General features: G+C 38.9%; 1 protein-coding gene, 1 long non-coding RNA gene, 1 other non-coding gene and 3 pseudogenes across 4 annotated transcripts; 2 read left to right on the top strand and 4 right to left on the bottom strand.

Annotated features, from left to right (window-relative positions):
* Positions 1 to 21,075: 21,075 nt before the first annotated feature.
* Positions 21,076 to 24,518, bottom strand: LOC125345844. The gene is made up of 3 exons (XR_007209803.1): positions 24,368 to 24,518; positions 23,328 to 23,400; positions 21,076 to 21,216 (listed from the first exon to the last, which is right to left on the bottom strand). It is a non-coding gene; the product is annotated as an uncharacterized LOC125345844 (long non-coding RNA).
* Positions 24,519 to 76,841: 52,323 nt separating this feature from the next.
* LOC125345430 lies at positions 76,842 to 81,958 on the top strand (annotated as a pseudogene).
* A 2,634-nt stretch (positions 81,959 to 84,592) lies between these two features.
* LOC125347504 lies at positions 84,593 to 84,699 on the bottom strand. The gene has a single exon (XR_007210255.1). It is a non-coding gene; the product is annotated as a U6 spliceosomal RNA (small nuclear RNA).
* Positions 84,700 to 99,137: 14,438 nt separating this feature from the next.
* Asns (asparagine synthetase (glutamine-hydrolyzing)) lies at positions 99,138 to 114,588 on the top strand. 2 transcript variants are annotated; one of them, XM_048340066.1, is made up of 12 exons: positions 99,138 to 99,216; positions 102,039 to 102,310; positions 104,712 to 104,949; positions 106,852 to 107,037; positions 107,180 to 107,281; positions 108,119 to 108,246; positions 109,338 to 109,464; positions 111,185 to 111,291; positions 111,687 to 111,787; positions 113,398 to 113,479; positions 113,567 to 113,722; positions 114,208 to 114,588. In XM_048340066.1, exons 2-12 carry the CDS (start codon positions 102,062 to 102,064, stop codon positions 114,415 to 114,417), a joined length of 1,686 nt encoding a protein of 561 aa, XP_048196023.1. In that variant the 5' UTR covers positions 99,138 to 99,216; positions 102,039 to 102,061; the 3' UTR covers positions 114,418 to 114,588. The 2 variants fall into 2 exon arrangements, with proteins under 2 accessions (XP_048196023.1, XP_048196024.1); XM_048340067.1 differs by lacking the exon at positions 99,138 to 99,216 and adding an exon at positions 101,595 to 101,794.
* Positions 114,589 to 139,032: 24,444 nt separating this feature from the next.
* On the bottom strand, positions 139,033 to 140,308 carry LOC125345418 (annotated as a pseudogene).
* LOC125347030 lies at positions 139,980 to 140,962 on the bottom strand (annotated as a pseudogene).
* Between the last annotated feature and the right edge of the window lie 3,217 nt (positions 140,963 to 144,179).

Genomic DNA, 144,179 nt, shown 5'->3' with positions numbered 1-144,179 from the left:
CCTAAAACCTAGAGGCTATATCCTCAGATAATTTTTTCCCTTCAACAGTGAAAGAAGGAGAGAAAATGAGAGCAGAAGAGAGTTGCTGTGTGCTGAAAAGACAGTTTCTGTGAGCAAAAAAGAAACTAGAAGTAAATATGTTTGTGTACATATTGAATGCTTGCAGTCAGACTTCTATGGCAGTGTCCCATGTGACATGGCTTTAGAGAAGAAAGGTCTCCTGTGTGTGGCCGGGTCTGGAGAAGACTGGGAAGCCCTAGGAACCAGCCAGCCCTGTATCCTGTAGCTAGGCTAGGAGAGCATCATTTAATCCTTGGTACATTGATAGGTCCCCCCTGAATCATAGTGAACATATATAAGGCAAACATTTGAAGGCTTACCTGTAAATGATTACTTCACTTAAATCAATATTCTTGTGAAGGTATAGTACTGATGCTGATGTTATTTGATACATGTATTGTTGTTGTTACTTGATCTGTAGCCCAAAGTTTAGTCCTATTCCATCCCACATTCCAGCCCCACAGAACCATTGCAAGCAAAGCTTGCTTAAATTTTGATTAAAAAAAAGAGACTGGATTATTAAGTGGAACAAATATGGTTTTAGCTTTAAGGCAGAGCTGAGTTCAAATCTCAATACCAGTGCTTGCTAATTTGTGGTTTGGATCTAAGACCTCTCTGTGAGGAAATATTATTAGTAGTAAAATGGGCAGGACAATGCCAATCTCAGCAGGAACATGAAATGGGATAATTGGTATGCTTGGCCTAAAATAATGTTCTCCAATTGTTAGTTTTTAACCTATATTTTGTTCATTTACTTGTTTACTTATTTATGATACTGGAATTTGAAGTGAGAGTCTCATGTCCACTTAACACATACTTTCAACCATTATTTGCTTTTGTGTGTGTGTAATGTCTTATGTTTTTCTTCAGGGACAGTATTAAACTATGATCCTTCTCCTTATGCTTTCCACATAGCTGGAGTTACAGGCATGAACCATCATGCTCAATTTATTTGTTGAGATGTTGTAATTTCCTCCAGGCTGATCTAAAACTATAATACTCCTTGCCTTCTAAGTGGATTACACATGTGTGTCACTATAGCCAGTCTGTATTTTGTATATTTAAATTTGAACATGTCTGATCAAGAAGCATTACATATATCAATGGATTTGTTAAAATGCAACCTCGTTGTACAACTAATTGATTTCAATACAAAGGGGAAAAATGATTATGTGTAGACCTACACCTTTTGTTCTTTCTCTTTATGTTTCAGCTTAAAATTTACAATAATCATATGCATAGTAATGATTCCAAATTTATTGAATAGCACAGATAATTCTCTAGCTAATAATTTATGACTATTGTGGAAGTAAGACATGATTATCTCTCTGTTTTTCTTTTTCTTTTTTTACTGCCCTTTAGGAATTGCTTTCCTTGTAATCATTTATTTCTATGTGCTTCACCTTGACTTACTTTCTGATTTTATTACTTAACATATCCATTAGCTTTGTTGATTTCCTTTAATTAAGTTGCATTGGAACCTGAACATGGAGATGCCCCTTTTCCTTGGTAGGCCAAGTTTCTCTTTGGCTGATTGTGACAATTCAAGTCAATTCATTTAAATTTCTGTAATAAATGTAGTACTCCCATCTCCATCTTTTTTTTTTTTTTTTTTTTTTTTTTTTTTTTTTTTTTTTTTTTTGGCCAGTCCTGGGGCTTGGACTCAGGGCCTGAGCACTGTCCCTGGCTTCTTTTTGCTCAAGGCTAACACTCTGCCACTTGAGCCACAGCGCCACTTCTGGCCATTTTCTGTATATGTGGTGCTGGGGAATTGAACCCAGGGCCTCATGAATACGAGGCAAGCACTCTAGCCACTAGGCCATATCCCCAGCCCTCCCATCTCCATCTTAATCTTAGAAGAAATGTCAATCAAAATATATTTTAGTGAAATGAATATTTTAATAACAGTATCTATTTTAAATGGAAATTATTGATTTTTTCTGTTGGTAAGGAGCTTATTTATCTTGTAGCATCCAACTAACTTTCATATTGAAGAAGGTAACATGCTGGCTTGTCACTAAAAGCCTCTTTCTAGGTGTATACACTCCTATAACAGGCCTGGATAATTTATAATTGACTAAACATGGTCTTCCTGATCATTTCATAGGTTTTGGGTTAAAAGGTAAATCTCTCATAGTTTATATGAAAAAGCCATGCACAATGACATCACAGTCTTCTAGCACTATTTCAATCCCCCCCACACCCCAGTGTTTAAACAATAGGATTCACAAGGTGGTGGCCTACTGGTGGAACAGTGACTCTAGGAAAGAAATGGTAGTTGTGTGTACAAAAACACACATATAGATATATACAGATTCAGTATTAAAAGAGATAATACAATTCTATTTTCCGAGAAATGGGAACTTTTATGCTCTAGGGCCTAAGAAAATGAGAATAAGATCCAGGGACTTAGTGTGAGATGTACTGGTGTCAGAAGCATTGCAAAATTAGAACATGAGTGTTGCCACAAACTAGATTGGGAGGCCTAGCCAGCCTTGCATTCTTGGGGCACTGATGGGAGTAATGATGTTTTTACTAGACAGGCTCCCAATACACATGAGGAAAGCCTTGAGAAGTTCTAAGTTCCCTTATAGGTTTTTCTTTGATTCCTCTGGTATCTAGTATCTGTTGCAACCTAGCATACTCGCTGGAGTCTCATGCTTAGCAGAGGCCACTGATTGTATTCATGTAACCTAGACCTATGGTATATTTACTGTATGACATGCTCTGGGTCTGAGCTATTAGTTACTTTTGCATAGATGTGACCAAAATACCAGAAAGAACAACTTAAGGGAAAAGGAATTATTTTGGCTCACAGGGTTCTGTCTTTGGCTCCTTGATCCCATGTGCCTGAGCAGGGCACCATGGTATTGGGAACTAGCTGAGGAGAAGACTACCGCTGGTGGGACAGGAAGCAGAGAGATCAGAGCTCTAGAAACTAGGTGTAAGCTTCAAATGCACATCACAGGATCTACTTACTCCAGGAAGATCCCACCTTCCAAGGTCTACCTCACTTCTGAATAGCACCATAAACTAGGAACCAAATATTCAACACATGAGACATGGGGTCTTTTCATATGCAAATCATAATATCAAGAGTTAGACTTTTGAAAGCCTTTATAAGACTTAAATTTTAGTGGTTGGGGAGAATAATACTATAAAGAAGCAAAATATTGTAAACAAACAAACAGCATGTTTAGGATATCTGATAGTGCAGTGGAGTGAAGAAAGCAGAGAAGGCTGATCTATGCAAGAAGTGAAAGAATGTTGAATAGGGCAATAACTGAGAAGTAAGCATTTGAGGAAACACCCAAAGGAATTTACAGGAAAAAAATTATCTTAGGGAAGAGTACTCATGGAACAAGTACAAAGGATCTGAGACATGTGAATAATTTATATTTTGTGGGACACCAAGATAAGTAAAACTGAATCTGAATGAGGGGAAAAAGGGACTGGAGTAGATCTGATACCTGTGAAGCATATAGGTCATTGTGGACCTGTGTAAAGGTTTTAGCTTTGCTCTGAGTGAAATGAGATGAAGTTACCTAACTGTGATTGTAGAGGGGTGAGAACAGCAGTGGCAATATTATCTCTTGGGCTATTACAAAGGTAAGATAACTCCACAGGAAGTGCTGAAGAGTCATGAGGTTCTGCTTACAATTGAAAGTCTGAGCAAGAAACACCAAAGATGATCTCATGGCTTTAAACCTAGACAACTGAAAGAGTGTGATTTTACTTATTTCCAGGATAGGGAACTAAAGAAATAATACACTTGAGAGAAATCACATTAATTTTGGGGTATGTTTAGTTGAGGTGCTTGAGTAGCTATGCAATTGAAAATGTCCTATAAGTAGTTGAATTTGTAAGTTAGGAGTTCAATGGAGAAGCAAGTGCTACAAAAATAAGTCAGGGTACCATTAGGAGGGACAGTATTTAAAGTCACATAAATAGACAAAGTTTTTGCTCTTATGTTTCTGGCATTCACATGGGACTTTGAGGCAGAATGGTATATGTTGCCACACAACAGACTGGTAAGGGGGCCAGTCTGACATCAATACTACTTTAGTCAAAATACTTCAGGGAAATTAAAATATTCCCCTTAAGAATTTATCAATTATGCAATTCATGGAAATGTCAATGTTTACCAGATCCAATTAGCCCAGAAGCTATACAAACATATTGATGAGTATGAATAGAGGAAGGGAACACTACAATGACAGATTAGCAGGTTGTGTACAATCTATAAGCAGATTGAGGGGAAGTGGGCTGACCCAGAGTCTTCCCACTCCAAAAATCCAGAATGACCTACATCAACAAACTCTTTCCAGCTGGAGCTTTCTTAAGCCAAGAAGATGATTAATTTTGAAATTAGACAGTAAGATTAAGGCTTATGCTTAGAATTGGATAGTAGCATGGACTCAAATATATAATTAGCTTTTAGTTGGTCTTAGAAGAGCATTTGTAAACTTGCAAACTTCTATACAGCAAAGGAAACAATTATCAGAGAGAAGAGACTGCCTAAAGAATAGAAGAAAATCTTTGCCAGCTATTCATTTGACAGCAATTAATATCCAGAATATCTAAAGAACTAAAAAAAATCCTACCAAAAATTCAGTCAATAAATGTGAAAATGAACAGTATTCTCAAAAGAATAAATGCAATGGCTACTAGTACATGAAAAATGTTCAACAGTTTTAGCTATCAATAAAATGCAAATCACAATGACAAATGACATTGAAATTCTATCTCATCCCACAAAAAAAGCCAATAAATAGAAAATGCTGCCAAATAAGGGTTGAGCCTTGTACACTGTGGGTAGGAATGTGAATTAGTGCCACACTTTGGAAATCAGTATGGAAGTTTGTCAAAAAACTGAAAATAGAACTACCGTATAATCTTATAATGCCACTCTTTGGTATATACCTAAAGGAATTAAAGTCAGCATGACATAGATACACCTGTAAATTTATATTTATTGCAGCATCATTCACAATGACCGAAGAGTGAAATCAGCCTGAGTGTCCATCAATTGAATGAATGAGGAAAATGCAGTATATATACATCCATGATGGAGTTTTGTTCATCCATAAAGAGGAACTAGAAATCAAGGTGTTAAGTGAAATAAACCAGATTCAGTAAGATAGACACCACATTTTCTCGCATATGTGGAATCTAAATTAAAATTTAAAAAGATATAAATGTGAAAAGGGGAATCATTTGGGAAGAGGAAAGGAAACATCAGGAGAGGAGATATAGAGGGCAATAGGGTAGGTGTATATGTGAATATAACCAAAATACATTGCATATATGCATGGAAATATATAATAAAACTCATTGTTTTGTGCAATTAAATATGAATAAAATGTGAACAAAAATTTTTTTAAAAGATAAGATAAAGTGAAAGTAAAAACATAAGATTTCTCTGAGGGGGTCATTTATGACTGCACAGTTATTAAACTTTGCCTTATGGTTTTTATATTTGGCATGTTCTGCATGCAGAAAGCTCTTGACTAGACTCTCTTGGTTTACTCAGCTCTGAGTTCTGCAAGCTCTTGACTAGACTCTCTTGGTTTACTCAGCTCTGAGTTCTGCATTCCCAGAACATCTTACTCAAAGAGATTAAAAATCTCTCTCTCTTTTCTTTACTCTCCAATTACCTTTCTTCCTAAGGCCCAATCATGTTTAGTGTCTTTTGTTTATTGTCTGTTCTCTTTCACTGGAATTCATACTAGCAGGAATTTTGTTTTCTTTATTCTCTTTAGAAGCTAGAATAGTGACTGGCCTATGTTATGCATTTCACAAATAGTTATGAATGGATTATTAAATGAATCCATTGTTAAGTTAGTTAAAATCAACTTGTTTTTTTTTGTGGGTTTTTTTTTTTTTTTTTTTTTTTTTTTTGGCCAGTCCTGGGGCCTGGACTCAGGGCCTGAGCACTGTCCCTGGCTTCTTTTTGCTCAAGGCTAGCACTCTGCCACTTGAGCCACAGTGCCATTTCTGGCCATTTTCTGTATATGTGGTGCTGAGGAATCGAACCCAGGGCCTCATGTATACGAGGCAAGCACTCTTGCCACTAGGCCATATCCCCAGCCCAGTTAAAATCAACTTGTAAATTACTTTATCTTCCCATTTCAAATGTTCTTATGCTTAAAATAAATATTGTCTTTTCTGCTTTTTTCCAAAAGTGCTTATGGTGTTACATTATTTATAGTCTGTAGAGCTGCATAATGGATAGAGAGAAGTAAAAAGAAACTCCAGAAACCCTTGTTAGCATGTCCAGTCTTACAGAGTCTTGTATAGCCAATTATTTTAAAAGGTTCACTTTCAAAGATATGTGTAGTTTTATGATTTTCAATTCCAATTTACGTCTATAATTTGAGCACAAAAAGTATCCTATTCGTGGAAGACATTTTTTGTTATTATTTTGTCTTGGTTGGTGGGAAGCAGTGACCTGGAATGCTTAACCCATTTCCTCCCTGGCATTGCTGCTCCCACTTAAATTCTCCTCCCTACTTTCTACCATCACCTGAAGAAAGGAAGGACAAGAGAGAAGGGGAAGCCCTAAAAGACTGGGGAAAGATTAAAGAAATCAAATTAAAGTTGAATCATCTTCTCCTTCTATAGAGGCTATTTGTCTGGGGCTTTTCTTTCATCAGATATCAGCCACAGCCTCATTCAACCTTTCTGCCTTGATCTCCATTTAATAAAGCCCATGTCAATAGGCTTGAACCTTTTCATCACTTGGTGTTTACATATTGATTTCTTTCAAGTGTTATCAACCTATAATTTTAAACTAGCACTAATTTTTTAGCAGCTTCATAGCATGCTGGAATGTTCTTTCTTACCTCCTCCAGGAGTTTGATCTTTTTCTGTTTTGCCTGTTGGATAGCTCTCTTCACTCTTAAATTTTATACTTCAGTATTTTTAAATTAATTTATTTATTGTCAAAGTGGTGTGCAGAGGAGTTATAATTTCATACATAAGGCAGTGAGTACATTTCTTATCAAACTTGTTATCTCCTTCCTCATCCCCCCTGCCTCCTCCCTTCCTCATCCCTCCCCCCATGAATTGTACAGTTGGATTACAGCATATAGTTTTGTAAGTACTGCTGTTGCATTGGTTCACCTTTTACCCTTTGTCTCTCCATATTGATGTTCTCCTTCCCTTCCCGAGTTCCAATAAATGTGTACACAATAATACCCATGGTACCAAAATCAGTAACAGTGACATCAGGGGTAAAACCCTGGGGGAGAAAAACAAAAGAAAATAGCATAATTTCACATGGTACATTGCAAATAACAAAAACAATGGTAAGCCACTTGTTTCCATAACTTGGAGTTCATTTTATTTAGCATCATCTTATGTATTCATATGTACATAGCTATTGAGCTACTGTGATCTTCTGCTAGGACTATCCAAGACATGTATTAATTATTACCAATGAGGGAAACCTTAGAGCCTATGTTTCTTTGGGTCTGGTTTACTTCACTGAGTATAATTTTTTCCAAGTCCTTCCATTTACACTTCAGTATTTTATCTAGCTTTTTTCCTTCTTGTTAGAGCAATTTTAAAACTTCTTTAAAAAATATAAGCTTCTCTTTTCAAAAGGGTTAACAGCATTCTTGATAGAAGAGAAAGTTGTTCAAGTGATTTTTTTTGTTTTTTTTTTTTTGGCCAGTCCTGGGCCTTGGACTCAGGGCCTGAGCACTGTCCCTGGCTTCTTCCCGCTCAAGGCTAGCACTCCGCCACTTGAGCCACAGCGCCGCTTCTGGCCGTTTTCTGTATATGTGGTGCTGGGGAATCGAACCTAGGGCCTCGTGTATCCGAGGCAGGCACTCTTGCCACTAGGCTATATCCCCAGCCCCTCAAGTGATATTTTTAATGCGTAAAGTTCTCTTGATTCTCTAACAAAGCATTTTTTATTGTTTACCTCTTCCAAAATTAGCTTCCTTTGCATTTACAAATAGTAAAAAATGTATCATACACAGTGCCCCATTCTAAGGTCTTCTTTTTTAAAATTTAATTTTACTGTCAAGGTTATATACAGAGAGGTTACAGTTACATATGTAAGGTAGTGAGTACCTTTCTTGTCAAACTTGTTACCCCTCCCTCATTCTTTTTTTTTTTTTTTTTTTGGCCAGTCCTGGGCCTTGGACTCAGGGCCTGAGCACTGTCCCTGGCTTCTTCCCGCTCAAGGCTAGCACTCTGCCACTTGAGCCACAGCGCCGCTTCTGGCCGTTTTCTGTATATGTGGTGCTGGGGAATCGAACCTAGGGCCTCGTGTATCCGAGGCAGGCACTCTTGCCACTAGGCTATATCCCCAGCCCGCCCCTCTCCCTCATTCTTAAGCATTGCTTTGCCATTCCATTTCTGTACTCTTGTACTCTTATCTATGTGATTAATAGTAAATATTCACCAGGCATTCATAAATATGTGCTTACCCTGAAATAAATATGTGCTTACCCTGCTTTATTTAAGCCTCACTACAGTCCTACAAGGTTGGCACTATTCTTAAACTTATTTTTCAGATTCTAAAACAGGCCTGCAGACCTTTCCCCTTAAGATAACGGAGTAGTATTTGGAAGAGCTGAATTTTGAAGCATTATTTGTCTCAAGGGCCTATACTCTAAACTGGTATTTGACAATGCATCTATAGGATTGATACTGTGGGCAGTTTTCTCTTTCCACGTCCATTATTTCTTAAGTTTTCAGTTCTGTCTTCACTACAGCTGTTTACACTCTTGTTAAGGAAGTATAGCTTGGAAGTTCATGGCACAGGTTCTTAGACAGATAAAAGTAGGCCGATACAAGCACATACAAGCACATACAAGCAATAATCTTGAGTAAATGCTTTTAGCCGTTTGTGCCTCAGATTCCAAAACTGAAATGGGGAATAATAATGCTTCCCTCATGGAGTTGTAGTACTTAAATAAATCAACACAAACAAAATAGAAGTATGTCTGGTATAAGGGAAGTGTTTAATAAATAGCTAATAATGAATGTATTGGTTCAACATACACAATTATTGAATGTTTTAGTCTATACTAAATGCTAGATATCATGAGACATGATGGTGAAAGTCTTTAATGAATACTTAAACAAGAATCTATAGCCAATTTTGTGCATCTCTCCAATTAGTGCTTTCTCACCTAAGTAGTTCAGGTTTGCAGTGTGATTTTTCTAATGTAATATTACTTTAATATTATAATCCTATCAAGAGGTGGTGTTAACTTCTTGCTCCTTGAATTTGGAATGTCTCCATGACTTGTTTTAATTAAAATAATATGGTGAAAATGATGTGGGATGACTTTTGGGTTTAGATCTTATGAGGCATCACAGATTATACTTTAATTGGTGAGACCTAGTCTTCCTGTATGAAAGTGGCTTCATTATTGAAAGCTGAGACATGTAGTAGAGAAATCGAAACTCTGAGCATTCCTAGCCATTTCAGTTACCTTATCTAGGGTTCCAAGCACATAGATGCAATCTGGCATGCTGGATTCTGTAGTTTGTGTCAAGTTGCCCCAGTCAGTACCAAATAAAACACAGGCTGATTGCCAGTTCTGCTCAAACTGAAAATTTTGAGCAAATGAATAAAATGTAGTCATTCGTTTTGTTACAAATTTTGGGAACACACAGGGTAAGATGGTCCCAGAAAGTTATAATGGAGCTGAAAGACTCCAGTGGCCTCTAGTGGCATTGTAACCTTCACAATGTTTCTATGTGCTTTATTACTCACACGTTTGTGGTGATGCTGGTGTAAACAGATCTACTGGGCTTCCAGTCTTCTAAAAGTACAGCACATAAAATTATGTACATACATTGTTTAATAATGATAATAAAATATTGTATTACTGGTTCATATATTTACTGTACTATACTTACCATTGTTTCAAGGTGTATTCCTTATGCTTACAAACAGTTTGTTATAAAATAGTATGCTCTGCTACCCTGTCAGTAACCTCGTAAACCTCTCATTTATCTACTTTATTACCTCCCTATCCCCATGGTTAGTTTTTTGATATCTTTCTAGGTTTAGTTATATGCATATACAATGAAAATGGAGAAACATGCCTTTCTATTGTTCAGTATTAGGGAAGCTATGAAAATATGCTGCCTGGATCCACTTTCAAATCTGTCTTCTGCTCACTTCAGGGTTTTCCCTGCTACACAGAAAATTGTTGTTTCATTTACCATGGAGATGATTTCCATGGTAACAATAAAAGAATGAGACACAAGTCTTGAAAAGTAAACTTTTATAAAATATGGGGCATAATAGTGGGCTTGCCCTGAAAAATGTGGAACTAAATGTGGGTCTATTATTCCTTCTCTGACCCTAAAGACCAGTTCTTTTCTCTGGGATAGCAGAATTTTTAACATTCTTTAGGTTCTCTGATAGGACTAAAGCTAAGAAAAGAAGTAGGGATCAACCATTTAGAGATTACTGTCTTGAAACAAGAGATGTGACCTTGGCCACACTTCTCAAGACTCCTGCCTATTGCCATCAGACTGGGTTTCTCTTGTAACCCTCCTTTCCATTAAAAAAAATGTCCTGGGTGACACTGTCCAAAAAGAAATGCATTTTATTTTCTTTTTGCCATTCCTGGGACTTGAACTCAGGGCCTGGGCACTGTCCCTGAGCTTCTTTTGCTCAAGGCTAGCACTGTACCACTTGAGCCACAGTGCCACTTCCCACCTTTTCTGTTTATGTGATATTGAGGAATTAAACCCAGGGCTTCATGCATGCTAGGCAAGCCTTCTACCATTAAGCCACATTCTCAGCCCAGAAATGTACTCTTTAGCTGATTTAGGTAACTGTTATCCCTCTATTCATCACCTTTATTATAACACTGTTTTATTTCTGCATCTGCTCTTGAAAGCTTCCCTCAAAACTTCTTTTCTTCTAGACGTGGAATACATTAGCTTGGAGGGGGTGACATGTAGAGTGCTCTTCTGGGAATTCTCAGAAGAAATGAGAGTGCAATCTTGAGTAGTATTCAATTTAAGCCATCCAGATATGCTATTATAATTTGCATGTAGATAGGAAAACATCAAAGCATCTCTCTCCTTACCAATGATAACACCACTCTTGGGACTTACCATGTATAACAGATGTCTCATCTTTTGAGCTTAATGTATTTTATACTTTTATCTCTATACTGGTTTCATTACAAACATAAATATTTGGAGTATTTGCCTACATTTTCAGCCTCACATTTTGCTTGGAGATGGAGACCATGAGCTTATTCTGGCCAATGAACTATTAGTAGAAAGGACCTTGTATCTCTTCTGGACTGAAGCAATTAGACATTACTGTATCTTCTTTTGTCCCTTTCTTCTCCTGCAGTAGAAACCAAGTTCCATGAGTGACAGTCCCAAGAAGACATAACTCACATTGAACTATGATGTGAGCAACACCAATTTCTATTAACTCTTTTAGATACTTAGTTTAGCATTTAGTAAGATATCTGTGCTATTTGTGCCAGTAATTTTTGGAAGCATAATAAAGGATATCTTGCTTAGGATGGGTAAATGTGCCTCCATAGCCTGCATGAATTACATTTCAAAAATCTAGGTAATTTCTTATACATTGGGAGGTCTAATGGGTTTATAAGCATGAGCCATTAAGTTATAATATTTTAATTATATTTTATAATTATAATATCACAATTTTTCTTGAAGCTAGAAATAACATTACATTATAGACAAACACTTTTATTGTCCTTTATTCCTACTTCTGTAACTTGAGATACAGGGACAATGTCTGTATGCTTCCTTTCTGAATTTTTTTTGACCTTCCTAGAAACAATGATGCAGAATTCTGGTTTGAGATTTGTTTTCTTAGTTTTTCAAAAACCTTAGAAATCCATCATAATTGTAAAATTATACTTGTGAAATTATACTTAGAACCTTCCCATTTAACCTGTTCAAAGTCTTAATGACTAACTCAATTTTCTGTCAACCAACATGGATACCTATCAGGCCCCACTTTAGCTGTTCCTAGGCCTTTTTTTTTTTCTCTTAGCAGTTGGAGTGATCTCCCATTGTGATACAGTTCCATGGCTGTCACATAGTAGTTTTGCTGGATTTCTGAGATTTTAATAATGGAATACCAAGTGAGAGCATATTGTCTTACAGCAATCTGTAAGGTCAAAATTCTGGATAAATTCTCCTTCAGAAGGTAGGGCTCGTAGTCTCTTTTCCAGCTGTGAGAGTTCCTTGTCTTGTGGAGGTGTAGCTCCATATTTCATATGGCATCTCCTTTGTATGGATATCTGTGTCCAGTCCCCCTATCCCCATTTTGTTTTTGCTGGTCCTGAGGCTTGAACTCTGGGCCTAGGCATTGTCCCTGAACCTCTTTGTGCTCAAGGCTAGTGCCCTACCACTTGAGCCACAGCACCACTTTCAGATTTTTCTGGTGAACTTATTGGTGTTAGGAGTCTCGTGGACTTTCCTTTCCTGCTTGGGCTAGCTTCAAACAGTGATCCTACAATCTCTGCCTCCAGACTAGCCACCAGTGCCCTAGCTGTTTTCCCCTTTTATAAAGATACCAACCTATGATTGAAGCATCTTTGTACACTGCTTCATCATGTTTCTTTTCACATGAAATTGTAGTTTCAAGTATGAAATAATAAGAAACATAAGTTCATCAGATTGTTTATAAAATTATGTCTCCACGGAACCATGGAAAAAAATAAGGATACCAATCAAATTATATTCAGAGCTCATTCTACTCCAATAAGATTCTATGATAAATTACTATATCTGTGAAAATCCTATTTCCAAGAAAGACCACAGTTTTAGCTACTAGGACTTTACCATATGAAGTTAGGGGATAAAATTCAACCTAAGTAGATGACAACCTTTCAATTGTTTCTGTAATCATATACCTAAAATGGTTAGCAACAGAGGTCATAGAGTCTTTGAGTTGGAATCCCATTTGCAGCCACTGGATTCTAATTTTCTTTGTTTCTAAGATGAGGCCCTATAACATCAGTTTTCTGGGAGAATTGTTGTGATACCTGCATAACATATTTATAATATGATACTAGAGTAGGGCTTATTGCATCTCAATTTTAGTCACAGTTTGAAAGAACAAACTAATTAATTACAAAGTACTTCCACATTCTAGCGTGCTAGAATAGCCATGTCAAAACAAGTTTATGGAGTAAAAGCTATTTTTGGCTAGAATATGCAATCACCTCTCTTCTGATTAAAAAAAAAATCAAAGCTGATGAGGTAAAATAATTTATTTTATTATCTTCAAGCAGTTGTACAAGGCATTTAAATTTAATATGTCCATGTATATGTATGATGAATCTTTTTTCTATTTATATAATTTTGATCATCTTTAAGTAGTTGTACAAAAGAATTTCAGTTCAACATGTCAATTTATGATTATAATGCATCATGATTAATGTCAGTCCTTCATTGTTCTTCCCTTAGCTCTCAAGTCCACATCCTCAAGTTACTTGGTTCCATTTTCATGTATTGAAGTAGGGATGCTGAATCTAACCAGTGCCATCTTGGCCACGTGGTGTATGACAGGGTATTGGTTTTGACTGACACCATCTTGTCTTCATGGTGGAGGCAGAGAAGTCCCACCTCCCATGTGATGGCATGTCTGAATTCTTAGAGGCAGGGGTGTTGACTTGGACAATAGATTACTGGATTTCCTAATCTTGGGTCATAAACTCTCAAGCTCCCTGTGACCTGTCTCCTGCCTGACCTGACTTGATTTAGGCCCAGACCAGCTCAGGCACCATGATGCCATGCCTCATGTCCTGTGTCCTGTGTCCTGTGTCCTGTCTCTTGGCTCTTCTTTGATCATCATGGCATCCCACTTCAGCTCTCCCTTAAAGCTGATATGGTTTGTTGGTATTGTTTTTCTGTTTTTCTTTCCTCTCTGGCTCTCATGGCTCGTTTTCTGACAGTGTTAACTGTACTTGTGGGGCTACAGACAGGAGTCCATCTGCGGACTGCCAGTACTCTAATAAAGACTCCAGATTCAATCTCTCAAAATGTGGCTTCTCTGTTTTCTTGCTGTACAACAATATACATTGAACATTATGGCAGTATTCAGCCACCCTTACTGTTTCCATTCATCTGTCCTTTTCTCTTGATTTTTCCACCTGCTCCTGACATGTTTCAGCTTCCTGGTATTCATTTTTGGTTAATTATAAGTTAGTTATCACAATCCTTCCCTGCATATACCCATCTTATAGTAAACATGCTTGTATGTATATGCATTTGACTGTATATTTTCTTATATGAATAAAATTATAATAAACATGGGTATGCATAGATCTATCATGCATTTACACTTTTCCAGCTATATGCCTAATGATGAGTGGTATCAGGGGAGTTTTTTTTTTTAAGGACCATACATATTGATTTTCATTGCAGTTGCACTAGTTTATGTTCTAACAGTATATGAGCATTACTTTTTCCAGCATTTCTTGTTTGGTTTCTTATTGATTGAATTCTGATTGAGGTGAGATGGAATTTTAGTATAGTTTGGATTTCCATTTCCTTTGTGGATAAGAATGTTGACCATATCTTCATATATTTACTCGCCATCTGTATATTCTGATTATTTGTTCTTTATTTATTGACTAACTAGTGAAGAGTTTCTCTCAATCTGTGGATAGTCTCTTGATTCTGATAATTATTTCTTTTGATGTATAGAAACATTTAAATATGATGCAATCTCATTTGTAAATTCTTTTAAAATTATCTTTAAGTGATTGTACAGACCAGATGCCATTCAGCAAAGCAATTTATGAATAAATTGTCTTGATCAATGTTACTACTTTCAACATTCTTGTCCATTGCTGCCACCTTACTCCTTCCCTCATTTTTCTTTTTTTCCCAATTTTTAAAATTTTTATTGTCAAAGTGATGTACAGATGGGTTACAGTTACATATGTAAGGCAGTGAGTACATTTCTTGTCAAACTTGTTATCTCCTCCCTCGTTTTCTCCCACCTTCCCTCTTGCCCAGTTCCCTCCCCCTGAATTGTACACTTGGTTTACAGCATATTATCTTGTAAGTGTTGCTGTTGCATTGGTTCGTCTCTCCATTTTGAAGTTCCCTTTCCCTTCCCTAATTCCTTTTTTCTCCCTTCTCTCCCTTTCCCTCTCTCCCCATGAGTTGTTCAGTTGGTTTGCACCAAATGGTTTTGCAAGTATTGCTTTTAGAGTCGTTTGTCTGTTTATCCTTTGTCCCTGTATTTTGATATTCCCTTTCACTTCCCTGGTTCAATACCAGTATATACAATATATACTCAGATGAGATACAGTGATAGTGAAGGTATGACCACAGGAAGAGGATGCAAGAGGATTATCAAGAAAAGAAGCCACGGTTTCACATGGCATGTTGAAAGTAATTACAACAGTGATATAACAGTCGCTTCCATAACATGGAGTTCATTTCACTTAGCATCATCTGATGCATTCATAAGGGCATAGCTATTGGGCTCTTGTGATCCTCTGCTATGACTAACCTAAACCTGTGCTAATTATTCCCTATGAGGGAAACCATAGAGTTCATGCTTCTTTGGATCTGTCTCACTTCACTTAGTATAATTTTTCCCAAGTCCTTCCACTTCCTCACAAATGGGGCAATGTCATTCTTTCTAATAGAGGCATAAAATTCCACTGTGTATATGTACCACATTTTCCTGATCCATTCATCTACTGAGGGGCATCTGGGTTGGTTCCATATTTTAGCTATGACAAATTGTGCTGCGATGAACATTAGTGTGCTGGTGGCTTTAGTGTGTTCTTGTTTGTAGTCTTTTGGGTAGATGCCCAAAAATGGGGCTGCTGGGTCATAGGGGAGCTTTATGTTTGGCCTTCTGAGGAATCTCCATACTGCTTTCTAGAGTGGCTGAACCAGTTTACATTCTCACCAACAATGAAGTAGGGTTCCCTTTTGGCCACATCCCCTCCAACATTTGTTATAGTTAGTTTTTTTGATAATGGACATTCTTAGTGGAGTGATGTCTTCCCTCATTTTTCTTAATTTTGTAGGCTATACATTGAATTCTTGACTGCATTCTCCTTTTTCTCTACATTTATCTACATTTCTCTCTTTGATTCCACCCACTCCCCTTTTAAATACCCATTTCCTGGTGTTTATTTGTTGAACCTTGCCTTTGCCTTTCTAAAGAATTTCACTATTTGAGTTATCCCTTAAATATATTGTGTTAAAATACAATTTTTACCCAGTTGGGTAACATAGGGAGATTCTATCAGGGAAAAAAGCTGATATATAAAAGTGTATACATTGGGACTGGGAATATGGCCTGAGTTCTTGCCTCCAACACATGAAACTCTCGGTTCGATTCCCCAGCACCACATATATGGAAAACGGCCAGAAGGGGCACTGTGGCTCAGGTGGCAGAGTGCTATCCTTGAGCGGGAAGAAGCCAGGGACAGTGCTCAGGCCCTGAGTCCAAGGCCCAGCACTGGCCAAAAAAAAAAAGTGTATTCATTTGTATACACTTGCATACTACCCAATATATTTACTTAATTGTCTTTAAACTAATTCCAGCTTCCACATATGAGAGAAAACATGCACTCTTTGTCTCTGGACCTGACTTACTTCACTTAACATAATATTTTTAGGTCCTTCCACTTCTTTGTGAATGATACAATATCGTTCCTTTTCATGGATGAGTAAAATTTCATGTGCATATATACCATATTTTCTTGATCTGTTTTGCATTGAGGTGCACCTGGACTGATTACAAACCAGGACACAGTAAATTCACCAGCACAACCATGTTCATAGCAGTACCATTCATCATTTGTAATTTCTTCCTCTAATTTTCTCCACAATTGGAGTTCTAGTCAGAAAATTATTAACTTTGCCTTTATCTTTCACAGTTTTTCTATAGTAGTTCCAAATTTTTGGTGTTACATTTAGATCTTTATTCCATATGGAGTTGAATTTTTGTACAGAGTGACAGATAGTATGGTTCCAGTTTTGGAACCACTTTTTCTTGAGGACGTTGTCTTCTCCAGTGTGTTTTTAGCTCCTTTGGGCAAAGTTCAAATGGCTGTAGTTGTGGTTTTATTTCTGGGTCTTCTATTCTATTCCATTGGTCTTTGTGTCTATTTTGACTGCAAAAAGAATTTATACCATTTTTTATGATTATGTCAATGAATAGTTCTGGCAAAATGCAAGTCATTTCTCCACTTATATGTAGGAAATATAAAAGTAATTAGGTTCTTATAAAATTTAGAAGCATAAGCTTTAAGCAACCAGAAATAAATCCTAGGAGAGAGTCATCAAACTGATTGCCATGGGTACCATAATCCCAGCTATAGTCATAAATATGTGAAACTTCCTTGGAAATTTGTGAATTTTGGAAAATGTTGACAGAATTGCAGACTTGAAATGGTAAAGTCACTGTCATCATTGCATCCACTCACCACAGCACTTGTGAACCTGGACAGGGATGACGGAAATAGAGTATGCCTGCATTGTTCTACCTGCCATTAACAACAAACATCCCAGCAGACAGATCTGGTCTCACTCCTGCCTGTCAGGTCTGTATAGCTCACAATGGGAATACTCGCTATCACAGAGTCAGATAAATCTCTTTTTGAGCTTTTTGGATTCTGGGCTGCTGTAAGATACCAAAGAAGGTGGTTGGAATTCTTCCTAAAAGCCAGTGTTTCATATCTTCACTGCTGATTCCATATATATGAAAGAGCATCTTATGCCTTTAACTAAAGATCAATTCCTGGTTTCAATTTAGCTTTTCAAAAAGTCAGCTTTATTGAGGCACGACTTGGGTACTACATGATGTGCCTATTTGAATGAGTTTTGACAGATAATGTAAATGTAAAACCATTTTGCGGTCAGTGGCTCATATTTGTAGTCTTAACTCCTCGGGAGACTGAGAACTGAGGATCAGTTCAAGAATAGTCTTGGAGCCTATAGCTCCAATTAACTAGCAAAATGCTGAAGTGGAGGAGTGGCTGACATGGTGACAGAAAGTCAAATGGAAATGTGGGGCCCTGAGCTCAAGCCCTGGTAGCAGAGTGCATACACACACACACACACACACACACACAAAACAAAAGAGCAAGAGAGCAAGAGAGCCAGAGATGGGCAGGAGGATGGCTTAAACCCACAAGTTCAAAATCAATTGTGTAACATAGGTAGATCCTATCTGGGAAAAATAATATAAAATCTTTCCATTATTCCAAAAGTTCCTTTGTGTCTTTTTGGAGAAAATCTTCCCACTTCCTTCATCTCAAACAACCACTCATCTGTTTTCTGTCACTATAGATTAGTTTTCATGTTCTAGAATTTCATATAAATAAAACCATACAGTAAGATACAGCTGTTTTTAATATCTGAAAACAGGTTTGTTTTTTTCTTGCCAAGATTGGCATAGCAAAGTGGAATACATGGGGTCTTTGAGGTCAGACAAGCTCAGAACTGAATTCATGCTTTGCTACCCACCAATTTCCACTCAGTGCAAGGTGGATGTGCTGAGTTTACATTTCTTATTAGTAAAATGTTATTTAAAAATAAGCCAAACTCAATAAAAAATGGCACTAATGTATGAAAGCATGAAGCTAGGTCTCCATGAATGGTGCATGATCATTATTTCTCTTAATGATGGACTATCATTTTACATTTATGCTACTTTTCCAGTCAAATTCCTCAAACTATAGTGTTTCTGTGAAGAACTGTAATGCTGGCTTGCCCATGTTACTGCCATACAATGACAACAGCTAATTCTGGAGGATCAGATTGCTTAGGTTCAGTTCTCCGTCTGTCACCTGCTATGTGACCTTATATGAATTTTCGGTATTTCCATGACTTTATTTTATTTTATTTTATTTTATTTTTTTGCCAGTCCTGTGCCTTGGACTCAGGGCCTGAGCACTGTCCCTGGCTTCTGTTTTGCTCAAGGCTAGCACTCTGCCACTTGAGCCACAGCGCCACTTCTGGCCGTTTTCTGTATATGTGGTGCTGGGGAATTGAACCAAGGGCCTCATGTATACGAGGCAAGCACTCTTGCCACTAGGCCATATCTCCAGCCCCTTATTTTTTTTTAAGTAAGGAAGGAATAATGATACCAGGATTTCATGTGGTAATTAGACAAGATGGCCTTAATTAATGCTCAATAAAGTTTAGCTATTACTAATATTGTTATTTTGTATTGATATTTCCATATAACCTATTAGCATAAATTCTCTCTACACCTCATCCAAGCTCCTTCCCCAAGAGGAGTGCCTTTTGTTTTTATGGCCAGCTTCATTTTCCAATTTAGCTTATAAGAACTTCTCCAAGAAGTGTAATTATATTCCTGCAGAATATATTTGTGCTCTCTTATGGCACTTAGCCTGCACTTTATGTTACCCTTGAGCCACAGAAGATGTGAGACAGAAAAATGGTTCACTCAAAATTTTCATCTTATAGCAAGTATTACAGACATGGAGTAAGAATAAATTACTTTCCTAAGACCACATCTTTAGAAGATAGACTGGGATAGAGCTTGGTCTCCTAACTCTCAGGCCTGCATCCACACATGATTTAAAGTGTGTAGTGAAGTCCTTGTACATCATACTGGATAGTTTACTAGATGATTATGTGAATTCATAATCTAGGCTCTTTGCTTGTCATTGTGAGTAAGATCTTCCCATCCCCTAAGGTAAAAAAACAAAAAAAAAAAAACAAAAAAAAAGGATACTAGAACCTATCAAATTATAATCTCAAAACTTATCAGATAACCATTTGGAAACAAGTCATGTATATTGCAGTGTGAGGATACACTGTACAGCAGGATATCCTGCACAGATTTTATGTGGCAGATATATATTGCTGCTGATGTGGCATCAGTTCTTTTAGTGGCTAGCCATAAATGGTGAAAAAAAAAAAAAGTCCTGTTAGTAATTGCAAAGTAAATACTTTTCATCATCAACTCAGTCTTTGGGTAAATACCTTATGATGAAATTTCAGTGATATCTTTCATTCAATAAGATAAAGTTTATACTACACCCAAGCAAGGCAAACACAACTAGGTAAAAAAAAGAAATTGCAGATAGCAGTATTTTATTTGCTTGTAGGAAAGAAGTTTTATGGCTTCTCTAGGGCTGAGGAACTAAAAGCATAACTAAAAGACAGATGTTTATGTCTGTATGTCATTTTAGATTTGGTTAAGGAATAAATAAAGAAAGTCAGTGAAAATATTCTGGGAAGGGCAAAGAAAACATGAGAAGCATGAGAAAGTTACGGAGACATTCTCTATAAAAGTAGAAGCGCCCCCTCTCCTTTCCTCCCCTCCTCTCTCCTCTTCTTGACCCACCCCCTTTTCCCCTTCCAGCCTTTCTCCCACTCTCTCATGAGTCCTGGAACTAAATGAAGGTGAACTACCACTTGAACCACTCACAACTTTTTGTTTGTTTGTTATGTTTTAGTTGTTTTTCTGATATGGTGTAATGTTTCTGCTTGGGGTTGATTTCAGAGTGTGAACTTTTCTATGCTTACTGTACATCTGAGATTACAGCTCTATACTGCCACATTGGCTTATTTGTTGAGATAGAGTCTTGCTTACTTTTTGCCTGGGGTAGTTTCGAACCCCAGTCCTTCCAATCTCTGCTTTCCAAGTGGTTGAGATCGTAAGTTTGTGCCATTAAACCTCTCTCACAAGTTTTAGCGTGATGTGGATCAGGAGTTCCTAAAACTACCCCTTCCTGCCTCAGGTCTGGTCATTTGATAGAAGGATTCAAAACACTGAAGTTAACACATACTTGAATTCATGGCTAATATTTGTTACCTTGAAAACAGAAAGCCAATGAGAAAGGGAAATGGTTGGCCTGTCACACTGAAATAGCTCCATTTCTAACAATGAGCGAACACATGCCACATGCCACTAGGCTAGCTCATTAGAAGCTCGTGCCCAAGGGTTCTAGTCAAGGATTAATCTAATTGAAACCCTCTGCCTACACATACCAAATTTTCAGATTCCCAGAAGGAAAGCAGGTGTTCAGCATAAGCCAAATTGTTTGCATAGTCTATCCACAGTGAGCCACATGTGTGATTAAGGCAAAGTTCCCTATTTGTAAAGGGAACTCCTTATCATTCAAACTCCTATATGCCAGGTTGAAGCTGAACTTGCCAGCCGGCCTGAAAGTACAACAGTTGCAGGCCTGCTTTGTTAACTCTTTCCTACATGCACTTTTCTTCATTCTGCATGTATAAAGACACAGAATGACAACTGTCATAATCTTTTTGGAGATAACTAATGATTAGGTTGTCATCCTGAGTTCAAATGGGACTTAATGTGGAGACATGTTTCTGGCGAATATATATTTGGGGTGTGTGCAAATCCTTTCTTCTTCTCCATTGGCTGCCATGATCTTGTGATACTTCTATTTATGTATTTAGTACCTGGGCTCATTTCTAGTGCTGTATCTGATATACCTGGTGGTTGTCTTAGGTTCCTTACAGCATGATGGTCTCAGAGCTCGGCTACATGATGGCTGACTTTCCCCAGAGAGAACATTCTAAGAGGCCCAGAAGAAGTTCTAGAATATCACTTCTATCACATCCTGTAGTCAAAAGCATATCACAAAGACCAACCCAGATTCAAAACAAGAGGACTTAGACTAATAAGGAGAAAAGTAATTATATTTAATGATTTAATTAATTAATCTGAGTTATATTAATTTCTATTATGATTATCTGCTCTACATGTTTTATCTCTGTTACTAACTGCAAGTTGCTTAAGAGAGAAATTCACTCAAACTCTTTACAGTATTTAACAATACTATGCTTATAATACACATTGTTATAACATATACTGAGAAATTATTTACTGAAGAATTGAATGCTATCAATTGTTTATTTCATGCCAAACACTATACCAAGCTCTCTAAAATATACTATCTTATTCAATCTTTCCAACAACCTGTGAGGTAGGTGTTTTTACTTTTACTTGAGGAAAATGAAGGCATGAAATCCTAGTGCTAGGATCTGAAGTCAGATTTATCCTTATGCATATACGAAGTCATCACAGTATAGATTTCATCAAAGACTTGGATGAAAATACTCCCATTGTAAGGATATCAGGTTTCCAGAAACACTGGGTACTAGCCCCTGATTGTCAACTTTCAGTTGAATTTCTACGTACTGTGGTTTTAACTTGACCTCATTAGAACAAATAGAATTATTTAATTGGCACTTTAAAAAAAACATGGCTTGTATGGATATTTCTGCTTTAGTTGCCTTGGCTTCCAGTGAAACTGGGAAATACAACCATTAATCTAGGAAGCCCTGTGCCCCGAGGTGAAGGTATCACTACCAAGGAAAAATTGATGCAAAGATAACTTTGTGGTCTCTGGAAGGCTTCCTGTGCAGAGAAGGAACTCACCCTAGTTGCTCAACAGTTTCATTTCCACTGCAATAAGTAAGTCCTACTCCACCCTTAGGCTGGGAAACTTTCCCGGTATGAGAAATAGCCTCATGTCTTTGCAGAAATGGGCCAGGATTAAGCCAATGGCTCAATAGATTTGTGGAAGGTAGCTGCATAAAGGCAAAAATGTTTTCCATCATTTCATCTATGGTTCCATGTTATATCAAGATCTTGTTACTAAATGTATGTCCATGTACTAGCAAGTTCAGTAAAAAGTCCAGAAGCTTGCTAAAATGCCGGTTTAAAAAACTTGCGAGATGAGTCCCATGTGTAGAAAAGTTGGAAAGCATTGGTTTGGGATGCTTTTCCATCTTTCCTCCCAACCCCCCCAAACATATGTACCCAAATATTCTGTGCCTGGGGCCAAATTGTTTTCCCTAGCATAGAAACTTTCACCTAAAGAACACAAATTTATAAGAGTTCATGAGCAAAGGGTAGAGTTTAGACATAAGTGACTCAGTATTTCATGTAGATTAACTTGTTATCCTGTGCCAAAGGTAATTAAAGTATCTGATGGGTCTATAATAAGAAAATAACCAAAATTATATCAAAGATGGATCTAGAGGAAAGATTGATCCGTGATTACTTTAGTTAGGAGAAGCATGAAGAACTTGGATGCATTGTACAGTAGGGACTGCAGATAGAAAGCAGGTACTGTACAATCCAAAAAGTTAGAATAAAGAATATAAAACTTCTAGCCACAAAGAAGCAATAAGTGATTAAGCAGGTGAATATGTTTAACATGATGTAAATATTACGTGATATATACATCTATCAAACATGATTTTTCTATATAAGTTAAAAATAAAATAAACATATACACCCAAACGTGGTTCTAGTTGGAGGTTGGAACTTTGAATAATTTTATTTTCCAATTTTTCTTTTATGAACATAAACTATTTTAAAGTAATAAAAAGGAGGGGATGAGGGTATAAAAATTGGTTAAATAGAGCTAAGTGCCAGTGGCTCCTGTCTATAACTCCAGCGCTTAAGGAGGATAAGATTTGGAGGATTAAAGTTTGAGACTAGTCTAAGAAGAAAAGTTCATTATATTCTGTTTCCAAAATAATCGGAAAAATAAGCCAGGCCAGGCCAGAAGTATGGCTCATATGGTAGAATACCAGCCAACTAAGCAAGCTGAGTGAGCTGGAGGCCCCTGAGTTCAAGCATTCAAGTTCTGGTACCAACTTAAAATATATATGTTTCAGCTAGATAGCTGAGTATAAAAACAAACCTGACTGGCCTGAGAGAAAATAGCGATGACACAAAATCATTATAAATCTACCCAAGACATACTTGCTGTTGCCAAAATAAACTGCTTATTCATAGGAGATGGGTTGTACTTGTTTGGGAGTACTATTCTTAATTGCTTACTTTTGCAACTCAGAGAATTTAATGCCATTTCTAAAAGTCTCTTTACAAAGTGTTTTCATATTGAAACTTGGCACAAAAGTTTAATAAAATTTTCTTCTGGTAGTTGAAATGATTCAGTTCAACTCCATTTATTGGCTAGTTGAAGGCTCAGTAGGCTTGAATCTATTTTTCTCACTTTGGAGGTACATACAAGTGAATCAAAAGTCAGAGCCTGCATTTGGGAAATCTATTTGGAGAACTACCATAAGATTATTCAAATTAAGGTTTCTTAAGGCACATCTAAATAATTTATTACAATTTTACATATTCTTTCCAAAACCCACATTATCTGTTCCATTTGGTATAGAACCAAGAAGGAATCATCCCTTCAAAGGTCAAGATGGGTGATGGAGGTATTGTTCAGGTGGTAGAGTGTCTACCTAGCATAGGTGGAACCAAGTTCAATCCATAAGAATGCCCAATAAACAAAAATCATGATTCACACCGTACCTTGTTTCAAAATAGCAAATACAGAAGCACACTGAAGACATTGGGCCTTTCTTCTTTGCTTCTGGAAAAATATGAAGGACAAATGAAAAGAGCAGAGGGAGCATTAGTTCCCTAATCAGTTGTTGGCAAGAACTCTTGCAAGAGAGCTGGCAAGGGAAAGCTCATGCCTGATGCCTGATTCATGAAACAAATTTCTGTGGAAGAAAGTTCAACTTTAGTAGCAGGAATTGCTTAAACTTACTAAAAGCAAACATTAGTGAGCAATACTCCTCATTCCAGCAGAGGATCTGTACAAAATAACTTTCAATTCTTGGATTCTTTTAATTGGTGTATTAATTGCCATGTTAAGTTTTGTATAGTTTTGTTAAATGGTTTTTAAAAATGGAAGAAATTACAATACTGTAGTTAATATTTATTTTTTTCTTGACTACAAGGAGTAGAAACTTACCTACTCAAACTAGTAGTTAGTTAGAAATATTTAGTTTGTCATTACAGCAGAATCACAGGATTCTATGAAACTGCATCTTAGACTAGAAAGCTGTTCCTAACCAAGACAAATCATTCATTTCTCACTTAATCTCAGCTTCTTTGCACACATGTCTGCCAGATGCATCTCTGAAGATCAGTCTCATTTGCTTACTCATCATCTTGCAAATAGCTTCCTCATCCAGTAAGTTGACATGCCTTTCCATTCTAGTTCCTGCCCTAGACTAGCAATAATCTTTATATTTTATAGTTTGAATTGTGAGAGGGATCTGGCATGGGTAATCTGTGCTGGTTAAGTCACACTAATCAAAGGCCTCTGATCAATTAATAGATTTGTTACCATCTGCCATTGCTGAAAGAGGTTGAAGTGGCAGGAGATATATCAGAATACCTTTCCTGGGCATAGCCTTCACTAGGTAAAGTAACAATAATTAGATATAATAATAATATATTTGCAATTACAATTTATATTATAATTACAAAGAAGAAAGGTTTGTTTGGGGTCATGACATTAGAAGATACAGTCCATGCCCGCTTGGCTCTGTTGCTCAGGGATTGTTGCAACAGAGTATGTGATGATAGAGGGCATGGTAGAGAAGGCCAGATCAGGAAGCCAGGAAATAAAGAGGGTGGGGTCATAATCTTATTAAGTCCTTCAAGGGCACACCTGGGATAACTGGGTTTCCTTCTACCAAGCCCTGCCTCTCAATGATTCTACCACTTGCCCATAGATCCACACCACTAGGACCAAACCTTCAATACATGGGTCTTTGGGAACCTAACGTGTCCAAGCCCCAAGTTGGAATATCCTATGGGAAAAAATAGAGCATATGAACAAGGGACTTGCATATAACTTCCAAAGTAAATACCACTTACTTCTGGCATTTAAGGGTTTGTAGAGTTAGTACTGGGCTGTACCTGTGAACATTCTTTTGAACCCCATCAGCAACCAGCTAATGCAGTTTCTAGCATCTTTGTCTAGGTGTATCTCTTTAAAACTATTTTTAACTTGTCAGAATTTTAGGTATATGAAAAAGGAGGAGGAAAGCACAAGGAATTTCCATGCATAGTATTTTAACATATGCATAACATAAGCATATGCATTATTCTCTCTCTACATAGATTCACAGATAGATAAGGACATATGGATAGAGAGGTAGGGAGATGGAAAATATCATATAACTTTATTTTTCTGAACCATTTGAGAGTCAAAAATGACCAAATCTTTATACTTAATCAAGGGTTCACTATTTTCTAAACTTTCTCTTACAAAGCTACATCGAAAATATCAAAATCAAGAAACTAAGCAAAATGAACTCCAAGAGATGGAAACAGGAGGATTTTATTGTTGTCATTATGTTTAATGTACTAGGTGAATTTCCTTTGACGTACCCCCTGTGGTCACTGTATATGATTCTGGTACACTGGATATTTTATATATGCTTATCTGAACTGGGGAAGGGAAAGAAAAATGAAGGAGGGTGTAACAAATATGACAAGAAATGTACTCACTGCCTTATTATATAACTATACCCTCTCTGTACATCACCTTATCAATAAAATTTAATTTAAAAAAAAGAAACTAACAGTGGTATAATATCATCATCTCATTATAGACAATTCAAATTTCAATTATTGAAAAAAAAATTCCCAGAGCTGTGGCTGGGACTCAGTAATAGAACCTTTGCCTAGGAAAATATACCAGACCCTATTGTTTGATTCCTACCACCATGAAAAACATTAAAAAAAATAAATACACACACACACACACACACACACACACACACACACACACGCGCGCGCGCGAAAAGGAGAAAAGATTTCACATTATGTTGCATTTTGTTCTTATCTCTCTCTCTCTCTCATTTGAGGCCTGGCTTGCTTGCTTTTCTGGTAGTCTACTACTTGAGCCACACCTCTAATCTGGCACTTTGCTGGTTAACTGGGGCTGGAATTCATCTGACTTTTCTGCCTGAGGTGGTTTCAAACTACAGTCACCTGGATCTCAGCCTGCTGAGCAGCTAGGATTACAGGGGTAAGCCACTATTGCCTGGCACTATCTTTGCACTTCGTAGTATTTATGTTTGAATACTAGTAATTTTGAGGGGTTTGGGTTTGTCTAATGCTTTCTCATGATTAAATTTAAGCTAGCCACTTTTGGAAGAAAAATCAGTGCTGTTGGTGTTTTTGTCACTACATATCTCATCAAAAGTTACATGATATAAATTTGTTCTATTGCCATCTCATTCTTAAAGTGAACAATAACAAAGGATCGCTAAATTTCAGATGCAAGTCTTCACATGGAAAGGAAAAACCGAGATAACCTACAAACAATGACATCAAAGGAAAGAAATAATTTATGGAACAGAGTTATATTATTTCTAATTGGTAACTTGAGATTTGAAAAGCTATTGCACACATAAAGCAGGAGAAATTCTGTGAAAAGAAACACTCTTACAAAACAAAATTGTAATTGAAAAAATAAACAGGATAATATTTTAGAGATGAAAATTAAGAAATTTATCTAGAAAATATGACAGAAAGAAGAAAAATGAGGAGGGAGAGGAAGGAGGAGGAGGAAGAGAAAAAGGATGAAGAAGAGGAGGAGAAAGAAGATGGAGGCAAGAATAGGATAGTAGTTAGGAGGGGAGGGGTAGATAAGAGACTGGGTGTGTACAGGAGGAAATATAAGGCTGCATTTCAATTGGATTGACTACATACTATAGAAAATCACCAAATGACCTAAAACTGATAAGGCAGAAATTTCTCACATAAACTACAAAGGAAGTTCCAAGGTAGTCTGGTGTCTTCAGTTGAGTAAGCAGGGAACCCATGCTCTCCTTTTCTATCCATTCTACTCTGGTTTTTCGTTGCACAACAATCTCATGGTTCAAAACAACTGTTAGAACTGGGACCATTATATCTAAATCGAGTCTAGGAAAGGTCAAGTCAGAAAGGGAAATTCTTGAAATCCATGACAGCTGATTTTAAGCAGTTTTTCAATAACTTTGCTTATATCTCACTGGCCATCCTAGTTGCAAGGAAAACTAGGCAACAACATTTTATTCTAGGCAGGAAAGAGACCAGACTTAAGAAATAAAAATAAAAAGGTAAGATTTCACTTGCTAGGGAGGACATTATTGTTATTTAGTTAGATGACTTGCAAATTCTGCCAAATGGTTTAATATGCAATGACATATCCAGAGATACAAATCATTAAATGACACACATAGTCATAACAGTTTGAAAATTTAGCAATCTAGATATAAAAACACAATGTAATTACAGATAAAATAAAACATGTTTAGCGAATATGTAAAAAATGCTCAAACATGTTAAAAATTAGAGGATTGCCAATGCATATGAAAATGAATTTTTTTTGGAGGGGGGTGATGAGAAGGTTTTAAGAAAGAGTTTCCTCATTGACTGTTGATGTAAGTATAAATAAACTCAGCTTTTTGGATGGAATTTTGGCAGCATTTATCAAAATATATGTGTGTCTGTTGTGGCTGTAACAAATGATCATAAACAGTAGCTTAAGATATGAATTTAGATCACATACAACATGCCAACCTAATTGCTACAGGTAAGAAGTTTGGTACTAGTTTCCCTATATTAAAATCAGAATGCTACCAGGTCTGTTTTCCTTTCTGGATGTGCTATGTGCCTTTGTAGAATATAGGGTTTTAGGCTCTGGAATCTGCTTCTAGCTTATTCTGTTTGTTAGCTGAATTTAGTTCCTCACAGATAGAGGTCCAATTGTTTCACTGGAGTGATGGCTTCTATCTAAGTGTGGGACCAGCTTCTACAATCCAGCCTAAAGCCACCATTGCATTCTGTGCCTCACAGTCCATTCTCGATTCTCCTCCAATTTCCTATTTCATTCTGTTTCATGACCCACTTGGGACAGTCCTTCTCTTTCAAGGACTCAGGTGGTCATATTGAGTGAGTGCACCGAGATGATCTAAGATAATCTCCCCATCTGGAGGTCAGAACCTAGTCTCTGTCATCTCCCTTTTGTTATGTGAAATAAACTCACCAGTTCCTACCAGTTCCAGGCCACAAACATCCTTGAGGCACTGGAGAGCATTATTCTGCCTAGCAGTAAAATATACCTAATGACACCACACATAAATTCCTAAAGCCCAAAGGAATGAGGGAGTGGAGAGACTGGATGGAAGGAGAGGAGAGGACTTAATGATTAGCCTCAAGTTTCTTAGCATCAAGAGCTGCTAAGAAAAATATGATAGCTTTCCATTTTCTGGGGAAAATAATTTAGAATCCAGATTTCTCTACTTAGCCAAACTATTGCAAAAGGGAAAGGATGTTCTGGATACCTAAAGTTTCGCAATTTTATGCTAACATGTCCTTTCTTTTATTTAATTCTGATTTTTTTTTTTTTTTTTTTTTTGGCCAGTCCTGGGCCTTGGACTCAGGGCCTGAGCACTGTCCCTGGCTTCTTCCCGCTCAAGGCTAGCACTCTGCCACTTGAGCCACAGCGCCACTTCTGGCCGTTTTCTGTATATGTGGTGCTGGGGAATCGAACCTAGGGCCTCGTGTATCTGAGGCAGGCACTCTTGCCACTAGGCTATATCCCCAGCCCTTAATTCTGATTTTTTAAAGAAACAATATTTTTATTGTTATTGATGCATAGAGGGTTTACAGTTACATAAGTCAGGTAATGAGTACATTTCTTTTGGGACAATGTCACCCCTTCACATGTCCTTTCAGGAGTATGGGGAGTGAAACACAAAAGAGGAAGGTGGGGGTGGCAGTGGAGGATGCAAGAAGCATGGTGGAATCAAGACAGAGAGGAAGAGGGAGCAGCAGCCCTCAATTTCAAGAGTCAGCCCCACATCAACCTGAAAGCAGCTGCACTGCAGCCCAGGAAACAGCACCTCCAGACCAGGAATATGGAGAAGACTGGCATGGGTTAGACTAGGTTTTCATTGGGAGCTTAAAGCCTGAGAAATGATAAAGGTACAAATTATACAGACAGGAAAGTTGTTTTAAGCTAATGGTGATGGACAAAACACATTCCAGAGTTCTTGAACTTATGCAAGGAATTGTCTCTGTTTTGCAAAGTCACAGCATTGTCACTCTGAGGACCAAAGCCTTCCCGCACACCAGGTCAAATAAACCTCCACGTGTTTCTATGTAATGACTTTATGTGGGAAAAGGTTTTGTAGGATTTCAGAAAAAAATTCAGTAAGATACTTTGAATGATTTTTTTCATGTTGTTTTAAAGCTCTATTTCCCAAGTGGTGTGTCATGATCATACACTCATTTTTGTTAGATAGTTTCATTGACCTTTCTCTTCCTCCCTCCCTCCCTCCTCCCTCCCTCCTCCTCCCTCCCTCCACCCTCCCTCCCTCCCTGCACCCTCCTTCCCTCCCTCCCTCCTCCTTCCCTCTTCCATCCCTCCTCCTTCCCTCTTCCATCCCTCCTCCCTTCCTCCTTTCCTTCCTTCCTTCCTTCCTTCCTTCCTTCCTTCCTTCCTTCCTTCCTTCCTTCCTTCCTTCCTTCCTTCCTTCCTTCCTTCCTTCCTTCCTTCCTTCCTTCCTTCCTTCCTTCCTTCCTTCTCTCTTTTGTTTCTAAACAGGTTCTCAGCAGATAGTCCAGGCTGACCTTACCCAACCCTCCTGCCTCCACCCCCTTTCTAAACAGGTTCTCAGCAGATAGTCCAGGCTGACCTTATCCAACCCTCCTGCCTCCACCCCACAAGTGTTGATCTTACAGGCTATGCTACCACACCCAGTTTGTGCCACTGGCTTTTAATGTAATGAATTGAGAATTGTGGTGTTACTGTGACAGATAAAGGGCTTTGGAGATAGAAAGTGGCTTCACATCCTGAGGGCATGGGAGACTCAGAGATGAATTGGATGTCTTAAAGACAAAGCAGGGAGCAGATCAGGAGAACCTTAGTCACTGTGTACCAAGGGGTAAAAAGAAACAGGAATTAGCCAAATAAGAACCCTGTGCAAAGGCAAGGCAGGTCAGGCAGATGAGGATGGCAGGTGTTTAGAGACCTACCATCTCAGTGGACTGCAGTTAGAATACCAAGGTAATAGGAATGATGAGTTGCATTGTGAAGAAGCTTGGGTGCCATACTAAGAAGCCTGAGATTTTTTTTTTTTTGTCAGTCCTGGGGCTTGGACTCAGGGCCTGAGCATTGTCTCTGGCTTCTTTTTGCTCAAAGCTAGCACTCTACCACTTGAGCCACAGCAATACTTCTGGCTTTTTCTGTTTATGTGGTGCTGAGGAGTCGAACCCAGGGCTTTGTGCATGCTAGGCAAACACTCTACTGCTAAACCACATTCCCGGCCCAGAAGCCTGAGATTTTATAAAATCATTCTTGGGGTGACATAGGGGATGGATTGATGTTATTAATAGCACTTATGTGCACTTATGTGAATATGCAGAAGGCTCTTCTTCCTGCACTAATCAGTTTCCTCTACCTCCCTTTAGAGTCCTTCATTGTACCTTGCTATTTTCTTGAGCATACATCGATAATAAAAGCAGTACTTGTTCACAGTCTTCCCCCCAAAACCCCCTTTAGACTGTCAGCCTCAAGGAGCAGAGGCTCACAAACACAGCGTGTATCCTGTACTTGCAGAGTAGCATCACTCAGGAATATTTACCCCATCCACATAGGTCAAGAATAAGGCACTGGCTATGAGAGAGAAAGGAGGGTAGATTTGAGTGTGATTACAATGTAGAATACTCAGAAATTGATGGTGGGTTGCGAAAGTCTTTCTGAGCTGAGAGCTGAGTGTTAGGGAGTAGAAAGATAGTCTTCCAGAACCTGAATTGGAAGACATCAAACCTCAGCTAGAGGCTCGAGGGAGAGTGTAGGTGGAGTGAGATGGGGTGGGCTTGGGTAACAGAAAGAGGGTAAGTTCTATCACAGAGCATCCCAACTTCAACTCACCCCACAATTCTAGCTCCTCTGTTTTCTTGTTCTGACAGGGAGGCTTAAACTTTGCTACATTATCATCTGGAAAGATTGGGGAAATCACCACTGCCTGGTTTCCTCACTAGACTGATTAAATCTGGGGATAGAGGCAGAGCAGTAGTGTTTAACTTTTTTTTTTTAAATTTTTATTGTTATTGTAAAAGTACCAATTATCCCACAGTCTCCCAGTGCCTGCTCTTGGAGAAGCTGGCCCCTGGCCCAGCTTGCTCCCCCAGGTGTTGATTTCCATTGATTTCCATTCCTTTCTTCCTCTTCATCAGAGCTGGTTCTGGGGCTAACCCATACAGCAAATATTTGTTCTTTTCATTGAACACGGCCTTGTCTGTGCGTCACCTTGACCAATATTTGCATTTATAGAAGAAGGCACTTAACATAAGCTTAATGATATGCGTTGTTTTGAAGTTGTAAGGATTGTAGAGTACCAATGTTTTTCTGTTACCCTTTGAGCTTTGGAAAACATTCAGATAATTCTTTGTCCATGTACACTTTTTCATGAATAGAATGACTGAGTCTACAAAAATAACTCAGGTCATGCAATACTCAGTTTCTAATTTACTGATAGGAAGTTGGGAACATTTTTCTGGATGGTAGTGTTGGCTTTTTGTTTTTTTTCAACGATATCCAGCTGAGTGGCTAGGCTGACTTTGTAATGTGGTTTCAAGAAATCCATGTTGTGGGCTGGGAAGTCATTCTCAGGGAAGGAGATGGCTTCTGTGTTGGTGGACCCTCCCAAATGAAATGAGAAAACTAGAGAAACAAATTACTACTTTATTATAATCCTCCTTATGACCCTTCTACCTCATGTTTTACAGTTTTTGTTTTCAATAAGCTGTGTAAGAAATATATACTCTTCTCGTTTAAAAAATGAAAAAACATGAAGAAACTTCTGAGGAAATGTTCTAAATCATTTTTTCTCTTTTGCAGTGCAGGGGATTAAACACAGGGCACATGCTAGCAAGCACTGTATTGTTAGCTATGTCCCCACTCTATATCTTAGTTGATGAGTGATATTTATGTGTCTATATGTGTGCATCAACTTAAAAATAAATTAAGAGAGTATTCATAAATTGAGATCCCTGCCTGTAGTCCTAGCATTACAGTGTAAAAAAATGAACTCTTGACAGCTTTTTATCTGCAATTCTTGGCAAACTGGGGAGTAGATGAGTAAACTGAACATAACCCAACCTGATGTCCTTGGAGAAAAAAGAATTCCCACTTGCAGCTCAGGACCTGTTCTGCTCTCTTACTCTGCATTCTATGTTTACTTTGTAGGGAAAATGACTTCCGGAGGAAGGGGAGGAGAGTGAGGAATCAGTGCAAATTTCTGGCAAAAAGAACACTAGTGAAGGATGATACTGATCAGCCCTTATTAATTTTCTTCAGGGATCGTTTTGTACCTCGGTCATTCCACTAGCATGTGTAGTTAGGCACTTTGAAACCTAGAGTTTAGCAATACAAAGGAGAAAAAGCAGAGATCTATAAGTATTGAATGTGACATTGTAGATTTAAAAAAAATATATAATTGTTAGTTTGACCCAAAGCAAACCTGCCACCTATTGTTAGAAAAGAGAACTTTATCTCAGTTGTTTTCATTTTTACCATTTTTGTTGTTACTGTTGTTTTGTTTTCTTTTGAGATGGGCCTCACTAGGTTGCCCAGGTTGACCTTAAACTCCAGCATTATCTTTCATCAGCTGAAATGACAGCCGTATACTGCACAATCAGCTTTTTCCCCCTTCTGAAACAAAGCCTTGTTATATTCCCCAAGCTAGATTCAAACTTCTGGGCCCAGATGATTCTTTCACAGCAGTCTCCTGAGTAGCCAGCAATATAGGCATGCCAAACCAATTTCTTATCTCAAAATTTTATCTGAAAGTCCTAACGATGGAGCAAAGTTCACTCACACAACACTGGTCAAAAATTAAAAAAAATAACTTGAGAGTTAATTCAACATTCAAGTCCTGCATGTCACCCACAAGCTTCCCTTAAAGATGTAGCATATAGGGTTCTTAGAAGTATGCCATAAAATCTAATAGATGACAGAACATGTTAGGTCCTGATAGAATCTCTGCTTTACATTTACTTGAGAGAAACCACAAATGATTATGTAAGTCACTTTATGCCATTGAATTAGTACAGCAGTAACACCAAAGTTTGGAATTAGAGAAGGAAAATTGCAACACTGATCATGAATTTTAATTTTTCTGGTAAGATAGTCACTTAAAAGAAAGGGAGCGGGGCTACATAATGGGAGATGAGAGACTAAGAGGGGCTGACTAGGCCTACTGAAAGAGCAAATGAAGGAATGAAGGATCTTCATAAGCAGATATAGGGAATAGGAAAGTACAGAAATCCAAAAGGATAAGGAGTGATCTGATATAAAACAACTGGCTTTTTTTAGTTTGGTCATTTTTATAGTAGGATATGCTCCTTGGATTGAAGGCTGAAAATGGAGTAAAAAAAATGCAGAAATTGTGGGGTCAAATTTCTCCCTGGTTATCTACATAGAGGTAAAACTGTCAGAATTTAGAATGGAGAGGGTTTTTCTCATTGATAAGAGTGACTGTACAGTTGGTTTATACCATATAGTTTTGTAAGTATTGCTGTTGCATTTGTTTGTCTTTTTATCCTTTGTCTCTCAATTTTAGTATTTCCTTTCTCTTTCCTAATTCCAATACACATATATACAATATTCAGGGTATTAAAATCGGCTACAGTGCTATCAGGGGTAAAACCATGGGAAGGGGATATGGGAAAAAAAAGAGAGAAAAGAAGGGCATGGTTTCACATGGCATGTTAAAAATAATTTCATGACTTGAAGTTCATTTCAGTTAGGATCATCTTATGTGTTCACATGGGCATAGCTCATGAGCAATTGTGATCTTCTTCTATGACTAGCCTAAACATGTACTAATTATTCCCTATGAGGGAAACCATAGAGTCCATGTTTCTTTAGGTCTGGATCACTTCCCTTAGTATAATTTTTCTCCAAGTCCTTCCATTTCCTTATGAATGGGGCAATGCCATTCTTTCTGATAGAGGTATAGAATTCCATTGTGTACATGTACCACATTTTCCTGATCCACTTGTCTACTGAGGGGCATCTGGGTTGGTTCAATATTTTAGCAGTGACAAATTGTGCTGTGATGAACATTGTTGTGCTGGTGGCTTTAGTGTGGTCTGCTTATAATCTTTTGGGTAGATGCCCAAAAGTGAGGCAGCTGGGTCATAGGGAAGCTCTAGTTTAGCCTTCTGAGGAGCCTCCATACTGCTTTCCAGAGCTGTTGAACAAATTTACATTCTCACCAACAATGTAGTAGTGTTCCCTTTTGGCCACATCCTCTCCAGCATTTGTTGTTGTTAGTTTTCCTGATAATGGACATTCTTACTGGGGTGAGGTAGAATCTCAGTGTTGTTTTGTTTTGCATTTCTTTTATGGCCAGTGATGTACAGCACTTTTTCATGTGTCTCTTAGCCATTCTCATTTCCTCTTCAGAGAAGTCTCTTTTTAGGTCTTTAGCCCATTTGTTGAGGGAGCCATTGGTTCTTTGAGGACTTGTTTTGGAGGAATTTAATTTTTTGTGCTCTACTTATATTTTAGATATGAGGCCTTTGTCTGTTGTATGGATGGTAAAGATCTTTTCCCAGTCTATGGGCTTTCTATTAATCTTGCAAGCTACATCCTTTGCTGTGCAGAAGCTGTATTTTGATGCAATCCCATTTGTCCAACATTTCTTTGATTTGTTGCATTTCTGGGCCAAGGAGCCCAAGAATTTCTCTTCTTCCTTCTTGAGCGGAATGGGGAGGGGTGAGGGGGGAAATGAGGGAGGAGGTACCAAGTTGGATAAGAAATGTACTCACTGTCTTACATTTGAAACTGTAATCCCTCTATACTTTACTTTGACAATAAAAAATGGAGAGACAAAGGGTAAAAGATCGACCAATGCAACAGCAATACTTATAAGACAAAATACTATGACCCAACAAGTACAACTCATGGGGAGAAAAGGGAGGGAAATGGGAAGGGGAGGAAGGAGGGAGAAAAATGAGGGAGGAGGTAACAAGTTGGATAAGAAATATATTTACTGCTGTATATATGAAACTGTAACCCCCCTGTATATCACTTTGACAATAAAAAAAAAAAAGAATGAGTGCAATGAAGAACAGAGAAAGGAAGTATAGCAGAACTTGTAAGCATAATCAAGCAAGGGCAGGAGCAATAGCCCTCATTCCAAGCTTTCAGATGCCTGCCTAGTAACCTTGCTGAGAGCCCAGTGTGCATGTGTATGTTACCAAGGAGACCCATTCATTCCTATCTCTGTGCCTATTAACAGGCTAGAGTCTGTTGTTCAAGATATGGAAGAGTCTGGCATATATCTCTAACTCTCCTCCTTAATCCACTCAAGCCTTGCTACGTACTTCCTTTGGGCGTATTTTTCTCAATAGAAAATATTCATTTTTCTCTGTCTGCTCATTGGCTATTATTATTATTAGCATATCTTGAACTCTGTTGAAATTGTTGCTCTTGCCAATAATGCATTATTCTCCCCCTTTCTCTTTCACCACAAGGTCCCAATGCCTGTCCCAATGTTTCTACAGACAGAAACAAAGAGTCCTCTTAAAATGTCACACCCCAAAGGCTCTGTAATGGTGAAGTCCACTTACAATCCCACAACAGGTTTAGTGTGAGTCATGAACAGTTGAAGACCACTATTCTTTCTGTCCTCATACAGGCCTGGGACCAGTACTCTGCAAATGTAGGATTCAATTGTGTCTAAAAATAATCACATTAACTAGCTTAATATTAAGTATCCTATTCTGTATGTTGCTTCTTTAAACTACATATAGTAAAACTTTAAAAGTATTCGTTAACATGTTTTTCACTATAATAAGCCTTTCCTTCCTAGCAGAAACTGAAGCTCTGCATTAGGCACCAAATATGAGCTGACACTTATGGTTAGAGAGACAAAGAGCATACAGGAGTTAAACATGAAGATATAGGCATCAAGGGCTGTGCTATGCTTTTATTTCTGGGGCTTTAGAAACAGAAAAGTGTACCAGCATTATTTCTTAGTGGTTGAATGAGGAGAGGAAGCCCCCACCCACTGTTTAAAGTACAACAGTCAAGGAAGGAAAGGGGTACTTCCTAGATCCCCTTTGGCTGTCATAGGCATGAATTAGACCCCCTAGGCTGGCATTTGTTTTCTTCACTTGAAGCCAATGCCTGAGTAAGTGGCCCTCACGCTTGAAGGGCCAGCCAGAGAATGGCAATGTATACTACAGGGGACAAACAACTGCTAGCTTTCAGTTAAGACAAAGTGAGGAAGAACATGTGCCCTGGTTTACACCCAGAGAGAAGGACCCATCTTTATACCATTAACACTTTGAATATTTTTTGTGTTAACAAGCCTCAATCTATCCATCCTACATAACATATTAATTCAAGGATCTTATTTTGTTGAACAAGGTAGAGAAACAATCTGTCTTCCTAAGTTGCATGCCCATTAATTTCCTAGAATTCTATCTAAAAATGTGATTGTTTTCTCTTTACTAAGTCATAAATCTAGTCTATTAGTCCAATAGTTTATATACAAGAGAAAGACTTAAAGCACATTTAATTCACCATTGATCATCCTTAATAAATTTATCACTTTGTGGGAAAGTTTGTATAGAGTGGATTATGTCTTGTTTTGATAGTTTTTTACTTTGTGACTCAGTGGTTGGGAATCAGCTATAGGCTGATCTGTAGAAATCAATATAGGTATCTACTGTCCTTGTCAAGCTGGTAGAATTGTTCTCTTTACATTATATATGTATATAGATATAAATAATGTATAACATATGTGTAATTTATATTATATTATATATATTGATATGTATATGCTAATTTGGGGTATGCAAATAAAATTTGTCTTTTGATCCCTTAAGAATTTGATCTATGTCTACACTATTGTGGTCGGAAAGTAGTGAATACATGAGCATGATGGTCCCACAGAGTTGAATATAAAGAGCCATTATTTGCCATAGGTCTTGAATGTGTAGGAGAACTTATTTTCTGAATGAAGGTGAAGGGAAAAGCTGGTGACAAGGTGATCTGAGGAGAGGCAATGTGATGACAGAGAAGGAAAAAGAGAAATTCCTAGTACTTCAGCTCTCATGAGGCCAAGTTGTAGGCTTTTGATTCTGTGATGTTTCTTTGTGTTTTTTGGATAAATCCCTGTATTCACGTTTACTCAAATGGAGTTCTATTTCATTAGCTGAAACAAATCTAACCATATCTGTTGTTTTATTGCACCTGCTTTCATTCAGGTATCATATACTTTGAAGACTTCTCAGACGTAATTTTCCTAGGGCTTTTTCCTGTTGTCACACTCCTCTTACCTTGAACAAAGGAGTTCCTGTTCCATCATTAGCATGATAGAAGGGAAGAGGACATTCTGTTCTACTCTGAAGGCAACTGGCACTGTTAGGTCATTTTTATATTATTCAAGGCTGCTTCTAACTCATAAAGCACATTTGTGGCTATTTTATTTTTAATTTATTTTTATTGTTATTGTAAATGTGGTGTACAGAGGGGTTATAGTTATACAAATTAGATAAAGAGTACATTTCTTTTTGATCAATGTCACCTCTTCCCTCACTCTGAGTTTTTGCCTCTCATTCTCAACTAATTTGTATAGTGCATTTTCAACATAGTGTTTAGTGAGTACCACTGCTGCATTTTTTCACCCTTTGTCTCTCCATTTCTGTGTTCCCCCCTTACCCTCTGAAAGAGAGGTCAATGAACAAACAAAACAAAAGGAAAATAAAATAAAAACAGTAACAAAAAAACCTCTTCCATTTCCTGGAGTTCATTTAGATAAACATTATCTTATATGATCAGATGCACAGAGGTATTGAAAGACTAGGGCGACTCCATCTTGAAACTGCAACCATCTTGTTGTTTGTGTTAAGAATAAACCAACCGACCATAAAAACCCATTTCCCGAAACCAACTTAAAAACCCATTTCCTGGATAGCCCAACTGGCTCGGGAACGTTCCAGTTATGTTGACCATCCTGGAATGTAGTCAGACCAATTTTAGAGAACCCCTAGCCCCAAGCCAATCAGATTTGTCCTTGTACCCCAAACCTGCTTGCACCTGGTTTATGTAACTTTGTGTTTTTTTCCTTTAAATACCCATGTTTTTACATGCTCGTGGCCTTCCTCCTAACCTCCACTGCGTTGGAGTGTAGGACGAGGTCCGGGCTGCAGCTCACCTGAATAAAGCCTTGCTTTTACATTTCGGAACGTCTGGGTCTTGGTGGTCTCCTCGCGACATGGGCATAACATTTGGGGGTTCGTCCGGGATAGCCCCAGAGATTCCCCCCCCCCCCCGAGACCCCAGACTCCGAAGGTGAGAAACAGCGCTGTTAATTTGTCTTGTCCTGTCCTTTGTCTATGTGTGTGTTTTTTACCTTCATTTTCTCTTGAAGACGGCCGTTCTAGCTTGTTCTTTTTTTTTTTTAGGGATTGTCAGAGCAGACTTGCTCATAAGACAACCCTGGAGGAATTGGGAGACGTCTCAGACCCTCCACCCTTGAAAGGGGACCCCCGGAACCCCGCCTTGATACTTGTAGGGCGCAAATCAGTCCAGTTTCTAGCTGGCACTTACTGGGAGAGTCTCCTCACCGAGGCTCAACCCGCCCACCTTGAACTTGGGTCCACTCCTTTTGCACCCTTGCAGGAGGTTGGGGGCCGACTTGAACTTGTGTCCACTCCTTCTGCACCCTCGCAGGAGGTTGGGGGCTGACTTGGGAGATCTCCAACTTGTACCGGTAACTTGTTTTTTTCCTCAGGCCTGTGTGTTTGGTACCTTTTCTGTTGTAGTTGTTGTGTTTTTTGTAGCTGTCTGGATTGAACAACTGACCAGAGCCATGGGTAATGTACCATCTAGCCCCCTAGACTTGACCCTAGCCCACTGGAAGGCCCCCCTCCCCAGTCCTAAACAGTCAGTCCAAGCCACCTGCAGGTGGCGGAGAGTGACCCCACCATGCAGCGCTGCCTCTGTTGTGGTCTGACAGTATCTTTTGTGTCAAACCTGCATAGCCTGTTTTGTTACCTTATCCTGTGTTTGTTGGCGCGGTCAGTTTATAAATTAGTAGATTGTTTATGGCATATTTAGTTCCTGTATGTATTGTCTTTTCTGTTTTATTGGAATTGTTTTACCTCTTGTTATTTTATGGACTAGTCTGAATGATGTGGTTAATTGGACTTTGATGAAAAAGAGAAAGTGAAATTGAAAACAGAAGGGCCTAGGACGAGATTGAGTACTGAGGAGACTAGGTCTGGTGGTGAATTAGGAAAGAAAGTAATAGTAAATCCAATCAGATACTAGAAAAGATTGTGTTGCAGAAAAAGGAAAAACAAATTGCTTGTATTATTATAGGACTGGTCTGGACTGTTCTTCTTTGTTTTGTGTATCTCCTGACTGTGACAGACGAAATGGGAAGACTCCCTCTACCCCCTTGGATTTATGTTTAGCTCATTGGAAAGATGTACAGGCGACAGCTCACAATCAGAGTGTGAGTGTCCACAAAAAGAACTCTGGGTGACCCCCACCCAGCCTTCTTCAGCAGAAAATTATTTGGTGTGCTAAAATGTTTTGGTAAAACTATCAAGCCCTGGAAAATGAGGCTGGAGAATGCTAACAATCATTTGTTAAAAGTTTTGTCTTGGGCTGGGGATATGGCCTAGTGGCAAGAGTGCGTGCCTCGGATACACGAGGCCCTAGGTTCGATTCCCCAGCACCACATATACAGAAAACGGCCAGAAGCGGCGCTGTGGCTCAAGTGGCAGAGTGCTAGCCTTGAGCGGGAAGAAGCCAGGGACAGTGCTCAGGCCCTGAGTCCAAGGCCCAGGACTGGCAAAAAAAAAAAAGAAAAAAAAAAGTTTTGTCTTAAAATTTGGGTGTTGCAGGAGTAAGATTGGCAAAAATATCTCTTGCCACTGGAAAATGTACGGCCGATGTTTATTTTGCGCGCTTTAAGATCTTTTGAATGTGTGTGTGTGTGTGTGTGTGCATGTGTGAGTGTGAACATGTACAAGACTTAGCATGATGTAAAATTGAGTGAGTTTAAGTTTAAATTAAAATGGTCATTAAGTTTGGGCATTACCAAATGCTTTAAAGGATTATTGCATTGTTTTAAAGAGGAACTATAGTTAAAGAAAATGTTTCATTAATTAAAAAAAGAAAAAAGGCTCTTTTAAAACGGGCAGCCCCAAGGCAAAGGGCGGTACCTGTAAGAGTGCCCCGTAAGCTTCAGAGTTTTTCCAATGCAGATAAGAGCTAATTATCTCTGTAATCTTATCTGAGTATATTGGAAATCGTGTATACTGGTATTGGATGCAGAAAATTGAAAGGGAATACCAAATTTGAGAGACACAGGGTAAAAAAAGACAAACAACTACAAAAGCAATACTGCAAAACTGTTTGCTGTAAGTGAACTGAACACCTGGGGGGGGGGGGAAGGGGAAGGAGGGAGAGGGGTATAAGGGACAAGGTAACAAACAGTACCAGAAATGTATCCAATGCCTAACGTATGAAACTGTAACCTCTCTGTACATCAGTTTGATAATAAAAATTTGAAAAAAAAAAAAAAGAGCTAAAGTGTTAGTGTTAAACAGAGGTTAGTAAAAGGCCTTGCAAATCAAGAATGCATTTCTAGATACAAAATCGGGAAGTAAAATTGTCCTAAATGATTATTGCAAAGTGAGAAAAGGAGAATTATAGCTACCAAAATGTTTAATTGCCATTCCAGTTTCTCTGTAGGTTTTTTGTAACAATTTCCAGCAGGCTCACAGAGAAGCACAGATGACCCCTACAAGTTTGTCAAGATGTAACATTGGCCCTTAATAAGTTCCAGGTAAGAGTATGCTTAAAAACTATTTCTGTGTGGACCACCTTGTTGCTTTTAATTGGAGTAAAGTGGCCTCTTGTAAGACTCGTTGATCTGAAATCTGCGGTTCGAAGCCAGCCGGGGCAGAGAAAGGTCCCTGTGGGAGTCTTCATGTCCAGCTGACTAGCAGAAGTGCTGGGAACAGAGTCGTGAGTCGCTTTAAGGCTCAAAGTGGTAGGGTGCTAGTCTTGAGCTGGAGAGCTGAGGGACAGCACTCAGGCCCTGAGTCCAAGTCCAGTGACAGACCAAGAGAAATGCCAATGGTGCATTTATACCAGCATGGAAAAGTTACTCCTGGGACAGAGTGATTGCGTATCCAGAGGCAGTAAGCCACTGCTTGGATGACAGAGAGCGTGTCAGACCCTAGAGTCACTCCTGTTTGGCCTTTCAAAAGTTAATCAGAGCCGGGAGGTCCTAGAAGAATAGTTTGTAAGCATGCTTTTTATTGCCCATGTCTATCTACTTTGTAACTGGACGGGAATTGCCAGTCATCTGTGGTAGTGGGTAGTAAAGCTAAGTTTGTTAAATGGGGGATAGTTTAAAAATCCCAACCCCCTGCATCTGCTCAAAACCCTAACTAGCAGTGAATTTTGAGCGGGTACATCTGTTCAGGAAAGAAAGCTTGTAGACCTGAGATTGTGTCCTTATTGAGATCTGTTAAAGGCCTGCAAAGGTAATGTAGGCATTTTTTTTTTAAGGTCATCAGAGATCAGTTACCCAGCCAGTCAGGAAAAAGCTTTTACAAACTAGAATGTTAAAAGGCTGCACTGTGGTCGCCCAAAAGTCTGTGTAGTTAAGTTAAATGTTGAATGTAATTTCCAGTTTGGAGTAAAGCTCCTAATGGACATCTGACCCTGCAGCCCCTTGGTAAAGTAGACTAAGGTTATAGATTCCTGGCTAGGTAAGGCCAACGCCCCTGAGTCAGCCTGAAGAAGTTACAGAAGATGGATGATCTTCGCCCATCAGCTCCCCCCCTTCAGGACCAAGGGTCCAGAGTTGTTTTGGGGAAGATGAGACAGGATAAACTAGGGGCATGGAAAACAGAGGTAACATTGTACAGAAACTGCACTTATGAGAAATGGTTACAGGCCAAGCCTTCTATGTTGGTTTTAAATATCTGATTTAAACTTATTACCCTGGCAAAATGACCCAAGGGCCATTGATTGCCTAAAGCTGTCTTGACATTCAGTGATATGCCAGCCTACAAAAGCTAGTGTGCTTAAGAAGGAATCAGGAAAATACAAGGAAATTTGACTAAAGTTAGGCCTTAGGTTAACTTAGGTTAAGCTATCAAGGACAGTCTGACAGTCATCTAAAAGATTCTACATCTTCACCCTGTGTAGCCCTATCTTGGTAAAACAAAGGGAACTCTTATCACAAGCAGCTGATTTCTGCTGGAAACTAAAATTTTGGGGGGACATTCTTGAGTTGACTGGAGTTAACTAGCTCTATTAAGAAAATTGGATATTGTAAGAAATTTTCAAGCAGACTGGCCTGCTGCTAAATTCAAAGCATGTATGACAGGCTGGAGAGTCACTTCCAGGCAATGCCTGGGGTGGGAGGTGTGTCCAAGAGCATTAAAATGTATCCAGATGGATTAGGGTGTGACCTCAGAAGAAAGGGAGGTAACTACCATCATGTGTGCCAGGTACCAAGGTAACTGGACAGAGATTTAAACTGGCTGGGGGCATCTTCATGGAGCCCTCCTGAGGGTGGATCTTACAGATGCCACTAGCCAACCGTAGGCACTTAGAGGCACTGGAAACTGGAGAAATCCACTCTAAAATAGTAACTCATGATAGGTGGCTCTGGTCTGGCTTCTTAGGAGCAGCAGTCCCCATCAGGCTGACCCTTGTCCCACCTTTGTTTTCCCCAAGAGCCTGTAGGTAGAGTCACAGTAAATTGCCTTGATGTAGTTGAGATAAACTGGATTCTACAAACTAGAGGAAAAGAAAATGTAGACAGTTTAAAACTCTAGCAGCAAAGAAGCCCCAGAAACTGTAAAGAGGAAAGTTAGTATAGTAAGCCTTGGAGAATAAGAAAGGGACTTAAAAAGTCAAGTGTCACAGAATGTTCCAGTAAGTCGCTGCTGTTGTGAGGAAGTAAAAGATGGTGTGAGTGGGGATATGTTACATTTTAAACTGTATAAGGAAAGACTTTAGAAAGAGAATTGGGGAAGCAAAAATGTTTCTTTTAGATTAAAAGGTTTTGGCATGTTAAAAGTAGGAAAGACAATCCCTAGAAAGTTTGAGTATGTAGCAAATGATATCAGTATGTCTTAAAATTAGAGCTTATGAGTAAAGTTGGTATGTAATCAAATTGGCTATAATATAAATAGGTAAATAGGGTCAGAATTGGGGGTTCGGTGTGAAGCTATCTGTACCTGCATCTGCAGGGCTAAGGGACTGTGTGATGTCATCTAAATGTTAACCAGAAAGATCTCATATATCTTTAACTGCTTGATTCCCTCGCTGAGATGGTTTTGTAGGTAAAGCCTGGATTTGCTCATGTGTAGCCTTAGGATCAGATTTGGGATCCCCTCCCATAATTCCTAACTTGCAATCGCATTTGTTATGAACTTTTATCCCCACTCAGAGCCTTATAGCAGGTCCACCAAGAGAACCACGTTGGAAGAGACCCTACTTCCTGCTGCTGACAACTCCCACCGCATTCAGGGTGGACAGAGCTGCGACCTGGATTCTCTTCACCCACGCCCCCGAAGAGACTGGAGCCGGTAGACTCATTCGCAGTGAGAGAGGACATTCCACCCCGGTGGCGGATTAGCCACAACAGAGGCCGTGTACCGAAAGATGGACTTGGCTAACTTTACCTTGCTAGGCCTGCTATGTATGGTTGGTTCTTTGGTAGCTAGGGAGAGAGCCTAGACACCTATAAACCCTACCTATGGGTGGTCCAGCAGCTTGGGGATGATAGAATAGTGGGCACCAGAATTTATATATCTTCCCCGCCTCCAGCCAGAGCTACTGTAACTTCCCTGGCCACTATTATTGCTCTTACTGGAGTCGTGAGGTCATGGCCCCACTGTAAAAAAAAGGACGAGGAAATTATTCCCCATGGCTTACTACCTTAATATCTACTTTATTGGGACAGCGAAGCAGGTATATACCTATTCCAGATAGAGAGCTATTGGAATTTAGTTTACGGCCTGAAACACAGGATTGTGCTTCATGTCCATAAGTCCAGGGGGGAATGAAAGACTAGGACTACTCCATCTTGAAACTGCAACCATCTTGTTGTTTGTGTTAAGCTAAGAATAAACCAACCGGCCATAAAAACCCATTTCCTGGATGGCCCAACCGGTTCAGGAACGTTCCAGATATGTTGACCACCCTGGAATATTGTCAGACAAATTTTAGAGAAACCCTAGCACCAAGCTAATCAGATTTGTCCTCGCACCCCAAACCTGCTTGCACCTGGTTTATGTAACTTTGTGATTTTTTTCCTTTTAAATACCCATGTAAAACTCTGCTCGTGGCCTTCCTCCTAACCTCCACTGCGTTGGAGTGTAGGACGAGGTCCGGGCTGCAGCTCGCCTGAATAAAGCCTTGCTTTTGCATTTTGGAACGTCTGGTTCTCAGTGTTCTTCTTGGTGGTCTCCTCGCGACATGGGCATAACAGTATTGGGCCTTTGTGTTCCTCTCCTTAGAATATCCTTCTTTGGTCTCACTGTATGAGAAGCCTAGACTTGTATAATTTATCATATCTAAGTGCATTTTTTTAATCATTCAATGTGTTTACTTGTAGATTTATAGGTACATTTTAGCTACCACACATGAAAGAAACCATGTAATCTATAATTCTCTAGGGCAGACTTACTTCACTTAATATAATTTTTTCAAGTCTTTCCTTACGAATGGTACAATAGCATCCTTTCTTATGGATGAGTAGAATTCCATTTGTGTATATATACCACATTTTCTTGATCCATTCGTCCTCTAAGAGGCATCAGGGTAGATTCCATAGCTTGACTATGGTAAACAAAGCTGCAATGAACAATGTTGTGTTGGGAGCTTTAGTGCGGCCTTGTTTGTGTTCTATTGTACGAAGTACGGTTGCTCATTGTAGGGAAGCTGTATGTTTAGTCTTTTGAGGAACCTCCATGCTGTTTTCTGGAGTGGTTAAACAGCTTACATTCCCACCAACAGTATAATAGAGTTTCCTTTGGGTGTGACTACTTTTAAAAGGTGCCCCTTAACTAAGGCTCAAATTAAGCACACACTTAGAAGGTATAATCTTTACAACTGTATGCAGTGGCCTTGCGTGCAGGGTTTTATATTTATAAAAAGGAAATGAGCATCAGTAAGTGACCAGTGAGACATGGATATGTTGAGAGAGAGTGGATTTCAAGACAATGGATATTCAAGAGAGAAAAGCTAGAAAAAGAGGGCAGGCACTAATTTGGCAGGTAGAACCTTTGAGTCATTGTAATTATAATAGCAAAAGACAGGTAACCAAGCAGGGGAGAGGTCTATGGGTAAAAGCTTATGTAGGGCCAAGACTAATATTGGTAAATATTCAAATCTAAAATATTTGAGGTCACAACAAGATAGAAAACAGAGTCCAACACATAAACAAACTATAGAAGCAGATTATTGCATGAAAACAGTTCTTGGAGTATGTGATTTTTTATTATGTATAAAATATTTTTATTTTGTTATATTAAAACAAAGATAATCTGATACCAAGAATATCCATGTAATTATTGCACAGGGCAGGATGACTCTAGTTACTCATTTCTAATGAATATATTAGAGTAAAAGTGAAGGGAAGTGACTTCTGAAATTGGGTTAGAGTCTATGTTTCTGTGTTAGGTACTTGTTCCTGTTTTGCTCATCTGCTCTGAGAGAAGATAGGCGTCACGACAGGCTCATATGGCAATGAACTGAGCAAGGCCCTTGGTTATAGTAAGAAATGAATCCCATCTTACCAGTAATGCTGCCTAAGAATTGAAAGCAAATTCTCCTTCAACTTACCCTTCAGATGAGACCTCTGCCTGTAGCAATGTCTTGAGTATAGCCTTATGGGAGAGTCTGTGGCATAGGTATTCGGTTAAGTTGTACCCAATAAGACAACAAGTGCATATTGTTTTTAGTCAAGAAATTTTGGGCTGATTTGCTATATGAGGGTTCACACCTGAGTGGTGCCACTCAAAGACTCAATCATAGGAATAGCTGTCTATGAAGCTTCCACAGAAGCAGTCTGTTACTAGCAGGCTTTACTATTATGTGAAAAAGAAATAATGACTCACTTGCTATTATTAAAAGTGAAGTTCTATAAACTACTTGGTGCCTTGTTCAACACATGGTAAAACATCCAAAACGAGTTATCATAATATATTATAGAGTTTATTTTGAACTCAGAAAGTGTTAGTGTCTTAGTTGAGGATGAGCATTGTTTTGGAACTGTAGTGATGTGTGTAAGAAACAAGGAGTGAGATGTCTTAGTAGGGAAGGCTCAACCATTAGGAATTCTAAACATGAAAGCAGGAGGTATCTTATAGAGGCTGGGGGTGGGTATCACTGAAAATCTTTTAAGAAGCCAATATGGGCTGAATTTATCCTTAAAAAGTTTATTATTAAATATTTGTTTTTAAGTTCTCAAAGATGCTGCCTATTTCTTCCAAAACAGAATTTGGTAAAACCACTCTCTTTTAGTGATTATATTTTAACCTTTGTCACTGTTTCTTCTTTCTTGCGTTATGATCTCTAATCTTTTAAATGTCTTCAGTCTCTCCCCTTTGTCAAATCATGTGCCATCCTCATGTGAATTCTTTGGCTTCTCTTTTTCTCATTCCCCTGACACTTCCTTGTACACATCCTCATTATCTCTTTCCTGGATTACTGCACAGCTTCTCAGCAGGACTTCCTCAGTACTTGCTAGGGATGATTTGAGCTGAACTGTAACAGTGCCTAGTAGAATGGTACTCTATACAAGAAATTGTAGCTGCTGCTTTTGGAATCATCCAGTCAGACTAATGCAGCAGGATAAAAAGTGTCTGAAGAAGCAGATAAAGAGGAAATGATCTCCTTAGACAGAAGCAAGAAGCTTCTAGAAGATAAAGGGAGATAGATGCTCAAAGTTGGTGTGACCAACAACACTCTGGTAGATCAGTGATATTTTTCAAGATGACTTAAAGTGTAAAGAAGTGTCAGCTTTGGTGAGCAATTACATTGAGGTCATACAGATTCAAGGAGCCTGATGACAGAGGAGATTATCAAGCATAAAACACTGAGTGAGCTGGCAACTTGCGCAAAGCGTTTGTATTTGGAGCAATAAGCTGCAAGAATTATTCCTCCAGGACTTTCACCCTAGAGACCGTGTTCAGGTGAAATTAATAAAACAGTTTAAATACAAACATTGTGGTTTATTTGACTCAAAATAAAAAGGAAGTTAATTTGTTTCTAGGCACGTCAACTGCCTGATTCATGCTGGGGAATGTGTTAATGAATTCTCTCTACCCGGAAGTTTTATCATGCACAGTTTTCTCATGGCCACCTCTACTATAGGTATCTTGTCAAGAGTCTAAAAAGTTAGCATTACCTTCAATCCTAGACAAGATGTCAGCTCCCAGTTTAAAAAATGTAGACACCATGCAAGATTTAGGGGAAAATCCTTAGGACTCGTCAGAAAGTCAGCAACTCACATTTTAGTACTATTTTGTCCTTTTCCTTTAATACCCAGAAACTGCTTCAGACCAAAGCCCATAATCTTTCTCAGAAATCTGATCCAACCTTCCCTAGACTCTTTTGTATTTAGGCTAGAATTTAGTCCAGCTGACTATATGGCCTTCAGCAGATCTCACTGTGTGTAGCAAAAAAAACTAGAAGCATCATCCAAAAATACCCCTGCTAAAGGAGTAATACTGAGCAAGGTGACTTATACTCATAAACTGACATGTATTGTAACTCCCTTTGTACAACTACTTAAAATGATTAAAATATAATTTTAAAAATACACCTGCATATAGATTTTTCTCCATTAAAGTCACTCAGGTCCTACAGAAACCTGTTTTATTTATTTTCTTGGTATGCAGGTATACCTGTAGGCAGGCTATTTAGGATGGAACTAACAGATTGGAAAATGGCCAGGTGCAAACCAAACGCCTTCTTCTGAAACTCTCCAACTCCTTTTTTCCCCTCCTCATTAAAAAAAAAAAAACAGAAACAAAAACCTATTTATGGTTCAGAGAATTAATTCAGGGCCACAGCCTCATCTGTACTGTTATTTTAAAGGTACGGTTTTTCATGCCTTGGCATTCTACCTACCTGTCCAGTGTTTCTAGGGATGTAGACAAGTGTGCATCCAGCATGCTTCCTGTAGCTGGGATTGTTATCCCAGGTACCGCTACTGAATCCAGCTGTGAAGTTGAGATGGAGTCTTACGAATTTCTTTTTGCCAGGAATGGCTTTGATCCACAGTCTCCTAATTTCTGCTGCCCAAGTACTCATTATAGATTGCTCACAAGGTATGTATTGCTAAGAAGAAAGCCAAAATCAATGAAAGACTGCATAAACTCTTTGCACACACGTGCATACAAACACATGTACATACACCTCTCATAGGTTTTGTTGCTGTTGATTTTTCTAGGGTTGATAAAACCTTGGAGACTTGATGTATGATAATGTGTAAGAAATCTGAACTTATTAAATTACATTGATAAATATTATTGCCATGTAAAAAAGTATTAATGTTCAGAATACATGAGTAACACAGTTGTTCTCAGTAGACAAATTATATAATTATAGTTTGAAGAACAGATAATTTAAGCCAGAAGACTTAATTCTACACTTTCATGTCTATTAGCCCAAAGTTTTGAAAGCATCTATTTTAATAGCAAGACACTCACTCCAGAAGAACTATATTTTGTATTTGTTCATTAGTCATAGTATTTGGGATATTGCCAGGACATTGCAAGGTTCTACAATACATGAAGACTATTACATTCTTTTTCTTTTTGAAATTTTGATATCTTTGGTTAGTCTTCAGTTCATATTAGCATAGCAGCTAACACTTATGGAACAAATAATCTATGCCAGATATTGTTATACTCATTCAACTAAAAATATCTTCTTTAGTTCATACTGTAATCTGAGTTATTATTACATCTATTCTACAGATGGGTCTTTTCATGGTTTACTGTTTTGCTCAAAAACACATGGCCAACAAGTATTAAATTCAAACCCACGTTCTAATGACTACAAAGATGATCATCTTAGGCATTACAGTGCAGGAGCTACCAGCTTGAGTTCACCAGCTTGAGTTCTAGGGTAGTGGTTTTCACTCTTTGCTTCAAATCATATTGACCCAGGGTGATTAAAAATACACATGTAGGGATGAACAGCTCTGGCCCCTTTTCTGTTTTCCCAGACAGCTTTTTCTTTCACTTTGCAATAAACTTCTCTTATGCTAACAGCAACAACAACAAAATATACTCCAATATCTCCTGCCTTATCAGAATTGTCAGTAATAAAATTATACAGGAAGTATTATTTTGGTGAGCAGTGAGTTCATGTCACATGGTCCAATGAAACAGAGACTTAATGCATTCTATTTGTTTATATCCAGACTAGCCTCATTCTCTAGATATCTATGGGATATTTTCCTAAATGACAGTTGAGCTGATTCATAAAGTAATGAATAATTGAATCCCTGTTGCAGGAATTAGATTGTTCTACAAATCTAAATCTCTTTAAGCCCTTTTAGAAATACATCCCATTTTTGTACTTTGCACCAGTTACATATGTAGGCATCAAGTCATATGAATTAAAATGATAGCATTTTATAATTATGTCAATAGGCCATCCTTGCTTTATGTAGGAAGAGTATGAGACTGAGAGTCTTGCAATTAATAGCTAGGGGAAAAAGCAACTAACAGAATTGTAGAATTTTATAGAGATTGTAGGAATAAAAGTCTAGAGTTCTGCTTCTATATTATTACATTTCATTGTGTTGTCAAAGAGAAGAATTGAAGGGCTGGGAATATGGCCTAGTGGTAAGAATGCTCACCTCGTATACATGAAGCCCTGGGTTCGATTCCTCAGCACCACATATATAGAAAAAGGCCAGAAGTGGCGCTGTGGCTCAAGAGCTAGAGTGCTAGCCTTGAGCAAAAAGAAGCCAGGGACAGCACTCAGGCCCTGAGTCCATGCCCCAGGACTGGCAACAAAAACAAAACAAAACAAAGAGAAGAATTGAAGAATATTATAAATACTGGAAGCAGAGCTGACAAACTATATATGACAAGTGTTTACATTTTTAGCAATTATAATTAATTAGAAGTCTTCAACTATAGCCCGAGGGCCAAATCTGTTTTTATACAAAAAGTCTTTCTGGAACACAGCTATTCCTACTTGTTTATACATTTTGTACAGCTTCAATGACAAAGTTTAATTGTTTGGACAGAGACAAACTGTGGCTAGCAAAGTCTAACATATTTATTACCCAGAAAAAGTTTTGTTAACTCTTCCAACTCATTGTTTCTAGTTTCAGGCCATACATTCCCAGAGGTACATAGATTTATTAAAAAACACCTGTGAATGTGTATATTTTACAAGCTTGACTATTGTGTGGTTACTCTGATAAACAAAATGCAGACTATATTTCAGGATGCTAGTAAATCTATAGTAGCTCTCTATCTCTGTGTATTTTTAGGTATTAAAAATGAAATTTAAGGGCTGGGGATATGGCCTAGTGGCAAGAGTGCTTGCCTTGTATACATGAGGCCCTGGGTTCGATTCCCCAGCACCACATATACAGAAAATGGCCAGAAGTGGCGCTGTGGCTCAAGTGGCAGAGTGCTAGCCTTGAGCAAAAAGAAGCCAGGGACAGTGCTCAGGCCCTGAGTCCAAGCAGAACTGGCCAAAAAAAAAAAAAAAAAAGAAATTTAAATATGGTTGGAATACATTTGCAATTCTGGATACTGAACCATAAAACGTATTGAAATTGTTTTAGGAAAGGGGGGATATAGGGAAAGTAATAGAGGGGGTGAGATTGACTGGAATACTTTGTAAATATGTCTGGAAAAGTAAAGAATTTCCCCACACCATATAACTAATGTGAGCTAATAAAAACAAATAAAATTTGTATCACAGAATTCTGTGACATTTCTTGTATTAAAGACTTCATTAAAAAGTGATTGGGAAACATTGATCTAGTTAGATGCTAGGCCAAGATTACTTTAAAGAAATATGAAAATCAAATTAAAATATTTGAGGTTAATTGTACTGTTGTTAGTTTTCTGTCACTGTGATAAACTACTTGAGAAAATCAATTTAAAAGTGGCCAAATCTGCCAGGTGCCAGTGGCTCATACCTGGAATCCTAGCTACTCAGGAGACTAAGATAAAAGGATTGCAGTTCAAAGCCAGCCCAGGCAGGAAAGTCTATGCAACTTATCTCTAATTAAGTACTAAAGCGCAGAAGGTGAAGCTGTGGCTCAAGTGGCAGATCACTAGCCTTGAGCAAAAAAGCTCAAGTACAGCAGCTAGATCCCGAGTTCAGGCTCTGGTACTGGCACATGCGCACACTCACACACAGAGCAAGATTAATTTTGAGTCATAGTTTCCGAGTTGTTAGCCCCATCACTATGGACCTGTGGCATTGGAGGGTTTCATGATAGTGAACATGTGAAGAGCAGATTCACCTCATGGTGACTTTGAAGCAGGGGGTGTGAGAAAGACACGGCCAAGGACAAAATATACCTTTCCTCCAGCCAGGCCCCACTTGCTGATGCTCTCATTGCTTCTTTTGCTTGTGTTCTTGTCTAATGTGTATTACTTTGTGTGCATAAATTCTAATTTATGTAATTTTATATTTTACTAAGTTAAAAATGATTTTTATGCCTGTTACTGGAATAGAAGGAATAGAAAGCTTCATTCAGAGCTCTGCAATGAACATTTATTTATCATATTTAAGATAGAATGCCTACTACTTGAATCTCTAGTAAGGACAGAGGCAGGCTGGCAAAGTGGCTAAGAGCTCTGGTTCTGGGTGTTGAATGCCAGGGTTCAAATACTAGCTCTTCCATTTTCTAGCTACTTGTTTGGTCTTGATAGATTACTTAACTTGATAAAGTAGGGATACCTTAGCACATAGCCTACAAGTTATTAGGATTAAATGTGGTCAACATATCTGAACACTTCTCCTTACTGGAATAAAAATTACACATAGATTGTACCACAAACCACTTATATCTTCTTTCCTTTCTTGGTCCTCAGATGTGTTCAGTAGTCTGTTTTAATTTTAGCTGTTTAAATACTTGGTAGCAGTTCCCATATCTGGGTTGCCAGCATTCTCAAGTCACTTTGGTCACCGATTCACATTTAACTTGTCCCTTATTTATTTATTTATTTATTTATTTATTTATTTATTTATTTATTTATTTATTTTGGCCAGTCCTGGGCCTTGGACTCAGGGCCTGAGCACTGTCCCTGGCTTCTTTTTGCTCAAGGCTAGCACTCTGCCACTTGAGCCACAGTGCCACTTCTGGCCATTTTCTGTATATGTGGTGCTGGGGAATCGAACCCAGGGCTTCATGTATACGAGGCGAGCACTCTTGCCACTAGGCCATATCCCCAGCCCGCTTGTCCCTTATTTTTATTTTTAGCTTTTTTTTTTATTAGTTTATATTAGTTATATAGGGTAGGAAGGTTTTCATTGTTACATCTTCATATATATTTACATATATATTCCAATCTATCTCCCTCTATCATACTTTGTGTCTTATTCCTTTTATTTGTTTTTAAGAAATGAAATTGAAATCTTGAGATATAATCTTTTTTATGTTTACTTAAGAGGATTAGTTTTTAATAGAAAGGGGTTTCGTTTAGGATTCCTTCCCTCTCTTCCTCCCTCTGTCTGTCCGTCCATCCCTCCCTTCCTTTTTGCTTTTTGTGCCTGTGCTGGGACTTGAACTCTGGGCCTGGGCACTATCCCTTAGCTTTTTCACTCAAGGCAGGTCTTGTACTATTTGAAACACCTCTGCTGTTGATTTTCTGGTGGTTACTTGGAGCTAAGAGACTCATGGACTTTTCTCCCCAGGCCAGCATCAAACCTTGATTGTCAGATCTCAGCTTTTCCAGTAGATAAGAGAACAGGTGTGAGACACTGACACCAGTGCCTTGTGACTTTTGGAGAACATTTCCAAATCTGTTTAAGGAGGCCACTTTGCCCTGTGGCAAAGCTAGTCCCAACCAGCTGCCTCACAACTTCCAGAGAGAATGCTGATTTCCTCTGGATGGAAGATTATGTGTTCAAGGGCTGCACTGAGTTGTCAGTAGCTGCAGGCAATGGAACTCTGATTTGCTCATCAAAGGTGTGGTGGTTGCCCTTAGGCCTCAAGGTTCTAAATGAACAGTTAATGCCCTAGGAAGAACAATAGTGGGAGTTGAGATATAATTTTTAATGAATCCTTTTCTGTTTCCAAGAAAACCTAATGTGCTCACTTTCTGCTCTTTTATTCCTGAAGAAAAAGACATTCTGCTTCTCCATGCTTGTCTCCACCTACACTAAGGAGTCCAGGTCCCAAAAGAACATATCAAAGTAAGATATTGGTGATATACAGACACACAATTCAATTAAATAATATTTTCAGCTACTTTCAGAAAGTAACAAAATAGGAAATCTTAGGTTTAGGTAGTAAGAGCCTTCTAGGTGACAATGAAGTGGAGCAAGCATATTACCTGAAGATCAATAAGTCTACATAGAATAGTCTGTAAAAGCCCTGGGGAGGTTGGTGGGGGAGGGGAAGGAGCTTACTGTGGGTGAGAAGCCTAAGTCAGCCAATGGTGCTGACTGATGTGCAGTAAGTAAGAAAGCACATGAAGACAGCAGGTCAGAATAGCACAGTTCAATAAACTTTCTACCCTGATATAAAAGGTTCTGTATCTGTGCTGTGCAATCTGGTAACCACTTAGCCACATGTGGTAATTTACATTTAAGTTAATAGATTAAATAAAACCTGAAATTAAGCCTTTCGAATACACTGGCCACATTTTAAATGCTCAGTAACCACATGTCGTTAATAGCTATCACATTGGAGAGTATGGGGGTCAGAGAATAAGTAGGAACCAATGAGTGAGTCCTTTACTCAACAAAGTAAACAGACTGGGATGACTTGTTAAATGTGGTAAGGGTTACATACATGCCACTGAAGGGTTTTGAAACAGGAGTCTACTGTGGTTGATTTGCATGATGAAAGATCTCTGGGGCTGTTGAGAAAGGGAGCAGGGTGCTGAGGAAGCCATTAAGAAGGAAATGCAGACCCCTGCAGCCATTGCAGTTGCTCAAGAGAGAGGTGAGGCATCTTGGTCATCAGGGCTGTAGAATACTCAAAATTGGGGATTTATTTTGGTGTCAGGCCCAACAAAAAGTGTTGATGAATTACATGTGATGTGAATCATGGATGAGTCTACAGTTTTTGGTTTGAGTAATTATTCTTTGCACTCATGCTGTTAATTAGGCTCTTTCTGTTTTTCAGGTGGTCACATTATTATTGTTCTTCCAATTTTATTAGCTTTTATGATGCAGTGTAGAGCATTTCAGGATCACTTGATGTGGTTAGTGGCTTCTGCCTCTCTGGACAACTTCCACTGATGGCAGCTGTTTCCTAGGCCACCAGTGACTTTCTCATAGCCAAATAAAAAGCTGTTAACAGTAGTCCTGCTTGATATCTGTATCCTGTGCAGCTGTTGATTTCCTTTCTTTCTCCTTGGACTTTTAGGGCACTCTCCCATTTTCTTGCTGCCTCTCACCAGTTCCTTCTCATCAATTTCTGCCTGCTCTACTTTCCTTTCTAGGCTCAGCCGTTTATGTCTTTCTGGTAAATCAGGATAATTAGATTTCCTACACTCCCCTGTTCTGGGCCCAGACCATCTACATTTGCTTTGTTTGAGACAAGGTCTTTCGATGTGGCCTAAGCTAGCCTGGAACTTGTGATTCTCCTGCCCCAGCCGCCAGAGTGCTTGGAGTTACAAGTATGTACTGCTATCCTGGCTGTCCATCTACATTTTGCAGGATTACACATTTATAATATAGTAGTCTTAGCCATTTCTGTAAGAAGCCTGGAAGTTAATTAATAGATTTACATACATTATCTCATTATATCCTTCCTGGAACTCTGGGGGCATGGACTATTCAAATTCCCAGTTAGGGAAGCTAAGGCTCAGTACTGTGCAAGACCTGAGCCATCTAGTGGACAACGCATGAATGTAGAGCAGGCATTTGAGAATAGGAATCACCCATCTCGCCCCCCCCTCCCCTGTCCTTTTAAAAAAAATCATATGCTCCTCTCTATAAACTGCCCCTGCACAAATAACAAAAAAGAAAATGGAAATATCTCACTTTCTTGTGTTCCTTGTTTGATTTCACTGTATTATACCAACCCAGTCTCTAAAACTACAAACATCTTTTACTTCTTTCTCTGCCTTTCTGAGGGTTTTCTAGATTTTGGAGCTTAGACTTCAGAGGTGTTCTCTATCTGTAGGAACTCAGATATCCAGAGTTTAAGAACCACTCTGGCTTGCCCTAGATTCATCTAGAGAGCTGGTTATAGTTTAGGTGGTTGAACCCCACACCCAGAGAGAGATCTGTTTCTGTAAGTCGGAGCTGGGCCCTGAGAATGTGCTTATTGACATTTTTCTCTGCAACAGCTCTGTTCTGGGAACCACACTCTGACAATCAGTGGCCTGCAGTAAGTCACAGGTCACAGCATCCCAATTACAGAGCAGGTGAGCTGGGAACAGCAGCTCTGCACCAGAGCCAAGTACTGCAGAATCAAAACAAAGGAGGCAGTCATTTCGTCTGTGGATAAAAAGGAAGGGTCTGAGAAACCTGCAGTGTATGGGATGGGTGCCTTCTACTGGTCTAGTTCTCCCAATTTGTCTCATTGTTCATAAATTCAACACATTCCATTTATGTAGTACAAACTATAATTCTGGTGTGCAGGATTTTTGTATTTGAAAACAACCCATCATTTAAAATGGAAGGAGTGAGAGGAAATAAGATACAGAAGGAAGTAATGTAAATAGTTGACATTTTCCCTAAAAGAGATGTAAATAAAACATCAGATGTCTGGGAAAGAGAGCTATTAACCAAATAGATTCTATTAACTAAGACCTCCACCACCCAGAGTCACATTTCTTTCCTCCTTGACAAATACTACATTAACCCTTCATGTCCCTCTCAAGTCTCCTCCCTGCTTTCCAGCCTGTAGGCTGGAATGTATCTGGCAGCATCAGAGTCCATGCGTTCTCATAAATCCTTATAAACATGATGAAATGTCTAGTCTGCATTCAAATTGCTAGACAAGGAGACATAAAAAGGGCAAAGAAAGAGGGAAAAACGGAAGCTGACAGCTTCTGTGGTTTCTGTCTCTCCTGCTCTTTAGTACCACACTTTGCTCCAGGACTATATAGAGCCTCATAAACTTTGGACTCTGCCCTGCTCAGAAGTGGGCATCACCACTGTGTACCTGCATTGGAAGTAATCTGAGTGACATAAGATGGAGAAAAGCCAGTGACCTAAGAGTCCTGTTTGTTTCTCACTTCTTCAATGTTGTATTTGTTAAATATTAAATATAAAAATAATATTAAATTCTGTTTCTTACTTATAGAAACAAATGTTTTTCCAATGAATTATTCCCATTAAAGTCATGATTCAGAGCCTCAGGGAAGAGATCACCAAGTAATCAGGAGGAACTGCAGGTTTCATTCTAACAGAAAGACATCACCTCCTTCTGTAGCCATTGCCTTCTTGAGTTAAGTTCTACCAGCACTTCCTTATTTGTTTTTGGTGAGGAAGAGGCTGCCAAATAGGTCTGTCCTGTAGTTCTGGATTTTGGTCTTGATATCTTCTCCCATGTTGTTCACTCCTAGAGTGGGTATTGGCTAAGCTTGGGGAGGAGGGCTTCAATACACCCCTAAAGGAGCACTCAGCTCAATGTGATACTTTGTATAGACCTTTTATGTAGTAGAATCTTGAAGCTGTTGGCCGTTGGTAGTAGGATCTAATATAAAAAGGATCTAAAGTCAATAAACAGTAATGATATTTCTTTAGTAGTCATTCTGAACTAAAGAATGATGCAAATCAGTCCTCAGCTGCATCTTGAAATTTTAAACAGAGGCCAGAAACAATTTCTCTGCCCAGCAAAGCCATCTGTTCTTCAGGGAGCATCACCAGGCAACCATTTCTCACTAAGGAGGCCCCATGTGGGAGCCAAGTTCCCTGCTAGGCCTCTCATTGTGTAATTGTCCCAACTCTCAAGATAGCCTTGTGAGATGATTGTATTGCTGTTCAACAGGTGATGGACTTGAGGCTCTGGGTGGAAAATCTCCAGTGAAAAAGTCACAGTCTATAGAAGCTGAGTGTTTCTAATGCCTGCAATAAAGGAACAGGCAGCAAATATTTACTTAGGGCTTTCTCTTGCTAGACATTGAGCTAATCACTGGATTAAGTCACAAGACTCCATGAATAACTAGGAGTTGGTGGAAGAGGAAATTGCCACGTTGAGAGAAGGGGATGCTTTTGTTTTTGCTTTTTATTTTTGTGACATACATCTCTTAGGAAAGGTAAGATTTCTATGTTTAGCAATTTTGAGTGGGGAAGTAGAAATTACCTTCCTTATTTTTCCAGTGGTTCCAGAGAAGTTGAGTATTCGATTTCTAATGGAATAATTCTAATTTAATTTATAATGGGATAATTATAACTAACAGTATTGGCATGGTTAAAACATATATTGAAGCATCTAGTTGACATACCTGGAGTAGTAATATCGGCCACCCACAAGATTAAATTTCATGATTTGTTTATAAAAAACTTTATATACTATAGACTACCCTTATATGCAGGGCAGCCACGAATCTATAGATACTTCTGTAACTACTTGCAAGAAAAGTAATGATTCAAGGGGTTTTCTTGCACATCACAAACTATCAGTTCTGTGTGTGTGTGTGTGTGTGTGTGTGTATGTGTGTGTGTGTGTGTGTCTGAAAGGTCTGTCCCAGCCATCCCAGGGGACCATGCGGAGATAATCAGGGACAGGAGAAGAAGGTTTATAAGGAGGTTTATTAGTGGGGCCATATCTACCATGGGAGAAGGAGTAATATGGCATCCGCACCTTAATCCAGGTGGTAGCTTATATAACTCTGGGGCTAAAGGGGAAGTAGATAGGTCTGAGTAGTGATTTGAAGTGGCTCATTATAGCTCTAGGGCAGGGAGTTCAGGTATAGGTGGAACTGGGGGCTAGTGGAAGGGGCTGAGGGCCTGAGGTGGACAAACTACTAACAGTGGTAGTATAGGGGGGATTCAACACCAGGGCCTCATGCTAGCTAGACTGCTGTTGTGCCACTACTGCCACACATCTGACTATACCTTTTACTAGTTATTTGAGGATAGTCTAGTGAACTTTTCTAGGGTGGCCACAAACTGAGACACTCCAGATTCCAGCCTTCTAAGCATCTAAAGTTACAGACATGAGCCACCAGCACTTGACTACTTACATTCTTTTTCCTATTGGCTTTTTAATTTTATCTGAAATCCTATTCCAGCAAACATGGAACTAATTTAGAGGATCACCGCCCCATGGAACCACTTCTGATATCTATTTCTATATCACTCAGGGTTTATCTGGGAAAACAACGGTGAGTTTCATGAAATACAGGATTTGTTGTAGGGCTTGGGACTTACCCAATTGTGTGAAGTGATCATGTCCATGGAAGGCTGTTGCCTGGATGTTTAATGGGAAACCTGAAGATACTGAAGTTAGTAGGTCCAGTATATGGGAAGAATAGCCAAATGTGAAGGGAACTGTGGACAAACTGGATCTGTACCTGTCCTTCTGTGCCTTATGGATGCAGGGTGATCTCTTTACATGACCAACTGGTTTAGAACAAGGAGCTAATGGAAGAAGAGGCTTGGAGGGAGTTGGAGAGGCTTCAGGACATTTTGACTCCACTCCAACCAAGCAAACCAAACAAATTAGTGAGAAGCAGCAAGTCCCATGCACTGCACTGAGAAAGCTGCGCTTCCAAGTTGAAAACTTCATGCAGATTTCTCTGATGCCCAACTCTAACCTACAAAAGAATAGAGAACTGAGTTCTGGGGAATGTAATTCCAGTGTAATTCAGTCAATCCAGGAGAAATCCACCATAGGAAGTATTGGATATGAAATTGATTTTTGAAAGTCAAACTAACAGCATCTGTGGATGGATTAGATTGAGTAGGTAGGAAAAGTAGATTATTTCCATATTTTTTGTTTGAACTTTTTTTTTTCAATTCAAACTTTATATTCAGGTTTTGTTTTGGAGTCAACAGACTCTTCACTGTTGACAGGATTCTTTCTGGGTTGCAAAAATCACCTCCTTCAAGAGTTTACTCTGTATGTGGTGTTCCATCTCTGAGATGGCATGCAGATCTTCATGAAGACCCTGACTGGCAAGATCATCACGCTGGAGGTGGAGCCCAGTGACACCATCCAGGGCAAGGAGGGCATCCCCCTGACCAGCAGCAGCTGATCTTTGCAGACAAGTGGCTGGAAGGTGGCTGCACCCTGTCCCATTACAACATCTGGAGTCTACTCTGCACCTGGTCCTGTGTTGGAGGGGAGGCTTTTAAGTTTCTCCATTGAAGCTTATGGCCAGTTTCATTGCACTTTTGTTTCAATTAAGTTCTTGTATACCTGAATCAAAAAATCACCTCCTTCCATGTTTGTAAGTCCTGTATTTCCTCATTCAATCCTGTCACAATCAGAAAATGAGAGGCTACTTTTTCCTTGTATCACGAGTGGAAACCTTAGTAGCATACATTAACTATGCTAGCTATGCTTCAATACGTTTTTTGTGTTTTTTTTTTTTTTGCCAGTCCGAGGGCTTGGGACTCAGGGCCTGAGCACTGTCCCTGGCTTCTCTTTGCTCAAGGCTAGCACTCAACCACTTGAGCCACAGTGCCACTTCTGGCCATTTTCTATATATGCGGTGCTGGGGAATCGAACCCAGGGCTTCATGTATACGAGGCGAGCACTCTTGCCACTAGGCCATATTCCCAACCCCTGAATACGTTTTTAACCATGCGAATGTTATGTTTTTGCTTTAAATTTGGGACACTTTTTCCTCTCTCACAGATATGTAATTATTTTAACAATTAACCTTTGAAGAGCACTAGGAGTACCCACATACTCCCTTAGTATTTCCTCACTGTGCCTCAGGGTATTTGTAACTCCCTTATTAATTCAAGATTAATACTTAGTTCCTGCCTTTAGGAATTGAAACCATTTTGCTTGTTGAAATGCTTTCCTGGAGTGACTGTCTGGTCGTCATCCTTTCCTGGTTCCCTTCTTACCTGCTCAACTTCTTTTGCCTGTCCCTCTTTCAGTGGTTTTTCTCCTTTAATTTTCCCTTTTACTCTTCTGCAGTGATAAAAATCATTATCTCAAGGAGTGGTACCCACATCCCTTGTGATTTATGTAATAATAGCACCTGCAATTTGCTTATCTACCACCACAAGTCATGTACTTTGCTAATATATATATATAAAATCTAAAAAAAGAAACCCTCTAGAATCTTTTTAAAATAAATCTTGATGTGGTATTAATTATTCCAGTTTTCAGGTGAAGAAATTGTTTATAAGATTCAGGATTGTTCTGTAGCTAGTTAGTATGTGTATGTTAACTGAGAACAATCTAAATTGTTAGCTATTGTCACAAAAAGTATAGAGAACTAATGACTAAAGATCAAGCTTAAATTTCTCCTTTATCAGACTTGAACACCCACGATCATGTCAGTAAATACATACATGTTCCCCTGTAATTTCTAGTATAATACATATAAATCCATATAAGTATTGCCAATCTCGCCAACCATTTCATCATTCCCAACTCCCAGCCCCATCCAACATATAAAATACACACCTCCTCTGATAGTGATTATTTTCAGGGTAATATTCATTATTTATAAAAGTTTCCAAATCTATAAAAAACCTCTGGCTACTCCATTTTGTATAAATTCATATCTGTCTGGTTACTGAGTCCTACAGAACTCAGGACAGAGAGATCTCTACGTCACTGTGGCTCCTGGCTCCAATTCCTACCTTCTGCCTACCCTCCTGCCACTATCCTTTCCATACCACAAATGGATTCCTTCACTGCTACCAAAATCATCTTCTGAGAAAAGGTGATCAATCTGATCCTGCTAGCTTGAATCATATCCTAAATTGACTCCATGTTTTCTGAAGAAAATACTACATTATCTTTGATATGGCACCCAAGGTCCTCCACAATTGGCTCAGGCTGTGTTGCAGCCAGCTATTCTCACACATACATAATGGACTATTTTTTTAAATGTCTATGATTCTATTGGATGTGGAAAATACAAGCTTATTTCAAATCTTGACTGAACTCTCATTTACCTTTTAATCACAGAGTGTCTCAGTCCCTAGTTCCTATAACAAGACACCTGGGACAATAACCTTAAGAGAGGAAGGATTTCTTTTGGCTCACAGTTTCAGAGGTTATAGTCTATGGCTAGCTCTTTGCATTGTCTCAGATTCTGTAGTGAGACAGAACATCTTCACAGAATGGCATGGTGGAGTGGAGCTCTTCTCCTCTTGGCAGCCAGAAAACAGAGGACAAGGATCAGACCAAGAACAAGATACATCCTTCCAGGGTATGCCCTCGGTGACCTGCTTCCCTCTGTGACAGCCCATCTCTTACTTTTTACCACCTCCCAATAATGCCATTATAGCATGAATCCACCAAGGTATTAATCCATTGATTAGGTCACAATTGTAAGTATCCAGTCACTTCTCCAAAGCTCATTAACCAGTTAAAATATCCCCAGTATATAAACCTGTTGGATACATTTCATATTTGAACCATGCCAGTTACTAAAAAAAGTATTCATGTGGAGTTACAGTTTTATAGTTGGGAGGAAAGGAACTGTTATAATATAAATGCTAGAGACCAACGAGGCCAAACTTTCATGAATTATTTCTTTTAACTCTGTTTCAGTGATTTAAAATAGAGTTCTTAGCCATAGATGTTAGAAGATACACATTCAAAATTCAAGAGTATACCTGGGCTGATAAATTTGGTTAAATCTGTAATTTGAAGGAGAAAGGACAGAATGGTCGAATGACAGATGGATATAATCCCCAAGATCTTTGCAAACAGAAAATCAGCTTTTCTCCTTTCAATGAGATATTTTCAAAGTCTCTTTTAACGGGCTTCAGTTTAAAAAATTAGAAGATGGTTAAAAAGAAATGACCATTTTGTAGCATGATAATGCTATGCTATGAAATTCTGTTTTCTATCATAACCTGCTTTGATAGGTGGGATAAAAAATATTTTTCCCCAGCCTATTGAAGGTCTAATTCTTTTTTTTTTTTTTTTTTTGGCCAGTCCTGGGCCTTGGACTCAGAGCCTGAGCACTGTCCCTGGCTTCTTCCCGCTCAAGGCTAGCACTCTGCCACTTGAGCCACAGCGCCGCTTCTGGCCGTTTTCTGTATATGTGGTGCTGGGGAATCGAACCTAGGGCCTCGTGTATCCGAGGCAGGCACTCTTGCCACTAGGCTATATCCCCAGCCATGAAGGTCTAATTCTTCAGACCAAATCAGCAGACATCCTCTGGCCAAGAAAGGCAGGATGTGGAAGTTAGGGAGGTTGAGCTCAGATCCTAGAGATGCTGTTGGTAACTATCTTACTTTCAGTAAGTCAAAGCTCTAAGGTGTGCGTGCATGCCTGTGCATGTGTGCTTTCTTCAAATAGAGACCAAATATACTTCCCAACATTATTGTGGGGGTTACAAGAAGTCAGGTTGAATAGCAAAGAATCTATATGAAGGTTAATTTATTTTATTATAGTGTCATGTACAGTGCATCTGTAAGAACTGCTTTTAGTCCACTCCATTTACAGATTCAGAAACTCAGAAAAGTCTTATAGGTTACTTGTAAGTTACAAAAAATAATTATATGGGGGCTGGGAATATGGCCTAGTGGCAAGAGTGCTTGCTTCGTATACATGAGCCCTGGGTTCGATTCCCAAGCACCACATATAGAGAAAATGGCCAGAAGTGGCACTGTGGCTCAAGTGGCAGAGTGCTAGCCTTGAGCAAAAAGAAGCCAGGGACAGTGCTCAGGCCCTGAGTCCAAGCCCCAGGACTGTCAAAAATAACAATAATAATAATTATTATTATATGGTCACAACGTTACCGCATGCCTTTTTTTTCCCCCTTTCTGAAATTGATTTCACTCCTAGTGATGAAGACATAAATCCAGGTCATACTGAGATAGAAAATTAGCTTGGATGAAACAATATTCAGGTGCTTACTCAGTGTCAGAGTTGAGCAGAGAGCTTGTGGATAAAGCAAATCCTTTACATGAAATGAGCATTGCCTAGTTAGAGTTAGACTAAACCCAGTTCTGTTAGATGGGTAGGGCTAGAATAACTGTAAGCAAAGTGCCAAGGCCTTTGCACTCAAAGTAAGGAGGGCTGCATTCTGTCTAAGGACAAAAAGATGACTTTTGATATCCATCACTGTATATTGAGAACTATGTACTAGCTCATTATGGATAAATTCAACACCAGTCTCTGAAGCAACAGATCTGATGTACAGAGAGGTTACAGTTTCATATGTTAGGCATTGGATACATTTCTTGTACTATTTGTTATCTCCTCCCTAATTCCCCCCTCCCCTCGACCCCTTTCCTTTATCCCCCATGAGTTGTTCCGTTCATTTACACCAAACTGTTTTGCAAGTATTGCTTTTGTAGTCATTTGTCATTTTTACCCCGTGTCTCTCGATTTTGGTATTCCCTTTCAGTTTCCTAGTTCTAATACCAGTATACACAGTTTCCAATGTACTCAGATAAGATACAGAGATAATGCAGGTACACCACAGGAAGGGGATACAAGAAGATCATCAATAATATAAGCTACAGTTACACGTAGCATGTTGAAAGTAGTTACAACAGTGATACAACAATCATTTCCATAACATGGAGTTCATTTCACTTAGCATCATCTTATGTGTTCATAAGGGTATAGCTATTGGGCTCTTGTGATCCTCTGCTGTGACTTGCCTAAACCTGTGCTAATTATTCCCTATGAGGAAGACCATAGAGTCCATGTTTCTTTGGGTCTGGCTCACTTCACTTAGTATAATTTTTTCCAAGTCTTTCCATTTCTTAACAAATGGGGCAATGTTATTCTTTCTGATAGAGGCATACAATTCCATTGTGTATATGTACCACATTTTCCTGATCCATTCATCTACTGAGGGGCATCTGGATTGGTTCCATATTCTAGCTATGACAAATTGTGCTGCGATGAACATTTGTTGGGCTGTGTTCTTGTTTGTGGTCTTTTGTGTAGATGCCCAAAAGTGGGGCTGCTGGGTCATAGGGGAGCTTTATGTTTAGCTTTCTGAGGAATCTCCATACTGCTTTCCAGAGTGGCTGAACCAGTTTACATTCCCACCAACAATGAAGTAGGGTTCTCTTTTGGCCACATCCCCTCCAACAATTGTTATTGTTAGTTTTCTTGATATAGGACATTCTTACTGGGGTGAGATGGAATCTCAATGTTGTTTGATTTGCATTTCTTTTATGGCCAATGATGTCTCTTGGCCATTCTCATTTCCTCATCAGAGAAGTCTCTTTTTAAGTCTTTAGCCCACTTGTTGAGGGGGCTATTGGTTCTTTGTGGTTTTATTTTGGAGGGATGTAATTCTTTTAGTTCTGCATATATTTTAGATATGAGGCCTTTGTCTGTTGTATGGCTGGTAACGATCTTTTCCCAGTCTGTGGGATTTCTGTTTATCTTGCGAGTTATGTCTTTTTTTTTTTTTTTTTTTTTTTTGCCAGTCCTGGGCCTTGGACTCAGGGCCTGAGCACTGTCCCTGGCTTCTTCCCGCTCAAGGCTAGCACTCTGCCACTTGAGCCACAGCGCCACTTCTGGCCATTTTCTGTATATGTGGTGCTGGGGAATCGAACCTAGGGCCTCGTGTATCCGAGGCAGGCACTCTTGCCACTAGGCTATATCCCCAGCTCGCGAGCTATGTCTTTTGTCCTGAAGAAGCTCTGCAGTTTGATGCAGTCCCATTTGTCCATCCTTTCTTTGATTTGTAGCATTTCTGAGTCTTTGTTTAGGGAGTTCCATCCTGTGCCAAGGAGCCCAAGTGTTTCTCCTACTCTTTCCTTTAGTGTTTTCAGGGTGTCTGTTTTAATTTCGAGGTCTTGGATCCATTTGGAATTGATTTTGGTGCAGGGTGATATACAGGGATGTAGTTTTAGTTTGTTGCATGTGTTGAGCCAGTTTTGCTAGCACCATTTGTTAAAGAGGCTGTATTTCTTCCAGACTATTTTTTTTTTTAGCTCCTTTATCAAAGATTTAGTAGGCGTAGTTCTGTGGGTTCATTTCTGGGTCTTCAATTCTGTTCCATTGGTCTTCAGGCCTGTTCCGCTGCCAATACCAAGCTGTTTTTATTACTATAGCTTTATTATTCAGCTTGAAGTTGGGTATTGTAATTCCTCCAGCACTGTTCTTTCTGCTTAGGATTGTTTTTGCTATTCTGGGTCTTTTATTGTTCCATATGAATTTCTGGATTGCTTCCTCTATTTCATTAAAGAATGGTGACGGGATATTAATGGGTATTGCATTGAATTTGTAGATAGCCTTTGGCAATATTGCCATTTTGATTATATTAATCCTCCCAATCCAGAAGCATGGGAGGTTTTTCCATTTCCTTAGTTCTGCCTTAATTTCATTTTTCATGTTTTTAAAGTTCTCATCATAGAGGTCTTTCACTTCTTTGGTTAAGGTTATTCCTAGGTATTTTATGTTTTTTGATGCTATTGCAAAAGGAGTTGCTTTCCTGAGTTCACCCTCAGCGTTCAGGTCATTAGCATATAGAAAGGCCATTGATTTTTGAGGGTTTATTTTATATCCTGCAACTTTGCCAAAATTTTGGATCAGCTCTCGTAGCTTGGGAGTAGAGTCTATGGCGTTCTTTGGGTATAGGATCATGTCATCTGTGAAGAGAGAAAGTTTAACTTCATCTTTTCCTATTTGGATCCCCTTTATGTTTTCTTCTTGCCTAATTGCTCTGGCTAGGAATTCTAGTATTATGTTGAAGTGAAGGGGAGAGAGCAGACATCCCTGTCTTGCTCCTGATTTTAAAGGGAATGGTTTTAGTTTTTCACCATTTAGAATTATGCTTGCTGTTGGTTTGTCATAAACTGCCTTCATTATATTGAGGAGTGTTCCCTGGAATCCCAGTTTTTCCAGGGCTTTTAGCATAAATGGGTGCTAGATTTTATCAAATGCCTTTTCTGCATTTAGAGATATAACCATGTGGTTCTTTACCTTGCTCCGGTTGATGTGGTGGATTACATTAATTGACTTGTGTATATTGAACCAACTTTGCCTCCCTGGGATGAATCCAGTTTGATCATGGTGCATGATTTTTTTGATGACCTGTTGACGTCAATTGGCCAGAATTTTGTTGAGAATTTTTGCATCAATGTTCATCAGGGAAATTGGTCTATAGTTCTCTTTCCCTTATGAGTCCCTGCCTGGTTTTGGGATGAGGGTTATACTGGCTTCATAGAATGTGTCTGGTAGTGAACATTCTCTTTCAATTTCAATGAAGAGTGTGAGAAATATTGGTGTGGTTCTGTTTTGAAGGCCTTGTAGAATTCTGCTGTGAATCCATCTGAACCTGGGCTTTTCTTGGATGGGAGATCACTTATTGCCGTTTCTATTTCAATGCTGGATATGGGTCTGTTTAGAAGGTTTCAATCTTCATGGTTGAGTTTGGGGATATGAATTTTTTCTTGGAAATCATCCATTTCTGCCAAGTTCTGGAATTTGTTGGCATAAAGGTTTGCAAAATAGTCACTTATTGTGTTCTGAATTTTGGTTGCTTCTGTGGTGATGTTACCTGTTTCATCTCTAATCTTATTTATTTGAGTGTGCTGCCTTCATTTTTTGGTCAGTTTTGCTAGGGGTCTTTCTATCTTGTTAATTTTTTCGAAGAACCAACTCTTTGTTTTGTTGATTCTTTCGGTGGTTTTTTTTTGCCTCTAATTAATTTAATTCTGATTTGATTTTAATTATGTGTGAAGCAACAGATCTATATCAGGGACTATATCCTTTCAAATCTCAGCATAGGAGGAGGGATAGCATAATAAGTAATTCATGGAGAAGAAAATTCTTTTTAAAACTCAAGACAATCATTTTCTCTAAGGAGATATAAATAAAAGCAGAAATAACATTGTATACAGTGCAGCAAACCAGATGGCTTCATTGTTCTCTGTGGAAATAACTCTTATTCAGTCAGGCAGGTCTGTTACTCAGTCACATATATTATTGGATAGCCAGGTATGCAGATACGGCTTACCCTTCTGCTCCCTGGTCCTATGTCCTTTCTTCTACTCTACATATCCCTTTCTTCAGTCCCACATTTTGACCAAAAGAAGCATCTGTCCTGTAGCAGCAAAGGCTCCACCCCTCTGAAATCCTGCTGGGATCTTGCATATTATGGTAACTGCCAGTTTGTATGAACTATTCAGGTAACAATATGGTAGGGGGAAGGGTGTAGAGAAATAAAACTGAGCTACTCTGTATCAATTCTTCTATTTAATTTTGAGTTATTTGTATTCAAAGCAGGTTGCAATTATCAACTGCTATGGTCACCAGAATCTACAAGGCAGCTTTTAAAGATATGATCATCTCCATGACACAGAGACCCACAAATGTGAAACACTTGGTTGGAGAACAAAACCTCACAGTATTTTCATGGGCCAACAGTGCTGAGATCCACAGGGTATGAATAACCCATTATCTATGTATCCTTAATGGTTGGCTATTATTTGAATCCTAAGCACCCTCCTCTTTCAGACCTTTTCATCTTTAACCATCTCATGCCTTCTGCACTGCTACTTGCCCAACATAGTAGGACTTCTCTTTTGTCTGGCTCTCTGTATTTGCTATTAACCTGCCTATGGTTATACTTCTTCCATTTTTCAGTTTAACTCCTCTTCTTATCCTCCTGAAGTCTGTATTTTTCTTGCTATTTCATCTTTCCACAGGTATACAACAATCTCCAGCTTTTGACCAACTGTCTTCTTTCATTTCTGACTTTGTCAAGTGTTTTTAGAGAAAAATCCATTCCCTGAAGTATATTCATGGATTTATTTGTTTGGTTTTTATCTCTGTCATCATTGATCATTTTTTGGCAATCTTCATAAACAATTTTATATTTGCCAGATAACCTTCATGACCTATTCTTTTTCATATGTGTAAACCTGGTAAGGTGGCCTAAGTATGCTTCCAGGTATGGTTGGAAGGCTTCGACATATGAAGGCTCAAACATAGTTGAGAGCATGGTATTTTTACTAATAGTAATAGGAAAATAAAAATATGCAGCAGAGGCTGGGAATGTGGCTTAGCAGTAGAGTGCTTGCCTAACATGCACAATGTCCTGGGTTCGATTCCTCAGCACCACATAAACAGAAAAAGCCAGAAGTAGTGCCATGGCTCTAGTGGTAAAGTGCTAGCCATGAGCAAAAAGAAGCCAGGAGCAGTGTTTAGGCCCTGAGTCCAAGCTCCAGGATTGGAAAAACAAACAAATCAAAACAAAACAAAAAACAAAACGCATCACAAGATTTCACAAAACAACTTGTACAGCATCATAATGTTGCAATATGGTTTAGAAAAAAATTAGTCTCAGAGAAACAACTTGTTCACTGTCACACAGTTGCCAAGAGTGTACCTAGGATTAGAACCCAAAACCATCTAAGTCTATTCCATCCTCTCCAATCACTGTACTTGGGAGTCTATAATGGGAGATGTCCCACTGCAAGATGGAGTCCTGGCGATGCTGTCTGAAAGAAACAGTTATCGGGGTAGAAAGCTATTCTAGCTTCTCTTCTTGTACAAGATATTTTTAAAAGCCTAGATCATACTATAAACATAGTTATATTACAATTGAAGTGACTTTGTTTCCCCATTGAAGCCTACCAAAGGAATTACTGAGAATAAGGAATTTATTGAGGATAATAGCTAACATTTTACTTCATTTATACTTGCCCTGGATAAACCTATCACCTACCTTCCCCACACTTCTTTTCTGAGTGGAGTGCAAATATATTTCTAGTTTGTCTTCATTATGATTTTTAATAGAAGACTTTAAAGTTCTGGAAATTCTGTGCTTTATCAAGCACAGCTGATAAAACTTAAACTTCTATGAGAGATGTGATTTTTAATTTCAGTATTTTAGTTTGGATTCTTCTAGACATAGAAACAGAAGCAAGAGTTTTAGCTCAGACACTGTATTTTGACATTTGAGGAAACACTGCTATAAATTGCAGAAGCAAAATATGAGGGAAAAACAATGAATAAGAAATGATTGGAACTGAACTACCACAGTGGGAAAACTAGAGTTTAATTACCTGAGGACCTCCTGGGAACTGACTGAAATATGCAGAAGTCAGGCGTTTGGGGCATGAGTGTGTCATTTCCTGGAGGTTTTTGTTGAGTTATTAAGGAGTTTTTAACACCTCTGTTCTTTTCACCTATCAGAAATTTAGTTAGAAAGACTCATTGGACTTCTTGTAAAACGTTCCCAGGTAATAAGAGATAGATACTGGTAACAGAAATCTTGAGAAGCCACTAAAAGATCAGCAGGATGGGAAGACTATGTCCTCTACCTCAGTATTGACAGAGTACTTTATATGTGTAAGGACAGTCATAGGCCTCAAAGAGATTGCCTATTAAAATCAGCTGGAAACATAAAAACAATATAAACTTAATTGAGCAGGCAGGAAAAGTGTCACTATAGTCTAAATGATGGGGTTAATGTTTCCACAGGAAGCTGAAATAGTCATCAGAGAACTATAGAACTAGAAAAGATTCAAAACTGGGAGAGCTAAAGCTACACTGCTCTGGACCTTGAGTCCTTTTATTGCCAAAAAATAAATAAAAAAATAAATAAAGTTATGGCAGCTCCCTCTTTAATGTCTATGTGGTAGAGAATTTTCCATTGCTGTAACAAATACTTGAGATAATAAGCTAAAAGAGAAGAAAAGTTTATTTGAGGCTCATAGTTTAAGAGATTTCAGTCTCGTTGGTTTCCTTGCTTTGGGGCCTTTGGTTTTATCATTATAAAGTGTCATGGTAGGAGTTCATGGCATAGCAAAGTCATTCACTTAATGATGGTGTAGGGGAAGAAGGAGAAAGAGAGAGAGACAGAGAGACAGAGAGCAAGAGAGCCCTACAATCCCTATCAGCAGCAGTCCCCCAACAGTCTAAAACCTCCTATTAGGACTCGACTTTTTTTTCCCACCACTCCATAATAGTGATAACAGTGCCAAGCTGGAGACTGAGTCTTTAACTGAGGACCTTTGTAAAGCACATTCTAGAACCAAACTACAGTATTTAACTTCTGGGTCCCAGAGAGTTATGTCGATTCACAAGGAAAGTGTATTAAGCCCATCCTCAAGACTCCCAAAGCCTTCCACTATCCTACTTACAAAACACTGTGTCCCTTCCTTGGCTTTCCTTTGAAATCTTGATAGAAAATTTAGAGACCCCCCCCCCTCTAACTCTTGTAAATAGTGTGTGTGAGTGTGTGTGTGTGTGTGTGTGTGTGTGTGTGTGTGTGTGTGTGTGTACTAGTTCTGAGGCTTGAACTCGGGGCTCAGGTGCTGTCCCTGAGCTTTTGTGCTTGAGGATAAAGCTATACAACTTGACCCACAGATTTTTGGTGATTAATTGGAGATGAGAGTTACACAGACTTTCTTGTCTATGATGGCTTCAAAGTGCAACCCTGAGATCTCAGGCTCCTAAGTAGCTAGGATTACAGTTATGAGCCACTGCCTACAAATAATATTTCAGATCAGTAGAGACTAAGGTTCCTACAAATAGGCACATAATATATTAGACTTGTAGACTATACAGTCTCTGCTGTAACCATTCAACTCTGCAATTCTCACACAAAATGAGCATGAATTTGTTCCAGAGAAACTTTATTTGTGGAAGCTGACAGTGAAACTTCATGCACTTTTTATTTATAATTAAGTAGGAATGCTCCTTTACTATTTTTCAACCATTTAAAAATGTAAAAGCAATTATTATTTTGCAGATAATAATAAAACAGTTAATAGTTAATATGTCTCCTAGACCAAAATTAACTACACTCTGCTGTAGAAATGAAGGTACAAGGAAACCTTTGTCTATGGTAACTTGTAGTCCTTGGTCATTTACATACCCATATAATTTAGTGATCTTGCTAGTGTCCAGCAAACATTGCTATCACATATTGTGTATCAGTGAATCTCAGGCACATTTGATGATGGCACTTTCTTAATCTGACCCAGAAGCTTTCTGTTGTTTCATACATTTTTTCACATAAGGTTTATGACTTTTTGTTAAATCTCCCTGTACCTATCTTTTTGGCAAACACTAACCTACTTTCTAACGCTATGGATTTGCCTATTCTAAATATTCCATACAAATAAACTCATACAATATAGGGCCTTTTATGTCTCCCTTCAACTTAGTATAATGTTCTCAGTGTTTGTCTATGTTATAGAATCAATCTGTACTTTTTATTCTTATGACTATATCCTATTGTATGCACATACTGTATTTTGCTTATCCACTCATTAGTAAATGGATATTTGGCTGCCTTCTTTTATAGGGGCGCAATGCAAAATGCTTATAAATTTCATATACAAGTTTAGAAAAGTATTTTCAATTATTTTGGGTATACAAATATAACAATAGAATTGCTAGATCAAACTTACTGTTCAAATAACTTTTAGACAAACTACCTCATCAATGCTAACTTAAAATCCACTGTGCCATGACTGCCATCTAGCTGACATACATGTGAAACATAGTTAATTGTAAGAAGCATTCATGGAGAAGTAGCAAAATTAGAAATTATGAGATCTGTTTCACAGTGTGGCTATTTCAATCTGATAAATGATTTTTCTACTCAGTTCTGGATGAAAACCTGCAAAGACTCTGCTGGCAGAAGGCTGAGAACTTAAAGTCCCGCAAATAACAGAGAAAGAAAGTGAAATAATTCTCCAGAAAGGGGATTAAAAAAAAAAATCTAAGGGGGGAGGAGGGGAAATGAGGGAGGAGGTAACAAACAGTACAAGAAATATATCTAATGCCTAACGTATGAAACTGTAATCTCTCTGTACATTTTTTTTTTTTTTGCCAATCCTGGGCCTTGGACACCAGGCCTGAGCACTGTCCCTGGCTTCTTTTTGCTCAAGGCTAGCAACTCTGCCACTTGAGCCGCAGCGCCACTTCTGGCCATTTTTTGTATATGTGGTGCTGGGGAATTGAACCCAGGGCTTCATGTATACAAGGCAAGCACTCTTGCCACTAGGCCATATCCCCAGCCCCCTCTCTGTACATTTTAAAAAAATTTAAAAAAAGTCAAAAAAGAAAAAAAGAAGCATTCGGTTTTGAAGATATTGTTTTAAAATGGGATGCAAGGGTGTGGCTTTAGTTGTACGTTTACAATTGAGGGGGAAAACCCAGTAATAAATCTTGTGAGAGCAGTATTCTGATCTACAAATCAGGTGACATTTTACTATAAATTAAAGACATATACATATACAAACAATTGCAAATACATATGTATAAGTCTGCATATTTATATACGTTTGTATATATGTGTGTATATATACACACACACTTGTACATGCACATATTCCAGTTTATGTATCAGAATGAATCTGAACTAAACTTTCAAGAGTTACAACAATGTCTTTTCTTAGTTTTACAGACTGCATTGAGAAATAGAATTGCAGAAAACTCTAGGTGGGAGAGGGGAGTGTATGATTCCTCTCCATAATCCTGGGGGTAGAAGACACTGCTGGCAGAACCAAGGGGCAAGCCCTGCAGTCTGCCATTGTGTTATGAAGCTACAGGGCAAGAGCACCATCAGCTCTGCCACAGGTAATCATAGATGATCATAGATGACATACTCTTCATTACTGTTGTGCAAGGCACAATGTTCAACACGTATAATCTATTTGTCTCTGGTTTTCTCAACTGAGGCCAGAAAGCTGATTATTTTTCTTTCTATTTTCAAGGGAAAAAAAACAACCCTCAAGGAAGTAACGTAACTTTCTCAACATCACACCATTTCCAGGTTATTTACCCTGAATCCTAGCACTCATCTGATTCTAAAGCCAAATGCTTCTGGAAAGTTACAATGTACTTTCTGGGCTTTGCAAGACAGCTTCAATCATTCCTCTTGTCTCCTGATTTTTTAGTAACAATTCTTTTCATTCTCAAACAGCCAGGGTTACTTTCCCCATATTTTAATGAGAGTGATAACAAATAAAACTAAGTATCAACTATTTTACAAACAAGCCAAACAAACAAATCAGGCATCAGTTCAAGGACAGAAAGTGTCAGTCTAGAAGAAACCAGAAAGTGGGTGAGCTGTGCATCCTGTCATATAGCAGGGATGTGAGTGGCTGAGAAGCAACTATGGATTTAGAAAGAATGGAGAATTGTGGGTTTGTAGAAGAGCAAAGAGTAAACTGGAAGAGAAAGCAAAAGAAGACCTAGCTTTTTCTCCCACATTGGCTATTACTGGTTGGGATGGTGTGAGTGAGCCTCCTAAAAAACTCATGTTGAAAAATTAATCTCCACAGTGTAGAATTAATTGTAAAGCCTGAGGGGAAATAATTAAGTCAGGAGGGCCCCACCCTTATGAAGGAATTAATTAGTACCTTATAAAAGGGCTGAAGGCAAATGGGTTAGCCCATGTTTTTAGACCAGTCTTTTGCCACATGAGAACACAGCTTTTGTTTTCTTTTTGTCCTTTGCCTTCTTCTATGTGAAGTTGCAAAGAAATCTCTTTTTTTTCCCCTTTATTGTCAAAGTGAATTACAGAGGGGGTACAGTTCCATATGTAAGGCAGTGAATACATTTCATGTTCAACTTGTTACCTCCTACCTCATTTTTCCCTTGCCTCCTTCCTCCCTTTTTCCCTCTCCTTCCATGAGTTGTTCAGTTGGTTTACACCAAATGGTTTTGCAAGTATTGCTTTTGGAATAATTTGTCTTTTTATCCTTTGTCTCTCGATTTTGATCCCTTTCCCTTCCCCAGTTCTAATACACATATATACAGTATCCAGGGTACTAAGATCAGATACAGTGATAGCAGGGGTGAAACCACCGGAAGAGAATACAAGAGAAAAAAAAGGGTATGGTTTCACATGGCATGCTGAAAATAATTACAACAATGATATAACACTTGTTTCCATAATGTGGAGTTCATTTCATTTAGCATCATCTTATGTGTTCATAAGGGCATAGACATTGGGCTATTGTGATCTTCTGGTATGACTAGCCTAAACATGTGCTAAATATTCCCTATGAGGAAAACCATAGAGTCCTTGTTTGTTTGGGTCTGGCTCATTTTTACGTAGTATAATTTTTTCCAAGTCTTTCCATTTCCTTGTGAATGGGGCAATGTCATTCTTTCTGATAGAGGTATAGAACTCCACTGTATATATGTACCACATTTTCCTGGTCCACTCGTCTACTGAGGGGCATCTGGGTTGTTTCCATATTCTAGCTATGACAAATTGTGCTGTGATGAACATTGTTGTGCTGGTGGCTTTAGTGTGGTCTTGCTTGTAATCTTTTTGTAGATGCCCCAAAGTGGGGCAGCTGTGTCATAGGGAAGCTCTATGTTCAGCCTGCTGAGGAACCTCCATACCACTTTCCAGAGTGGCTGAACAAATTTACATTCTCACCAACAATGTAGTAGGGTTTCCTTTTGGCCACATCCCCTCCAGCATTTGTTGTTGTTAGTTTTCCTGATAATGGACATTCTTACTGGGGTGAGGTGGAATCTCAATGTTGTTTTGATTTGCATTTCACAAAGAAACCTCTTACCAGACACTGTGAGTCATCCAGAGGAGAGTGAGAGAAAATAGGATGATAGAAACAGAGGTTAGAGTAATATGAAGAAGAGGTCATGAGCCCAGGATGCAGGCAATCAGAATGAATCTGGATTCTTAGGATGTTTGACCTAATAAATTTTTTTATGTGGTTAAGTCACAGGGTTTGTGATAAATTGTTATGGCATCAACACAAAAATATATAATTGACTATTAAATGGGAACATCAAAAGAAGTGTTACACCAAAGATTATTTTAATATCTTGCTCCAAAATCATCATTGTTATTTTCACCAATTCTGGACCTACCTCATAATCTTTGCCCTCAATCTCCTCCCTTCTGCTTTGAAAAACTTACCTTAAGGAAAAATTCTGATTCCCAGGCGTTTTCACTTTGCTTTCTATTTTTCTCTGTCCCCTTAGAACACAACCAAAGCTCAGAGTGGATAGTAGTTTCCCTTATTGTAGTCAACATTAAACTCAGCTGAAATGTCTGTTAAGACACTTAGTTTGACAGGTATAAAATGGAGCAAATTATTTTTCGTCCAGACATCGTCCTCTCCTTTTTTCATACTCATTTGTAATATCATTATCCTTTGAATTTAGGAACCAAGTAGTAGTTTGAGAAGAATCAGGTGAGAAAACAAGCAATCATGGAAAAGTTTAATTTAAGAAACACAAATAGCGATAAAAAGTAGCCAAGGGGCTGGGGGTTCAGCTCAGCAGAAGAGCACCTGCCTGGCGAGCACAAGGTCCTGAGTTTGGTCCTCAGCTCTGGAAAGAAAAAAAAAACTATAGAAAAACAAAAAGAGTAACCAAATATAGTCATGTACACTTGCCATACCAGACCCAGATATTGAGGACATAGACACAGGAGGATCTTGAGATCCAGGCCAGGATAGGTGAACTTATCATAACTTTATTTCAAAAACAAAATAAACATAAATGGGCTAAGGTTGTAGCTCAAGTGGTAGGGCACTTGCCTAGCATACATGAGGATTGGGTTTGAACTTCAGTACTGAATGGGAAGAAAAAAAAGTAAAAAAAAAGAAAAGGAAAGAAAAGGTAAAGTTACAAGAGATGGCTTAGAGAGAAGTAAAATCAGAAGAACTTGGGGATGACAGATGAAAGGGGATGGCGCTGCCCCAGAGATGAGATGGAGAGCATGGATCCAAACCTTGTTGGACAAGATAAGCAGACAAAAGGTTGTGCTGGCAGAATTTGCCAGATATCAGCCCTTTAGGGTACCAAGGAAAGCAGTTCACAGAGATGTATTTATTTTACCAGAGAAGGCATTCTGCTACAAAGCCATCCAAGGAGGTTTCCTGGAGGTGACTGCGGGCCACCAGAAATCGAGGAAGCTTCCAGTGATCCTGGAGCAGGTGTTGGGAAAGGTGTACACACCAGAAACAGGAAGCAACACCCTTTCCTTTTGCGCCCTCTATTGACGAAGCTCAGTGTTGTGCCAGCTAGCATAGGAAAGGACACAAAGCAGGAAAGGACACAAAGCATAGGAAAGGACACAAAGCAGGCTTTGCGTGAATTTGTAGCTGAGAGACTGTAGACTGCTAACATGCACATAAGGAGATCATCTCAAGCTTCTTTTCTTCCCCACCCTCTGATCCAGCTGGCACTACATCCTACAGTGCTTTCCCTGAAAATTTCTAGGCATTTTTACAGTTGCCTCATCATCTGCTTCTTTGCTTGATTTCTGCCTCTCACATCTTCACATTTCCAGATCTGCTTCCCACTATTTCCTGAGATGTGGTTTTCTTGTACTGAAATGCATCTAGTGATGGACTGCTCTAATAATTTTTCCATGAATTTATGCACGATGTAAATGAAACCAAGATATATTCTGGTCCAAGTTGATTCAACCAATGAGCATGGCAATATAATACTATATCTGGAAATTTAAAATTCTGTTCTTAAATTTTCCCTTTTGTTTTTTTTAAACTATTGAATTACATTTTGGAAGCAATCAGCACGTCGTGAAAGACACTAACTAGGGCAAAGTATCAAAGAGCAGAAATTCTACTTTTTCAATTCTATATTTCAAATACTGAAAAAATTTCCCTTTTCAATGCTGGCTTGAAGACACAAGAAAGGAGTTGACCTTCATGGGAATTGCTGGCTACTAAACAATGTAATAATTATTGTATGCAATACCCTGAATAGTTCTTTTATATCTGGGGAGAGCATTAAGATTCACAAGGAGGGTGTTATCATTTCTTCCTTAAAATTGGAAGAAAAAAAATGAACTTTCAGGTCAAAGAACACATTCAATATATAATATTAACTTATTTGTATACCAACAAGATAGTGAGGTATAATTTTCGTATTTTTATAAAGGAAGGAAATTGGGCTGGGAATATGGCCTAGTGGCAAGAGTGCTTGCCTCATATACATGAAGCCCTGGGTTCGATTCCCCAGCACCACAGAAAATGGCCAGAAGTGGCGCTGTGGCTCAAGTGGCAGAGTGCTAGCCTTGAGCAAAACGAAGCCAGGGACAGCACTCAGGCCCTGAGTCCAAGGCCCAGGACTGGCCAAAATAAATAAATAAATAAAATAAAGGAAGGAAACTATGAAGGTAAAAGTAACCAGGACCCTTGAAAACCATGCTGCAACCCTGTGTTGGGTTGACGCAGATGGGAATTTAGTTCAGAGTTTTGTTTTCTAACCTGTTGGCCATCGATTCACAAAGTTATTGTAAAAGGTGACCAATTAAAATACTCTTGTATCACTTGTAGACTGACTAATGATCTCTGAAAAACAATTGTTAAATGTATCTTTCAATGATGGGTAACATTTTAAGGTATTTCTAAAGTCAGCTTTTATATATATTCTCATCAATGATTACCAAGAGAATAGCTACTGTGATGGATATTTGGAAGGGTGGATACAACTTATAATGCTAGAAAAGTGATTCATAAAGTGTGATGGATGAAAAGTGGTGATTCATAGGCTTATATAGAAACTGTCAACATTAATATTTTTATTATTATAACTAATTTTCTCTGGGCCCAGCTGAAATTTTTCATAAAGTCATGGGTGTACATGTTTTCTGTAGTGAACCTGAGGGGACTAGTCTCTGTTATTACAAGTAGATATGACTAGGTGGTGACAAGTACTTAGTTCTTTAACTCTTAAGAGGAAAGTTTTTATTCTGAATCTTCTATGGCCTTCAGTGCATTGGTGACAGGTGAAGCTGGAGGCTCACGACACAGAGGAGCTACTCATGCCAAGATAGGAGGGTAGAATGAGCCTGTGGAGGAAAAAGCAAGAGCAAAGTTTTGTGGTACAAATAACCATAGGGACTATGGCAAGAAGAATAGTTGAAGTATGAAGAAGAGAGTAGATTAATGTATTTTATGAATAATCAGCAAGGAATTAGAGTGAGATGAAGTGTAAAGGAAGAAGGTAGATAGGGACCAACTTACACAAGGCTTGAGGGGTTTAAATCTTGTTCTGCGTGTGAATAAAAACTGTTAAAGACAGTTCAGGTCTGTAATCCCAGTGTTTGGGAGTTAGACACAGGAAGATCTCAAGCAAGGCCAACTAAGGCTACATAGCAACACCTTGCCTCAAAAAAAAATTAAATAATGAAAGAAAAAATGTCTTTGGGCTGGGAATATGGCCTAGTGGCAAGAGTGCTTGCCTCATATACATGAAGCCCTGGGTTCCATTGCTCAACACCACATATATACAAAAAGGCCAGAAGTGGTGCTGTGGTTCAAGTGGCAGAGTGCTAGCCTTGAGCAAAAAGAAGGCAGCGACAGTGCTCAGGCCCTGAGTTCAAGCCTCAGGACTGGCAAAAAAAAAAAAAAGAAAAGAAAATGTCTTCGCACTCAAGACATGAATGAAATTCAAGAATGTATGAAAACAACATTCTGGAGGAGACAGATGGCCATTAAACAATTAATCGAGTAAAGATTATCACTCAGATAGTGATCAGAGAAAGACAGTGTTAGGAGAATGAACTTGACAGTGATAGGAGAAATGGTCTATTTTGTGTGACAAGGTTAAGAAAGGCCTCACCAAGGAAATGACTTTGGAGTTGAAATAAAAGGAACAGGAAAAACAGGGAGATCATTAGGAAGAGTACTCCAGAGAGAGGGAGTAGTAAGTATGAAAGAGTTAAGACAGCAACGGGTTTGTGTTGCAAGGTAGCCATTGTGCCAACTTTATAGCCAAAGGAGACTATAGGAGATATGGTCAGAGAGACATTAGTTGAATAACTTAGGCATATCCTGGGTAAGTAGTGTGTATTCTATTTTAAATACAGTGGGAGGAACAACAAAAGGTTTGAAGCCTGCGAATACAATTTTAGTCACTAATTAAGAAGATTTCTTGAGTAACCCTACAAAGAACTGAGTTTTAAGAAAAGGAAGACAAAACCAAAATATTGGATAAATGTCACAGGGGAGAGATACTATTGATCTGAACCAGAGTGATAGCAATAGAGAGGATCAGAAAAAGTGGATGAACTTGAGATCATATTTTGATAGTAGAGGCAAAGTAGTGGAATAGGTTTGGGGGCAGAAAATAAAAAGGTAAGGAACTACCTTCCTAAATTGTGACTTGAATCACATTAACATGCAGGAGTTCTAGCTAGCTAACATAATCCTGTCCTATAGCTCATCTCCATAATTCTCAAGATCTCGTTTCATATGCAAACAAAACTTTTGTTTTATAACCAAACTGTTGTGCAAAATCATTCTCACACTCAGAATTTTAAAAAGGTACTTTATTGCTTATCAAAATGATACTATAGATCATGGAAGAGTGTGTATTGTCTCAGGCTGAAGATTTCCCCAATGAACTTCTCTTGGCTATTTCTTAGAAAATTATAGTTATTGAAAACTGTGCTAAGACTATATTCAGCCATATGCCCAAGAAGGCATAAAATAGTGAATTCAGTCTTTTAAAATTAGCTTCACGAAGTGTAAGGTCTCTGACCATCACTTTTAATGGTAGATTTGTTTAAGATAAATGCATTAACATTTCAGAGGCATGATATGGTAATCCTTACTAGAAATTGTAACCAGTTTCTGGTCATAGAAATGGCTAACTTTAGATGTCAGCTCTCAAGGGTTAGTGTTGAACGGTTAGAGATAGAATAGTTCTAGCCAAAACTGTTCTTCAGGAGGGAGAAGGGCAATTGAGGTGAAGCAGTAAAGGGGAGGGGATAGGGGAATGGGCTTGGGGGAGTGTTGCCCACTTTGCCACATCAAGGTGGTTTTGTAGAAATATGGTTGATTCTTGGACTGATCTCACAATCCAGTGAGGACTTCTTTTCAGATAACATTGAGGAGTTCAGGGTGTCCTCCCAACCTAGGAGTATTCAGCACAGAACAAACTTGTTATCCTCCCATCCCACCACAAGCAGGAATTTGAGGTCCCTGACAATCACTATTCACATCCTAGAGTTAGACAGGCATCACAACAGTAGCAACAGCAACAGCTTTGAAGATGACCTCTCTTGCTTTTAGAATTTCACCCAGGTTCTGACAGGCCTCAGGAAAGGAGAACTGGATAACCATTTCACATAGGCCCATTTCCAGTGATTATGATTCATTGAAATCTGGAGCAGATTTCTGATTCCTGATTTCAGTTGATCAGTGCTGTGGTTTTTACCTTTGCTGCACACACTGTCCAAACGGTTGAGATCTTCTGCAGATGCTAAGACGGATCCAGCATTTGGAGGCAAATGTGGGGCTCTCTCCTCACCAATCCCTGAACAACCATGTACAGATGATCAAAATGCTTAATTCTCAATGATTTCAAAAGAGAAGGTAATATTGAGTATGGATGTGTAGATTGAAAAAAAATGCAAAAGTAGAAGATCAGATTTCTAAGTTTAAAAAAGAAGCAGCAGTGAAACCTCCTGAGACTGAGAAGCCTGTTTTCCCTCCTCCAGTACAATAGAAAAACCATGATGGGTCCAAATTATTTATGAGGAGAATCAGAAAAATGCAGAAGATGCTCACAAAAGTTTTGAATACTGTGGCCCAAAAGTTGAACTATAACTAGCTATCAGACAGATACCAAGGTATATCATGAGAACATCATGATTGGAGTGCCAGTAAGGCACATGATGAATCAAGATAATCAAACTTTTCATCTCAAACTAATGATGCCACTGTCTCCCAAAAGCCACATCTGCCATTATGAAATAGAAATGCTATGGATCAATCTCATCATTATTCAACATTTTATTCTAGAGAAATCTCTTCCATGAATCTTGCTAATATGCTATTTCTAGACCCTTCTGCCATTTAATATCCTAGTGCCTTGGAAGTCTCATTACCTCATGTAGGTATAGAGAGTTCCCCTGAATGTAGTTTATTTAGCCTGGGTCAGCTTAGTACTTGGACTTCATGGATGCAGATTTTGGAAGAAGAAAATATATTTTTTAAATACATGTAATTCCTTGATCTAATGGAAGTCAGAGAAGCAGCTAGATAGGCATCTATTTTATGAAGAATCATACTTTCAGAGTATTTTAGTTGAGTTATTCTTAGCATGAAAATGTGACATTTCTATTTCATATGTTTTATTAACTATAACCAGTTACTAATTACTAGATTACCAGTTACCTATTAGATACATGGTGACACACACACACACCACACACATATACTCACACACTCACATGTGTGTAACAGTTCACTGCTCTTCATTGCGGGCCTGGAAATTTATATAATTTGTTTGCATTATTGTTAATACATATGAAAATCATTAAAATTTGGACATTTTTAACTTTTGTTTTTAACTAGTTCATAACAAATGTCATACATGAACAATTTATCTGAGTTGTGGCTCTAACCCTAGAAGCTATAGAGGCAGATTAGGAAAAACTCAAAAAACACATCTTGGTTTTACAACTGTTTGGCTGTTTTAACATTTTTTTAAAAAATGGAGAATAGCAGTAAAACTTTGTTCCCTTTAGTGACTGATTTTCCCTTTCAGTTTATCTCCTCCTCCTCAATACAAGTTAAAGAGCAGTCTTTGTCTTTGTTTCCTGTTATCTACTTTGCCTATTTAATGTTTGTCACACTTGTGTTACTGATTGGAGGACTTCATTTAAGCTTTTAGGAAACATTTGCTTAGAAATTGTATATAACCACAATGAAAACAAACTGAATATATGCTAAGGCTTTCACAGTAGGCTGCATTAAAATATTTACTCAGCTAAATGTGTATAGCTGCATTCTTTCATTACTGCCATTAAAAGCAAATGTACCTCTTAATAATTCTTTTCATCTTTTAGCTGCTTCCCCCTCCCCCCTCCCCCCACCCCATATAAAAAGTTCTCAGTTCTCCACATTTGAGTGGAACCAGTTTCACTGTTAGTCCTGAGTGGCAGATAATTTTTTTTTTTAAATCACTTCAACTTGCTCCCACATTGTATTATTATTATTATTATTATTATTATTTGCAAGTCCTGGGCCTTGGACTCAGGGCCTGAGCACTGTCCCTGGCTTCTTTTTGCTCAAGGCTAGCACTCTACCACTTGAGCCACAGTGCCACTTCTGGTCATTTTCTATATATGTGGTGCTGGGGAATCGAACCCAGGGCTTCATGTATGCAAGGCGAGCACTCTTGCCACTGGGCCATATTCCCAGCCCCCTGCACATTGTATTTATATTTGAATAATCAGCTTGAAATATTTTCTGAAGATAGGTATTGTATATCCATTTATATTTAAAGGAAAGAAAAAAAAACATGAACTTGTTCTTTGGTCTGCAATGAATCCCTTATTTTTCAGTCCAGTGAAAGAAGTTCCTTACTTTCTATATTGATGCCACTTAATGGGCCTCTCACTATTAGAACACTTTCCTCCTCAGAATCTAGTTCACCACTGGCCACGAGCTTTCTCTTCCATGGTATGTTTGTTTAACCATTCTTTATTTACTATTTAAATATTGGAACTTCTGAGACCTGGACTTTAATTCCTACCTCTTTTATTCTCTCATGGCAACTGTTTCTATGCTCCAAAAATGTTTATGCATATCAAACCTACCACTTTTTTTTGTAAGGACATTTGTTTGAATAATTACCTATTTATTGTCAAAATGATGTACAGAGGCAGTGGGTACATTTCTTGTATAATTTGTTACATCCTCCCTCATTTTCCCCCTCCCCCTTCCCCTTTCCTTCTCCCCCCATGAGTTGTTCAGTTGGTTTACACCAAATGATTTTGTAAGTATTGCTTTTGGAGTCATTTGTTTTTTTTTTAATCCATTGTCTCTCAATTTTGATATTCCCTTACCTAGTTCTATTTTTTTTTTTTTTTTTTTTTTTTTTTTTTTTGGCCAGTCCTGGGTCTTGGACTCAGGGACTGAGCACTGTCCCTGGCCTCTTCCCGCTCAAGGCTAGCACTCTGCCACCTGAGCCACAGCGCCCCTTCTGGCCATTTTCCATATATGTGGTGCTGGGGAATCGAACCGAGAGCTTCATGTGTAGGAGGCAAGCGCTTTTGCCACTAGGCCATATTCCCAGCCCCCTTACCTAGTTCTAATACCAGTATATACATTATCCAGGGTACTCAGATGAGATACAGTGATAGCACGGGGGCAACCACAGGCAGGGGATACAAGAAGATCATCATCAACAACAACAAAAAGCTATGGTTTCACATGGCATGTTGAAAATAATTACAACAGTGATATAACACTTGTTTCCATAACATGGAGTTCATTTCACTTAGCATCATCTTATGCGTTTATAAGGGCATAGCTATTAGGCTCTTGTGATCCTCTGCTGTGACTAGCCTAAACCTGTACTAGTTATTCCCTATGAGGGAGACCATAGAGTCCATGTTTCTTTGGGTCTGGCTCACTTCACTTAGTATAATTTTTTCCAAGTTCTTAAAAATATAGAATGCTTCACGAATTTGTGTGTCATCCTTGCGCAGGGGCCATGCTAATCTTCTCTGTATCATTCCAATTTTAGTATATGTGCTGCCGAAATGAGCACCAAACCTACTACTTTTTGAATACTTATTTTGTGTCAGCTATTAGATGTATATCTTTATATGGTTTATCTCATTTAGTTCTTTTTTTTTTTTTTTTTTTTTTTGGCCAGTCCTGGGCCTTGGACTCAGGGCCTGAGCACTGTCCCTGGCTTCTTCCCGCTCAAAGCTAGCACTCCGCCACTTGAGCCACAGCGCCGCTTCTGGCCGTTTTTCTGTATATGTGGTGCTGGGGAATCGAACCTAGGGCCTCGTGTATCCGAGGCAGGCACTCTTGCCACTAGGCTATCTCCCCAGCCCTCATTTAGTTCTTATAACATCATGAAAGGCTATTACTAGCAGCATCTTCTTTAATAGGGCTCAAATTTTGCTCAGCTGCCAGCTCAGCAGAGCTAGAATTTGACCTTAGATCTGACAGCAAAACTGTTGTCCTAAACATGCCTTATTCTACCAAACATGCCCCCAGTGCAGATTTCTATCTCAAGTCTAAGATGGGGGTTTTACATATTGAGAGACACTTTAGCGATATAAGTAAAAATTCTATAGGTTTGCAACCTTGGTTTTATTTAATGCTATTATATATTCATCTTCACTAAAAATATCCAGTTCATCTATTATTTCCATTCCCATATCTCTCCAGCTTAAAACAAAACCTATAATCATCCCCTGATTTTTTTGGCATGACACACAATATTCAACTTTTATTCTTCAGGTTACACAGGTTTTTGCTGTAGTCTCAAATGACTTCAAATCTCAGACATTGACATAGAGAAATATTTCTTTGTTCGTTTAAGGCACAAGTTAATATGTATGTCATAACCATGTATGTCATAACCATATAATTTTCATTCAGACCCCTGAGTTGGTGGAGTCACTCCTAACTGAAATATTGGCAGAAGAAAAGGAGGAACCAGTGAACCACATAGGGCTGCTCATAAATGACATGTCCCCACTGCTCACATGCCATTGGATGTAGCAAATCACATGGTCAAAGTGATTTGTAGAGGTTGGAAGCTACAGAGAGGGGCACTGGATATTTTTGAGCAATAATAGAAGCTACTGAATGTGCCAACCCCACTGAAACACATTTGCCTCTGAGCCCACTTATCTTTCACACAGGCTCTGTCAAACACAGGGTTTGGCTTCATCCCAACATCTCCCAATATATCAACTACAGCTCTTAACCTATCCCTTGTGGATGGGAAGGTAAGTTTCCCCTGATTGCCCAACATGGTCATGCTCATGCATAGTCTTACTCTGCTGGAGCACGATGTTGCCTGAACATGTTTTCTCTTTTGCCTTCATCCAACTTTCTTTGACATTTGCCAAAGAGATATTGACATTGGTATGCATCTTACATTATTATTATTATTATTATTATTTACAGAAAATGAGTCTATGAGTACAAATTTAAAAAATTGTTAACTCCTCCATTTCTGTATTCTCTCTCTGCTTTGCTTTTTTCCCTATAGCACTTATTTATCAGCATTGATATATTTAACAAATTATGTATCTTACTTATTTTCTCTTTGCTTCTTTTTCTTCTCCCTATAAAGTTTACCCACAATACTACCATTCTTTCTTCCCTTTCTGTCCTATAGAAAAAGTACTTCTTTTCTCTCTAAATGCATAAATTCTGCTCATAGCTTCCATCTCAGTCTTGCTCTATTTATTCTTCTTGCTCTCTTAAAAGGGAATCTATCTCTTCCTCTTCATTGGCTTTTTTCCCACTTGTTCTACATTCTGGTGCCAGTTGTGCTCAGGGATACACTGAGAACTTTCATGTCTTATTGTAGTTTCTTGGAAGGGCTCTACCTGATCTTCCTGCTGAGCAACTTTTTGGGTAGACTTTGGCATGTTGAGTCATCATAATTGGAACTTGGCTTGACTACCTAGTAGATGTTTAGCATTGGCATGTTACTTTATCTTTGTGAACCATTTGCTACTTAACTGTCAGAAATATCATTATCTCGTATGGCCAATGTAGCACAGAAATATGCAACATGAATTACAGTCAGGAGGTCCTAAATAAATAGCAGCTTGTGTTAGTATTTGTATTGTTTTTATCAGTCTTTGTTCACTCTGAATCATATACTTAATTGTTGTCTCTGTTTATAGCACTCTATTCTTACCTCCTTAAAGCAATGATTACTTTGATTCTAAGTACTGCACAATTTTTAATCTTTTGATCTTTTATTTTTAGCTTTACCAGTGTTTTTTTTCCTCTCTTCCCCCAAACCATTCCCAGGCTAAGTTACTGGTCTTCTTTAATTTGGGATTAAATAAATATTTTGCTCCCAGTTGTGTGAATGTAGATAGATATACAAATGTGCACATAATCTATGATGATATTATAGTTCTGCTTTACCAGTGCTGAATAATAGATTGCAGAGAGACAAAACAAATAGTATCATGATGGAGCCATCTTTCTGAATTCAGCATTTCTTTAGTTTCCTTACCACTTTGCCTGCTGATTTGAATATAGAGAACTTCTGTGAAGTTGGAAGAGAAGTAGGAGATGAAAATGTGATCAGAATTCCTTTTTCAAGCTGCATTTCATAACCTGTTGGAACAGATCACAAGTATTTGAGCACACACCAGAGAAACAGACCAAAGGCTATTTAATGAAGCATGCATGCAGTGGTTGCAGAGTGGGACAAATGTTCAAATGTCAGCACCAGCTCTTTCTTTCCTCTGTCTCGGGTTCTATTCTGTTTTGTTTCTTTTTGTTTTGAGAGTTCACCTATATAGGGAGTATATCAGTTCCTCTGAGTAAGCAAACTTACTGACAAAGAAAAGCTGGAGTATAGGTTTTAGAGCATACTCTCTGGATAGAGGGATTTGAAAGGTACTACTGACCTATAATCTCTGTACATGCCAATCATATGTCATGATTTGAAACCTTTCTGTTTTGGCAGGAGGCTGCAGAGTGGATTGTCTATTCCTGTACTTAAGGCAGTGCACTTATCAGTTCAATCAACAGGGCTGTTAAATAGAATACCCCTCTTAAATTCTCAGTATAGATTGTAAATAGAAGAACAAATACTGCAATACAGGAATGTAAATAAAATCTGGAAAATATATTTAGTTCTCGACAGAAACAGTTCATGTTAGTAAAAGCAACAGAGGTTATCCCAACGATTAGTGTCTCTACTTCAACCTAGCTGGTCATTGTTCTCCACAGGTACAAAGCAATGGAACAGGCCTGTGGATCCAGACAAACTTGTTTTTACTCCAGAATTCACAGGTGCCAGGTATTAAAATTTGTGCAATCTATTTTTAACTGGCCCTAGTGCAACCCTATTGTATAATTGATTTTCAAAGAATAGAGTGATATTCTAGGGATGAAAAAATGAATTAATTTCTGTCTGAGTGCTGTGGCTCTGAATAAACTGATCACTTTAGGACTCATAATTTCAGATCTGGAAATATCCCTTTCATGTCCTTATCTTAAAGATAGAAATATAGGTCTGAGGTGTGCTCAGCGGCAGGCTGCTTGTCTAGCAAGGCCCTGGGCTTGAATTCCAGCACCAAAAGAAACCTAAAGGTAGAAAAACAGAAACCTAAAGGATTTATCAACACTACCCTCAGTAAAATCAGATGGCAGGGCTTCTTGTTTTCTTTTAAGTGAATTATGTAAAAAACCAAACCAAACCCAAAACAACAACAAAACAAATGTAATGAGAAATCCAATTGAATTGTCTATACTTAGAATCTACCTAGTGATATTTACTACTGGAGTGTGGGCCTCAAAATGAGGTGCCTTCAATATACCTAAGGTTACAAGCTAGTTCAAACTGTTATTCAAACACATAGCAACGTTGTTAGCTGTTTATCTTCAGAGGAATGAAAATTTAATTCTGCCTGGAGATGGAGGAATATAATGAAACTCACCTATATTTACTCAAAGGTGGCCACCCTTTCAAGTATTCCTACCAACATTAGAATAAGACTCTGTTACAGGGGGAGAATTAAGGACTATAGGGCACGGAGGAGATCTGCTACAGAGGGACCAGACCCTAGGGACGATTTCCCTATTTACAAAACAAGTACAAAAGCCTCCCTAATTGCCAGGAGAGAAGGGTCACATAAGTTCAGGTGCTGAAATGCCCAGAATTCAAGACCCCCCCTCCCCAAAGACCACTGAGAAGCCGATTCTGATGCAAAAGCAAAGAGTCATTTGTTACCAAGCTCCAGCAGACCTAGGCCCACAAGGACACAGCCAAGATGAACAAAGGCCCCAAGCACAGATTACACTGGGTTTTTATAGTAAACAAGTCTACGGGATTCCCAGTTAAAAAAAGACATGTCATTGGTTAACCTTTCATGTGTTATCTATTCCTGATTAGCTGGGGCATTGTCGCTTAAGAGCAAGACAGTCAAAGTTTGCAAAAGACATCTGGGGTCAGCCTTCACCTGTTATGGACCTCAGGACTGTTAGTGGGGGGTGCTGCAAGGGACTTTTGGTGCCAGTCCCCTATGTATGTATACATACATGCTATGTATACATTAGTTACTTATTAGGGCAGTAACTTGTCAGGGGCTTGATTGCCTGGTGGAGCACCTGGCACTTCAATTATTTATCTGCTGATATTCCAGTACACAGCACAATTATCAAACAAGGCAGTGAAGCATCTTACAAACAATGGCTAAAGCATCCTAACTTTAACTGACCTCTGGTCAAAGGAAGTGTCTCTGGCTACCTTGATTATTTTAGACTGCATTCTGTTCAGGCTTCATACTGACATGTTCTGCAGTTATTTTAGGAAGCTTCAGGGCCTGGTCAGGCCCAAGCTACGATATAGAGGTGCACTGGCTGCTCAGTCGCCTCATCCCCCCCCTTCTACTGGTGACTAAGGGGGCCAATCATGGTCCCCTACTGTCTATTTTAATAAGACATGAGCCAATAGGGCCATAAGTAGTAGAACCATTGTCCATGGTGACCAGGAGAACAGTGGCTGATACCAGTTCTTTCCTTTTTGCTTTTTGTTATATTTTTTACCAAATGCCAGGCTTTTCCTAATGGTGCCTGATTAATTGGCATAAAAACAGCATATTTTCCTAAAGCCACATATAGCGAACAAATCTAGGCCTTGCTTACTTTGCGAGACCTTCTCAGCAAGGGATTCAAGCAGTTATAGATATTTACATGAGATCTTTCTTGTTTACATTTAGATGACATCACACAAGTCCCTTAACCCTGCAGATGCAGGTACAGATAAACATAGTTTCACACCAAAGCCCCAATTCTGACCCTATTTATATTATAGCCAACTTATTTTGAGACATACCATTTGCTACATACTCAAACTTTCTAGGGATTGTCTTCCTTTCTGTGGATGACAATCCTTAAATCCCTTTCTTACCTGAAGGAAACCATTTTGGTTTTCTCTATCCTTTCCCCAAGGCTTTCTTTACAAACTTTTTTCCCCTTTACATTTCCTGGAGCTTCTTTGTGGCTTGAGTTTAAAACTGTCTATTTTTTCTCTGGCTTGTGGAATCAGGCCTATCTCAACTACATCAAAGTAATTTACTGTGACTCCACTCACAGGCTGCTGGTGTTAGCAAACATGAGAGTAGGGTCAGTCCAATGGGACTGCTGCTCTTAAGAAACAGGTTACTACCAGACTAGAGACAACTCTCATGAGGATGTTACTTGTTTAGAGTGGATTTCTCTAGTTTTCTGTGCCTCGAAGTGTGTGATTGGCCAGTGATATTTGTGAGGTCCACCCCAGGAGGGCTTCACGAAGTTGCTCCCACCAGTTTAAATCTCCATTCAGTTACCTAGGTAACTAGCACACCTGGAGGCAGTTACCTCCCTTTTTTCTGAGGTCACACCCTAATCCATCTGGACTCACTCTAATACACTTGGACACACCTCCCACCCCAGGCATTGCCTGGGAGTGACTCTCTAGCCTGTCAAGTATGCTTTGGATTTAGCAGCAGGCCATCCATTCCATGGAATGAAGTTTTCTCTCCATGCAGAGTTCACCATAATCAGTTGTCTACTTGAAAATCTCTTACAATATCCAGTTTTCTTAATAGAGCTAGTTAACTCCAGTCAACTCAGAGGGGTCAGAAGGTTACCACCAAAAGAATGTCCCCCCAAAATCTTAGTTTCAGCAGATCCAAAACAGCCTTCCAGCAGGAGTCAGCTGTGTGTGATAAAAGTCCGTCCCATCTGCTTTTAGAGGCACTCCAGGTGAAGGCACAGATTCCTCCAGATGACTGTCAGGCCATCCTTGATCTTCACCCAAATGGAATGGGCAGGAGCTGTGGCGGTGGTGGGCAGCAGTGTCTCCCAGTGGTTCCAATAGAATGTCACCTTCTGCTGGGTTGCCTGCTATTTTCTGCATAGACTGGTTAAAGCCTAACCTAAGCCCTGACTTTAATAAAATCCCCTAATATTTTCCTAGTTGCCTTTTAAGTATACTGACTTTTGCAGGCTGGCACCCCACTGAATTTCAAGACAGCTTTAGGTATTCAATGGCCCTTGGGTAATTTTCATTGCCAGGGCAATAACGTTTAGTGATCAGATATTTTCAATAGGGCTAGGATTTTCTAGGCCAATATAGAAGGCTTGGCCTGTAACCACTTTTCACAAGTGCAGTCTCTATACACTTGTTAGTACTGTTTTCTAAACCCCTAGTTTATCTGGCTTCATCTTCTAAAATGACTCTGGTCCCTTGATCCTAAAGGGGAGCTGATGGGTGAAGATCATCCATCTTCTGTAACTTATTCAGGCTGACTCCGGGCGTTGACCTTACCTAGCCAGGAACCTATAGTCTTAGCCTACTTTACCAAGGGGCTGCAGGATCAGATGTCCATTAGGAGCTTTACTGCAAACTAGAGATTACATTTAATATTTAGCTTTTAGCTAAAATACAGACTTCTTGGGCTACAGCAGTGTAGCCTTTTAACATTCTGGTTTGCAAAAGCATTTTCCTGACTGGCTGGGGAAACTGATCTCTGATGACCTAACAATGCCTTCATTACCTTTGCAGGCCTTAGATAGGTCTCAATAAGGACACGATATCGGTCAGGTCCACATGTTTCCTTCCCTGAACAGATATGCCAGCTCAAAATTCTCACTGCCAGTTAGGGCTTTGAGTAGATGCAGGGGGTTAGGATTTTAAATTATTCTCCCATTTGACAAACTTATCTTTACTACCCATTATCACAGATGACCAGTAAGTTCCTGCCCAGTTGCAGAGTAGACATGGGCATTAGAAAGGCATGCTTATGAACTATTCATCTAGGACCTCCTGGCTCTGATTAAAAGGCCAAGAACAAATGACTCTAAGATCTGACACCATCTCTGCCATCCAAGCAGTGGCTTACTGTCTCTGGATGCACCAACACTTTGTCACTTTGTTCCAGGAGTGACTTTTCCATTTCGGGGAAAATGCACTTTTGGTACTTCTCTTGGTTGCTGGACCTGAACTCAGGGCCTGAGTGCTGTCCCTCAGATCTCCAGCTCAAGGCTAGCACTTTACCACTTTGAGCTCCAACACAACTCCATTCCCAGCACTCTGCTGTCTGATTAGGGACAAAGCCTCTCACAGGGACCTTTCTCTGTCAGGGCTGGGCTTCAAACTGCAGATTCCAAATCATGAGTCTGTACATAAGGCCAATTTACTCCAATTAAAGCAACAGGTGGTCTGCACAGAAGTAGTTTCTAAGCATGCTCTTACCTGGAACCTTTTTTTTTTCTTCAAATTTTTATTATCAAACTGATGTACAGAGAGGTTACAGTTTCATACGTTAGGCATTGGATACATTTCTTGTACTGTTTGTTACCTTGTCCCTCATACCCCCTCTCTCCTCCCCCTTTCCCTCCCCCCCCAGGTGTTCAGTTCACTTACACCAAACAGTTTTGCAAGTATTGCTTTTATAGTTGTTTGTCTTTTTTCACCCTGTGCCTCTCAAATTTGGTATTCCCTTTCAATTTCCTACTTCCAATACCCGTTTACATGGTTTCCAATATACTCAGATAAGATTACAGAGATAGTGTAGGTACAACCACAGGAAGGTGATACAAGAACATCATCAATAATAGAAGCTACAGTTACACATAGGACGTTGAAAGTAGTTACAACTGTGATATAACAATTGTTTCCATAACATGGAGTTCATTTCACTTAGCATCATCTTATGTGTTCATAAGGGTATAGCTATTGGGCCTTGTGATGCTCTGCTATGACTTGCCTAAACCTGTACTAATTATTCCCAATAAGGGAGACCATAGAGTCCATGTTTCTTTGGGTCTGGCTCACTTCACTTAGTATAATTTTTTCCAAGTCCTTCCATTTCCTTACAAATGGGGCAATGTCATTCTTTCTGATAGAGGCATAAAATTCCATTGTGTATATGTACCACATTTTCCTGATCCATTCGTCTACTGAGGGGCATCTGGGTTGGTTCCAGATTCTCGCTATGGCAAATTGTGCTGCGATGAACATTGTTGTGCTGGTGGCATTACTGTGATTTTGTTTGTGGGCTTTTGGATAGATACCCAACAGTGGGGCTGCTGGGTCATAGGGGAGTTCTATATTTAGCCTTCTGAGGAATCTCCATACTGCTTGCCAGAGACTGAACCAGTTTACATTCCCACCAACAATGAAGTAGGGTTCCCTTTTGGCCACATCCCCTCCAACAATTGTTATTGTTAGTTTTCTTGATATAGGACATTCTTACTGCGGTGAGATGGAATCTCAATGTTGTTTTGATTTGCATTTCTTTTATGGCCAGTGATGTAGAGCATTTTTTCATGTCTCTTGGCCATTCTCATTTCCTCATCAGAGAAGTCTCTTTGTAAGTCTTTAGCCCACTTGATGAGGGGGCTATTGGTTCTTTGCGGTTTTGTTTTGGAAGAAGGTAATTTTTTTAGTTCTGCATATAGTTTAGAGATGAGGCCTTTGTCTGTTGAATGGCCGGTAAAGATCTTCTCCCAGTCTGTGGGCTTTCTGTTTATCTCGCGAGCTATGTCCTTTGCCCTGCAGAAGCTCTGCAGTTTGATGCAGTCCCATTTGTCCATCCTTTCCTTGATTTGTAGCCTTTCTGGGTCTTTGTTAAGGAAGTTCCGTCCTGCGCCAAGAAGCCCAAGTGTTTCTCCTACTCCTTCCTTCAGTGTTTTCAGGGTGTCTGTTTTGATTTCAAGGTCTTTAATCCATTTGGAATTGATTTTGGTGCAGGGTGATATATAAGGATCTAGTTTTAGTTTGTTGCATGTGTTGAGCCAGTTTTGCCAGCACCACTTGTTAAAGAGGCTGTCTTTCTTCCATACTATTGTTTTAGCTCCTTTATCAAAGATTAAGTAGGCGTAGTTCTGTGGGTTCATTTCTGGGTCTTCAATTCTGTTCCATTGGTCTTCAGGCCTGTTCCAGTGCCAATACCAAGCTGTTTTTATTACTATAGCTTTATAATATAGCTTGAAGTTGGGTATTGTAATTCCTCCAGCACTGTTCTTTCTGCTTAGGAGTGTTTTTGCTATTCTGGGTCCTTTATTGTTCCATATGAATTTCTGGATTGCTTCCTCTATTTCATTAAAGAATGGTGTTGTGATATTAATGGGTATTACATTGAATTTGTAGATAGCCTTTGGCAATATTGCCATTTTGATTATATTAATCTTCCCAATCCAGGAGCATGGGAGGTTTTTCCATTTCCTTAGTTCTGACTTAATTTCGTTTTTCAAGCTTTTAAAGTTCTCATCAAAGAGGTCTTTCACTTCTTTGGTTAATGTTATTCCTAGGTATTTTATGTTTTGGTGGGCTATTGCAAAAGGAGTTGCTTTCCTGATTTCAGCCTCGGTTTTCGGGTCGTTAGCATAGAGAAAGGCCATTGACTTTTGAGGGTTTATTTTATATCCTGCAACTTTGCCAAAGTTTTGGATCAGCTCTAGTAGCTTGGGGGTAGAGTCTATGGGACTCTTTAGGTATAGGATCATGTCATCTGCGAAGAGAGAAAGTTTAACTTCATCTTTTCCTATTTGGATCCCCTTTATATTTTCTTCTTGCCTAATTGCTCTGGCTAGGAATTCTAGTACTATGTTGAAGAGCAGGGGAGAGAGTGGACATCCCTGCCTTGTTCCTGATTTTAAATTACCTGGAACTTTTTAAGGGCCGAGGTTACCTGACAAACTTGTAGGAATCGTCCCCCTTCTCTGTGGATCTTTTGGAAACTGTTACAAAAACTTATAGCTAAACTGGAATTTAAACAATCATCTTGGTAGCCATACTTTTTTCTTTACCCAACTTAAAACAAACATTTAGGACAAGTCTTATTTCCAAATCTCTTATCTAGAAATCCATTTTTGATCTCTAAAGACTTTCATCAACTTCTGCTGTAACACACTTTAGCTTTTCATTTGCATTTGAAAAACTGAAGCCTGGAGGTATTTGAAGAAATCTGGAGCCTTCAGGCTGCTTGTTTTCACTTCCAAATTTCTTATCTAGAAATGCACACTAAAGCTGTAACACCTTCACCTCAGCCTTTATTTGCTTTCTGAAAAACTCTGAAGCCCAAGGGGCACATTGCCTCCCTGCTGCCTATTTTATTTTATTTTTTTATTTATTTTTTTTTTGTGTGTGTTTTTTTTTTTTTGGCCAGTCCTGGGCTTGGACTCAGGGCCTGAGCACTGTCCCTGGCTTCTTCCTGCTCAAGGCTAGCACTCCGCCACTTGAGCCACAGCGCCACTTCTGGCCATTTTCTGTATATGTGGTGCTGGGGAATCGAACCTAGGGCCTTGTGTATCCGAGGCAGGCACTCTTGCCACTAGGCTATATCCCCAGCCCCATCTGCTGCCTATTTTAAAAGAGCCAAATTTTTTCCAGTCCAAGTTACTGCATGAAGATCTTTTGTCAAATGAAAATTTTTCCTTAATGCAAGAATTACTTATCCATAAGAAATACTTATCCATTCAGCTTTCCAGTAAGTTAGTGAGAAATGTTAGTTAGTTCATTTTGCCATTTTTTCTACATACAGAGTTAGTGAGAGTTGTTTACTTCTATATACTTTAAAATACTTGCCTGATTATATGTAACTTAAGATAGTCTTACTATTACATCACAGTATACACTTATAAAATTCAGTACCTGAATCATTAAATTGATTCCCAAAACAATTGTAACAAAAGGAATTCAACAGTGTACACCATAATTACAAACACAAGAATCTAGACTTAGCATCTTTGCTTTTTCAATACATCCAAATTGCAACAAAGCATAGAATTCAAATTACATTATACAGATAAATGTTTAACTCTCTTTTGAAAACCTTTTTAATTTTTAAAACCTCCTAAGGGGCAGCTTTAGATTTCAATAGCATCATCACATCACTTATTTTACCATCAGGTTTCTATGTCCACCTGTAAGGAAAAGGTACAAAGAAAAACCTCCATTTGCCCATCCTACAGAATGGGCATATACCCATCCTATTCCTTGGGGCTTGATGAATTGCCTCTGTGTCAGCTTACTCCTTTTCTACCATGTGTGGACTCCCCCAGCGCCTGTCCCACCACATGGACTGGCTAAGCTGCACTTTTGCCAGATCACCCCTCACTCCTAAGGATAGGCACACAGGACCATCTTAAGTTTTCCTGTCCTTTTTTTTTTTTTTTTTTTTTTGACTGAGAAACCCAAGCAATTCCTTAACAGTGATAAACAATCCTTTACATCCAAATTTCTAACATTTAGCCCCAAATTTTTAACAGTAGAGGAAAATAAATTCCAAGTTCCCCATGCCTTTTGCTAAACCAAATAATGTGATTACAGTGTAAATAGTCTTATGCACTAAGATACCCAATTTTTCAACCACAAATTAAAGAAACATTTTTAACTATAGTTTCTCTTTAAAACAATACAGTAATCCTTTAAAACATTTGGAAACACCCAAACTTTGATGACCATCTTTAACAAATAATTCTGGCTTTTGAGCCTCATTTACCAGGGCTTGATAGTTTTAGCAAGACATTTTAGCATACCAAATACTTTTCTGCTAAAGAAAGCTGGGTGGGGTTCTCCTGGAGCTAAACTGAGCCCACCAAGTACTTGACTTTAGTTTTCAGCCCAATTCTGACTAGAGCATTATTAAATTACCAATTACCTTTTGAGTTGGGGGAAGAAGGTGGTTACCCGAAATTGATCTCTTAGCTTCAAAGACAGAACCAGCCAAGACAAAACAAGACAGAGAAACAGAGACTTTATGCCTTGGATGGCATGTCCGCTGTCAACAAGCTGGCCACCAGAGTGATGGAAAGACCATTGGGCCCTGAAAAGTCTCAGGGGGATCCTCCCCTGTGGAGATTTCCATCACTTCTGGCAGTCAGCCCACCAAGGCCACCTGGGGTTTCTTTTTCTTAATGTTAACACTTAAATCCTGTCCCCTTTCCCTACTGTGCTTTAACAAAGAGAGAGGAGTAGGCTGAGCCTGTTCCGTTTTGTCCTGTGTCAGTTCCCAATAAAACAATACTGTCACACACAACAACAATATAGACAACAGAAAGCCACAAAACAAATTAAGCAGACGGGTGGGTGCAACCCACCTCTTCCCAGAATACAGAATCGGGTCCTGGGGGAGTCTATCCCCCTCTGATTGGGTCCGAAGACCCTCTGATGGGGACCCGGACGTCTCCCAGGAACCCCACTGGAGACCTCCAGTAGCACGTCAGCCTAGGCCAATTGCCAGCACAGAATACGGATTCTACGGACCGGAGACAAAAAAGAATTAATGAATCACATAGCACAACAAAGTCAGACAAGACTCAAAGACCAACAAAACTCAAAGACTGACAAAACTCACGGTACAGGGTCCGACTCTCCGGTTTCGGTGGTTCTGGGAATCTTGAGAGGTATCCTGGGCGAACACCCATCTGAAATGTCCAGAATTCGAGACACCCCTCTCCTCCTCCCCCCCCCCCCAAGACCACCAAGAAGCCGATTTCGATGCAAAAGCAGAGTCGTTTATTACCGAGCTCGGACCTAGGCCCACAAGGATACAGCCAAGATGGACAAAGGCCCCAAGCACAGATTACACTGGGTTTTTATAGTAAACAAGTCTATGGGATTCCCAGTTAAAAAGACATGTCATTGGTTAACCTTTCATGTGTTATCTATTCCTGATTAGCTGGGGCATTGTCACTTAAGAGCAAGACAGTCAAAGTTTGCAAAAGACATCTGGGGTCAGCCTTCACCTGTTATGGACCTCAGGACTGTTAGTGGGGGTGCTGCAAGGGACTTTTGGTGCCAGTCCCCTCCTGCTATGTATACATTAGTTACTTATTAGGGCAATAACTTGTCAGGGGCTTGATTGCCTGGTGGAGCACCTGGCACTTCAAATATTTATCTGCTGATATTCCAGTACACAGCACAATTATCAAACAAGGCAGTCAAGCATCTTACAAACAATGGCTAAAGCATCCTAACTTTAACTGACCTCTGGTCAAAGGAAGTGTCTCTGGCTACCTTGATTATTTTAGACTGCATTCTGTTCAGGCTTCATACTGACATGTTCTGCAGTTATTTTAGGAAGCTTCAGGGCCTGGTCAGGCCCAAGCTATGATACAGAGGTGCACAGGCTGCTCAGGCTCCTCAGTGCCAGTACAACACCATGCCAAACTTTATAGGTTATTCTTAAATTTTTTTTTTGTTGTAAAGGTGATATACAGAAGAGTTATAGTTTCATAAGTCAGGTAATTAGTGTATTTCCTTTTTAACTGTGTTCCCCACTCCCTCCTTCTCTCCCAGTTTTCTCCTCCCTTCTCCCCGTCCCCCTCATGTTATGTAGTTCATTTCCAACATAGTGTCTAGTGGGTTTCACTGTTAAATTGGCTCATCCTTTATCCCACCATTTCTATGCTTTCCCTGCCCCTCCCCCAAAAGATAAACTTATATATAAGACAAAGGGTACAGAAACCACCAACAAAAGAGACAGAAAAATAATAAACCAAAGGGGGGGGGGAGGAAAGACGAAATGAAAAAAACCCCAACAAAACCGTCAATCAGTATAATTTTAAAAACCCTCTTGTTTCCATTTCCTGGAGTTTATTTCGATAAGCATCATTTTATAAAATAGTCATAATTAATAGCTATTGGGCCCTTGTGATCCTCTTCTAAGAACATGTTCCCTTGTTCTCACTGGCAGAGAATTAATTTAATTAATTATGTCCAAGAGTAATTATTTGCCTTTTACTATCCATTGGCTTTACTCATAGATCCTAGGTTACTCTTTAAAGCAGCTGGCTCAGGGCTTAGGGCTCAGGGCTCAAGGTAGCTGGAATCCCAGCAACTCCTCAGGGCTTTCCCATCCCCTCCTGAGGGCCTTCCCAGCCTCTCCCCGCCCCTTCACGCCCGCCAGGCGGGACCACGCCCCTGCGCGCTCTGGTTGGTCCCCGCGATATGATGAAACTCCTTGTCTGCATTACAGGATCCGGGAAGATATAAGGAGAGGAGAACAACCTCACCTCCACCACACTGTGCAGCCAGGCCTTCGCTCCGCGTGCTACCCCACCATCTCCTGCCCAGGTAAGATGGGCCCTCCGCCCCACGCTGCGCCCAGCGGCGGCGCCCCCGAGAGCGGAGGAGAGTGTGTCCCTTTCATTCCCCAGTCGGGGTCGCCTGGGGCTCCAGATGTCAGGTAGATGCTGCGGCTCTGAGCGTCTCCTGGGCGGGCGCCCCTCCCCCCAGCGTTTAATGCGCACCTGGGAGGGGCGAAAAAAAAATAACACAAAACAAAAAACTTCGGTGCTGTCCACGGCTTGCGGGGAGTGAGTGAGCCGCGGCCCCGAGGCCCTGCCGCTCCAGAGAGAAGGGGGCCTGAGTTTGATCTCTCTGTACCCGTTGTTGTTGTTATTATTATTTTCCTAGACCTTGTGGAAGCCGGTGAGGTTTCAGCAGCCTCCGGGGCCGACCGCAGCCAGCGTGGGATGCTCACGTGCCCCGGCGCTCTGTCTGGTGTCGCCAGGCCCTGAGGCTGCTTGGTTCTGGTTCTGGGAAAGACAGGCTGGGCTTGGAAACTTTCCAGATCCCATTCTCAGTGCCTTCCCTTCCCTCACCTGTCCTCACAGCACCTTCCCAGCTCCTGTCTGCCCACTGCAAGACCACCCTGCCCAAAAGACCCATGGAGAGAGGTGGCCAAGAATTGGAAAAAGGCAAAATAATGAGCATGCCTTTTCTTGCTGGTTATCTGCCCTACAAGGCTGACCTCAGTTAATGTTACTGTTTTAAATTTAGGAATAAAGGGCCAGTCTCTCATTTTCAGCCCATGGCCTACATTGTTATTTTTTTTTCACTCCACATGGCCCTGGTTGATTGTTGGAAGCATTATTAGTTCTTTTTCCCTTGACTGATGACATTGCTGTTAGAATAATTAGTAGCGAAGTAGAGCCTGATTACTGAGGTCTTAAAAATGGGATATGGTGAAGTTAATCTAGGTGGTAAACAGAAGTTAAGTCTCCTGAAATGTTGCTGTTCAGTTGAGTTGCTGCTGCAAGCCACTTGTCATTAGGCAAGTTGAGCCTTAAGTTGAGATGCCTTAAACACACCCGATTTTGATGATTTGTAAAGCAGCTCCATCAGCAGTTTTGAAATAATTGAAATATTGATGGCCAACTCAGTGAAATCACACTATAAGTTTACAATTAATCTTACATTTTTAAAGGTTTTAATGGGACTATTAGTATATTTAGATTTACATACATGACATTTGCTCCTGTTGAACAGCACTGCTGTAGTGGTTTAGGCTGCAAGAATGGAAAATTACTGGGAACAGACAACCCTGGAAATGAAAATGAAATGCAGTGGGACCTTTTCCCCACTTATGAAATTATTTCCAGTAAAAATGACAATATTGTTTTAATTTGCTCCTTCTTGCTGGGAAAATAAATGTGCCTCATAAACATTTATTCTTTCCCCTTTAACGTAGTGGCTAGTCTGTTTTGTGTAGACTTAAAACTGGAATTCACTGAACATTAAGATGGCATCAGCAAGTGATCCATGGATGACCACACCTAATTTTCAAAGCACTTTTGAACCTCACTTTTTAATTGGCATTGAGCCAAAGGTGTATTTTGTTAGTGGGTACATCATTGAATTAGTAGTTACTTCACTGAATTTTCCTCGAGTAAATCTTCCACTCTGGGCTACTTGAACAACTGCAGGAAAGAGACTACAATGGACCTGTGATACTTCATTTTCACATTGGCTTGAGTTGATACTATTTTTTAAAAACTTTGATCTAGTCTTTCTGAAATGGTTATAAAAAGTTTGGATCATTGTGATACAAATGAAATAACCTCAAAGGATGCTGAAAGTGATGGATGTAATATGTATTTCTCTCTGTATATATTTTTTCTAGGATATTTGCCCCAAACTATCTAGACATTTGCTGCAGACACAAATTTTTAACAAATACAGAAGTGGTCAAATTTTCAAGTTAAGAGATATCTTGTTAACCTTTTTTGAGCTGGGAGTTTCCAGATGAAACAGGTTTTTCTTTTATGGTTGATCACTTGACATTGAAAATTGAATTGACATTTATAAGAATTATTTGCTTCCTGGCCTACAGAGATGTGCCAAGTTTTTTGTTTTCCTCTTTTTTACACTTCCCCATCACACTTTCCCTCATATTGCTATGTAAATTCTTACTAAACAATTTTTTGTCATTTTGCATTTAGGACATTTTGATATGAACATTTTGTATTTTATGCCGAAGTATTTTAGGATATCTGATATCAGATATCTAGTTCTATCTAGCTCTTTAGTCACATTTGATTAGGTCACTGAGAAGCTAGAAGTTATGAGGTGCTTATAAGAGCTGCATGTCTTAACATTATGTAGGGCAGTATGTATAATCAGCTATTGTACCCTCCATCTTCTACCTACACTTACTACAGGTAGAGGGCATTTAATTGTCCAGGAGACCTAAGAGGACACTACCCTAATTGGGAGTATTAGGTGGTCTTCGAGGAGTTTTTGAGATTGCAGGGTGGAATAAGTTGGGGCTAGATTGGAACCAGGCTGCCTGTGTGTGTCCTGGGAGTGAATGGATGTAGGATGAAGTGATAGGATACTGAGTGCTGCTAATTGACAAGTGCACTTTAAGGTGAGAGAGATGCAGGCTTGTACTGCTAAGCTGCTATCGTTGCCTGGAGTAAAAGTCATCTGTCTTATTTGAATAGTGGGAAGCAAATTAAGTCATTTTCTACCACTGTGTGCCTGCCAACTCAGTGGAAAGTTGCTATAGGAGGTAACATGGTTTATGTGTCAGTGTTTGAAATGGTTTATAAAGGTTCCTGGAATCAGAGTGGATACTGACTATTGTATACTGACTCTTTTTCTCTCCACAGAGTGCTCCTAACTTCATTGCACCATGTGTGGCATTTGGGCCCTCTTTGGCAGTGATGCCTGCCTTTCTGCACAGTGTCTGAGTGCTATGAAGATTGCACACAGGGGTCCGGATGCATTTCGTTTTGAGAATGTCAATGGTTACACCAACTGCTGTTTTGGTTTCCACCGGTTGGCAGTAGTTGACCCCTTGTTTGGAATGCAGCCAATTCGATTGAAGAAGTATCCTTATTTGTGGCTCTGTTACAATGGTGAAATCTACAACCACAGAAGGGTAAGCAAGATGAAACCAGAAGATGCCTTCATGGGATTAAACCTCAGAGCCAGCTGGTTAAAATATTATTTCACATTTTATATAATTAAAAGAAAGCTATTTGTTTTTTTTCTTTTGGGAAATATTATTTTGAGAAATTTTTTTTCTCTTGGGAAATATTATTTTGGGAAATGTGAAATATTAAAAGAAAACTATTTTTTTTTCTTTTTTGAACTGCAGTGCTGAAGCTTCCCAGGGCAGGCAGTCTCTTAACTTTTTTTGGTTGGCTGCTCTTGAACTGTGTTCCTTCCAGCCTCATCCTCCTAAATAGCTAGGATTATGGATATGAACTACCAATGCTCAACAAAGGTCCTTCTTTCTCTCCCCTCTTCCTCCTTCCCTCCTATGCTCGCTCTACCCCTCCCTTCCTCCTTTCCTTTTTTTTTTTTTTTTTTTTGCCAGTCCTGGGGCTTGGACTCAGGGCCTGAGCACTGTCCCTGGCTTCTTTTTGCTCAAGGCTAGCACTCTACCTCTTAAGCCACAGCGCCACTTCTGGCTTTTTCTGTATATGTGGTGCTGAGGAATCAAACCCAGGGCTTCATGTATACGAGGCGAGAACTCTTGCCACTAGGCCATACTCCCAGCCCTCCTCCTTTCCTTTCCTTTATAAATTTAGAATTTTAACTCATGAATTTTTTTTCCAATTGTAAGTTTTAATATTAATCACTGCAGTGCCAGACTCCTAAGGCACTTGGCTTGTAGTGGACAGAATTTTACTCTAATAGGAGTTGTATTAGGGAACAGACAAAAGCAATCCTATTGTAGGCTTTCTTTTAGAATATTAAGCTGATGAGTTTGAAGATCCACTTTCAGGAAGAGAGATCAGACAAGCTGTTTTGAGGAAGTGAAACGAACTGAGACGTAATGGACAGAGGCTACTTGGTGAGACTGAGAAGAGACCTGGTGGATAGAGCCCACCTGGCAAGGATGGGGAGAGTATTAAAGCAGAGGGCAACCACATGGCTAGAAGCTCTGTGATAGGAAACAGCTCTGGGATTTTCAGATGGAAAAAGCATATGGAGAGGGGACATCAAATCGGACTTGCTAGTCATGGTCAGAAATTGGAATATCTTTCTAAGGGCAGCAGCAATTGAGGGTATTTTGGAAGCATGGAATTAAGTAGTTTGCAGATGATTTTTTTTTATATGGAGTATATATAATACACAGAGATTGACTGTAATTGCATACTCCACTTAAACAGAACTAAAGGGTAGAATGGTAGCTGGAGTGAAGTACATTAAGATTTTCAGCAACATTGAAGTTGGAACAGCTTTCTAATAAAGTGAAGCATATTTTTAGGCTGAGAATGGGTAAATAGATGGACATTCTGATCGTTGGAGGACAATTTGAGACAAGTCTTCTAGTTCAGGGTTATTCAGTTGTGTTTTGTACCAATTTGAACCTATAATCTACAAGTTATTTTGTTTGTTTTCATCCTCCCTAAATTTTAGTTTTGAAAAAATTTCAAATGTACAGATAAAAAGTAAAGTCTAAGTATTATTATTAATAATATTTGCTTCTTTTTCTATAATACATAAATTTTTGGATGAATTATTTGAGAATATGTTGCAGATACTATGATATTATCCTTCCAATGTCAGCATCTTACAAGATTAAGGATATTCTTTGCTGTGCATAGTGGTATTTGCCTGTAACCCCAGCCCTGAGGCTCAGGTAGGATTGTGAGTTTGATGCCAACCTGGGCTGTATAGTAAGACCCTTCCTCAAAACAACAAGAAAGAAGAACATATTTCTAGAAACATTAATACCATTTTTAAGCTGGAGACTCCATATTACCATCTACCATCTATCTTGATTATATTAAAAATTTCCCAAGTTTCCCAAATAATATTTTTAGCTGTTTCTTATTTTTTGTTTCACTTTTTTTTCTTAAACTTTGTTGTTTTTTTTCCTTTGCCTTGAGGCAGATTTTTGTTAAGGGTCTACTATATAGTAGGCCTAAATCCAATATATATCATATATATGAGAATACTAAGTTTTACTTTAAATTTTGTAGTAAGGCATTTGGGTACTTGATCCCGGAATCAGTACCCTTTGAAATATGGGATGACTATGTAAATATATGTGTGTTATGTACATACTATATGGATAATATTCATTTCCAACCCTTCTTGCCTCACAGTACATGTACAGTGGTCACTGTAACCTATTTATCAGCATTTTAAAATTGTCACGAAATTTAAAATATGAGGGATCAGCCTTATGTTGTACAGAACTTGCAGAATTGTAAGTTAAAACAAGCCATCTTTTGATAATGTCATAAAGTGATTTATAGAATACAGAAATGCTGGATCAGCATGGCCAAAACAATATTAGTTTCATTTTCTTCTTTTTCCATAAGCTACAACAACATTTTGGATTTGAATACCAGACCAATGTGGATGGTGAGATCATCCTTCATCTGTATAACAAAGGAGGAATTGAGCAAACAGTTGGTCTGTTGGATGGGGTCTTTGCATTTATTTTGCTGGACATTACTAATAAGAAAGTATTCTTGGGCAGAGATACCTATGGAGTCAGACCTTTGTTTAAAGCCATGACAGAGGATGGATTTCTGGCTGTTTGTTCAGAAGCTAAAGGTAATGATAGAATTCTTCTGTGAGTGTTTGTTATTTATTGCCCTTCTTTTTGTGTGTGTGTTTTGAAAAGTGGGTGCATTCCAAAATTCTACTAGAAATGCAGGAAGTTGAAGAATCTCTGAGCTTCAAGGTATATTTAGACCTTGGTCCTTTCCTCTTTCTCTCTTTGCTTCCTGAACACCATTAGCTGAACAGGTTTCTGTGGCCATGATCTTCTGACCTGATATAATTCCTTGCTACAGGCCTAAGAGCAGTAGGGCCAAGTGACTATGGGCTGAAACTAAAACCTTTGAAAGATACTAAATACTTCTTTATTTCAAGTTGTTTATCTCTGGTTATTTTTTCAGTGACAGAAACCTAGTTAAGACATTCTTAGCTGTGTTTGGACAATAAATGTGACAAAGACAGTCATCTTTTATCTCTTGCCTAGATACTAGTAATATCCCACAATGCAGTTTATTTTCCATTCCTTAAATCTTTTCTCAGTTATTCAGATTTCATACTGGCTCAGATAGGATAATGAGATCAGTAAAAGGGTCCTAGGTCACTCATTAGTCACAGTATGGGTATAATAGATACATCCATTGGTCTGTTTTTAGGTATTTCTTTCTTTCTTTTTTCTTTTTTCTTTTTTTTTGTCAGTCCTGGCGCTTGAACTCAGGGCCTGAACAATGTCCCTGGCTTCCTTTTTGCTCAAGGCTAGCACTCTACCACTGTTTTTAGGTATTTATAGTATGGTCAAATAGCTAAGAGCAAATATTACACATCAGTTACCTGAAGTACTATTAGACAAATTATGGCAAAGGGAACACAAAAGAAAAGTAGACTCCTACTGAGTCTTCTGCCTCCTTTGGTTTACTTCCAAGTAACCTAATGTTCACATGATATGGAACTATAATCTCATCTTCAATTTACTCTCTCGAAGTTGCTATTCTCTAACCAGTTCCCTTTTCTAGACTGAGTGATATCATCTACTGTATAGTTTAACACTTCTAGTCTTTTTTTGAAATCTAATTATGTTGCTTATCATAAAACCATTTAATTACTCCTTAGCCCTTGCCAGGGGTTTGTAATGCTCTTGATCTCTGACAGCTAGAGTGAACATCTGGGTCCTTTGTCTTTTATTTAAATGCCATGCAAATTACTGGGATTAATAAATCCTAATGAGTATCTTTGAAGCTAGGCTGTTATTATTTACAATCTGTGTCAAAGATCATGATAGTGTTTGGTTATATCTGAAGTTCCTTGGAAAATCATACAGATTAATTCATACATGGTATATAACAACTATTAAATATTCTAACTTAGGAGTACCTAATGGTGGATCATTTTGCTGGTTAAAGAATTTGCAACCATAGCTCTTTTCTTAAAATCCTTCAGTGATGAAATAGAAATGCTTGCCAGGATATCATAAAATTAACATTTAAATTAATCTCTTCATATATAACTTATATGTATATATCTTTTCTTTTTTGTATTGGCTTTATTATAAAGAATAGACTTTATTGGCCAGAAATTTCAGTTAGGGAAAGTAATTGAGCACTAGAGATGATAATAAAGGTGGCAGGACAGTCCATTGGGTGAAAGTCTTAAAAAATAGTGCTGTTAACTACTGGAATAGCAGAAAATAAAGTCTGGACCTCAGGCTACATGTGTATATAACCTTAAAGTAGATCGAGGATCATTTTCCAATTGTTTCCAGCTATGCATTTGTGCTGTTTATCTCTATGCCATCATTTTTTTCTCTCTCTGCTAAGTAGATGAGGAGGGCTTTGGGGATTTCCGCCTACCCCCCTCTAATTTGCTTACAAAGTAGACATGCATTTGTATTAAAAGAGGAAGTTACTGTGAAGTTCTATCTTATTTGAATAAGGGTTTTTTTTTCTTATTTTTAATTCGTAGGTCTTGTTTCATTGAAGCACTCCACAGCTCCCTTTTTAAAAGTGGAGCCCTTTCCTCCAGGACACTACGAAGTCTTGGATTTGAAGCCAAATGGCAAAGTTGCATCTGTGGAAATGGTTAAATATCATCACTGTAGAGATGAACCTTCACATGTCATCTATGATAGTGTGGAGAAACTTTTTCCAGGTAAGAAGCACCTGCCTATCACATCATGAGACCCGTTTCCATTTGATTTGATGGGAACCCATTGGATCTTGCAGACTCCCTCTTGGGTGATGGCCATGAAGGATGGCTTCAGCTTTTCTGGTTTTATTTGCTGTGTTTGCAGGTTTTGAGTTAGAAAGTGTAAAGAATAATCTGCGTATCCTTTTCAACAATGCTGTTAAGAAGCGTTTGATGACAGACAGGAGGATTGGTTGCCTTCTATCAGGTGAGATCACTCAAATCATTTAGCACATGATTAGATGAAAAGATTTGTAGCTATCACTGAGGTTTTGATTAAAGTATTTGACACATGAGTAGGTAAACGTTTTTTTAAGTTATATTTAATATTGAGAGTAATATTGCAGCTTAAGCTAATAGCTTTATTAGTGTAGTTAAAAATAGCTTGTGAAGTTGGGGGAGTCACATAGGAATGAGAACACTGCCTTGAAAGGAACTGGGCAAAGCAAGGTTTACTTCTGCAGAAGTAAGCCAAAACTGACAAGCAAGCACAATTTTTACCCCTAACCCAATTAAAGTGCAGCAGGAAAAGGATGTGACTAAAATGTAATTAATAACAAGGACCAAGCCAGTTGGCCAAAGCAAGAACTTTTCAGAAAAACAATTCTCACAAGATTAACAGAAGGTAAGCAAACTACTTTGATAGAAAAGACTCTTCTCTCACACTGTAAGAGCTAGTGAGTACACATTCTTTATAGAGTCCTGTATACTGAATATTATTATCATTTTGTAGTTGTACAAAAGGGTTATAATTCCATGAAGTCAAGTTATGAAGTACAATGCTTCTTGGTCAAAGTCACACCCTCCTTCATTCTTCCTTGTTTTCCCCTCTGTACTGATTTTTTGAAACCCATTTAAATACGATAATTTTTATCACTGCTTCCAGTAAAATTGTATTTTCTCTTATTAAAAAATGACTTCAGTTTACAAATCTGGAAGACCTTAAGTGTTAAGTGTATAACGGGGATGCCTAACACGATGTGAATCATATCTGTCCTTGTCTAATGAAGACACATAACCTATGCACTTGCTCCCTTGTCTGTAGGGGGCTTGGACTCCAGTTTGGTGGCTGCCACCCTACTGAAGCAACTGAAAGAGTCCCAGGTGCAATATCCTCTCCAGACATTTGCCATTGGCATGGAAGACAGCCCCGACTTACTGGCTGCTAGAAAGGTAAGGCGCTGACAGTGCCTGTTAAATATCTACCGTGTTTAGTGTACTTTTGTCTGCTAGGACCTGTGGTGTCCTCACAAAAACACGGGTGACAATTCTGTCCTTCTGAACTTTAACACTGTATGTTTTGGAAATTGACTAAATCTTGGCTCTACTGTGTGTCTCCTAGTTTCTTCTGTATGGGGAGGAATGGTGTCTAGGATGGAGTAGTTGTGATGTAAACATTGAGAATTCATAGAAAGTATGTAGCATACCTAGCATATAGTTAAGTACTTTTTGAATATAAACTGTAATTGGTTTTGGTTCTTTATAGAGCATTGTGTTTAGAATGGTAGACTGAGCAGACCTTGTATACATATTCAGTGCATAGATCTGGTTCTTGCTGTGGAAGAACTTAGACTCGGTAAGGAATGACTGAAGAGCAATGCAAGTTGATGGATGCTGGGAGAATATAGTCAAAGAAATTATGAGAGGAGAACACATCCTTGGAGGAATAGCATCCTGGATGAAGAACTGAGTATTTTAGGAGAGCCAAAAAGGAACACGCCAGGTTTTAATTGGAACTAGAGAGAGATGAGGTAGGCTAGGTAAAATAGAGAGGGTGGGACACTAATGGGCATTCTTGACTCATAGGTTGTAGTCTTGGAATGGAAAGACTGGCTGGAAGGGCTGGGGATATGGCCTAGTGGCAACATGAAGCCCTGGGTTCAATTCCCCAGCACCACATATACAGAAAACGGTCAGAAGTGGCACTGTAGCTCAAGTAGCAGAGTGCTAGCCTTGAGCAAAAAGAAGCCAGGGACAGTGCTCAGGCCCTGAGTTCAAGGCCCAGGACTGGCAAAAAAGAAAAAAAAAAGAAAGCTGAAAGACCTAATGGGAGATTTGCTTTTGATAGTTAAGTAGGAACAGAGAGGGCATCCCCCAAGAGGCACATGAGCAAGGTTGTGGTCCAGAGTGGTTCAGAGTCATTTTTTCTGCTTCATCTTGTTTATTTTCATTCTTGTTAATTCTTAATTCTTTGTGAGCTACTGCCCTGTGTCGTTTTTATTATTAAAAAAAAAAAGCATATGGATTGTTCTTTCTATAATTAGGTGGCAAATCATATTGGAAGTGAACATCATGAAGTCCTCTTTAACTCTGAGGAAGGCATTCAGGCCCTGGATGAAGTCATCTTTTCCTTGGAAACTTATGATATTACAACGGTTCGAGCATCTGTTGGTAAGGTATTTTATGATGTTGAATGAGTTTTAGTACTGAAAATACTTCACAGTGGATGACATTTAAAAGCACACTCAAGAGGGAGAGATCACATAGTGAAAGAAGAAGCAAAAGAACATTGTTATGCTGGTGGACAACAATGTTCATCGCAGCACAATTTGTAATAGCGAGAATCTGGAACCAACCCAGATGCCCCTCAGTAGACGAATGGATCAGGAAAATGTGATACATACACACAATGGAATTTTATGCCTCTATCAGAAAGAATGACATTGCCCCATTTGTAAGGAAATGGAAGGACTTGGAAAAAATTATACTAAGTGAAGTGAGCCAGACCCAAAGAAACATGGACTCTATGGTCTCCCTTATTGGGAATAATTAGTACAGGTTTTAGGCAAGCCATAGCAGAGCATCACAAGGCCCAATAGCTATACCCTTATGAACACATAAGATGATGCTAAGTGAAATGAACTCCATGTTATGGAAATGATTGTTATATCACAGTTGTAACTACTTTCAACGTCCCATCTGTATTTGTAGCTTCTATTATTGATGTTCTTTTTTTTTTTTTAAGTTTTTATTATAAAACTGATGTACAGAGAGGTTACAGTTTCACACGTTAGGCATTGGATACATTTCTTGTACTGTTTGTTACCTTGTCCCTTATACCCCCCTCCCCCCTTATTGATGTTCTTGTATCACCTTCCTGTGGTTGTACCTACACTATCTCTGTAATCTTATCTGAGTATATTGGAAACCGTGTATACTGGTATTAGAAGTAGGAAATTGAAAGGGAATACCAAAATTGAGAGACACAGGGTAAAAAAAGACAAACAACTACAAAAGCAATACTTGCAAAACTGTTTTGTGTAAGTGAACTGAACACCTGGTGGGGGGAGGGAAAGGGGGAGGAGGGAGGGGTGGTATGAGGGACAAGGTAACAAACAGTACAAGAAATGTATCCAATGCCTAACGTATGAAACTGTAACCTCTCTGTACATCAGTTTGATAATAAAAATTTGAAAAAAAATAAATAAAAAAAGAAGAAGCAAAAGAACAGAAGGGCTGTTTTATCCTCAGGAGCACCTCCTACCTTCTGTATCCCACTGCCTCTCATCATACTGCAGAGCAAGCCTTAACACCAGAGTCTTGGGACTATCTGTGAATCTAAACACTGCTTAAAAAAACCCACTTTTTTATGTGATGCCAGTGTGCAAGGCCTGGTTTTTAAATATTAGAATAATTGTTCAGTACCATGTTCTTGAATTTCGAAAACTGTTCACAAAATTGTGGAATGGATCATTTCTATAACTTTTTTTCCCCCCCTGGTCCTGGGGCTTGGACTCAGTGATTAAGCACTGTCCTTGGCTTCTTTTTGCTCAAGGCTAGCACTCTACTACCACTTGACCCACAGTACCACTTCTGGCTTTTTCTATACATGTGGTACTAAGTAATGGAACCCAGGACTTCATGCATGCTAGGCAAGCACTCTACCACTAAGCCACATTCACAGCCCTCATTTCTATAACTTTTGACTAAGTACATGTACACACACACACACACACACATACACACACACACACACACGTATGACTTGTTAACTATTAAGGTCATTATTTTTAATAGTATATTAATGTAAGTTTTAAATGGGGAGTAAAGTGTCTGTTTCTGAAAGGCAAGGGGATGATGTGGACATTAATTAATGTCTCTTGTTTTTAAGGTATGTATTTGATTTCCAAGTATATTCGGAAGAACACGGATACTGTGGTGGTCTTCTCTGGAGAGGGGTCAGATGAACTTACACAGGGCTACATATATTTCCACAAGGTAAGCACTTTGAAAAGGGAGTGGATATTTGGGCTAGATTGAAAGAAGTCTGAATTGCTATTTTCTACCATCTGCCTTTTCCGTGTCTTGTAAGTAGCTGTGAATTTGTATCTATTCTTCAGTTAAGCATGACAATCACCTTTTTGTTTCTTAATCCTCCTGATATTATCACTGCTGCCCAAGGCTGCCGTTTTATTTGTTTTCACACTAACCATTTTAGGAGGAGGAATATCTGTTTTATAATGCATTCCTGCTTCTGTCTAGTCATCCACTCCTAATCTTGTTTAGCTTTCTGTCCTGGCTATCTTGTGCACTGGAATAGATGTAAAGAGAAATGAAAGCTATTTTATGTTCTGGAAGCAAAGCTGTTGATCAGCTCTTTGTTTGTAAAATAGGCTCCTTCTCCTGAGAAGGCTGAGGAGGAAAGCGAGAGGCTTCTGAAGGAACTCTATTTGTTTGATGTTCTCCGTGCAGACCGAACTACGGCTGCCCATGGGTAGGTCCATATTTTCACATATGGTTTTATTTTGAAGCTACTCAGGAAGTGGAGATAGAAGTCACAGTCAAGGCCAGCAAAAGCAAAAACATGAGTGTCGTATTCATAAAAGCAAAAGGCTCAAGTGATAAAGAGTCTGAGACCCTGAGTTCAATCCCCAGTACCAAACCAAAAATGAGAAGATGAATGACTGAGGTTATTTTTCTTTTCAATTAGCTCTGTGTTACAGAGGCTGACTTTATAGAGAAAAAAATAAAGCTTGGCTCTTAGCTTGTGGTCTAAGTATTGCATGTTAATGGGAAAATAAATTCCTTTCTAGGTTACTTCAGAAAGATTTTCCATCTTATAAAGTACAATGGTATTCTACCTCATCTCAGCTAGAAGGAAGGCTGTTGCTGCTATTTTTAAGTCTTTGAAAAAAGTGAAAGGTGAAAGTGGAGATGTGGCTCAAGTGGTAGAATGCTAGTTTTAAGCATAGAAGCTCAAGGATAGCGTCCAGGCCTTGAATTCAAGCCCTGGGATTGGCATACGCACAAAATCATATAATAGAAAAACTAAAACAAAAGCTCCATTGTACTTATAAACTGAAAATGTTGACTCTCAGCGCTGAGAGTCAATTCCAGGAAAGAAGCATTCTTTTTTTTTTTTTTGGCCAGTCCTGGGCCTTGGACTCAGGGCCTGAGCACTGTCCCTGGCTTCTTCCCGCTCAAGGCTAGCACTCCACCACTTGAGCCACAGCGCCGCTTCTGGCCGTTTTTCTGTATATGTGGTGCTGGGGAATCGAACCTAGGGCCTCGTGTATCCGAGGCAGGCACTTTTGCCACTAGGCTATCTCCCCAGCCCCTCTTTTTTTAATCTTTTTTTTTTTTTTTTTTTGCCAGTCCTGGGCCTTGGACTCAGGGCCTGAGCACTGTCCCTGGCTTCTTTTTGCTCAAGGCTAGCACTCTGCCACCTGAGCCACAGCACCACTTCTGGCCTTTTCTATATATGTGGTGCTCGGGAATCGAACCCAGGGCTTCACGTATACGAGGCAAGCACTTTACCATTAGGCCATATACCCAGCACGAGCATTCTTTTTGTTGTGTGTGTGTGTGCTGGTCCTGAGGCTTGAACTCAGGGTCCAGGCACTATCCCAGAACTTTTTTGCTCAAAGCTAGCACTCTACCACTGGAGCCACACCTCCAGTTCTGGCTTTTTGGTGGTTAGTAGGGGATAAGAGTCACATAGACTTTTCTGTCTAGGCTGGCTTTGAACTTTGACCCTTAGATCTCAGCCTTCTGAATAGCTAGGATTACAGATGTGAACAACCAGAGCCCCACCATGTGTATTCTTAATGACTAGTTTACTCATGATTTTTAACTTTTCTCTTTTCTGAGGTACAGATTTGTCTGTTCAGGGAAAAACAAAGGGAATAGTCTCAAATGGGCAGTTTCATTCTCAAGATTTACTTTGAATGAAGATTTCTGGGGGCAGTCATTATTAGGGGTTGTAAAATGACTAATGTTGACATTGCTCATTCTGGTTGATTGCAGGAAGGTCTGTTCCACCACCTAACCTGACAGGTGCTAAGTATCCAATTTGATTTAGATATTCTTTTTATTTTCTTTAAGCCTTGAACTAAGAGTCCCTTTTCTGGATCATCGATTTTCTTCTTATTACTTATCTTTGCCACCGGAAATGAGAATTCCAAAAGTAGGTAAATCAATTCCAGCTAAAAACTGCCCACTGTACTCAGGTTCTTAGTGATTTTTACTGTTGCTCTGTTTGTTTTCATGTCAGAATGGGATCGAGAAACATCTCTTGAGAGAGACATTTGAGGACTCCAATCTGCTACCTAAAGAGATTCTCTGGCGACCAAAGGAAGCATTCAGTGATGGAATAACCTCGGTCAAGAACTCCTGGTTCAAGATCTTACAGGATTACATTGAGCACGAGGTATTATCTGGTTATAATCATTAAACCTTACAGAGTAGGTCTGAGCTGCAGTCTCCATTACTTTGTATTTAGTTTGAATGCTTTGTGACTATAGGAAAGATCCACAGTCCCCATAAACCTGCCTCCTTTTAATAAGAATTATATGAGGTAAGTAGTACCAAGGATTATAAAGTCATATCTGGAATACAGAGAAAGAGAGAAATATTAATCATTACTGACAATTTAGCATAATTTTAGGGTACCTGCTGAAAATCAGATATTTTAACTACAAATTAAACACCCCAAGTATTAGAAATAAGTACATGAGTTTTTTTTTTAAGCTTCTGTAGCTATGCATATTGTTACGGTTACATTTTCTAGGTGATAGAGGACTCAAGGGGTCTTTTACATTATAGGCATGCCTTTTCTCACTTCATTTTGATTTTGGGGTACCAGATCAAATATAAGTAGGAAATTGGCTTGTTCTTCTGCTCTTATCCTTACAGGTTGATGATCCAATGATGGCAACAGCAGCCCAGAAGTTCCCCTTCAATACTCCAAAGACTAAAGAAGGCTATTACTACCGTCAGATCTTCGAACGCCACTACCCAGGCCGGGCTGATTGGCTGACCCATTACTGGATGCCCAAGTGGATGAATGCTACTGATCCTTCCGCTCGCACTCTGACCCATTACAAGTCAGATGCCAAAGCTTAAGTACTCTCTGAGCTATTTGGGCAGAAGGAAAATGTTCCTTTGTGCTTTGAGGACAAAAATAGGAACAAAGAGGATCAGTCACTCAGGCTTACTTGGGCATGGAGAAGAATAAAAATGTTATACCTAAAAATTTGCTGTAATTGTTTATATTAATAAAATCTCATCATTATAGGTAGTTAGAAAGGGAGTGGTTTATTTATTTATTTATTGCTGTATTGTCACAATAAAGAGGATACTGAGTTAAGCCAAGGGGAATATTTGTATGCACTCACAGAACTCACCCTGCAGAGTTGCTTTGGAAGACAGCTGGGCCTCATGTACACATGGCCTTCTCCCAGGCCTTGCTCACCCATCTCCGTGTGGTCCTCCCATGACTTCCTGTCTTCTGCTGACATTCCTAATGGGTGGCTCTGCAGAATCTGGATGTATTTGTCCTTGATAGAAGTTCAACATGTCAGTTTTATTTTGTAAGATAGTAATTCAGTTCTTTCTGTATGGGAGCCAGTGTTACTTCTGGAGACTTGTTCTAGAGCTGGAGTTAGTAGGTTTTTTATGTTTCTTAAATAAAGGAACAGGCATTAAATATTGTAGGCTTTAAAGCAGATGTTCATTTTCATTTTAATGCTAAGTGACTATTTTAGGATAGGATATATAAAGCGAAACATCCTATATATACTACATAAGCAAACTTAAGAATGCTTGATGGAAAAAGGGGTGAGGCCAGGAATGTTTGGGTAAATGGGAACATGAATTAAGGCTAGCTTTAGACTTTTACCTACAACTTATAAATGTCTCCAAGAAATGGAGGAAATACCATGAATATTATAAATATTCATAACTTAATAATTCTCCTGCATTTGTAGGCATGTGAATTGTTTAAACCTAGCATGATTTGACTCTACACATATTTTCTGGTAAGGAAAGTCTCCCCTAACCAACCTGAGTGGGATTAAGAATGCTCTGGAGGGGCTGGGGATATAGCCTAGTGGCAAGAGTGCCTGCCTCGGATACACGAGGCCCTAGGTTCGATTCCCCAGCACCACATATACAGAAAACGGCCAGAAGCGGCGCTGTGGCTCAAGTGGCAGAGTGCTAGCCTTGAGCGGGAAGAAGCCAGGGACAGTGCTCAGGCCCTGAGTCCAAGGCCCAGGACTGGCCCCAAAAACAAAAAAAAAACACCAAAAAACAAAAACAAACTAAAAAAGAATGCTCTGGAAATTTGAGAAACTTTCTTGATAATGATCACATGGTATACGTTATAAAATACTGCATGAAACATCTGCCATTTTTTAGGGTTTGGAGTTCGGCTTTGGATTTTTAACTTAGTGAATGTAAGGTATGGCATGTTGAGATGCCACCCAGAAGCTTAGTAGTAAAGATACTTATGTTAGTTTTGTATTAACAAACTTGTTACTGTGACCCATAGCTGAGAAAAATGGCCTAATGGAAGAAAAAAATTTTGGCTCACATTTTCAGAAGTTACTGTTCATGGTCTACTGGTTCTGTGGTGTCTGGGCTGATGGGGAGGCAGAATGTTATGAAGGGTGTGGTAGAGCTGAGCTGCTCTTCTCATTGCAGAGGGAAGCCAAGAGGATAAGGAGGAGGCCTGACAGGATGAGTCAGGGACCTGGGATAAGATAGAGCCCCAGAGTACATGCTGTCAGTAATCTACTTCCCAACAAGGCCTACCCGCCTTCAAAGTTTCCACTGTCTCCCAATAACACCATCACAGTTTGAACCTGTCAGTGGCTTCATCCAATGATTAAGTCAGTCCCCACTGTACCATTGAATCCACCATCTGGGGAATCAAGCCTTCAGCACTCAAGTCTTGAGGGAGATACTTTTTATCCAAACCATACAGAACATAGTTGGCCATAAAGGCAGCAAATGCAAGATTCACATAAGGTTCTTCACATGTGGTAAAAGTTAAGAGTTTTTAAACTTTTTTTTTTTGCAACTCTAATAAAGCTTTGAAGAAATAGTAGCTCCTGAAGACATGTTTATGTGCCTTAATAGTTTACTTACTGATTGAGCCTGTTTTCCTGGGTAAATCTGGTACTAGTGATTCAGTGACAGGTGGCATATGGTATTGAGTCCACACAGTACTGCTAATGATAAACTAGTCCTTTAAGCATAAACTGAAAAATTATCTTGTGCCATCTCAGCCTCACCTACTGAATGACCTGTCACTTTGACATTTAAAAAAAAAATATGCCTAGATTGAAAAGGCAAAACCCCAAATTCTCCCAATCCTTTCAGTTTTAACATTCCAATCTCTCTTGTACACGGGCACGTAGATGACCTTTGTTAATATGAAGCCGCAAAGCTTCTTAAGTCCTTTATGAGAAAAATATCACCAGGAGCTAATCCTGTCTGATGGTCCAGCCCAGAGGGATTGCAGCTCATTCTTCATAGAAAATTTAGTTATGTCAGACTGCTTTGATTATCTGTCTGAGGACACAGACAGCATGCTCTTCAGTTCCTCCTGGGTTTTCTAAATGTGATGCAGTCTGTGATCAGGAGTTTTTGTAGCAGGACCACCATGGGGAAGGCTGACTCTGAGGAAGTGTAGTGGGAGCCAGGCAGGAAGCCAGTCATATATGGCTGTGGCCAAGGGCAGTAGATGCAACCCAGTACATACTGTCAACTCTCCTGAGGACCTTACTGTGTTAATGCAGTCAACCTTAACTCCAAGTCTGGTGGGTTTTATGTTCTCAAAGGGGCCACAGCAGTATTCCTGGTCCCACATAGTCTTTTTTTAATGACTTTTATTTATTTATTTTTGCCAGTCCTGGGACTTGGACTCAGGACCTAAGCACTGTCCCTGGTTTCTTTTTGCTCAAGGCTAGCACTCTGCCACTTGAGCCACAGCGCCACTTCTGGCCTTTTTGTATATATGTGGTACTGAGGAATCGAACCCAGGGCTTCAGGTATATGCGGCAAGCACTCTTGCCACTAGGCCATATTCCCATCCCATCCCATCTAGTCTTGCTCAGCCTTTCTGCTACATTGAAGAAGCTCCTACTTCCCCCTTCTTCTTGAGCCTGGGATTGTGTTAACAAGCAGAACATGGTGAAAGTGATGTGCCCTCTAGGCTAGGCCATAAAGAGTGAATTGGCTTCAGCTTTCTTTGAATGTGTGCGGTAAGGGAGTCTAGGCCACCTGGGAAGGCCATGTGTACGAGTTTGGGTTGATGACTCCAGTGAATGCCTCAGTCAATACCTAACAACCACCACCAGATGTGGGAGTGAGTGAGCTTCCAGATGATTCCAGCTTCTAGTCTCTGACTTTTGCACCAGAAGCTCCGGTTATGAGGAGCAGAGATCAGCCATCCTAGGTTCTGCCCAAGTTTCTAATTCATAAACCTATGAATATGCTAAGCAGTATTGACCACATTAAGTTTTTTGGTGTGTGTGTGTGTTTTTTTTTTTTAAATAATAGCACAATGGCAAACAGGTCAACACTGTGCCTGAGGACAATCAGCTAATTATTTTGTTTATTTGTTTTGTTGTTGTTGCCAGTCCTGGGGCTTGGACTCAGGGCCTGAGCACTGTCCCTGGCTTCTTTTTGTTCAAGGCTAGCACTCTACCACTTGAGCCACAGCGCCACTTCTGGCTTTTATCTATATATGTGGTGCTGAAGAATCGAACCCAGGGCTTCATGTATACGAGGTGAGCACTCTACCACTAGGCCAGATTCCCAGCCCCCAATCAGCTAATTATTAAGTCCTAAAGCCCCAGTTCTTTTCTGATGATTCTTGCCTTGTCAGCATTGGGAGGCAGTAGTTTCTCCTAGGGTTTTATAGAGTGTGGGAACAGGAGGGCAGGGTGTCCCCCAGGGGATTCCAATGGTGCCAATTAGTTTCTGTAATGGCACAGGTGAGGTGCTTCTGAAAAAACAGCCCAGTGTTTCAGAGCATTATTACAACAAAAGTGATTTTCTTTTTTCTTCAAACAATGTTCATCTTTGCCCATAGAGGGCCTGGATCATTGTTAAGGGTTTTATAATCACTCTGGAACCCTGACAAATACAATCTTGACTCAAAATTTTTTCATCAGCACGGTCAAATCATGGGCTGAAACAAGACTTACATTCTGAAGTGACATCGCTTTTGTATTCCATAGTAACTAACCATGTCTAACTCCTAGAGAGGAAAATAAGTATTCGGAGAAAAGCAGCAACAACTCCCTACCTCCACTATTGAGGTCACTTTTCTATGTTCAACATAAGTTCATCCCCCTTTCCAGAGTGATATGGCAGAAAGTGCATTCCACTATGGCTTCAAGGCCAGACTTCAGGATCTTTGGATAATGTGCTGATGTGAGTGTGTTTCAGGGCTGAGAGGTGACATTTCTTTATAAATTAAGAAGAGAACTCTGCTTTTTTTGTAATAAATCATAGAGACACCAACACTGGAGTCAAGAAAATACACATTAGAGTCAGAACAGGAGGCATACAATAAAGTGAGGTTCATAGCAATATTGGTGTACTGCTATCCAACCACTTGAAGGACCCCAACTTCAGCAAAACAAAGCCTGCCAGGGCCATTGGTAGCTGAGATATCAGTATGTCCACAGAAGGAAACAGCAAAAGAATTGGGAGAATCAGAGCCTGAACTATGACACAGGGAACATTTTGAAGGGAAAGTGCTGATCTGAGGCATAAAGCAAACCTAGCTCATGTATTGTAACCTTGGTAAGAGTTGGCACGTAGTCCTTGCTGAATGCCAAGGACTGCTCTAAAAGCTGCAACCCATTCTCACAACAACCTTGGTACTATGTACTGTTGAGCTCATCTACATTTTAGGAATAAGGAAAGTAATGTACTTTATATTATTTTATACCCAAGGTAGCTTGGCTAATAAATAATACAAGGGACATTTGATTCTTGGTCCCAGGCTTTACTATGCCATGTGACCTTTCAAAGGGTCAGAAATAATTATTTTAAAAAAATTGGATTTTTTTCAATTTTTTTTTTTCACGCCAGTCTTGGAGCCTGGAATGTGAACTCAGGGCCTGGGCGCTGTCTCTGAGCTTTTGTGCTTAAGGCTAGTGCTCTACCACCTGGGCCACAGCTCCACTTCCAGATTTTTGTTGGTTAATTGGAGATAAGAGTCTCATGGACTTTTCTACGAAGGCTGGCTTTGAACCAGAATCCTCAGATATCAGCATGCTGCATAGCTGGGATTACAGGCTTGAGCCACCAGCATCTGGTGACTTCTGTATTTTAATGGAAGTACATATGAATTCCATTTTATGAGTAGATCATGAGTTATTTATCACCTCTGCTAATTCAAGCAAAAGACAATTTATCTCTAAGTTGCTAATTGGGAATGACCACAGGTGCGCTCAAGATTTAGAGGGTGTTGTAGATGTGATTCTTGCTTGATTTTAACCTCTAGTTAGTCAGTTAATGGCTGCTAAGAAATTAATTCATAGTCTTCTTTGCAACTTGGAGTACTTATAATAATACTAGAGGGGAAACCCATACTTCTCTAATGTTATCGTATTTATAAAATTAGCTTAAGTTCTGAGGACAAGTGTAACATTTAAAACCACAAGGTGGCAGCCATGGTTTGTTTTTCTCTTTAGACAATTTCATGCATTTTGCAAAGATATGAAGTGTTGGGAAACTTGTATGCTAAATTGAAGAGGTGATACGTTCATTTCACAGAATTAATCCCAGTTTTCTATAGGTAACTAATTTGTTAATAATTTGTCTCAGAGGGGCTGGAGATATGGCCTAGTGGCAAGAGTGCTTGCCTCGTATACATGAGGCTCTGGGTTCAATTCCCCAGCACCACATATACAGAAAACGGCCAGAAGTGGCGCTGTGGCTCAAGTGTCAGAGTGCTAGCCTTGAGCAAAACAGAAGCCAGGGACAGTGCTCAGGCCCTGAGTCCAAGGCCCAGGACTGGCAAAAAAAAAAAAAAAAAAAAAAAAAAAAAAAAAAAAAAAAAAACATTGTCTCAGAGTCATGTATAAGCTAACTTCTTTTGGAAACTTTTATCTCTTTTGGCCCACCATTCCTAAATACATTACACAAAGCATGTCCTTATAAAAGTGAGATCCCCTTGCACTACAAAAGCTAAGAAAGAATGTGTACACCCAAAAATATTTCTTGATTTGCTGTTCTTCTCTCCCTTCTTTCCTCCCTCCATCTTTCTTTTCTTTTCTTTCTTTCTCCTCATGCTTCAGCTTCTCAAGTACTGGGATTATAGATGTGTGCCATCATGCTTGGCCTTATTTGATTTTCTAACAAATGAAAAAAATCTACAATAACTCTTACTTTCATAATCACTCATTCTTCTAAACTTTGACTGAACTGTCTGTACAAAGCCTGTACTAAGTACTTCACACATGATATGTATTGTGTGATTAACTGTGGCTTACTATCTTAGGGTCTGTAACAATCTTGAAAAGTACCTACTTTGTTGCCCCCTAACCCTGCTCTATGGTTAGAAAACCAGAATCTACAGCAACATAACCAATGACAAAGAAAGTGGTCAACTTGTGGCCAACGGAATTTTCTGTGTCATGTAGTAGATAACATAGCAAAGAGTTATATATTAGCCAGGCAACTTACATATGTGGTTGGACAGGAGGTTGGTTCCTATGTCCATCATCCTCTGTCATCTTTACTTCATACAAAGCTCTGCTTTTCTGTTAGCCTTATTCTTAATAGTGCTGAGCTCATGAGCTATAGTTTCTGAGGAACAGTTGGTTTCGAAGAGCAGAAGAAGGACTTTATGTATCTGTAGGTCTATTTTCAAAACAAACTTGAAAAGCACAATTCATCACTCTGTAAAGAAGCAACCATTTGGGGATTATTCATCCCTTATGTAGGTCTAACTGGAAATCTTTGCTAAAGCACACTGAATGTAACATACCAATCCCAGTGCATGATCTTGTACCCAGTCTGCATTCTATTGCATTTGGTCCTAGGTTTTCTAAATTGTATAGCTATGAAATGACCACAAGGTGGGGTAAGATGCTACTGAACCTATTCTTCAGGCTTTTGATGGGAATTTTTCCTCTTCTAACATCTGAATCTGTGAGCATGTGTGCTTTTATAGTCAATCACTTTGCTTGGTCAGTACAAGGGTTGACTTTGGGAATATCTTTGTCACATCTTATCATGTGATATACAATACTACTGCCTTGAGTTGTGTTTCAAATCAATTGTCTTCCATCAGCCTAACAATCAGGTATATTATGTCCAGAGCTCCTTCTCAATTCTGTAACTCCCTTTGCTTATAGTAGGAGAAGATGGATAAAAGAGAACAGAAGGCATGTGATGGTAGCAATAGAAACATGAAACACAGGCAATATCCCAATATAATGATCACCCAGTCAGAAGTTACACGTTGAAGAACTGAGAGGAGTCAGGTAGATAGACATGGTGTGGCCTCCTACGAGGGAGGGGAGCTATGGCCAGGGGCCAGGACCCTTACGCATTCCTTGGGTACAGCCACTTAGTTGGCTTGTATTTTCCAGTGTGGATCTGGCACATCTCATCTAAAAGTAGAGAGGAGTTTGCTGGGCATGGCAACACTGTTGTTATTGGGTTTTTTTTTTTTGTTGTTTTTCCTTTTATGAAGTGGCTTGAGCAGGAGACCAGCATAATGTGGAAACTTTGGTTAACATGAGGTTACTTATGCCTGGTTTCTTTATGAGCGCTAAAGGGAGAGAACTTCCTTATCGTGCTAGCTGTAATTAGCCTATTTGGAGACTTGGTATTATTTCTCCTTTTCTGCCTCCTCAGAATGTCAGATAAATAGCCTCATTTCTGTTTGGTGGTGTATGACTTTTAGCATGAGTGAAATCATTTTAGTTTGGTCTATTGGGCCTAAAGCAGAAGCTGAATATAAGTAAATGGCTTCCTATAGATTCTATTTAGTGTGGATTACCAGTTCCTCATCAGTTGATGAATATATCTCATTTGTGGGTTTGTTTCCATTCCCTAGTGTATATCTTAGAAAACAGTGGCACTCAAGAAATATCCCTAAGGTGGCTAAGTGAATGACGAGAGGACAGTAGCTTCCTGAATCTAGATGATGCTACTAGAGATCAATTGCCAATTTTTAGAAGAGTCTTGTATTTGGTAATTTATGGTAGAAATGATAAAAACGTAGGATGACACCTATGGTAGAAACTCACAATGCTGTCTGCTCCAGGTGGGGCAGATTTGTCACCCTTCTGATGTCTTAAGTTTCTAGCCAGGAAGGAAGGTTTGAAAGTCACAGCACTGAATTAGATGAGACATGGTAGGTTGGAGAGCCTGTTTGTCTCCCAGCCAGGAACCATGTGCACATTAAGTGAACTGCCACTAGGTGGCGCTTTGCTTGTTTGTTGCAATAGGACATGGCCTTTTCTAGACAAGGGGACTGACTGTAATAGAGCTAGAAATGTTCCCTCTAAAGCAACTAAGCTGTCCTTCAAATTATGACTACAGCACACAACTTTTCAAAACATGAATTAAATCAAACCTAAAAATAAAAGGAAATGTAGAATCTAATGTCCTTGTTTATGATGCTTGAACTACCAGAGAGTTACACAGTACAGTAGGCACTAATATCTTGTTCTCTAAAGTGTCCCCAGGGGCTCTTATCCCCAGTTACCCCATCCCTGCTTCCTATGTGCAGTGGAATGATTCACTTCTAAAAACTATGGTGGAATCACCCACCCTCCAGCAAGTATGTAGACTCTTAAATTAGCTCAAATTATGACTAAAAGCTGAGCATGACAAACAGGCAACTTGCTACAGCATGACTCAAATCCTCCTGAAAATCTACAAATTTCTTTATTATCAAATTATAACTTTCCCCATGAATTCTTACACTCTTCTTCTAATTATAAAAGTCATGTGTGTGCATTGTTTAAGGCCTATAAAAGTAAACAAAAAGAGAAAAAAAACACAATCAGTCTAAGTCTTGATAACCAATAAATAACAGCTTTATAGTCCTTTATTATTTGCACATGCTATTGGTTTGGTACACTTTTAAAACTCTCAACATTTCAGGTGCATATCATATTTTGAGTTTATGAAGAACAAGATAGTTTATAAGATAATGTTTCTATTTCTCTCCTCTCTCCTTCTCCCTTCTCAGATTCCCTCTCAGATTCCCTCCCTCCCTTCCTCTCTCCATATATATGTATATATATATACACGTCTCCATATATGTATATATATACATGTACATATGCATACTTTTAAAAACTATCATATTTTACATTTTTTTAAAATCTTGCTTTTTATATCATTCTCTAATGATGTATTAAGAACATTTTCCAAATCATTTAGTGGTTTTCAAAAGTAGCAACTTAAATTTACTTCCAAAGATACTGTAATTTGTTCATCAAATTTTTCTATTCTTAAAAATTTAAATTATATTTACTTTTTTTTTGCCAGTCCGGGAGCTTGAACTCAGGGTCTGAACACTGACCCTGGCTTCTATTTGCTCAAGGCCAGCACTCTACCACTTGAGTCATAGCACCACTTTTGGCTTTTTCTATATATGTGGTGTTGAGGAATTGAACCAAGGGCTTCATGAATATGAGGCAAGCACCCTAGGCAAGCACTAGGCCATATTTCCATCCCCTATATTTACTTTTTATTATACAAAGCAATAATTTAATAAGCAACACTATAGACAGACCTTTGCTGATACCCACAATGATATTTCTACTCTAAACTCTGTAAACTTTAAAGGATAGGTTACAGGATACCTCTGATGAAATATCCCCTATAATGAATAATCAGGTTTTATTTTTATGCTCTCATTTGCATCCTCACCTTCATTGAATATTTTAATTTAAACACAGTTTTCAACTATGTAAGTAAAAGCGTTACTTTATTGTTTAATGTCATTTTTGAATTGGAGATGTGGTTCAGGTGGCAAGAGTATGAGCTGAGCAAGCAAGCCCAGCAAGTATAAGGTCCTTAGTTCAAACCCCAGTAACACCAAAAAGTAAATTGATGTTATTTATATCCCTTTGATTATTAGTAAGAATGAGTATGTTTTTAATGACATTACTATTTTTTTCTTAGTTTTAAAATTCCATCCTGCATTCCTTAATCTAGTTTTTCTTAAATTGGGTTTTAGTGTTTTTCTTTTTTTTAATTGATAAATGGGTTCTTCATTTATTTCAGCTATTAACTTTGAACTTACATTTCTAGTTTGTTATTTGTCTTTTATTTACCTTATTTTATTTACCTTATTTGGCAATACAGGAGGTTAAACTCAGGCCCTTGAGCTTGCCTGTCTTGCTTTGTCAGCTAGCACTCTGCCACTTGAGCCACTCTTCCAGTTCTGCTGTTTGATAGTTATTTTAGAGACATAAGTCTGAAAGACTTTATTTTACCCTGACTAAAGTCTGGATCTCAGCCTCCTGAGTAGTTAGGGTTACAGACATGAGCCACAGTTGACCCTATGTCTTTTATTTTTGTGTCTTTTTTGGTTGTGTGTGTAGAATTTAACATTTTATGCAATCAAACAATGTTTTCCCCTTAAGGGTTCTAATCATTAACAAGAGTTAAGAAGCAAAGATAAACATTTTTATGGCCTATTACAAATTATTGTCAATTGTATCTTTGTTTTTGAATTTCTCTAAAGAATCCTTAGCTATAAATAAGTACTTATTAAATTTGTCAGTTCTTATTGCAGAAACTTTCCAAAGATCTCAACTAGGAAGAAGGTGGCACTATTTAATGGTTATTTTGAAATGTATCTCAGGTAGGGGTTTTTGTTTGTTTTTGGTGCTGGTACTGGGGGTTGAATTCAGGGCCTTAACAATCTTGCTTGCTTTTCCAGTCAAGGCTTGTGTTCTGCCACTTGAGTCACAAACACCTCCCTTTCCCAGTGGTAAAGGATTTTGATTGTTGTGTGATTAACAGAATCTACTGGCATGAGTAGGTGGTGCTGAACATTTCAAATGCACTTACCAAGGAAGAGTTGATGGACCTGAATGTGAACAGCAGCACTCATTGAGGAACAGGGATGACATTATCATCCAAAGACATCTTTAAAAATTAATATTTCCTGAAACATGCCAAAACTGTACTTCTAGTTCATAGGCAGTTGTGTGTATTTTCCACACTGTACATGTCATAGATTAGAACACATCAAGTCTTTGATTTAATAGTAGACAACAGAGGCTTGAGTTGAACGTGGAACGTTGGATAGATATTTAGAAGAACTTGACTGGATATTAACTTGACTTACTAAGTCAGTTAAACTACAGATTTGTTCAGGAATTATTGCAGAAGGAGCTGAAAATAAATGAATTGTTTCTGTTAACATAGTATTTATAGCTTCAGTGATACTCCCAAAGAGTTCTGATGAGGACACATCTATTTTCTATCATTCTCATACTTCGCTTGCCACATGTTCTAGTAAAGATTGCAAACTCAGGGGTGCCAGTGCCATTGCTTGTGTTCTGTATAGTTCTCTTTGTTGTAGGTGCTGTTTGTTCCAATGCAGATGTGAAGGGCAGGAAATAACCAAGTCTGTTTTTAACTGTGAGTACATTGTTTCTGGGAATATAATTATTTTGTGCACTTGAAATTGCCTTTGATGAAACAAATTGTTAGAAACCAGTTTTTGTTGTTGTCTGCGGTTGGCAGGGGTTATTAACTTGTCAATCTAAGTACAAGGTATTGACTTTTCCTAGTTTGAAAGTGCTGTATTAATGGCAAGGTTTATTGTGTTTTAATAAAAATTAGTAAGAGGCAATACTACCTTTGGAGGAAACATCTGAATTTATATGTTTCACTTGATATCATTTAAAATATCAACTAACCAGATGTAGTACATTTAAAAAAGCTTATTAAATGAATACACTTCACCTGATTATGCAAAATTTTGAATGTGACAATGGTTTAAGAACTGGATTTGACTAGTGTGGCTAAATTCAGTTAATGTATCTTGGAAGTTTAGATCCTAAAATATATTTAAAGTATTATAAACTTTGTGCCCTTGAATTTTAGTTCCAGAACAGGATGTAACAATAATGTCGCCTATTCTTCAAAGACTACAAGATATACAAGATACGTTCTCGAATGTTGACAGTAGTCACCATCCAAATGGATGACAACATCAGAAAGATTGTAGAAATTAAATTATAAAAGGTGTCTTCCTCTGGAGCAAGCTTTGGGTAATATATGCAATTACAATATCATGAGGAGCATAGGGGAGATCTACAGAAGTCTAGAAAAAGTCCACTGACATGGCCAATGGAAAATGAATATAAATTGTGCAAAGATGAAATAAAAGATGCATCTTTCTTTATAGAATAAAGTTGGGGAAGGATGTGATCAGAATCAGTTTTTCAAAGGAACATTAGGCATTGGTTTACTTCGGAAAGGGATTCATAGAAGGCATGTGAGGAGAAGTGAGGCTTTTATATATGTGCATTCTTGAAGTCTGCATAGGAAAAGCATGTAGAAGATAAAAATGTAACATCTTCAAAGTAATGTACCCAAGTGCAGCGTTTTCTAAGAAGTTTTCAAATGGAGAAAGTGGAACTTTCAGCAAAGTATCTCTGGCACTTTGAGGCTGAAGTATCTGAGTGAAGATAACTTTGCTTTTCTGTAAACTGCTCTGGGTTATGGAGAGAGACCTCTTGAGCTGGAAAGACTTCAAGTCAAGCACCATACCAATGCTTATGTTCCTATTGTCACCAAATTATGAATCAATATGGAGAAGGAAGTCTATACCACTTTAGTGTCGTGAATCTTGACAATCCACAGATGTGTTAGGGACTCTTATTAGAGATGGCCAGGGGAGGCTGGACAACATCTTAGTGATGTCAGAGGAGACTCATGCATTAGATGTTACCAGATTCAATTTCTGATTCAATGACTTATTTTCTGAAAGGGCTGTCAAAGAGACACAAATGAGGATCAAATGTTTGAGTGGGATGGACATAAATGCACAATGCTTTGATTTAACTATAGACAACTGAGTTGCCAGCTCTCTTCATTTCCTCCTCCCCCCATTCCAAATTAAAATTTCTTTCTCTTTATTCAGTAGGTATTTATAAGCTCCTATGGGAACTGGCAATAGAGAACAATTAGTAGTCTCTCCAAACATGTTTATTTGGTGGATAAAAAATGATAGTAGAAAGACAAAGAAGATCAAAGTATAGTTTCCTTCCTCATGTAGGCCAAAAGAAAACAACAAGAAGGAAGATACTAGAAGAGATGGGATATAGATCTACTAAAGAAACAACCACAGCATAATGGGCTCTAAATATTAATGTATGGTATGCTTTATAAATAGCCCATAAATTTTGAAATGCTGTGTCTTCATTTCATCTGTTTAAAATTTCTTTTCTCTTCTTCTTCTCCTCCTCCCCCTCCTCTCCCTCCCCCTCCCCCTTCCCCTCCTCCTCCCCCTCCTCCTCCTTCTATCTCAGGGTGTCAAGCTCTAGGGCTGCTTTGTTGTTCAGGGCTGACACATTACCACTTAAGCCACACCTTCAGCTGAGGTTTGTGCTGGTTATTTTAAACATGGAGTTCCTCAGACTTTTCTGCCAGGGCTATCTTTAAGCTGTGATCCTGTAGATTTCAAGATTACTTCCTAATTTTTGTTTTGTGACTTGAAGGTTTCTAAGTTTTCCAATATTTGAGAAATTTCCAGATCTTTTTTTGTATTGTCAATTTCCTAATTTCATTCCATTGTGACCAGAAAGTACATTTTGTATGACATGAATTCTTTTAAACTTATTGTATCTTGAAAAAATTATTAAAGGGCTGGGCACTGGTGGTTCATAGTTGCAATCATAGCTAATCAGTAGGCCAAGATCTGAGGATCAATCTTTGAAGGTAGTCTGGGCAGACAAATCTGAGGTTCTTATCTCCAAATGACCACACAAACCTGCAACTGGAGATATGGGCCAAGGGATAGAGCACAAACCACAACTGAAAAGGCCAAACAAGAGTGGAAGTTCCTGAGTTCAAACCCCAGTACCAGGCAAAAATAATTATTAAAGGGACTCATTGGACTTGAGTTATCAGAATCTTGTCAGGCAAAGTAAAACGGATGGCTAGCTGCTCTCCCAATTAACCCATAGAGCTTAAAACAATGAATGCTATTGCACTTTTCAGAATACAGAAATGTTTCAGATACTCAGGCTCCATCAGCTAGTGGTCCTATCGTCCTCTATTTTCTTTCCTTTTCTATACTGGAACCACTCTGCTCAGGAACCTGAAGGAATATTAAATATTACATAAGAGATTCTAGAGGTTGATTTGGGAAATGCTTTATGTCCTGTGTGCTCACTTTCTGCTAACTGGAACCTAATAATGAGGCCCACCTAGCAGTAGGGGGAGGGGACAAAAATGCTTATTAGAGGTGTTCTCAGGAAAATGACAGTAAACTAAGCTGTATCTGGAACCATGCTACCTTAGATGAAAACATGTATTCCTTGATTTCTTAAACTTTCTCAAGATATTGCTCATGTTCCTCTCGAAATACAACAAAAGCAAAACTGTGGAAGATTTGCAAGGAAGCTCTTATCAAAGGGTTGCTGTCATCTTTCTTTTAACAGCTGTTTTTGGCTTTTGGTATTCTCTCACTGCTGCTGTGATTGTCCCAATTCCTCAGAAACACGAGGTCACCTTCCTTCCTGCTCTAAGATGACCATGACACACAATAGATGATGATGAGGAGTGAATATTAGCTTTATTAGACAGCTAGATGAGCAATCAACAGGAGAATTTTAAGATGAAATTAATAATACTTTTTTGATCCTCTAGCAACCAAATCCTACTACAGGAACCTTCAAGTAGTATTTCTCTTCAAAATTTAGGATCTGGTCTGTTTGACATGAATCTGAAGGTAATTCTCATTTCCAAATTTCTTCTTTCTCCCCTTTGATATGCCTTCCCTAAACAAACAAACCAGCCAAACAACTGTTTTTTGCTGCTGAAAGAATATCTAGAATATACAGAGAACTTAAACAATTAAATCCTCAAAAACCCAACAACCCAATTAATAAATGTGCTAATGAGCTAAAGACTATCTTCTCAGAAGAAGTAAAAATGGCCAATAGACACATAAAGAAATGCTCAACATCTCTGGCCATAAAGGAAATGCAAATCAATACAACATGGAGACTCCACATCCCCCAGTTAGAATGGCCATTACCAAGAACATAAACAGTTACAGATACTGGTGAGGGTACACTGTTGGTGGAGATGTAAACAAAAGTTTGTAGGTTTCTCAAAAATTGAACATATGATCTATCAATTGCACTCCTGAGCATTTATCCCAAAGATCATAAAACAGGATGTAGTAATGCCACCAGCACAACCATGTTTATTGCAGCACTATTCACCATAGCCATGGTATGGAATCAGCCCAGATGTTGCTCAAGGGATGAATGGATCAAGAAAATGTGCTATATATACACAAGGATTTTTACTCATCCTGTAGAAAGAATGATATTGTACCATTTGTAAAGAAATGGAAAAACCTGGGAAAAAAATTACATTAAGTAAGTCAGGCAGTCAGGCCAAGAGAGACAAAGGATGTATGTTTTCCCTTATGTGTGCAAGTTGGATTTTTTCTTTCTTTCTTTTTTTAACTTTCAATTTTTTTTTCAGTCCTGGGGCTTGAACTCATGATGTGTGCTGTCCTTGAGACTCTTTGTGCTTAAAGCTAGTGCTCTACAACTTGAGCCATAGCCCCACTTCTGGCTTTTTCGGAGTAGCTTATTGGAGATAAAGGTCTCAGGGAAACTTTTCTGCCCAGGCTGGTTTGGAACCGTGATCCTCAGATCTCAAGTCTCCTGAGTATCTAAGATTGCAGGCATGAGCCACTGGTGCCTGGCCAGATTCTATTTTATAAACTTATAAGTAAATATGTTAGAATGTATGCAAGCAAGTACAAATGTACTAACTGAAATATGGTAGATTCAGGGGAAAATTCAAGTAGTATAATTCCTTAGAAAGCCAAAATAAAAATTCAGCAAAAAAGAATACCAGGAAGTGGGTACTCAAAAAGGGGTAAGGGTTAAACAAAAGAAAGGAGAAGAGTGGAAGGATGCAGTAAAAAAAAATCAATGTATGTCCTACAACTTTAAGAAGAGTGATGGAAGGAATGGATAAAGGAGGGGGTGGGTGAGAATGTTGAAAAGGGTGACATTGATCAAGATGTATTGTATTCACAAGCTGCTTTGTTAAATGGCAACTCCTTTGTACAACTATTGAAAGATAATTTTAAAAATTAAAAAAAGGAAAAATAAACTATTGACAACTGACCAGTAAAGTAAAACTGAACAGAAATCATTTCTCTGCTAAATAGAAACATTTTTTGCTTCCTCATGCTGAATGATTGCAACACATTAAGCCTTAACCTCTGTTATAAAGCCTTCCAATTATTTACCCAAACAATAGTTTTCTCCCTAAAGTGCTCTCCCATTTCCTAGAAAAAAACTGCTTTTTCTTTGATTTTTTCTGGCATCCCTCTTCCATTCCTCTGACCAGGATATATTTGAATGTTTTCAACATGTCAGGAAATTAAAAAGTGAAAAAAAAAAATCTGAGTTTACAAACCACCTATGTGAAAGTGAAACAGACATTCTCCACCTTGCTGTACATTAATACCATCTGTGGTGCCTCCCAACCTTTTGTTCCTCAGATCTGAGACCACACCACTTCACTTAGAAAGGAGGAGAAGAGGGAGCGGGTGTCAGTACATAGCTGAAGTGCTTCCTGTGACTCCAATGTGAAGTAAAGATGGAAAGTTATTGGGTTAGCGAGATCTACCCTCAATTTCAGGGAGTTAACTTTTTAGATGATGGCTAAATTACAGTAAGATATATGTGTTTTCAAAAGGAGTTAGGTATATCTGGAGAGCCATTTCTTCTGGGAAATAGCTCACAATTCCCTTGAATTGTCACCGTTGGAAGATATTGACATTGGGATATGAAATATTAGTTTTCAGATGGAATGACACTTCTTTTTTTTTCCTCCCTGCAAGCAATAACATCAGCCATAATATTATCTTGACTGTCAAGTTTCAAACCTAGAAATGATTCCCATGTTGAGGTGAATTTTATCTAGGAGTAATTAAAATATTTCAACATAATTTAAAGTGGAGGAAATTTTATTACGTTTCTCATGGCTAAGATAATTAAACAACTGGTAAAGCTTTCAGTGTTAATGATCTGAGGAAAATGCAAGAATTATTAAATGGATATTTAGCCTACCTTCTCAGCTTATCTAGTACAGAATTTTGCGGCACTAATAAATTGATCTCGACTCACCTTTCTGACTTAATGATCTAGGTGAGATGTCTGCTTTCTCTGGACTTAAAAGCAGATATTTAATGAACTTGGATATGCAATAAAAATACATCTTTTCAGATGTGAGCTATCTGCATGTACTCTGGTGCCTATGAGGATTATTTTTAACCATATAAAGTAAGGATTCCCATTACATTTTAAGCAATAGACTTTTAAATGTTTTCTATGCTTACAAGACTTCTTCCATTAATAATTCTTAAATAATAAGATATGAAATATGAAAAGCAAAGTGTGGCACTCTTTACATTTTGAAGGATTTTTCTCTTCAATATACATTTTATGGTTGCCATTTGCACCATACCATGCCAATCTGGAGTGTTATTTAGTCTTTCAAGTCAGAAAATCTCATGTTATCTTTGGTTTTTCATCTTGCTCCACCCCCAGCCTCCAGAGGCATGGGAAGACATGGTGTCTCATCTTGAAACCTCTTCCACACATTTCATACCTCTTAATTTACACTGTAAACCCAGCAATTTTTTACACTGAGCTTCTTAGTGGTTCTTCTTAATCCTTATGTTTTATTTTTTAATTGACTCCACTCTTTGGAGAATTTTTATGTTTTTAATAATGACTTTCAGCAAAGTCATGAATTCTAAACTTCTTATCCTGCTTTTCAAGGTTTTTCATAACCAGGATCTTCTTTGACTCTCCAATCCACTTCCTATCATTCCAACATTCACCTATATGGGCCAGGCAGATTTCATATAAAAAAGAAAGAAAGAAAGGAGGGGGAGGCGAGAAGTGAGTCAGCACCAGCATTAAAAGGTAATGAACAGGTATATTAAAGTTGCTTCCAATGCAAAAAAAAAATTACAATCTAATAGTTTTATTTAAAAAAAAAGCCAATTCATTTATTTCCTTTAGAACTAATTGTTTTGTGCCTTGGGTAAACCATTCTGCCGTTTGCCTGGTTGTAAAGGGATGACAGTAACTTCTGATTTGCATTCATTCCTTATAAAAATGGGCAAGGAAGAGAGTACATAAATATCTCGCAATAAGTTTATGAGTAGGAGGATGCTTTGAAATGAATGCAAAGCTGATCAATTGAAAACAACAACAACAGCACAGTCCTTGCCACCTGAGGAAACAGTGCTAGAGCTGCTCACCAGCTTGTCTCCCCTTCTTTCCTTCCTTCCTTCCTTCCTTCCTTCCTTCCTTCCTTCCTTCCTTCCTTCCTTCCTTCCTCCCTCCCCCCTCCTTTCCCCTCCCTCCTCTTCCTCCCTCCTCCTCCCTCTCTTCCTCCTTCCTCTTCTTCTGTATTTTTTTTCATAGATCGTTACATGGTGAAGAGGGAAAGAATTCTGGTCTTTTTAGTCCCTTATAAGGGCACCAGTTCCATTTCTTGAAAGTTCCAGCTTCATGACTGTTCACATACCAAAGTCATGTTGGAGATTAGATTTAATTTTACACACTGGACATGATAATTTATGCTTGTAATCCCAGTACTCAAGAGGCTGAGGCAAGAGGATTGTGTGAATTTGAGGCTCACTTGAACTATGTAGTAAGACCCTGTTATAAAAGACACCCCCCCAAAAAACCCCCAAAATAACCCCCCTTCCAAAACAAACAAACAAAAAAACCCTTTCACTTTGAATTGTTAGGAGTACCCAAAGATTTAGTTTATATCCAATAGTAAACTCAATATAGCTAAACCACTAGCCAGTGCCTCACAGCTTGACTAAGTTGATTCCTTTCACTCTTTAGAGAGGCTAAACTAAGCAACACAGTTAACCAGTGAATGCTGTAACTAAAGGACATAAGGCAGTGATGGCAGGGAGAGAACATTTTAGGCACAGTTTTATCAACATTTTTCTCCTTTTATTTCACCCCCAACCTTCATCTTCTCTCTTTTATTTTAAAGCAAATCTCAAATATCATTTTATTTAATTTCTAATTAGGTGGTCAGCTAAAACTGAGGGCAGTGCAAGAAGTCTGCCTCTAGAGGTGAGAAGGCAGTAGAAGCACTGTGGAAAGTGGAGCTCCAGAGATTCAGGAGGTGGTCCAATAGAGAGACTGTAGTGACAGAGTGTGTTATTGGGGATCATTAATATGTTTACTTATGTTAGCCTATGTGCAAGTAGTCTCATATATATATGTTATGATATCGAGGATGGAATTCAGGGTCTTCAATTGCTAGGCAGACATTCTATCACTAAGCCACACTTGCCACCAATTTTTATCTGGTTGTTGCTTTCCTTGTACTCCCATCAATTTTGATAAATAGTTATAGCAATATTTCTTAGAAATCTGGAAAGTTTAGTTTGTATTTATACTTTGTGTGATGTTGTGTTGCTAAAATTTCAAGTTACAGGAGAGTTAAAATATGAACATACTGTTTATCACACTGTCACTAGAACAGTTTTTAAAAACCTTTTTACTTTGTTAAGGCATATGAAAGTCTTCTTTGTGAGTTACATATATTCAGTTTTTATTAGTGTGCTATGTTTACCTGGAACAAATGTGGTCATATCTAAAAGTTGTCTATTGTTGCTTCTCTTCAGCTTTTTAGTTTTGAAAGTTTCCAGATGATTTAGATTCATGTGAAGTACTCATAGCTTTTTGTGATTAGCGGCCTTCATAATTCATTGAAATGTGTCATTATATGTACTATTTAGTGCTGTGTGGTTTGAATTCTACATTGCCAGATAGCACTTGCATAATTTAGCATACCTTTTGTATTCTTTTACCTTGAGGATTTTTAAACATTGCTTTAAGTATGTATTGTACTTACTTTATGTTTTGCTTTTTATGAGTTAGTCTGGACATTTTCTGATTATAAGCAATACTTAACATAAAGAAAAAGAACTAAAGAAGGCATAAAAAAGATTTAAAAAAAAATCAAGTGCTTCAAATTCTCTACTCCAACGACAGACCACTGCTTTTAGCATTATGATGTATTTCATGTATTTTATGTTTCTTATAAGATGTTTGTTATGAAATGTTTCTACTGTATATGTCACTTACTTTCAAAATAGTATTACCCTTCAGGAGATGGGTTTCTTTGTCTGCTTTGGTGAAATCTAGTGCAATACTTTTTTTTTCCCTGTGTTTTCATATGTGGTTATTCAGAAGGCCCACTCTTATGTTTACACGGAAAATTGTATGAGATTTAGAGCAAAACTGCCTTTGGATTTTTATTTGACTAAGAACTCACATTTTGTGATCACAGAGTGTACTCTCCTCTGATAACTCTTCCTTCAGTGACGTGTCCTGATATGTAAATGAACATAGAAGTGAGGTTTCAAACTAGGACTCTTGAAATAAAAGGGGAGAGATTAATATCTAGTTTAGGATAACAGGCTTTAACCAAGAGTGTCTCAGGAAAGCTGATCTCTAAGTGCTCCGTAGTAACAAAGAGATCTCCTCTGAGGATCCCTGCAGGTCACCTGCACACAGCAGCTGTAGCAAACATGAGGTGTCAAGCTCTCTGTCTCTGTCTCTCCCACTTCTTTCCTCTTTCCTCTCTTCCTCTCTCCTCTCCTTTCCCATAAATCTGATGAATGCCTAGCGAGTTGACATTTTCATTGCACCAGTACCAAATATTCTTACTGTCATCATTATCTTGCCTTGCTGAAACCATTTGGCTTTTTGAAGAACACCTAAAGTTTGAGAAAATTCTTCAAAGAAGCTTATCTTAGATTCCCAGCTTCAGCCTTGTAGATATCTACTCCTGCAAATATAAACTCAATATCTTCCTTACTTAAAATGTCTTTATTTTCATCTTGATTTCTGCACTCCCTTCTCTTCAGTGACATATTCTGGAAGGCATCCTTATCAAATGTTTCCTAATGTGACAAACATCGGTGAGCTCAAACATGCATGACATACTGGTATTCTTGGTTACATACACTCAACTTCATAGACGCAAAACATAGCAAGCTGATTTTTAGAAAAAGACAATGATAAAGTTTGTGTCTACTTGACATAACAAGAGAACCAGGAGTTATAATACCAAGATGAGCAGCACAAGATTCAAAGAGCTAAAAATTCTAGATGTGATCAGATTTTTTTTCCAACTAAGATGTTTCTTGAGCGTCTATATAATAGGCAACAGCTGTATCAATGAAAATACAGTAGTTTTTCTTACCATTAAGGAAATCATGAAGGAGCTTCTGAAATGTAGGAAATGGGCAGAAGCACCAAGAAGGTCATAGACCTATGATTGTTTTTATTGTTACCATGAAGAGCTTTCTCCACATGGTGTGAGTATTCAATTACCAAAATGGGTCTGGACAGTAGAGATGTTAAGGAAATTAATATGAGCCTTGTCCTGAAAGCTAAAAGTATGTGTGATTACCATCAAAGATTTAGGCAAGTTCTATAGACTTACTTTTTAAATTTTTTTAATTGTTATTATAAAGGTAATGTACAGAGGAGTTACGGTTACATAAGTCAGGTAAAGAGTACATTTCTTTTTGGATAGCATCATTCCTTCCCTGCTTTCTCCCACTTTTCTCCTCCCATCCTCACTCACAAGTTGTATAGCATGGGGCACTGTCTGCAGTGTTAAGAGGCGGTCCTGCCACCGCCACTGGGGCCGCCTGCCCACTAGCCCCGCCTGCCTTCCCCCCCCCTCCGGAACCGGAAAGGGTGGTGGTCCTGTGGGACGTGATGACCCACCCATAGAGGAAGTTGCGTGATGTCACTGTGATGGACAGCTCATAATCAGCCTATTATGGTGCCTAGTTAGCCACTCCAAATCCCTCCCCTTCCTGCTGGTCATCACTGCTATATAAACTCCACCCTGAGATTAAACGTTGGATTTCCAGAAGTTTTCCCCGAAGTGCCTGGCATCCTGAGTCCTTATTTAAAAGAGGGCTGGGTGGGCATTGCTCGGACTACACATGTCCTCAGCTTTTTCACACACTAGGGTACGCCCCAGCTTCCCCTCCCCCCTCCGCCCCCCCCCCCCCCCCCCCCCGCTGGTAGGGAGAGAGCATGCTTGGGCTGAGGGCCCTACAGTATAGTTCATTTTCAACATAGTGTCCAGTGAGTACCATTGCTGAATTTGTTTACCCTTTGTTCCTCCATTTCTGTGCCTCCCCTACCCTCCCAAAGACACATAAATAAACAGAACAAAAAGAAAAGAAAAAATAGTTAAAAAGAAATAACCTCTTGTTTCCATTTTCTAAAGTTCATTTTGATAAATATTATTTTGTATGATCAGATGTACACAGGCATTGTGCCTGTCTATTCCTCTCCTAAGAGTGCCTCTTTTGGTCTCATTGTGTGTGAATGCCTAGAGTCCTGTACAGTTTATGTCCTAGTGTGTTTTAGATCTAGCTTCCACATAATCCGAAGACTTCTTGTTTTCACCACTATCTTCTTATTTTGTCCTTGACATTGTTGACCTATGGTTAGGAAGTTATCTCTACTCAAGCAGATATTCCTGGCCAAAGGTTAGACATCAAGGATTTCAACTTCAAAAATGGTGGTGAACACACTGAAAGTGATAACTTGTACTAGTTAGGGAGAGAATCAAGTGCAAAAAATGCATTTTCTTTTTTTGTTTGCACGTTCAGTGAATCAGGATGCCCATTCATGTATTTCTACTGAAGTTCACATTGGATTTAAAACAAACCTGTCATTGATTTTTTCCACTAAATAACTCATTGTCAAGGATGAACACATTTGACTTGGTAACCATCCTGTTCAAGGCACTAGCAGTGGCAATGTCATTGGCTCATAGACAATTGAGAGGCCAATAATGTTTCTAGCATTGTTACAGCCTGGAGCTGGGAGTCATTACAGCTTTGCTCTAGTTGTTATGCTCCAGGTGGTGAAAGTTAACTTATGTAATGTAGTTCAAACCAAAGTTGAGATAGGAGGTTTTCCATCTTCAGTTCATGCTTCATTTAGAACTCTGGCTTGCCTGGATTTTTGGAGAATTAAATAATCAAATCTAATTCCATTGTATTGTGGTATAATTGTATCTTGCTATTTTAAGTATTGGTGATATTTTTGTATGTGTAAGTGTGACAAGGTATGGATGATCTTTCTATGAGTAATGACAATGACCTCAACCTTTTTTTTTGTGGATGCAAAACATTTAATTTAAAAATGTTGACACTACAATATATAAAATAGCTATTATAAATGCACATAGTGTATTATATAGCTGCCAAGTTTACTTTTTTTTCTAGCATCATGGGATTTTTATTTGGAAGTAAATTTTGAACTATCAATACAAATGCCAAGATACCACACAAAACATGCACAGGAACTTTTTTTCATTTTTTGACCTGCTCACAAACATTTCCTACACAATCAAATATACAACAGAGAAATGGTACATTTTTTAAAATTTGCATGCAATGGAAAAACAAGTATATATATTTTTACAAAGTTTAATAGACACTACTAGGGTTGACAGTTCAAGTCTGTCAGGTGAGAAATTATATAATAAAAATAACCAGATTTTATTCAGCCATCAACCACTTAACTGTTAATCTGAGTAATAAAGCTTGTTGCCAATCATTCTTCTGGTATATACTTATATTAACTTGTGGTATTACTCTCCACATCTTGGTTCTTTACAACGGGAAACATAAAATTGGGGCAAGCATTTGCAAAAATAATTTTAAAAAACCATCTAGTAAGCATGAGTGTGTGTATGATGTTATTTCTCCCCAAGCAATGGACTTTCAAACTACCAGGAAATCACTAGAACTGAATTTGCTAACATATTTTGTTTATATCCAAGAGGTGCATTTATATTTAACAGAGGAGCTCAAAAATCAAACTTAGTGTTTAGGAGTGGGTTAGAAAATTCAGCACCATTTGAAAACTGTCTTAAAAAAATGACCACCGAAAATAGGTTCACTAAATGTATTTTAAAAATCATAAAATGTTTCTTACAAAAGAGCATTACATTCTGCACACTGCTCTGAACAAATGCCAGGGACATGTGAACTATTGTCACTTTCCTCCTGGCCCCTCCCCCCCCAAATGTTTACAGTGACCACAAAGCAAGGTGTTCACAATAATTACATAGGGGGAATTTTTTAAAACCACCAACAATGAACAAAAAATAAAATCCACTCACTCTGCTGCTGTTTCAAAATTTCAATTTTAGGGGCTGGGGATATGGCCTAGTGGCAAGAGTGCCTGCCTCATATACATGAGGCCCTGGGTTCGATTCCCCAGCACCACATATACAGAAAATGGCCAGAAGTGGCGCTGTGGCTCAAGTGGCAGAGTGCTAGCCTTGAGCAAAAAGAAGCCAGGGACAGTGCTCAGGCCCTGAGTCCAAGCCCCAGGACTGGCCAAAAAAAAAAAAAAAAAAAAAAAAAAATTTCAATTTTAGTTTTTGCACACCCTCCCCCCCAACCCTGTTTTTAAGGAACTAAAACATTACATCTGGTGAACAGCAAAGATTTCACTACACCTCAAATGCAGAACACCTATGAAGCAGAGGAATGTTGGCTTTTTAAACAGAAGCAGATTAAAAAAAAAAAGATGCAGGACTCCTTCAGTTCTTCACTAGTCTTAGAAAAACTTTCCAGAATACTGCTTCACACTGTTCTGCAGTAAATACTGTGCATTCTGAATCTGGTCCTGTGTTCCTGTAATGGTAATGATCAGATCTTCGGATCCGTCTAAAGGCTCATCAATTTTGATCGAAGCTCCGGACTCATGACGGATTTGTTTATTCCGTTGACCACCTTTGCCAATAATAGATCCAGCCAAATCTTTGGGAATAGTTACTTGTGTAGTAATAATAGGTCCACCAAGATCACCATATGAGCCACGAACCCCAGCATAGGAATAATCATATCCAGAGCCACCCTGTGGTTCCTAAGCCGTCTGCCACTCTGATGGGCTCCATGTATCTATCGCAGAATCCCAAATTTCGTCAGCACTGAAACCAACCATGCCATCATAGCGGTCTCTAGGTCTTCCTCTTCTGTCATAGGCCATTAGATCTCCTCCTCTAGGTGGTGGTGGTGAAGAGGAAGATTCCGAGCTCTGCTTCCACCCGGCCACCTCGACCAGGAGGTGAAGGAGGAGGTTCACGACGAGGGCTCATATCATCATAATCTCTTCTAGAAGGTGGCATAGGACGACCACCCCGACCAGGAGGCATTCTGTCAAAGCCACCTCTTCCCCCATGGGAAATCCCACGGGACGTCCAAGGCGATCATCAAACATCATCGTAAAACCTCCATAATCATAGGTCTCATCATAGAAGTTGGGATCATGAGGCTGCACACGTCCTTTAGTGGGAGACCTTTTTTTTTTTTTTTTTCCTTAAGGAGACTGTAAGTTACACTGTGGTTAAGACTTGTATCTTCACCCTTGAAAAAGCCCACATTCTATCACAGTGATGTATGGTCAGACTTAACAGCCCCAATTGTTAAACACTTGGATCAAGTCATAACCAGTTTTATTGCAAAAGGACCCTGTACACATTTATTAACTCTAGTACCTTAATAGCTACCCAACAAGTCATTAACATACAGAAACATGCATCATGAGAAGCAAGAAGTATCACCCATCCCTTCTGCATATTAGCAACTTGTCACTCCTGAACCCAGTACGCACCACTGAGATCTGTGAACAGTCACTTTCCCATTCATCCTGAGTGAAAGATGGAATGACTTAAGTACAAATGCAACATATTATAAACAATTTCTTACAAAAAAAGTCAGAAATTAAACCAAAGTATTTTACAGAATTTACTACAAAACGCCATAAAAACTGCCTTCACTTAAGCTCTCTCTCCCCGTATCCGGCGAGACAACTGGCTGTCTTTGGGCATGATGGTGACTCTCTTGGCGTGGATGGCACACAGATTGGTATCTTCAGACAAACCCACCAGGTATGCTTCACTAGCCTCCTGAAGCGCACTGATGGCAGCACTCTGAAACCTCAGGCCTGTTTTAAAATCCTGAGCGATCTCTTTTACCAACCTCTGGAAAGGCAGCTTCCGGATGAGTGGATTTCTGATAACGACGAATCCCTCGAAGAGCCACAGTGCTGGGCCTGTAGCGATGGGGCTTCTTCACCCCGCCGGTAGAGGGCGCGCTTTTCCGGGCAGCCTTGGTGGCCAGCTGCTTGCGTGGGGCCTTCCCACCGGTGGATTTAAGAGCAGTCTGCTTGGTTCGAGCCATTTTCTCTCACCCAAAGCCAAAGTCTCAGGCCGCTCCTTGGACCACCGTGCCGCCGCTGTTCCTCAGTGAAGAGGTGCAGTTGGCGAGCTCAGGGACGATAGTATCCCAATGAACGACCAAACGGCTCTGCGCCGACCTCAACCTTTAATCCTGGATGACACCTTCTTAGGAATGTCAACTGTTGCTTTATTCCACTTGACTTCTGAGGAAGATGAATATGGCTCATTAGAGTTAGACACAGGCATCAGAGCTGCTGCTCTTAATAAACCTGATACTTCAAGATACCAAAACCAGAGAAACCAGCCAGGTGCTGGCTCATGCCTCTTCTCCTAGTTGCTCAGGAGGTGAGATTTGGAGGATCATAGATTCAAGATCTGCATAGGCATAAAAGTAAGACTCTCAATTCTAATGTAACCAGCAAAAGGCAGGTCTGGAGGTACGACTCAAGTGGTAACAGCTCACCTGGGCAAGAAAGCCAAGCAAGCATGAGGTTCTGAATTAAAAAACCCAGTACCACCCTCCCCAAAAAAGAAAGAATGAAAGAAAAATCTACAAAGAGCTACATAATGTAACCTTGGAATTTAGTCTCTTCTGCTCATATACTTCTTTATACTTTATGGTAAATCGTTTAAATATTTTCAAAATATATGCATTTTATATTTGTCTCATGTTTCTCACTCAAATTTCTGTTTGTGATTTTTTCTGTAGTGAGATATATGTCACTATAGAAATATATGTTTCTATGTATATATATCATTATGATGATATATATACATATATACATATATTATATATATGTGTGTATACCTCTAATACATTTACTGTTGCGCATCATTCCACTGTTTGAATATATTCTGATTTCTTTTTTTTTTTTTTTTTGGCCAGTCCTGGGCCTTGGACTCAGGGCCTGAGCACTGTCCCTGGCTTCTTCCCACTCAAGGCTAGGACTCCGCCACTTGAGCCACAGCGCCGCTTCTGGCCGTTTTCTGTATATGTGGTGCTGGGGAATCGAACCTAGGGCCTCGTGTATCCGAGGCAGGCACTCTTGCCACTAGGCTATATCCCCAGCCCCCTGATTTCTTTATTCAGCCATAATCTCCATTTTCCTGATCCTTTATTATTATGATATTTCTTTTCTATTGTTTCAAACAAGGCTGCTGTGATTATGAAAGAAAAAGATATATGGATTCAATTATATTTAAAGACAAACTACTATATCAAAATATCTTAGGGAAATGGAAAATATAATCTGATAAACATATTTTCAGTGCATATAACCATCAGAGGGTTAGATTAAGTATGTATAAAGCACTCCTACAAATCAATAGGAGAATATAAAAACTTCAATAAAAATGGGAAAAAGTTATGAGAAAATTTATAGAAGAGCATAAAAGTAAACCTGAGTGGCCAAGAAATACTAAAAAATGCTCCATTTCACTTAGAATTAGAGGAAAATGGAAAAAAACCCTATAACAACTATATCTATCATACTGCAAGAAGGAATATGTTTAAAAGATGAGCTCAAGTATTAGCAAAGACGTACTCTGATGAAAATTCCTTCTCCCTGACTTGAGGAAGTTTAAATTGCTACACCCATTTTGGAGAGCAAATTAACAATGTTTAGTAGTTTTAAAAATAAGAATGCATATATACTAGAAAAACTCATACCTACGTATCTTGGGGGATGTATGCAAATGTTCTTTAGTTTTTTCCAATGGACTACTTTTTTTCTGTAAGAAAATTTGCTTCATGTAAGTCATACTATATTTTAAACGACAGTGGTTTAGTTATTTCAGTCTTGACCTCATCTATGTGTGTTAGTATAAAATCCGGTTTGACAGTCATAAAAATATCTAACCTACACATTTATTTTCTTTTATATTGATTTTATACATAGTACATGTTGGGTGCTGTGTGATATTCTGCGATGAAGGACTCACGGAAGCTACTGGCTATTGCTTTAAAGTTTTACAAAATTACTCAAATACTCCTTTCTGTGTTCATATAAATATCCCTGTCCCAGAAAGCAAGTTATCCAGCTTTGCAGGAAATGTCTCATTATGTGGATTAACCTACCCTTGTTTCCATCATCTGCCTCTTGTCCTGACCACAGAGGATGTTCAGTAATCACTGGTTGATGTTGATCAGTGATAGTGCTCTTGTCTGCCTATCTCCTGGGCTTTCATCTGCAGAGACATTAAAGACATCCATTTAGTCACTGGCAGGAAATGAATAAACAGATGTAGAATGGCTTGTGAAATTACAAAGCATACACAAGAATAATTCCCTAAAGTTCTATCTTGCAGATCCATTCCTTTCCCAGCTTCTGAGATGCAGAGAAAATAAGAGCAAGGAAACGCGACCATGTAGGAGTAGCAGAGAAGGCATTGCTTCAGTGTTCTTCATGTAATCTCCAATCCATTAGTCCTATAGCATTGCAGAGTGAAAATCAGAGGCATTTTAGACAGGTTTCCCTTTAAGTCAGAGAAGAATGTTGACATCATTTGTTTCCTATGTATCAAATACAAGAAGATACACACACACACACACACACACTCACACACACACACATCCCTGAAGTTTCTATCCCACCAGATTAGTGAACATTTATCTTTCCACTAGAAAATTGGGTTATATCTGGTAAGTTTGCTTTCAGAATGTGAAGTGTATATCTTGTCAAACCTTCCAACACAGGATAGAAATATAATATATAAGCAATCCCTTACTTTTAGTATTATACATGTTCTATAAATCTATTAGTTAAAATTATTTTATATAAAATCATTGGGAAGAATAACCTCAGACTGTAGGCAGCATGAAAAATTTCCTCTGTGATAAACCAACCCTGAGTCTACCATACATGATTCAGCAATCCATATCAGCTAGGATTTTTCCTGCTTTATGTGTGGATAGATTTTACTGCCATGATTTTCCTTCAAGCAAATTCCATGGACTCAGGTGATGGTCATAAATATCCAAGCCAAAAAAAGTGAATTTTGTAGCAATCATGCAACAGAAAAACCAATCAAGAAACACCCTCCCAAGACTTTACAGAACATTTGGGTAGAAAATCTGCTCTGTTGTGAGCTTTCTTGCCCTTCACTGCTAAAGGAACTACTATTTTGGTCCTGGAGAGGGGGGGCATCTCTTTGATTTCAGTGTATTGTATATTGTTACCCACTCTGCAGAGACAGAATGGGTAATGTTGGAGGCCAAGATTAATGACACCGCACACATACAGGCGGCATAGAATGTTTATTACTTATACAATAAGGCTCTCTTGAATAAGCAAGGCGAGAGAGAGAGAGAGAGAGAGAGAGAGAGAGAGAGAGAGAGA

This window comes from Perognathus longimembris, chromosome 2 (assembly GCF_023159225.1).
Source record: "Perognathus longimembris pacificus isolate PPM17 chromosome 2, ASM2315922v1, whole genome shotgun sequence".
In the NCBI taxonomy this organism is placed as follows: Eukaryota; Metazoa; Chordata; class Mammalia; order Rodentia; family Heteromyidae; genus Perognathus; species Perognathus longimembris.
This window is presented reverse-complemented; position numbering and strand designations above follow the sequence as displayed.

Coding starts and splice junctions, on each gene's coding strand:
- Asns (XM_048340066.1), top strand. CDS start 102,062: ATGTGTGGCATTTGGGCCCTCTTTGGCAGTGATGCCTGCCTTTCTGCA. Junction 104,950..106,851: donor TGTTTGTTCAGAAGCTAAAG/GTAATGATAGAA, acceptor TTTAATTCGTAG/GTCTTGTTTCATTGAAGCAC. Junction 113,480..113,566: donor CGGAAATGAGAATTCCAAAA/GTAGGTAAATCA, acceptor TTTTCATGTCAG/AATGGGATCGAGAAACATCT.